The sequence below is a fragment of the Pseudorca crassidens genome, chromosome 16 (assembly GCF_039906515.1).
Source record: "Pseudorca crassidens isolate mPseCra1 chromosome 16, mPseCra1.hap1, whole genome shotgun sequence".
Classification (NCBI taxonomy): Eukaryota; Metazoa; Chordata; class Mammalia; order Artiodactyla; family Delphinidae; genus Pseudorca; species Pseudorca crassidens.
The window spans coordinates 74486687-74608582 of NC_090311.1; the positions used below are offsets into that span (position 1 = coordinate 74486687).

General features: G+C 41.6%; 2 protein-coding genes and 1 pseudogene across 13 annotated transcripts; all 3 read right to left on the bottom strand.

Annotated features, from left to right (window-relative positions):
* Window positions 1–46840: 46840 nt before the first annotated feature.
* Window positions 46841–93229, bottom strand: BMS1 (BMS1 ribosome biogenesis factor). Of its 3 annotated transcripts, none has more exons than XM_067710968.1 (23): window positions 93113–93229; window positions 91015–91224; window positions 90096–90286; window positions 89014–89093; window positions 85350–85538; window positions 84571–84713; window positions 83489–83610; window positions 82984–83177; window positions 81795–81934; window positions 79015–79775; window positions 78698–78799; window positions 77634–77791; window positions 72472–72553; window positions 57415–57488; window positions 56638–56814; window positions 53287–53475; window positions 53018–53198; window positions 52759–52817; window positions 51632–51754; window positions 50719–50866; window positions 50214–50389; window positions 47919–48080; window positions 46841–47386 (listed from the first exon to the last, which is right to left on the bottom strand). In XM_067710968.1, exons 2-23 carry the CDS (start codon window positions 91188–91190, stop codon window positions 47156–47158), a joined length of 3858 nt encoding a protein of 1285 aa, XP_067567069.1. In that variant the 5' UTR covers window positions 91191–91224; window positions 93113–93229; the 3' UTR covers window positions 46841–47155. The 3 variants fall into 3 exon arrangements, with proteins under 3 accessions (XP_067567069.1, XP_067567072.1, XP_067567070.1); XM_067710971.1 differs by having other exon boundaries at window positions 93180–93201; XM_067710969.1 differs by lacking the exon at window positions 93113–93229 and adding an exon at window positions 92887–93079.
* A 14740-nt stretch (window positions 93230–107969) lies between these two features.
* On the bottom strand, window positions 107970–110148 carry LOC137209361 (zinc finger protein 33B-like; annotated as a pseudogene).
* Window positions 108316–119924, bottom strand: LOC137209362 (zinc finger protein 510-like). Of its 10 annotated transcripts, none has more exons than XR_010936003.1 (9): window positions 119553–119914; window positions 118519–118986; window positions 118171–118272; window positions 117612–117670; window positions 117143–117188; window positions 116930–116985; window positions 112170–112296; window positions 111825–112029; window positions 110628–110684 (listed from the first exon to the last, which is right to left on the bottom strand). XR_010936003.1 is itself a non-coding variant. In XM_067710987.1 (6 exons), exons 2-6 carry the CDS (start codon window positions 118601–118603, stop codon window positions 110284–110286), a joined length of 765 nt encoding a protein of 254 aa, XP_067567088.1. In that variant the 5' UTR covers window positions 118604–118986; window positions 119553–119731; the 3' UTR covers window positions 108316–110283. The 10 variants fall into 10 exon arrangements, 4 of the variants coding, with proteins under 4 accessions (XP_067567088.1, XP_067567089.1, XP_067567090.1 ...); XR_010936002.1 differs by having other exon boundaries at window positions 117116–117188; XR_010936000.1 differs by having other exon boundaries at window positions 116930–117188; window positions 119553–119909.
* Between the last annotated feature and the right edge of the window lie 1972 nt (window positions 119925–121896).

Genomic DNA, 121896 nt, shown 5'->3' on the forward strand with positions numbered 1-121896 from the left:
AACTCACAGAGGTCAATAAAAAAGAAGCACGAGTTTAACCTGTCAATCTTCCTGCTTCCTACCTCATCTCCTTTCTTCCTACCACACACACAGACACACAGACACCACGCACAAGGTATGCATAAGCCTTTCCTCTAGTTGTGCCTTTTTATTCAACTTGTGACTTTCATATTCCATCATTACAGCAGTCTTCATAATCCAGCTGTCATCCCCTCTGTCTGGCTTTCAAAGGTGGATCCTTGTGTTCACGTAGCTACTGGGCTCTAGTATTGCTTTGCTTGATCTTCTGTGAGTTGGTGAAGCCCTTCTCCTTTCAGAGCACCACGAACATCGCCTTTGGAAGCTGAAATGCTCCGTGTCTTTATTCCTGACAGCACAGCTCAGGGTGACCCAGGCCACTGTGGTCCACAACAGGGAGCCAAGTGGGGTCCTGCCCTGTGTCCCTGTGAAAGGTGTCACCAAAGGAGGCAGAGCAGAGCCTGCCTCTGGAGCCAGTGCTCCAGAGCGACCCTCTTCTCAGTGCTCAGCAGAAGTGGCCCCTGCAGAAAGGCAGTGAGGGGAAGGGAGGGCCACAACAGGGGCTCAGATCCCCTGGCCCAAGCTCCTTTCTGCCCTGCCCAGGGCATCTCTAAAAGCCCCTAGCCAGCGCCCGAGGCCTGACTGTGATGCACACACCTTGGATTTGCCTTCTGTTGTGGTTGAGCCAGCACCCACCGCTGAAGGAAAAACGTTGCCACCTTCTGCTACCTTCTCTTCTCTGCCCAAGAACATCCTCCCTGCTCAGCCAAAGCCACTTTCCTAGTTCAAAGAGGCAAGCAGGGCTCCTTACTTTACGGGGATGGATGGGGTGCGGGGCGGCAGACCTGGCCTCAGGGTCTGCTTGTAACAACTTGAGCTTCTGCCAGGCCTAGTTCTGTTCCTTTTCCAAGAAATGAGGGGAAATTCATTTCCTTTTCCAAGGTCAGCATTTAAAGGTTTCTCCTCACTTTATTACAGAAAGAAGGAGAAAAGAGACAGAACATTCCAAGACACAGACTGATGCCTTCCTTGACCTAAAAAGCACCCCCAGCCCCCAGAACTATAAATGATCCTGATTCCCAAAGAGTTCTAGGAGTTATCTCCACCCCAGACGCAGAGTGAGCATTCGGCACCGCAGGTCCTGAGCCAGCGTTTCTGATGCCCACTTCGTGGAGAAGCCCCATTTCAAGGAGAGTCATCACCCTGATGAGAAAATGGATTTATGTGTTTATAGAAGGAGTTATGGGAGGGGGTTGCTTGGATGTTGGGAAGCAGATGATTGAAGGAACTTGCCCTCTAGCTGCTGTGACAGGCTGGGCTTCCAGCTCTCACTGGGTCTCTTGCTGGGTGATCTAGCAGTTCTGTCCTCTCACTTTATTCCTGGCAAACATAGGTGGCCAAGACCACATGAAACATGGAGCTTTTTCCCTTTTTAAAAATATTTATTTATTTGGCTGGGCCAGGTCTTAGTTGTGGCACACGGGATCTTCGTGGCCACGTGTGGGATCTTCACTGTGGCACACGGGATCTTCAGTTGGCATGCAAACTCTCAGTTGCGGCACGTGGGATCTAGTTCCCTGACCAGAGATTGAACCCAGGCCCCCTGCATTAGGAGCTTGGAGTCTTAGCCACTGGACCACGAGGAAAGTCCCCACGGGGTTTTTTTCCTGTGAGCTATCACTGCTTCTGAGCAGTCCTGAACCCTAACCCTAAACTTCCACCAAATGCTGGCTCATAAGAGAGACAAATGAAATACACATTACAAGGGGATTTTTTTCTTAAAGTTTTTTTTTTTTAATATGCTATCTGTGTTAACATGTAATGGGCTTACTATATTTCTTTTTATTTATTTATTTTTATTTTTGGCTGTGTTGGGTCTTCGTTGCTGTGCGAGGGCCTTCTCTAGTTGTGGCGAGCAGGGGCCACTCTTCATCACAGTGCGCGGGCCTCTCACTATCGCTTCCCCTCTTGTTGCGGAGCACAGGTTCCAGACGCGCAGGCTCAGTAGTTATGGCTCACGGGCCCAGTTGCTCCACGGCATGTGGGATCTTCCCAGACCAGGGCTCGAACCCATGTCCCCTGCTTTGGCAGGCAGACTCTCAACCACTGAGCCATCAGGGAAGCCCAGATTTTTTCTTTATTCTAGCTAAGAACATACTCATCAACTGTCTGCCATGCCCACATCTCTCCAAACTAAGATGAAATAGATCCACACCCTAGTCCCCTTCTTAGGGTCCATGAATTTCAAATTCAGTCCTGTTTCACTTAAATAGGTAGAGACTGTGATGGGGATAAAGGGAGAAATTATCTTAAATAAATGCCTTTATAAATTTTAAATATATCATTCATTCCCTCTCCTCTCCAACATACACATATTCCTCCTGGAACTGTACACTTTCCAAGGTCAAGGCAAAAGAAGTTAGCCCTTCTGTAACATGGAGGAACACACACCCTGTTAGCATAAACAGCTAGAAACAGGCGAGGAGGTGATTCATCTTCATAGTGTGAACAGCATAACAGATTCTCTACTTCACTTATAAGAAACTATACATGGAGTGGTTGTCACACAGAAATGAGTAGCTAAAATACCAGGTTTGCTCTCAACTTATAGTGAGCCCCTATAGGAATAGCCAAGTGAGCATCCCATGGGAGACAAATGTTTGTATTCCTTTATTGTGTTACTAAGGCAACATCCAATTGTAGCCTCCTTTTTACCTTATTTGAGACACTAATGGGCAGTTTTCCCCATGGTGTTTTACGGATCTATAAAAAGCAAGCATGACTTCAAACAACAAAGGATTCCTAATAGGGGCCTGGCAAATGGACAACCCATCTAGAATAGGTCATGAAGACCTTGGGGTACCTTGTTTAACAGGATCCAGAAACAGTAGTCACTGTTAATCCAATCAACTTGCCATGGAAAGGAAAAATTAGTACATGTGGTATAAGAAGGCCTCAGGCAAGGTCCCAGAGGACAGAGTCTCCTCCCTACTAAGACACAGTGTCCTCCCCACACCCATCCAGCAAGAAGCTCTGATGGAACAGATAACACCTGAGGAGCATAGGCAGGAGCCTGGGTGCCAGGGAAGGTGGGCTTAGGAGACAGAAGGGAAGCCAAGAGGGCCCTGAACACAGAGGAACTGTGAGGGGGGGTGGTAGAGAGCCTGTGAGGTAGATGCTCTCTGCCCTCTGAGGGGATGGTTGCAGGGGTTCTGAGACAGGGAGGGCATCCAGGACACACTGAAGGTAACAGGGAAGGCCTCTTGGCTGTCCCCCACCATGTAGACTCTTTTTGTTTCAAGGTCTGGAACTAATCCTCTGTGGCTCAAGGCTTAGCCCTTTGAGCTAGTGGCTCTGCCCACAGAGTCATCCTTTTTCCTTAAAGGGTAGCACATGAGTAGTGTTATGGGCTGCCATTTCTTGCCTGTAGAATTTTGGGGGTCCCACAGCCTTCTGTTTTGTATTCATTTCATTTTGTGTTCTCTCTATACTCTTCAGTCCACTCTGGCAGTGTTTCTGCTGGTGTAACACCACCAAGAACCATATGAGTTTCCACGTATGTCACAGGGATTCATACCATTAGACAAGAGGGCTCTCCCTAGACATTCCCTATGAAAAGCTCAGTACCACCTGCAAGGTGGTACAGATTGGGAGTCCACTATCAATAAATGGCCAGGAGAAGTGCTCACCTTCTCTGCAGGCCTGAGATTTGCCTCCCTAACCAGATATAGCAGGGTAGGGAGAGGGCACTGGCAGAGGGAATCCCACCACAACAAACACTTAACCTGGGAGGCACTCTCTGTCCCCCACAAGAAGGAGAGATCCTGCCACAACAGGGGCCCAGACAGGAAGACCTCTTTGCCCTTGTGGGCCTGAGACTCCCTTCCCCCACTGAGTGACAACAGGCTGACGAGCCTAGAGAAACCCCTCAGCCCTCCGGGTATCAAGAGCAGGGACCAATGGGAGCCTGGCAGCATGAGTAAAACCAAGAAAATAAAAATAACACCACAAATTGCCTGAAAATTAAATTGCCATTGGAACCACAGCCCACAAAAGTAAGCTAGGACCTTTTACTAACCTAAACAAGGTGATCGTCTGCTAAAATAGAAAATTTAAATAAGAATCAGAGTCTTCTTCACACAGATATCCAAAGAGCACATGAAAAGAGGATCAACATTGCTAATTATTAGAGAAATGCAAATCAAAACTACAATAAGGTACCACCTCACACCGGTCAGAATGGCCATAATTAAAAACTCTACAAATAACAAATGTTAGAGAGGGTGTGGAGAAAAGTTGGTCCTACACTGTTGGTGGGAAGGTAAATTAGTACAACCACTATGGAGAACAGTATGGAGGTTCCTTAAAAAACTAAAAATAGAACTACCACATGATCCAGCAATCCCACTTCTGGGCATATATCTGGACAAAACCATAATTCGAAAAGATTCACGCACCCCAGTGGTCACTGCAGCATTATTTACAATAGCCAAGACATGGAAGCAACTTAAATGTCCATCAACTGATGAAGGGTTAAAGAAGATGTGGTACACATACACAATGGAATATTATTGGGCCATAAAAAGAAATGAAATTGAGTTATTTGTAGTGAGGCAGATGGACCCAGAGTGTCATTACAGAGTGAAGGAAGTCAGAAGGAGAAAAACAAATACTGTATGCTAATGCATATTTATGGAATCTCAAAAAAAAAAATGCTACTGACAAACCTAGTGGCTGGACAGGAATAAAGACGTAGACATAGAGAATGGCCTTGAGCACATGCTACGGGGAGGGGGAAGGTGGGGCGAAGTGAGAGTAGCACTGACATATATACACTACCAAATGTAAAATAGATAGCTAGTGGGAAGCAGCAGCATAGCACAGGGAGATCAGCTCAGTGTTTGTGACGACCTAGAGGTATGGGATAGGGAGGGTGGGAGGGAGGCTCAAGAGGGAGGGGATATAGGGATATATGTATGTATATGGCTGATTCACTTTCTTGTACCACAGAAACTAACACAGTATTGTGAAGCAATTATATTCAAATAAAGATCTATTTAAAAAATTAAGGGGAAAGAAAGACATTCTCAGATAAAGGAAAACAAATAATTTGTCACCTCCAGATATATCCTTAAAAATTGGCTAAAGGATGATCTTCAAACAGGAAAGAAATTAAGAAAGAAGGAATCATGGAACATCAGAAAGGAAGAAAGAAAAACAGAATAATCAGAAATATACAAAAATAGACTATCCTTTTTCTCATGAGTTTTATAAAGCATATTTAAAGATTGAAATAAAAATTATAGCATTACCTGATGCTGAAGAGTACAGTATATAAAATTAAGGAAGGTAAATGGACCTGAATGGAAAAAAGGTTTCCAGTACTCAGTACTAGTACATTTACTAGTACTTAGTACATTGATACTGTACTAAGTCACACATGTATATTGTAATATGTAGAACAACCAAAATGAAAACTACATTATACAAAATTATACAAAGAAATAATTCAAAAGCACTATAAACAAATAAAAATGAAATACTAAAAATTATGGAAGTAACCAACAGGAAGACAATAAAAGAGAAACAGGAATGAGAACCAGAGGAAACAAACAGAAAACAAATAATAAAATGGCAAGCTTAAGCTCTAACATATCAATGATTACTTTAAATGTAAATGGTCTAAATATATAAACACAGAGACAGATAGAAGGAGTAGATTAAGCACGTAAAAACCCATAGTTCAACTACCTACTATTTACCAAAACAAAACAAAACAGAAACCTCACTTCAAATTCAATGACATAGGTAGGTTAAAAGTAAAATGATAGAAAAAAAATTTAGGGCTTCCCTGGTGGCACAGTGGTTAAGAATCCACCTGCCAATTCAGGGGACACGGGTTCAAGCCCTGGTCCAGGAAGATCCCACATGCCTTGGAGCAACTAAACCCGTGCATCACAACTACTGAGCCTGCGCTCTAAAGCCTGCAAGCCACAACTACTGAGCCCGCATGCCACAATTATGGAAGCCTGCGTGCCTAGAGCCCATGCTCTGCAACAAGAGAAGCCACCGCAATGAAAAGCCCATGTGCCACAACAAAGAGTAGCCCCCACTTGCCTCAACTAGAGAAAACTTGCACGCAGCAACGAAGACCCAATGCCGCCAAAAATAAATAAAATTAAATTAAAAAATTATTTATCCTATGAACATTAGTTTTTAAAAAGCAGGAATGGCTATAATTATCCACTTACGTAAACTTCAGAGCAAAGGTAATTACTAGAAACAAAAAGTAACATTACATAATGATAAAAGAATCAATCCACCAGGAAGTCATAAAAATTCTAAGTGTATATGCACCAAAAACAGTGCCTCGAAATACATGAAGCAAAAACTGATAATGTTAAAAAAAAACTGATAGAGTTGAAAGGAAGAATAGAAAATCAACAATTATAGTTGAGGATTTCAATACCTCCCTCTCAGCAACTGTTAGAACTACTAGACAGAAAATTGGCAAGGATATAGATCTGAAGAACACAGTCAACTAACAAGATCTGACAGATAGCAATAGAACACTCCACCCAACAACAGCAGAATATACCTTGTTTTCAAGTGTCCATTGAGTAGTCACCAAAACATACCATATCCAGGGCCACAAAACATACCACAACAAATCTACAATAATAGATATTGTACAGATGTTTTTCTCTGACCATAATATAATCAAACTAGAAATCAATAACATAAAGACAACAAGGAAATCTCTAAACACATGCAAGTAACCCAATTCTAAATAACATGTGGTCAAAGTTGAAGTCCCAAAGGAAAATTTTTAAAATACCAAGAAGTGAATGAAAGTAAAAATACAATATATCAAAAATGTGAGTTGCAGCTAAAGCAGTCTGAAAGGGAAACTAATAGCAAAATGGTCTCAAAATCAATAATCTAAGAAACTAGAAAAGGAAGAGCAAGATAAACCCAAAGCAAAGCAAAGAAATAATAAAGAGCAGAAATCAACAAAATTGAACAGAGAAAAGCAGTAGAGAAATTAATAAAATGAAAATCTGATACTTCAAAAAACATCAATATAATTGATAAACCTCTAGCAAGACTTACACAGATAAAAAGAGAGAATACACAAATCACCAATATCAGAAATGAAACAGGGAACTCATAAAAGATCCTGCAGCCATTAAAAGGAAATTACAAGGCCTTCCCTGGTGGCGCAGTGGTTGAGAGTCCACCTGCCGATGCAGGGGACTCGGGTTCGTGCCCAGGTCCAGGAAGATCCCACATGCCGTGGAGCGGCTAGGCCCGTGAGCCATGGCCGCTGAGCCTGCACGTCTGGAGCCTGTGCTCCGCAACGGGAGAGGCCACAACAGTGAGAGGCCCGTGTACCACAAAAAAAAAAAAAAAAAAAAGTATATTACAAGAATACTATGACCAACTTTATGCTCATATATTCAACAATTTAGAAGAAATAGGTCAAAGAAGTCTCAAAGTAAAATTACAAAAATACATAGAACTGTATGAATTGAAAATACCACATATCAAAATATGTGGGATGCACCTAAAGCAGTGCTAAATGGAAACTTATAGCAATAAATGCTTATATTAAAATGGAGGTGGAGTCTCATTTCTCAAATGAATGAAAAGTAAAATTACCAAAACTCAACAAAGATGAAATGCATAATTTTATAATCCTATAATCATTAACAAAATTGAACTTTAAATCTGTAATTTTAAATCTTCTGAAGAAGAAATCTCCAGGCCCTGATAATCTCACTGGAGAATTTTCCCAAATATTTAAAATAGGAATGACACCAATTTTATACATTATCTTCCCCCAAAATAGAAGAAGAAACACTTCTCATTTTATGAGGTTGGTATTATCACATAAAACCAGATAAAACGAGTATACAAAAAGAAAACTGCAGACCAATATCATTCATCAACTTAGACACAAATTTCCTCAACTAACTGTTAGAAAACCAATTCCAACAACATTAGCAAGTAGGATTTATTCCAAGTATGCAATGTCATCAATTATACCAACAGACTAAGGAAGAAAAATCATGTGATCATATCAGGTGATGCAGGAAAAGCATTGACAAAACCCAACACCCATTTTTGATAAAAACAAAACCCCAGAAACTCTCATCATGTTAGGAATAGAGGGGAATTATCAATACTTTAACTTGATAAAGAGCATCTTTATCACATACAACTAAGATCACACTTAATGATGAAAGACGGGATTATTTCCCTTAATATGTCCACTCTCACCACTCTTATTTAACATAACGCTGGAAGTTCTAGCTGTTGCAATGAGGAAAGAAAAAGAAATAAAGGCATACCAATTGGAAAGAAAGAAATAAACTGTCCCTATTTGCAGATGACATGATTGTTTACATAGAAAATCCTAAGGAACCTACACATAAAATAAAAAGAAATAAGAAAGGAGTTCAACAATGTCTCAGGAAATAAGATCAATGCATAAAAATTAACTGTATTTCTATATACTAACAATGAACAAGTGAAAACTGAAATTTAAAATGCAATACCAACTATAATCACTCTGAACAAAATTAAATACTTAAGTGTAGAACTTAACAAAACATGTACAGGGTCTGTGTGCTAAAAATTACAAAATACTGATGGAAAAAATCAAAGAACACTTAAATAAATGTAGAGACATACTGTGTTCATGGATTGAAATACTCACTGTTATAAAGATGTCAGTTCTCCTCAAATTGATTTATAGGTTTAATGCAATTCCTATCAAATTCTCAGGAAGGTTTTTTGTAGGCATAAGCAAGCTTATTCTAAAATTTACATGGAAAAACACAGGGCCTAGAATAACTAAAATAATCTTGACGAATAAAAATAAAGCACCTGATATTAACTAAAATAAAGTACTCTACCCAATATTAAGGCTTACTATATACGCAGTAATCAAAGCTGTGTGGTATTGGTGGATGGACAGAGACATAAATCAATAGAACAGATTCAAGAACTCAGAAATAGACTGACATAAATATTCTCAACTTATTTTTGACAAAGGTGCCAGAGTAATTCAAGAAGGAAGGATTAAAAAAATTTTAAAAAAAGAAGGATGGATAGCTTTTTCAACAGATGGTGCTGGAGCAATTGGATATCCTTAGTAAAAAATAAATCTCCACCGACACCTCATGCCTTATACAAAAATTAACTCAAAATGGATCATAGACTCAAATGTAAAAGGTAGACCTATAAAATTTTAGAACAAAAAATATAGGAGAAAAATCCCTGGGGTCTAGAGTCAGGCAAAGAGATCTTAGACTTGACACAAAATTGGTAAGTTGGACCTTATCAAAATTGGTAAGTTGGACCTTATCAAAATTTTAAAACTCTTGCTCTACAAAACAAGTGGGAACTAAAATATTAGAGAAGAGTAAGAGTAAAATGGGATACAAGACAGTGATCTGAGGTATTTCTTGAGAGGAGTTTATTGATATTCATTAACTTTGGCCTTTGTCAAGCAAACAAATTAAAATATGAAAACAAAGTAATAAAACTGCTTTCATTTGTAGATGTTATAATGGTATACACAGAAAACCCAAAAGAATCCACAGATAAAATTTTAAATGAATAAATAATTTTAGCAAACCTGCTAGATAAAAGATCAATATAGAAACAACAATTGCACTGTTGGAACACTACACAGCCATAAAAAAGTGTGCCATTTACAGCAACATAGATGGATTTAGAAATTATCATACTAAGTGAAGTAAGTCAGAAAGAGAAAGACAAATACCATATGATATCACTTATATGTGGAATCTAAAAGATGACACAAATGAACATTTCTATGAAACAGAAACAGACTCACAGACATAGAGAACAGATTTGCGGTTGCCAAGGGGGAGGGGGGTGGGGGACGGATAGACTGGAGGTTTGGGATTAGCAGATGCAAACTATTATATATAGAATGGGGGTCCTACAACAAGGTCCTACTGTATAGCACAGGGAACGATATTCAATATCCTGTGGTAAACCATAATGGAAAAGAATATTAAAAAGAATGTATATATATGTATAACTGAAATCACTTTGCTATACAGCAGAAATTAACACAATACTGTATATCAACTATACTTCAATAAGTAAATAAACAATTGCATTGCTATATATCTGCAACAAACATGAATTTTAATTTTTTAAGTGATATAATATAAAAAACCATCAAAAAAAGAAATCAAATACACAGGAATAAATCTAACAAAGTATGTGCTGGAGCTTTACAAAGAAACACAACGCCTTAATAACTAGAGGGATCTATCATGTTCTTAGATTGGAGGATTTAATAAAGTAAAGATGTTAATCATCCCCACAATGATAAATAGATTCAATGCAATCAATTAATCACAGCCAAAATCCCACCGGGATTTTTAGGGGGATTTGACAAACTAATTCTAAAAATGTTTAGAATAGAAATGAAATGGCCCCCAAACAGCTAAGACATGTTTTAAGAAGACAAACAAGGTGACGGGACTTGTTCTACCAAATATCAATAAAAATCATTTTAAGCTCTCTGACAGAGTGGTCTTGGTGCAAGAATAGACAAACAGATTAGTGGAACAGAACAGAAAGGCCAGAAACAGACTCATGCATCTACGGGCACTTGATTTTAGTTGTCATTGTAGGCCAGAGAACAAAGGATGGAGTTTTCAATAAATGGTGCTAGAACAACCACATATCCATTTGGGGAAAAACTAAAGCTTGACTCCTACTTCACATCATGCATAAATATCAATTTTAGGGGTACTAAAGATAATATAGGAGAGTGATCTGGGAGGTAGGGAAAAACCTCTTAAACAGGATACAAAAAGCACTAACTATAAAGAAAGATTGCTGAGTTGGACTACTAAATTAAAGTTAAGAATATCTGTTCATCAAAAGATACCACTAAGAAAGTGAAAAAGCAACCCATGTACTGGAAGTATATATTTACAATACATATAAAAGACCCAAATTATTTAATTCTCTCTATATAGCCTACTGATCAATAAGGAAAAGACAGGCAAATCAAAAGAAAAACAGCCTAGAAAACTGAACACGGAATTCATATGAAAGATATGCCAGTGGGTAATATACTTGCAAAACTGTTCAATCTCATTAGTAGTCAAGGATATGCAAATTCACACCTCTTTGAGACACAATTTCACATCCACCAGAATGTCTAAAATTTAAAAGACTGACAATATCAAGTGTTATCAAGCCTGTGGAGAATGGGGTGGGTACTCACACACTGCTGACAAGAGTTTATATTGTACCAATATTTTGGAAACAGATGGCATCATTGACTAACGTTTCATATCAGCATATCCTATGACCCAGAAATTTCACTCTTAGATATACACCCAATCTAAATGTCTGGACATGTATCTCAAGAGTCATGTACAAGAATGGTCACAGCAGTATCATTCATAATAGCCAAAGATCGGAAACAAGCCAAATATTCACCAACATTAGGATGGACAGATCATGACATAATCATTCAATGAAATATTATGTAACAGAGAAAATGAATAAATTACAGCAACAGGCAACCATGTGGATGAATCTCACAAACAAAATACTGAGTGCAAAAAGTGAGGCATATAACAATTCATACTGTATGAATGCTTATAACACATCATCGATGAAAATAATACATATCCAAACCTGAGGGATGCCACTGAAAGGTACTTTTAGGGGACTTTTTAATGTTATCTGTTAGGAAACAATACTTAGAGTCCAAATGAAGAAGTTAATAAAAATAAAATAATAAATCTTTAGATAAAAAGAAGGAGATAATCAAGATCAGAGCAAACATTAATGAAATAGACAATAAAGATAAAATAGAAAGGATCAACAAACTCAAAAAGGTAGTTCTTTGAAAATAAAAATAAACCGCTAGAACAAATGATGAAGAGAATGAAAAGAGAAAAAATATTAGCATATAATATAAGGACTCAAGAGGATATAATTTTCAAAAGAACAGAAAATTTAAAGGTAACTATAGATCATTATAATGCCAATGCATTTGAAAACATTTAGAAAGTGGACAATAACTTGAAGAAACAAAACTTTTTACAGAGTCTCACAAAGAAAGAGAAAACCTGAATATGCCTTGAACATTAAGAATTTAAAATCAGGGGGCCCCTTCAAGATGGTGGAGGAGTAAGATGTGGGGATCACCTTCCTCCCCACAAATACATCAAAACTACATCTACATGTGGAACAACTCCTACAGAACACCTACTGAACGCCAGCAGAAGATCTCACACTTCCCAAAAGTCAAGAAACTCCCCACGTACCTGAGTAGGGCAAAAGAAAAAAGAAAAAACAGAGACAAAAGAATAGGGACGGGACCTGCACCAGTGGGAGGGAGCTGTGAAGGAGGAAAAGTTTCCATACACTAGGAAGCCCCTTCGCTGGTGGAGATGGCGGCGGGGGGGGGGGGGGGGGGATCTTCGGAGCCATGGAGGAGAGCGCAGCAACAGGGGTGTGGAGGGCAAAGCGGAGAGATGCCCACACAGAGGATCCGTGCCAACCAGCACTCACCAGCCCAAGAGGCTTGTCTGTTCACCCACTGGGGCAGGTAGGGGCTGGGAGCAGAGGCTCGGGCTTTGGAGGTCAGATCCCAGGGAGAGGACTGGGGTTGGCTGCGTGATCACAGCCTGAAGGGGGCTGGTGTGCCACAGCTAGCCAGGAGGGAGTCCGGGAAAAAGTCTGGACCTGCCTAAGTGACAAGAGACCATTGTTTCAGGGTGCGCAAGGAGAGGAGATTCAGAGCACCGCCTAAACGGGTTCCAGAGACGGGCGCAAGCTGCGGCTATCAGTGTGGACACCAGACACAGGCATGAAATGCTAGGGCTGCTGCTGCAGCCACCAGGAAGCCTGTGTGCGAGCACAGGTCACTCTCCACACCTCCACTCCCGGGAGCACGTGCAGCTTGCCACTGCCAGGGTCCTGTGATCCAGGGACAACTTCTCCAGGAGAACACACGGCACGCCTCAGGCTGGTGCAAAGTCATGCCAGCCTCTGCCACCGCAGGCTCGCCCCGCATTCCGTACCCCTCCCTCCCCCCGGCCTGAGTGAGCCAGAGCCCCCTAATCAGCTGCTCCTTTAACCCCGTCCTGTCTGGTCAGGGAAAAGACACCCTCAGTCGACATACATGCAGAGGTGGGGCCAAATCCAGAGCTGAAACCCAGGAGCTGGGCGAACAAAGAAGAGAAAGGGAAATCTCTCCCAGCAGCCTCAGGAGCAGCGGATTAAATCTCCACAGTCAACTTGATGTACCCTGCATCTGTAGAATACCTGAATAGACAACGAATCATCCCATAATTGAGGCACTGGACTTTGGGAGCAACTGCAGACTTGGGGTTTGCTTTCTGCCTGTAATTTGTTTCTGGTTTTATGTTTATCTTAGTTTAGTATTCAGAGCTTATTATCATTGGTAGATTTGTTTATTGATTTAGTTGCTCTCTTCCTTACATATATATTTTTTTTCCTTTTTCTCTTTTTGTGAGTATAGATGTATACGCTTCTTTGTGTGATTTTTTCTGTATAGCTTTGCTTTTGCCATTTGTCCTAGGGTTCTGACTGTCTACTTTTTTGTTGTTGGTGGTAGTGGTGTTTTAGTATAGTTTTTAGCACTTGTTATCATTGGTGGATTTGTTTTTTGGTTTGGTTGCTCTCTTCTTTCTTTCTCTATTTCTTTTTTTTTTATTACCTTTTAATTTTTTTATTTTTAAAAATTTTTTCTATTTTAATAACTTTATTTTGTTTTATTTTTCTTTCTTTCTTTCTTTCTTTTCTCCCTTTTCTTCTGAGCCGTGTAGCTGACAGGAGCTTGGCGCTCTGGATGGGTATCAGGCCTGAGCCTCTGAGGTGAGAGAGCTGCATTCAGGACACTGGTCCACCAGAGATCTCCCAGCCCCATGTAATAACAAACAGTGAAAGTTCTCCCAGAGATCTCCATCTCAATGCTAAGACCCATTTCCACTCAACGACCAGCAAGCTACAGTGCTGGACACCCTATGCCAAACAACTAGCAAGGCAGGAACAAAACCACACCCATTAGCAGAGAGGCTGCCTAAAATCATAATAAGGTCACAGACACCCCAAAACACACCACCAGACGTGGTCCTGAGCACCAGAAAGAGAAGATCCAGCCTCATCCACCAGAACACAGGCACCAGGCCCCTCCACCAGGAAGCCTACACAACCCACTGAACCAAACTTAGCCACTGGGAGGAGACATCACAAACAATGGGAACTACGAATCTGAAGGCTGCGAAAAGGAGACCCCAAACACAGTAAGTTAAGCAAAATGAGAAGACAGAGAAATACACAGCAGATGAAGGAGAAAGGTAAAAACCCACCAGACCAAACAAATGAAGAGGAAATAGGCAGTCTACCTGAAAAAGAATTCAGAGTAGTGATACTAAAGATGATCCAAAATCTTGGAAATAGAATGGAGAAAACATTTAACAAGGACCTAGAAGAACTAAAGAGCAAACAAACAATGGTGAAATTACACAATAAATGAAATTAAAAGTTCTCTAGAAGGAATCAATAGCAGAATAACTGAGGCAGAAGAAAGGATAAGTGACCTGGAAGATAAAATAATGGAAATAACTACCGCAGAGCAGAATAAAGAATAAAGAATGAAAATAATTGAAGACAATCTCAGAGACTTCTGGGACAACATTAAACACACCAACATTCGAATTATAGGGGTCCCAGAAGAAGAAGAGAAAAAAAAAGGGACTGAGAAAATATTTGAAGAGATTATAGTTGAAAACTTCCCTAATATGGGTAAGAAAATAGTCAAATCCAGGAAGTGCAGAGAGTCCCATACAGGATAAATCCAAGGAGAAACGCACAAAGACACATATTAATCAAACTATCAAAAATTAAATACAAAGAAAAAATATTAAAGGCAGCAAGGGAAAAGCAACAATTAACATACAAGGGAATCCCCATAAGGTTAACAGCTGATCTTTCAGCAGAAACTGTGCAAGCAAGAAGGGAGAGGCAGGACATATTTAAAGTGATGAAAGGGAAAAACCTACAACCAAGATTACACTACACAGCAAGGATCTCATTCAGATTTGACAGAGAAATTAAAACCTTTACAGATAAGCAAAAGCTAAGAGAATTCAGCACCACCAAACCAGCTCTACAACAAAGGCTAAAGGAACTTCTCTAGGCAGAAAACACAAGAGAAGGGAAAGACTTACAATAACAAACCCAAAACAATTAAGAAAATGGTAATAGGAACATACATATTGATAACTACCTTAAATGTAAACGGATTAAATGCTCCAACCAAAAGACATAGACTGGCTGAATGGATACAAAATCAAGACCCGTATATATGCTGTCTACAAGAGACCCGCTTCAGACCTAGGGACACATACAGACTGAAAGTGAGGGGATGGAAAAAGATATCCCATGCAAATGGAAATCAAAAGAAAGCTGGAGTAGCAGTTCTCATATGAGACAAAATAGACTTTAAAATAAAGACTATTAGAAGAGACAAAGAAGGACACTACATAATGATCAAGGGATCAATCCAAGAAGAAGATATAACAATTGTAAATATTTATGCACCCAACATAGGAGCACCTCAATACATAAGGCAAATGCTAACAGCCATAAAAGGGGAAATTGACAGTAACACAATAATACTAGGGGACTTTAACACCCCACTTTCACCAATGGACAGATCATCCAAAATGAAAATAAATAAGGAAACACAAGCTTTAAATGATGCATTAAACAAGATGGACTTAATTGATATTTATAGGACATTCCATTCCAAAACAGCAGATTACTTTCTTCTCAAGTGCTCATGGAACATTCTCCAGGATAGATCATATCTTGGGTCACAAATCAACCCTTGGTAAATTTAAGAAAATTGACATTGTATCAAGTATCCTTTCTGACCACAACTCTATGAGATTATATATCAATTATATGAAAAACTCTGCAAAAAATACAAACACATGGAGGCTAAACAATACAGTACTAAATAACCAAGAGATCACTGAAGAAATCAAAGAGGAAATCAAAAAATACCTAGAAACAAATGACAATGAAAACACGACAACCCAAAACCTATGGGATGCAGCAAAAGCAGTTCGAAGATGGAAGTTTATAGCAATACAATCCAACCTCAAGAAACAAGAAAAATCTCAAACAAACAACCTAACCTTACACCTAAAGCAATTAGAGAAAGAAGAACAAAACAACTGCAAAGTTAGCAGAAGGAAAGAAATCATAAAGATCAGATCAGAAATAAATGAAAAAGTAATGAAGGAAATGATAGCAAAGATCAATAAAAGTAAAACCTGGTTCTTTAAGAAGATAAACAAAATTGATAAACCATTAGCCAGACTCATCAAGAAAAAAAGGGAGAAGACTCAAATCAATAGAATTAGAAATGAAAAAGGAGAAGTAACAACTGACTGCAAAAATACAAAAGATCATGAGAGATTACTACAAGCAACTCTATGCCAATAAAATGGACAACCTGGAAGAAATGGACAAATTCTTAGAAATGCACAACCTGCCAAGACTGAACCAGGAAGAAACAGAAAATATGAACAGACCAATCACAAGCACTGAAATTGAAACTGTGATTACAAATCTTCCAACGAACAAAAGCCCAGGACCAGGTGGCTTCATAGGCGAATTCTATCAAACATTTAGAGAAGAGCTAACACCTATCCTTCTCAAATCTTCCAAAATATAGCAGAGGGAGGAACACTCCCAAACTCATTCTACAAGGGCACCATCACCCTGATACCAAAACCAGACAAAGATGCCACAAAAAAAGAAAACTACAGGCCAATATCACTGATGAACATAGATGCAAAAATCCTCAACAAAATACTAGCAAACAGAATCCAGCAGCACATTAAAAGGATCATACACCATGATCAAGTGGGGTTTATCCCAGGGATGCAAGGATTCTTCAGTATATGCAAATCAATCAATGTGATACACCATATTAACAAATTGAACAATAAAAACCATCTGATCATCTCAACAGATGCAGAAAAAGCTTTTGACAAAATTCAACACCCATTTATGATAAAAGCCCTCCAGAAAGTAGGCACAGAGGGAACTTTCCTCAACATAATAAAGGCCATATATGACAAACCCACAGCCAACATCATTCTCAATGGTGAAATACTGAAACCATTTCCACTAAGATCAGGAACAAGACAATGTTGCCCACTCTCACCACTATTATTCAACATAGTCTGCACAGCAATCAGAGAAGAAAAAGAAATAATAGGAATCTAAATCAGAAAAGAAGTAAAACTGTCACTATTTGCAGATGACATGATACTATACATAGAGAATCCTAAAGACGCCACCAGAAAACTACTAGAGCTAATCAATGAATTTGGTAAAGTAGCAGGATACAAAATTAATGCACAGAAATCTCTTGAATTCCCATACACTAATGATGAAAAATCTGAAAGATAAATTAAGGAAACACTCCCATTTACCACTGCAACAAAAAGAATAAAATACCTAGGAATAAACCTACCTAAGAAGACAAAAGACCTGTATGCAGAAAACTATAATACTCTGATGAAATAAATTAAAGATGATACAAACAGATGGAGAGATATACCATGTTCTTGGATTTGAAGAATGAACATTGTGAAAATGACTATACTACCCAAAGCAATCTACATATTCAATGCAATCCCTATCACACTACCACTGGCATTTTTCACAGAACTAGAACAAAAAATTTTACAAGTTGTATGGAAACACAAAAGATCCAGAATAGCCAAAGCAATCTTGAGAAAGAAAAATGGAGCTGGAGGAATCAGGCTCCCTGACTTCAGACTACACTACAAAGCTACAGTCATCAAGAGAGTACGGTACTGGCACAAAAACAGAAATATAGATCAATGGAACAGGATAGAAAGCCCAGAGATAAACCCACGCACATATGGTCACCTTATCTTTGAAAATGAAGGCAAGCATATACAATGGAGAAAAGACAGCCTCTTCAATAAGTGGTTCTAGGAAAACTGGACAGCTACATGTAAAAAAATGAAATTAGAACACTCCCTAACACCATACACAAAAATAAACTCAAAATGGATTCAAGACCTAAATGTAAGACCAGACACTATAAAACTCTTAGAGGAAAACATAGGCAGAACACTCCATGACATCACTCACAGCAAGATCCTTTGGACCCACCTCCTAGAGAAATGGAAATCAAAACAAAAATAAACAAATGGGACCTAATGAAACTTCAAAGCTTTGGCACAGCAAAGGAAACCATAAACAAGAAAAAAAGACATTCCTCAGAATGGGAGAAAATATTTGCAAACGAAGCCACTGAGAAAGGAGTAATCTCCAAAATATACAAGCAGCTCATGCAGCTCAATACCAAAAAAACAAACAACCCAATCCAAAATGGGCAGAAGACCTAAACAAACATTTCTCCAAAGAAGATATACAGATTGCCAACAAACACATGAAAGGATGCTCAACGTCACTAATCATTAGAGAAATGCAAATCAAAACTACAATGAGGTATCACCTCACACCGGTCAGAATGGCCATTATCAAAAAATCTACAAACAATAAATGCTGGAGAGGGTGTGGAGAAAAGGGGACCCTGTTGCACTGTTGGTGGGAATGTAAATGGATACAGCCACTATGGAGAACAGTATGGAGGTTCCTTAAAAAACTAAAAATAGAACTACCATATGACCCAGCAATCCCACTACTGGGCATATACCCTGAGAAAACCATAATTCAAAAAGAGTCATGTACCATAAAGCTCATTGTAGCTCTATTTACAAGAGCCAGGACATGGAAGCAACCTAAGTGTCCATCAACAGATGAAGGGATAAAGAAGATGTGGCACATATATACAATGGAATATTACTCAGCCATAAAAAGAAACAAAATTGAGTTATTTGTAGTGAGGTGGATGGACCTAGAGACTGTCATACAGAGTGAAGTAAGTCAGAAAGAGAAAAACAGATACCGTATGCTACCACATATACATGGAATCTAAAAAAAAAAAAAGTGGTTCTGAAGAACCTAGGGGCAGGACAGGAATAAAGATGCAGACATAGAGAATGGACTTGAGGACATGGGGAGGGGGAAAGGTAAGCTGGGACAAAGTGAGAGAGTGGCATGGACATATATACACTACCAAATGTAAAATAGCTAGCTAGTTGGAAACAGCCGCATAGCACAGGGAGATCAGCTCAGTGCTTTGTGACCACCTAGAGGGGTGGGATAGGGAGGGTGGGAGGGAGACACAATAGGAAGTATATATAGGGATATATGTATATGTATAGCTGATTCACTTTTTATACAGCAGAAACTAACACACCCTTGTAAAGGAATTATACTCCAATAGCGATGTTTAAAAAAAAATGAAAAAAAAAAGAATTTAAAATCTACTCACAGAACCAACAACAACGAAGTCAGGTTCAGAGATCCCCACAGCTGTGTTCATGAAATGTTTTCAGACATAATCTGATCTCAGACAAGCTCTGCCAGTTTGTGGACAAGGGGACCTGCCACTTCACTCACACTAGGAGACTGAGGGAGCAGTGATGTCCGGGGTCTCCCCTGGGCGGGGTCTGCCTGGCCGGCCCTCCTCCTCCAGCACCCTTGGCTTTGTCTCTCATTCTTGCACACTCACGCCACCAAGGAAGGTAATGAGGCAGCTGTTCACCACTTGGGGAACCAGTGGCCACACCACTGTCTCCACTGGTTCATGCTGGTCTCCCCATGAAGCAGCGAACTGGCAAACCTGAAGGACCCCCTTCCGTCTGTTGTCCCCTCCCTGGCCCTGATGGCCACCTCTCCCCTCTGCTGTCCATGCCCCATGCCCCCCTCCATGGGGCCCCCTTGCTCTCCCCACCCCCACCTGCCCGGCAGCTGCCCTCAGTCTGCACACCCCCAGGGGCCTCTTGACCTTCAGTGACCAGCTCACTGGGAACACTGCAATCACGGTGACTCCAGCTTGGGTCCCCCGCACTTCTGTCTCACCCAGCCAAGGACACCTCCTGTTCCATGGGTCCAACACAGAGCCAGCCAGCTCCCCTGGAGGAATGGATCCCCTCGACCCAGCCCTGGACACCCGAGCCGCACTCTGGGCAGGCCCTTGCCTCACCTCAACGCCCGTTGGGTCCCCGAGTCCTTGATCTCGCCTCCTGCCTGCCTCCCCTTCCCCCACTGTGGCCGACTCAAGGGACTTTGACACCTGGCCTTGATCACCAGAAGCCTCCTGGCCGACCTCTGCCTCCCCCTGCCTGTCGTCCTTGAGTGCAGCCTCAAGACCTTCCAGAAGCACAGTCTGACCCCGTGGGCCCCCTGGATCAAACCTATTGGTGGCTCCACACCGCACAAGGGCCCAGTTGAAGCTCCTGGGCATGTGTGTCACCCTCTGAGCTGGGCCTGCTCTCCTGGCCTCTCCTCTTATACCCACACCCTGCCTCCCAGCCCGGGGACCAACCACCCCATTTGGGCTTGGTTTTCTGGCCCGTGGGATTTTTATTGCTAAAACTAGGGAAGTCCTGGTCAGAGGGACGAGCTTTTCACTCTGCCCACCGTGTCCCTCACCTCCAGTCTTGTGCTGGCTGTCGCCTCAGCCTGGATCACCCTCTCCCCTTCGAGGTCAGCTTCTCCCTCTCTAGGGCTTACTTGGGGAGCCTGTCGCCCCCTGACCCCGATCCTGTGTGCTCCTGAAGTCCCCCAAGAACTTATTGCCTTAACCCCATAGGCTTTGGCTCCTGGAGAGAAGGGGCCACAGTTTTTAACTCTGCGTTCCCCATCCAGTTAGTGCCTGCAGGCATGGGGACGTATTCACTTACAGCTTGTTTAATAAGCATGAAAGATAGATTTGGTGTGTCTCTGACCTCAGCCCTCGGTCTCTCTTGGGGGAAGCAGAACCATGGAGAACATGGTAAGGCTCAGTGCCTGATTCTCATGACTCACATCCACCTAACAGGGAGAGGGGGACGTGGCGGGAGGGACAACAGGGATGCCCACAGAGGCACCTCTTAGGCTGCGCTGTGAATGCGACAGCGATCCCTTAGAGCCCAGAAAGGGGCGAGGCTCCAGGGAGGGGCCCCAAATGCCTTAAGGGTCAGCCCTGGGTCCCTGGGTGTGGGGCAGACACACGGAGAGCCCTTGGTGACTAAGAGCTCCAGGAGGGAGGTGTAGGTGGCACAGGAGGGCCGGGCCGACTCCAGATCTCACTGTCCTCTGACATGAGCACACCTCTGGCCTTGCGTCTCTGGCATAGCCCCATCCACCCCTGTTTCCAGCTGCCCAAGGGGCACTTCCAGCTGTCGCCACTTACGTAGTAACAGGGGTGGGGGCAGCGAGCAAAAGCTGCCCCACGAACCTGCCAGGAGTGACTGTGGGCGAGGCGTGGCCCAGTTCCCACGTGATGCCCACCAAGGTGGCGGAAGGGACTCATCTCCAGGTACCATGCTGGCACCAGGGACTCTCAGCTCCCCATTGGCTGAGGCCATCCATCGCTTACCAGGCCCTGTGCCATACTCCTGACTCCTGCTAGGGGCCAGGAAGACTGCAGGTAACGCTGTGGAAAGAGCAGGTGAAGGAGCGTGACGGGCCCTCTGAGCCTGGGCAGGAAGCATGACACTGTCACGAGGAGAGGAAAATAGAAGATGCCCCAGGGAGGGAGGCTGGAGCGGATCCTCCAGATCCTCAGAGCCCGGCAAGGGCTGCGGCTCACGCCTCCCCTGCCCCGGGCAGTCTCTGCCTCAGTGCCTCCTGTAGGAGGTAATGAAGACCGAAGATGCAGCCCGTCAGCCTGGCCAAGTGCCAGCTGCCCTGTCTGGGGCGGCTCCTGTGGGGGCTGGCAGCTCCCCAAGCCCCGTGCTGCTCCACGGACCTGCTGAGCTTCTCCCACCTTCGCACCCACACCCCCCATGAGGCGGGTGGTGCCCACAGTGCTCTGTCCTCTACAGAGGCTGGCCATCCTCATGCGTCCCCCCAGCATTGCCATGGCCCTGCCGCTGCCGGCACAGGATCCACCCTCTGCGCCTCTCTACTCATTCGCCAAGAACTCAAGCCCCATGAGGACAGACAGGCAGCTTGTCCATCCCTGGTTCCCTAGACCAGGGCCCAGCACAGGGAGGCACTCAGTGGGTTTTTTTTGGATGAAGAAAAGGGAGCAATTCGTGCTTGGAAAGTTTTCCTACTTAATTCCAACAGGGATATTTCATCTGTTTTGTTTTGTTTTTCATGGCTGGCTGGGCTGTTTTGATCACCTTCATATCTATGTTAGTCAGGGTTCTTCAGAAAAAAACAGAACTAATAGGAAATGATAGAGAGATAGATTAGATAGATAGATGATAGAGATAGATGATAGATGATGATAAAGAGAGAGAGAGATGATAGATGATAGATGATATATAGATAGATAGATAGATAGATGATATAGATAGATAGATAGATAGATAGATAGATAGATAGATAGATAGATGATAGAGAGAGAGATGACAGATGATAGATAGATAGGTAGAGAGAGAGATGGTAGATAGATAGATAGATAATAGATGATGATAGAGAGAGAGAGAGAGAGATGATAGATGATAGATAGGTAGAGAGAGAGATGATAGGTAGATAGAGAGAGAGAGAGAGAGAGAGAGAGAGAGAGAGATAAGTGACTGACTTATTATGAGGAATTGGCTCCTGTGGCTATGGAAGCTAAGAAGCCCCAGGATCTGCAGGCTGGAGACTCAAGAGAGCCAGTGCTGTAATTCCAGCCTGAGTCCAAAGGCCTGAGAACTGGGGAGCTGATGATGTTAGCCTGAGTCCAAGGACAGGAGAAGACTGGTGTCCCAGCTCAATCAGACAGGCAGGAAGGGAACAAATCCCCCCTCCACTTTTTGTTCTATTCAGGCCTTCAACTGATTATATGAGGCCCACCCACGTGGGAGGGCAATCTGCTTTACTCAGTCTAATCTCATCCATAAACAGCCTCACAGACACACCCAGGAATCATGTTTAATCTGGGTGCCCCATCATCCAGTCAAGTTGACACATAAAATTAGCCACAATACCTTAGTTATCCATACCTCATGCCTCATGGCTAGTGGAGTGTCCTGGTGCTCTCTTTGTCCTGTTGACAGAGGCTGCCAGAACTTCAGGGACATTGTCAAGCAAAAGGACCCCCATCCATCAACGTAAATGCCAGTCACAGCACCTCGTGTTCCAGGCTCACGTGGCCCAAGGAGGACAGTGTTGAGAGGGTAGGCCACACAACTCACTAGTGCAGAGCTGCAATTTGAACACCGGTCCAGCAAGCCTCAAAGCCAAAGCTCCCAACCATTGGTCCACTGACTATCAAGGGTCCTGCAACTCTGTGCTTCCAATGCAGGGGGCACGGGTTCAATCCCTGGTTGGGGAACTAAGATCCCCCCATGCCGCGATGCAGCCAAAAGAAAGAAAACAAATTGAACATCACAGCTAGACAATGGTTGTGTGTGCGTGTTTATGGAACTGTATCATACAAATACCGATTTGTTGGCTCATGCAGGCACACGTGTGTGTGTCATCCACAAGCCCACATGCACGCGGGTCTGCCTATTCTTCTAGAAATGGAGCAGGCACGGCCTTCCGACCATTAGCAGCGGACTCGCCTTGCATTTGGAAAATGCATTTGATGGGAAAGTCCAGGAAAAGAAAATGGCAGCGTGAGGCTGCAACGATTTCTTAAGGACATGTTGCTAAGTGATTTAATCCCTTCCTGAGACACTGCCCATGAATTGATGACCTCTGCTTTTCCTTTCTCCAGTCTGATGAGCGATGGCTTTTCTGACAGGCCAGTAAATTTCTCCCATTGCTTCTGTTAAGAAAAATTTTTTAAAAGATGATGAGGGGGAAGTGCTTTATTGCAAAGCACTCTGCACCCTGCCCCCATTTTTCACAGAAGCATAAAGCTACAGTAGAAGGAAGGACAAACCAGTGGCCGTGCTCCCAGAATGAGCCGAGTCCTGTTAAATTAAAACAAATGAGGGCAACTTGCAGATGGTGACTCATACACAAAGGAGGCCGGAGACAGGGGGAAGTCTGGCTGCCTTCCGGAACTGTGCCCAGGCTCTGCAGTGAGGCAGAAAAGGAGCACCTCCCAGCCTCCCACTCCACCCAGAGCACCCTGAACTCCACACTCCCATCTTAAGGGGCTGAGGGGATCCCACAGGGACCTGAAGGGAACCTCACTTGCCTGCCAGAACCTACCATCCAACAAACACATTAGTCTGACAACCACCTACTGTGCCTAGCTGTGGGCCGTGTACACTGCCAGCCTGTGCCTGCAGGGACACCTCTACCAGGAAGTCCTCCAGGATGCGGCGCCAAGGAAGCGCTGCACAGAGGCCTGGGGATCGACTGCAGCAGCCGGCAAGGGAAGGGTCGTGGGGAGAGGACAGTACGTGATCAGCGAGACTGTCTGCCAAGGAACCCCAAGGGGAGGGCGAGGTGGGCAGAAGGCTGAGGAGATGCTGGGTCTGCAGAACGAGAAGAGCTAGGAGGGGTCTTGCTCAGTGCCTGTGACTCAGCCCCTCCCTGTTTCTGACTCTGCCGCACAAAACCCTCCACTAGGGGTGCTCCCCACCCCACCCCTACAGTGTCCTCCAGGGCTCGTCCAGCACAGACCAGCATGGAGGGCCATGTGGCCCCTGAGGGTCATGGGACCTCCCTTCTCAGGTGGGGGTGGAGAGCCACACAGCGCAGGTAAGAATTCCTTTTCAGGGGCTTTCCTGGTGGTGCAGTGGTTAAGCATCCGCCTGCCAATGCAGGGGACGCAGGTTCGAGCCCTTGTCTGGGAAGATCCCACATGCCGCAGAGCAACTAAGCCCGTGCGCCACAACTACTGAGCCTGAGCTCTAGAGCCTGCAAGCCACAACTACTGAGCCCGCATGTCACAACTACTAAAGCCTGTGCGCCTAGAGCCCGTGCTCCGCAACAAGAGAAGCCACTGCATTGAGAAGCCCGCGCACCGCAACGAAGAGTAGCCCCCGCTCGCTGCAACTAGAGAAAGCCCGCGCACAGTAACGAAGACTCAACGCAGCCAAAAATTAATTAATTAATTAATTAATTGAAAAAAAAAAAATGAACTCCTGGGCTTCCCTGGTGGCGCAGTGGTTGGGAGTCCGCCTGCTGATGCAGGGGACGCGGGTTCGTGCCCCGGTCCGGGAGGATCCCGCATACCGCGGAGCGGCTCGACCTGTGAGCCATGGCCGCTGAGTCTGCGCGTCCGAAGCCTGTGCTTCGCAATGGGAGAGGCCACAACAGTGAGAGGCCCGTGTATCACACACACACACAAAAAAGAATTCCTTTGCAACCGCCCTCCCGGGGCTGAGTGGGGAGCTCACCCACCCTGGTCCTTCAGGAGGCACCGTGTGCCCCCAACCCCTGTCCAGGTGTCCACCTTGCCCCAGGTCCCAGGCCTCTGGGGCCCGAGTGGGAATAAAGCACGATACGTCCAGGCCTCAGTTCCACAGGATGTGCCCCCCAAAACCCCTCCCAGCCAGGCTCAGTTGGCCCCCAGACTCGGGGTGGGGAACTGCATCGGGACAGGGACGGTCCCCCCTCACCAGCAAAATCAGGGCCTTGACTTGAGTAGAAAACAATCTGAATTTCTAAGAAAAAAACTAAAATTAGAAGGAAACCAGCCTAGAAACTGTCTCTATCAAATATGACTGACCTATAGCTAGTTTTACAAAATATTCACTCAAATTTTAATGAATTCATCAAGTCCTTGATTGATAAAGGTGTGATGGGTCTGAACAGATAGTTTGTGAGAATGAAACACAAATGGAAAAAAAAAAAATCGCACAAGAACAAAAACTAGAGCAAATTGTCCAACCACATAGCAGCCAAAGAAATTCAGATTCAGTGCTACACCAAATTAGTGTCTTAATGCCAAACCCAGCAGTGACAAGTTTGGGGTACAAGAGCAAGCATCTGGGGGGGCGTGGCCTGGGAACTGGCCCCGTCCTTCAGGCTGGTCCCACACATTGCCTGCATTCAAATGCTCCTCCTCGGGCACACTAATTCCACATTTGGGCGATTACCCCCAGAAATGACTGAAGAGAAGGGAAATGCTCTAGGCTCCAGCAGGAGCACTGTAGCACTATCTTCATCAGGGGAAAAAAATAGGGAAAATCTGGGTCTCAGCAAGACGTAAGAAGGCCACTGTCAGACACGAGCTGGTGTAAAGCCTGAGGCTTCTCTTTCTGCCACAAGGTTAGTGAGCAAAGCACAACACAGACACATGCAATGTCGCCACAAGTACGAGCCAAGACAGTCAAGAAACAGGAAAGTAGTGACCACTGTGATCCGGTTTTCCCTCCTGTGCACAGTGAGGTTCAGTCATGCTCATTTGGAACACTTCTGTGTAACTCTAGTGTCCATGTCACATGACATGCCACGACACCCCTGTAGGAGTGTGCTCCTTGACACCTGTTCCCAGGTTACCACCCCTGAGGCCTTCGGTCCCACTCCTTCCCAGCCCATAAGCCATAAACCCATCTTGGGCAGAGAGCCCTTCAAGGACAAAGTCACCTGCTCTCATTTCTTACTCACTCTTTATGCCTGACCTCCTTCCAGAAAAGATGTTCCACAATCTGCAATAATGGGGGAAAATGTACGAAAATTGAGCAACAGCCTCATTCGATAGAGAGAGACCAGGGGCCGTACCAGAGAACCGGGCCAAGGAAAGTCGGTCTGGAGCTGAGCATAAAACTTGGCGCTGAGCTTCCTAGAAGCCAAGGTAAAAAGGAAAACAGGATATATTATAATTCTCATTACCCAGGACAAGCAGCCATAGTCATTTGTTCGGAAAGATCAGTATTTTCCCAACCCACTGCAGGAGACCTGTTACTGCATGTTTGCTCATACAAAGGCCTGAAGACATCGGCGGGTCCCCAGTGGTTGCCTGACTAATACGGGGACGTTCTTCGTGGGACCAGATCTCACTCCAACCTCCTCAGAATGCCATGTTTTAAGTTCTGGTTCTGGACACATTTCTGTGGGAACTCAGTAATGTAATCAATGTAGGTCACTTTCCGAATTAATCCAAAAGTGAGTACTGTCAGAAACCGGTGGCAGGCAGAAAGCCAAACCGTGGGGCTTTCCAGAGGAAAAAAAAAAAGAGAGAAATGGGTGGCAGTCTTGGCCACCGCCCTGGTTCCCTGACACAGCCTTGCTTTTTGTTCTGTGACAGGCACGAACATAAAGGAGGAAGAAGTGGCAGAGCAGCAAGTAGTGCTCGGGCTCCTGGGCCAGGAGATGGGAGGACGCCGCCTCTCAGGGGTCCTGGTCCCCTCGGGGGCACAGAAAAGCTCGCCGCCATGTGGCCCGAAGGCACCCAGAGGACTCAGGCAGAAAGTAGGAAGGAGGGAGTGCCCGCCCTCCAAGCTCCCCCAGGGAGCCCAGCATGCGGTGGCTGGCAGGTCTTCCAAGGGAGCCAAGCCCACTGTCCACTGACACCCTTTCCTCTCACAGCGCTGCCTGTGGAGGGAGGGCCAGGGACCTGGACAAACCTGTCTCCAATCCCAGCCTCACTTCCGCGTCGGCACTGTCATCTGGGCCAGGTTACCTGGACCCTCAGGGGAGGGTCACTGAGCCTCCAGGAGCCCCATTTCCTCCTGTGTCACCAGGAGGGTGATGGAGCATAACCTGCAAGATTGTTTTAGGGAATCTTAAAGCTCCTGGCATGTAGTAGGGTCTCAACACATGGTAACGGTACTTTTTTCTAATTTCCTGGGTTCCACCCTGACCCACAGAAAGAGCAACCAACCCAGCTCTCACTTCAGGCCTGGAGCCCTCAGAACTGTTAAGCAGGAAAGGGAGAGAAGTCACAGGTGGGACTGGATCAGGCTGGTGTGGAAATCAACGACGTGGCCGTGTCATCATCACCATCCTGTCCATGATTGCCCCCAGGTCCAAGGCCCCGTCTGTTCTCTGTCCAACCGACAGCTACTCTGCCTGGTCAGAAAGCGGGGCCATGGAGTGGGCTCGTGGGGACCTCTGCTGAAGCCAGCGGCATCTGTCGGGGGACCCTCAGCCCATGTGCAGATCCGGGCTAAGAAACCCCCAGGGGACAGCTAACATCGCACCTCCTTCCTGACAGCTCCACTCTCAGAAGCTAGAGCGCGCTGCAGAGGGTGCAAGGAGTGAGGAGGCCAGGCCAGAGGGAATTCCACTCGGGTCACATGGAGAGGGCACATGGGACAGGCAGCATGTGCCCCTGGAGCCGGGCCCCAGCCGCCCGATGCACCTGGAGAAGTGGCTCTTCCGGCCACCTCTTGGGAAACCTCCGCTGATCCTGCATCATCCTCACCTTGAACCTCTAGTTCCTGCCGGGCTGGGAAAACCCAGACCCTCAACTCAGCCCCAGACCCTGACCACCACCTACTCTGCACTGCCCCCAAGGCCCCCCGCTTGCCCAGCTGCAGCGCATACTCATCCCTGGAGGCCCTGTCCCCACGTTTTCAGATGGCACGACACCGAGTTGCCTCTGAGGTCAGTCCTGGGTGCAGACTGGAGTGAGGAGGTAGAGGCACAGGGAAACCAAGAGCAAGGTGTGCCCCAGCCCTCCCCGTATCTGCTTCCCGGAATGTTTCACCCCATCAGTGCCCTCTCACCCCGACTCCCCGTGTCTGCTGACGCCACACTCTGGGCAATCCCAGGGAGAGAACCCACAGGAATTAATACAGCTCTTTGGTTCTGATTACAGATTATACTGGAGAGAATTTCTGGACTCTCCCCAATTTTCCTCTCTTCTTAAAATCTTCAATTAAGAGCCTAACCTGATGGAAAATGGCCATTGTCTGGAAGGTCTAAGGTACTGATTCCTCATTGCTGAGTGCTTTCTCTAAACAGATAAAGACTCTCCATGATTCTGAATAAAACCAGAGCCAAGGACCTCAAAGGGTGGGAGGAGAGAGGAAAGCAACAACAAGACACTCTGGCAAGGCCGTGCCCCAGAGCCGGCCCCTCTCTGTGGGCACTGGCGTGGATGGTGGAGGGTCTCTGGGGCCTGTCCAGCCTGGAGAGAAGCCATGAGCCAAGGAGCAGCGTGGTCATCCAGGGAGCCAGGCCCGGCTGCCGGCAAAGCAGCTGAAGTCTTGAGGAAACTTCCTGATTGCATTTGCGAGGTGGCATCACCAGGACATAAGCAAATCTCCCTGGAGAACGTGGTTTCTAGAAGGGCTACTGCTCACGTGGGGCCGATTTAGGGCAACCAGTGCCAGAGAGAGCAGAAGGAGGGAAGGCCGGGGCTTGGGACCCAGGGCAGGAGGTTGGAGGGGCCGCCCCACCTGGGATCAGGGCCATCACAGGGCCAGCGGGTAGTGTTGGTTGCCAAGCCCCAGGCACCCTCCCCAGCGATCACGTGTGCAGACACCTGTCAGGCAAAGGCCCGGTTTCCTGCCCAGCGGGCCCACATCCTAGGCCCTCCTAGTTTTACAGGTAAGGAGGGCTGCCTAGAAAACCTGCGTGCAGCAGGTAGGCGTGGATCTGAGTCCACCCCCTCACATCAGGGCCCCCTGCTCAGGGGAACGAGCTCTGGACTCTTTCCAGCTCCACCATCCTCGCTCCAGCCTGCCTGCGCCTCAGTGGGGCAGGACCAATCACATCTGCTTGTCAAGACTGCTGTGAAGAGACTGGCACAGAGATAATACGATGCGGCTTTGTGGGTATAAGCCCCGGAGCTCTGGGGGTGAAGCCAACTGTAGTGCTGCCACCTACTGGCTAAGGGACCTTGGGGGAATCTACTTAACCTCACTGGGGCTCAATATCCTCATCTGTGAAATGGGGATAAGTATAGGGTTGTTTTGAGGTTCAAAATAACAGAATATATATAAAGCACTAAACACAGAGCCTGGCCCAGAGAGATTACTCAGTAGATGATAGCGGCTGTCTTTAGTTGATTGTTATCAGAAAGAGAAGACAGGACCATCCCCCCTGGAGTTAGTGGCTGGGGTGGGATGGGGTGGGGGTGAGGGGATGATCTAAAAGTCTGCTTCTTCATTTTTGCAGTTCAGTACCCTGGGGACACAACTCCTATTAACCCAACCACAGAAGACTAAGGGATACACCCAAGGCCAATGTCCTATAATGCCGCCTCCTGGTTTCTTCTCTAAGAATACTTTATGTTAGCTGCCCAGAGTAGCTAACTCTATAGTCCTATGTCCTGACCATGGTGAGAAAGTACATATGAGAGTTTCTCAACATCAATTTGTTGAACAAATGTATAAATGCAGGCATGAAGGAACACACCTAGAGACTAGGACACAGACCTGCTGATGCACACAGGGGCAGCCCACCGTGGGACTCCCAGAAGAGCCTGGGCTCGGCACACAGATTGCACTTGGTAGCTGCACCTGACACAGGAGGGCCCGGCATTCACTAAGCACCTAACGAACGTTTGGTGACAGAGGACAGCATCACTTCTTCTATGAGGAAGGGAAGAAAAGAGAACCAGAGATGGCTGAGATGGGGTTTTGAGGATGGTCCTGAAGGATAGGCAAGAATGGGCAGGGGAGGGTATAATTCAAGGTTCAGAGACAAGAGGGCATGGGGGTGCGTGTGTACATACGTGTGTGCATGTGTGTGTGCACACGTGCAGGGTGGGGGGCTCATAGAACAAGATCTCTCCAGGACCCCATGCCAGGCCCTGTGGAGACCCTGATGGCAAGACACGCACCTTCCCAGAGCTGGGAGAGACCAGTCAGCTCTGTACCTCAGGGAAGCCCAGGGACTGAGGGGCTGATGGAGCCCCCAGAGCCCCCTGGCTGGACCCAGCGAGGCTCCTGATGGTATCTCTGTTAAGGTGGGAAGGGACGTGGACACAGGGAGAAGGGCTGGGCTGGTGGCAAACCAGATGGAAAGTGATGCCCTTGGTCTTGTCACTTAACCTCTGCAAGCTCCAGCACATCATCAGTAAAGGGAGTGACGACCGTGCCTCTGCTTCTAGTACAAGGGCTGAGAGAAAACTCCTGTAAAGCACCTGAAACTGGGCTTGGTGCATGGAAAGCTGTCCACCAGTGCTGGCAGTGACGGTGAGGATGGGGACAGCAACGCAGTGTAGAGCGTGGTCCACCCCGGAAAGTCCACGCCAGCCGGCCTCAGGGAAGCCCCGAGGCGGGAGAGCAGAATGCTGACGACAACCAGAGTGCCCAGCCACAGGGAGGTCTCAGCAACAGCAACAGCCGGACTAAGCAGTATCATAAGAGAGAGATCCAAGTCCTAAAATTAAGTGGACTGGGACTTCTCTGGCGGTCCAGTGGTTGGGGCTCTGCGCTCTCACTGCAGGGGGCCTGGGTTCAATTCCTGGTTGGGGAACTAGAAGCCCACAAGCTGCGTGGCCAAAAAATAAAAACTAAAAATAATAAAATAAAGTGGATAAGTCAAGACTGCTTAGCAGCGTACCCTTCCATGATTGCAACCATGGAAAAATATGTGGACCTAAAAAAGGCGTGGAAGGGTCTAAGCAAGTTCAAATAGGTCCTCAAGCCGCAGTCTCCAGGTCGGGACTTTTCTCTCCTTCCCAAACCTACGGCAGCGGGTGCCCAGGACACTCTCCGCGGCCCCTGACTTCAGATGCTGCATCTCACCTAACGCTTCTCTTACCTGACTCAGGGAGACTGTGTGTGCGAGGCATCCAGACCTCAGAAGACCTTCTGGGGGGAGCAGTGGCAGGAGGAACCCCGATGAAGCTGTCAGCCTCAAAGTCCCACAGTCAGCATCTGACCCACCTCCTCCCGTCTCCACTCGCTCACTCCTGCTTCCTGGGATAATCCCCCAATTAACCACCTTCTCACAAGTCTCTTCAGTTTTCCTCTTTTTTTTATATTTAAAGTTTTAATCTATCTGGAATTTATGTTAACCATAGTGTAAGGAGTGACTTTATGTTTTTTCAGTGGATTAACTAGTTGTCCCAACCACACTTGTGGAATAACCCATCTCTCTCCTGCTTGTGGCACCGTCACTGTCTTATGCCCACTCGGCCGTACTTCATGGGCCTCCTTCTAGGGCTTCTGCTCCAACCGGCGAGCACAGTCCCTACGGCAGCCTTCTTCCCAAGGGACAGCGTCAGCCCAGGTGCCGAGATGCCCTCCCGGCAGCCTGTGCATTTCTCGACGCCCCCTATTTCCACTCCCTTCTCTGACCACTCTCTCCATCTTCTCAGGCATGCTCTCCACCTCCCCGAAGCACAGGACTGCCATGGTCCAGCCCCCAGCGCCCCTCTTTCCTTACTGTAAGCAGGTTCTGAGCCTCTCTCCCCAGAACACCCCCCGCAGGATGCATGGGGATCGCTGCTTCTCTCCTGGGCACCTGGTGTCAGCTGCCTTCCTGGCATGTCCTCTAGACTCCTCAAACTCCAACTCCAGGGTCTTCAATGTACACGTGCACACACACACACACATCCATGAAAACACATGTGTGCATGCACACACGCACACACTTGCACACACCTGTGTGTATGTACACACACACAGGCTAAAAAAATCTATTTTATGTAGAAGAATCTCAGGCTCAAAGACGTGTCCAGAGTCACACAACTACTGAGCGGCAGAACTAGCTCAACTCTGGGAGCTTTTTAATAACAGACTTACAAAAATACAGGGTTCCAAATATTGGCGAAATAATGCACGTTATGCAGTCAGCCCGGTGCCTGGGAGCATAAGCGCTAAATAAGCAGTAACTGTCGTGTTTAATAATTATTATTATTCCCATTGTCAGCGGTAGGCAAGGATCCGAGTCGTGCGCTACCCCGTCCCTGGCAATCAGGCGGAGGCCCACCTGCCGTCACCCTGCATTTGCTTGTCTGGGGCGCCTCCTCCCGGCCTCTGCGTGTAGCTCCCCGCGGAGCCCAAGCAGAGCGAGCGGCGAGCTTAGAGCGAGCGGCGAGCTTACTCACCGAAGAGTTCGGAAACGGCCCTCCTCCTCTACGCTCCAGGGTCTGGAGAGGAAGAAAGCCTCCCGCTCTGCTGGGAGCTGGGGCCTTCCTCCGTCTGAACACACAAATATGCATATTTGCCCGCACGTACACGCGGCGCAGTCGCACCCACGCACACGCACGCACACGTGTGCACGTACAATCTCTCTCACCTGGGTGGCCCCGCTAAGCTTACACGGGCTTGACACCGCTCCCCGTCAGAAAGGCACACGGTATCAGAGCTATGAAGACCTCGTTGGTTTACATCACCGACGGGGAAAGTGAGGCCCCCAGAAGGGGACCAGTCCAGCCCACAGCATTTGCTGACAGGCAGCAGGGCCGGGTGTTAGGGCAGCAAAGAACGCGATATCTTGGTCAGTTCCCGGGAGGGGGCCGCACTGCCGAGCCCGGTAGGCAGGCAGGCTGCGGTAGCGGAGGACCCAAGAGGACCCCGCGGCCTCGGTCAATCACAGCCGAGCACCTTGTCCAGGACGTTGACGGCCAGTGGGGGAAGCAGGTGTCTCAACAAACAGATGCAATAAAGTGTTGGGAGAAATCAGATGGACGCTTGCGCCGAGCCCACGGGGAACCGAGACGCCAATGGTCAGGGGCTGGTGCCTGCCACTCTAGAGCTGAGCATGAACGGGATGTTATTAGAGGTCAATGAACAAGTAGGGCACGATGGGCAGGGGTGCTGAGGCTTGGGTGGGAGGAGAAGCATGGCCAAGCCCTCCTGGAAGAGGGCTGGGGATAAACAAGATGGTAAAAAGAGCTCCTTTCTCGCAATCCCAGCCCCATGGAGGCAGCCCAGGGAAGGTGGCTGCAGTTGTCCCTAACACTGGGCCAGGCCGCTTTAACAACTCTGCCGGTGTTACCCACCAGAGCCACGCTTTAAACACTAGGATTCCCATGTTACAGATGAGGAATGAGGAACAAGGAGGTTTAGCAACTTGCTTAATGCCCAGCGACTTAATGGCCAAGGCAGGATTTGATACAGGCAGACGGGCTCCAAAATCCATGCGTTTTTTTTTATTTTAATTGTGATAAAATATGTATAAAACTTACATTTTAACGATTTTTAAGTATCCAGTTCAGTGGTATTAAGTACATTCACAATGTTGTGCAAACGTCCCCACCATCCATCTCCAGAAAATTTTCACCTTCCCAACCTGAAACTCCAAACCCATGAAACAATTCCCCGTTCTCCCTCCCCCCAGCCCCTGGCAACCACTGTTCTATTTTCTATCCCTTCGAATTTGTCTTTTCTGGGTACCAATATAAGTGGCATCACATCGTATTTGCCCTTTTGTGTCTGGCTTATTTTACTAAGCATATCTTCAAGGTTCATTCACCTCGTAGCATATGTTGGAATTTCCTTCCCTTTTTAAGGCTGAATAATAGTCCATTGTGCGGATACACCACATTTTGTTTATCCATTCATCCACTGACGGACAATTAGTTGCTTCTAAGTTTTGGCTATTGGGAATAATGCTGCTGGGAACATGGGTGTGCAAATATCTGTTTGAGTCCCTGATTTCAGAAACTCCAACTCTTAGCACCCTGCTAGAGCACCATGCTAGAGCTGTTTCTCATAAACCTCAGGGAAGACGTGAGTCAGTTTGGGAGAGCAGAGGATAAGGAGGTGACGGAGTGGGGTAAGACGGAGTGCAAGGCAGACAGCTGCAGGCTGAGGGGGGCACCCTGAGAATCACCACAGGAGGAGGACGGCCCGCTGGGGAAGACGTGTGGGGCTTCCCAGACACGCTGGCGTCAGAGCAGCAGTGGCCCTGGGAGGCCCTGGTACTCTCCCAGGAGCCTGCATTCCTCTCCATCACTGCGGGGACCATCTCCACACAGTGGGCCGGCCAGGAGCCCAGGCCAGGTGGGAGCCACCTGACCAATAATATCTGTCACGAGGCAGGGAAGTGGGCAGTGTCTCCCCTACAACAGCAGAGATGGCACACACACCCCCAACCCAGGAGAAATGCACCCCACCCTGCAACTCCTGCCTACTGTGCTCACTACACTCTGAGACACGGGAGTACTTACCTGGCAATACGCAAGGAGAGCAAATGAGAAGGTGCCAGTCCTGGACAACAGGTATCTGGCCTCTCTCCACTCTACCCTTCAGCCTAAGCAGAGAAACATCCTGGATATGTTAAAAGATTCACCAGCGCCAGAGATTTCAGCAAACAAAACAAGTGAGGCTATTCCAAAACAGTAAAATAGATCAGAATATCTGGAACTCGCTTTTTACAGAAAGATTTGAACCCAACAGAGAACATATGTTCTTGTCAGGCTCCCGTAGAGCATTTGGAAACATTGATGCTGTGCTGGGTGAGCAAGGAGCCCTCAGCATCTTTCACAGATCACATTCGGTCCCCAGGTTGCAATACAATTAGGGACAATAAGAATGTTAAAAATGCATTTTGGAAACAAAATTAATTTCCACAATGGGAATTATAAAATGTTTGAATCTCAATAGCAGTAAGGTATTCATATAAAAATATGGAATTCAACAAAACTGGCATTTAGAGGGAAATCTATATCCTCAAATGAATTTGTAATAAACAGAATAAAAGGGGGAAAAAGAGAAAGGCAACTTATGTTAAAGAGAAAATAAAAACTGAAATGAAAAACTCTTTAGAAACAGACTATACAGATGGTCCCTGACTTAAAATGTTTTGACTTAACGATTTTTCAACTTCACAATAGTGTGAAAGCAATGTGTATTCAGTAGAACTGTACTTCAGATTTTGAATTTTGGTCTTTTCCTGGGCTAGCGAAATGCAATATGGTACCCTCTCGCAATGCTGGGCCACAGCTCCCAGTCAGCCACATGATCAAAAGGATAAACAACTGATAACTTTCAACCATTCTGTACCCAGACGACTGTTCTGTTTTTTACTTTCAGTACAGTACTCAATAAATTACATGAGCTATTCAACACTTTATTATAAAATAGGCTTTGTGTTAACGTGATTTTGCCCAACTATAGGCTAATGTGAGTGTTCTACGCACGTTTAAGGTAGGCCAGGCTAAGCTATGACGTTTGGTAGATTAGGTATACTAAATACATTTTCAACTTATGATATTTTTTACTTACAATGGGTTTATCAGGTTGTAACCCCATTGTAAGTTGAGGAAGAGATGTACAATAAGAGCATGACCTATCAAAACCTGTGGCATATGTCCAAAGGGACATTTTATAGCCTTGATATACACATGTATACTTAAATATAAGAAAGATATAACTAAGCTTTTTTAAAAAGGATGAAATAAGAAATAAGTTAATTTAATTTGAAAATAGCAGTAATAAAAGTAGATTTGATAAATAAAACCAAAAGCCAGTTCTTTGAAAAGATCATTAAGATAAGCAAGCCTCTGGAAAGTCAAGCAAAAGAAAAAAGGGGAAAGGTACGAAACTGAAGATGTGAGGTTAAACAAAGGGACACGACTGCAGATATGAAGGAGGTGATTTCAACCACAAAAAGATGGTAGGCACAGCTTCACCCTGGTCGGTTTTGTTGTATCTGGATGAAATGGAAGATTTTCCTGCAATATCTAAATCACCAAAATAGGCTTAACAAGAGGCAGAAAACCTGAAAAGAACAATAAACATAGAATGAAAAAGGTAAAAAGGGATTAGAGGGGCTCCATCAGCCTCCAGGGACAGGGGATGCTGTTACGGATGTCACCAAAACACAGGGGAAAACGCGAAGCTCCCAGTTCTCTACAGGATTAGCAAACCAAACAAGGATCACACACACACACACACACACACACACACACACACACTGCAATGATATATAGAAAGATCCTCTGAGCCACATACAGTACTTAAAAATAGAAAGCTTCCAAAAGGAATAAAATTGGGTCATTTGTAGACACGTGGATGGACCTAGAGACTGTCATACAGAGTGAAGTTCAGTCAGAAAGAGAAAAACAAATATTGTGTATTAATGCATATATGTGGAATCTAGAAAAATGGTACAGATGAACCAGTTTGCAAGGCAGAGATAGAGACACAGATGTAGAGAACAAATGTATGGACACCAAGGGGGGAAGGGAGGATGGGATGAACTGGGAGATTGGGATTGACATATATACACTAATATGTATAAAACAGGTAACTAATGAGAATCTGCTGTATAGCACAGGGAACTCCACTTCGCTGTACAGTAGAAACTAACACAACATTGTAAAACAACTCTACCCCAATTAAAAAAAAAAGTAGAAAGCTTCCAAACAAGACAATCCTATTTGTGTTTTTTTTTAAAGATAACACATGGAGGAAAATAAATATACATGAATATAAGTGTCCAGAAAAGATCTGGAATATACACATCAATCAGATCACTGTGGCTAGCTGTGAAGCAGAGAGTTTGGAAGGAAGTTAAAGAGAAAAGCATTCTTTTTACGCTATTCCTGTAACGTTGGAATGTTTACAAACTAAATATGTGCATATATTACTTCAAAATTAAATGAAAAACAAATCAATAAAAGTAAATTAAACCAATAATTAATAGCTTGATAATATTAATTTGAAGAGAAAAGCAATACTTTAATAATTGCGAGTTAAATATTTTAAGCTAAAAATTAAAAATTTAGAAAACAAATGGAAAGATTTTTTTTACAATAGGAGGATATTTAAAATAGAGGGTCATTTTTGTAATTAAATAGGTAGGAATGACTCACCCTGACAAGACACAAAACCTCAAAGCCATAAAGGAAAATACCAGATTTGATTGTTATGGACATTTAAAACCTCTATACAAAGAAAGGCATCATGGACTTGTCAAAAGACAAGTGTCAGGGCTTCCCTGGTGGCATAGTGGTTAAGAATCCGCCTGCCAATGCAGGGGACACGGGTTCAAGCCCTGGCCCGGGAAGATCCCACATGCTGTGGAGCAACTAAGCACGTGCGCCACAACTACTGAGCCTGCGCTCTAGAGTCCAGGAGCCACAACTACTGAGCCCATGAGCCACAGCTACTGAGCCCATGCGCCTAGAGCCTGTGCTCTGCAACAGGAGAAGCCACCGCGATGAGAAGCCCGCACATCACAATGAAGACCGAACGCAACCAAAAATAAATAAATAATATATATGTGTATAAAAATCTTAAAAAAAAACCCCAAAAGACAAGTGTCATATTAGGGAAAAAATATTTATAAGGTTTGTAAACAGCCACAGGGTTTACATCCAGAATATATAAGGAGCTTTCGCAAAGTCACTAATGGCCAAGAACCCAACAGAAAAATGAGCAAAGGAGATGCACAAATTACAGAAGATATGAGAATGGCCGATAAACACTTGAAGAGATGCTAAAGCCCTCTAGCTATCTGATAAAAATGCAAATTTAAACAATAATGAAATATTTCTTGTACCCAGCAGACGGGCAAAAATTAAAAGCATTGAGCACATGCATCACTGGCAGGAATCAGAAATGGGAAAATTCTCAGTTACTTTACAAAGATTTCCTCTTATCTGTTGATCTTTTCCTCCCCCTCTGGCACTCATAGGAGATGAATGTGAACAAGCTTTCCCTTCCCACCTCCGCCCCTCCTTAGCTCTCCATCTCGAGCCCTCAACCCCTTCATGTTCATTCGTTTGTTCTTCTGCCCTTTAACCTTCCCGTTGAGTTAACCATTTCAGCACTTCCATTGTTCACAGCCATTTAACCCCAGCTGGTTCTCCTTCATAACTGCATCATCTAGCCTCGTATTTCCAATATCCTCCTGAGGATATGTATCATGCACATGTAAATGCTTTTCCTGTCTTGTTTACCTGTTCCCTCTGGTGTTCAGTTTGCTTGTGGTCTTTGTCTCTCGGAGTTTACTCTTCTCACAGTCTCGTTTTTCCCTACAGCTGCTCACTTGCCCTGAGGAAGGTGAGCCACCTTAGCTGGTCACTTGGGAGGAGGAGCCTGCAGCCTTAGCCCCAGGCAGCACCTTCCAGGGACGGCTAGGGAAGGTGGGCAGGATGCTCCTCAGGGCAGAGAGTAGGGTGAGATTACCTGGCTCAGCCTCCCCTATTTTACTCATTCCCAAGGGGCTAGTCTGGGCCTCAGGGAACTTCCCTGTCTCCAGCCTGGGTGCTGTCTTTGTCCAGCGGCTGTCAACCTGCATCATAGTTGACTATCCGCTCAGGTGGGGACGTGCCGTGGGGCAGCCCGCTAACCTGCCGAGGTGGTGTGGCACTCACTCCAGGTAGGTTCCGGGCTACTCTGGCATTGCCTAGATGCCTGTGTCTGGCACAGGATCTCCTCCTCACAAGAGCAGTGCTGGGCAGGCAGGGACCCCAGGGAGCGGGTAGGAAAGAAGCTGTCCCAGCCTGGCCCTGGTTAGCTAAGCAGCAGCTTCCAAACTGGAATGTGCCTCCCCTCCCCTCCCTCACCCCACTGGGCTCTGCCTCCACGGGATTTCTCCTGGGTTTTCATCTTCGTTCTGGGCTCTATCAATTAATTATCCCTCTTGTGGCATCTCCAAGGTTTGGATTCATAGACTAGAGCCAGCAGCCCATATTAATTAATCATCTTATTAGGAACAAGAAGCAAAATTTAAAAACAAAATCACAGCATCAGATGCTTTTTCATGGAAGAAGAAAATGGATGCATGCAGACATTGCCAGTGGGAGTATGAATTGTTACACCTTTCCCAAGGGACAGACATTGTGACGATACGTTCCAAACACTTGAAAGATTGACTGGTCATTCCATGACAAGATGGTGTACACCACTCACCACTCACTCCTTCCCTCGAAATGTGACTAAATGCGCTGGAAATAATCTAAGAGACGATCGTAAAAGGAATCTGTAAGGTGGAAAGAGAAACTAACACAACCTTGTAAAGCAACTATACCCCAATAAAAATTAATAGATAATAAATAAATAAATAAAATATAAGGTGGAAAGAGGAAAACAGACTGGCTGGGAAGCAGAGGACTTGAGGGATGACACTGCACTGAACTCCTGGGTTTTCTTTTTATCTCCCATTGTCTTAGTCCATTTGGGCTCCTAGACCAAAAACACCATTCAGCTGGGTGGCTCAAACAACCAAAGTTTCTCTCTTACAGTTCTGGAGGCTGAGAAGTCCAGGATCAAGGCACTGGCAGAAGGGGAGGGGAAAGGAGAGACTAGGCAAAGAGTTCTTAGACTTGACACCAAAAGTATAATCCATAAAAGAAAAAGTTGATAAATCTGGACCACACTCCATCAAAAATAAATTGTTTTTGCTCTGCAAAAGATCCTAAGATGATGAAAAGAGAAATTACAGATGGGATAAAATACTTGCAAATCACATACCTAACGAAGAACTTATGTCTAGAATTTATAAAGAACTCTCAGGAGTCAACATTAAATAAACAAAATTGAAAATGTACAAAAGATTTGAACAGATATTTGACCAAAGAGGCTATATAGATGGCAAATAAGCACATGAAAGGATGGCCAACATAATTAGTCATTAAGAAAGTTCAAACTAGAACCACAATGAATTATGACTACACACCTATTAGAATGGCTTTTAAAAAGCAATAACACTAAATGTTTGCAAGGATGCAGAGAGCTGGAGCATTCATACGTTGCTGGTGAGAATGTAAAATGGTACAGCCACTCTGGAAAACTGTTTGGAAGTTCCTTTCTTTTTCTTTTTTATTTTTTTTGCGGTACGCGGGCCTCTCACTGTTGTGGCCTCTCCCGCTGCAGAGCACAGGCTCTGGACGCGCAGGCCCAGCAGCCACGGCTCACGGGCCCAGCCGCTCCGTGGCATGTGGGATCTTCCCGGACCGGGGCACGAACCTGCATCCCCTGCATCGGCAGGCGGACTCTCAACCACTGCGCCACCTGGGAAGCCCTCCACTATTTTCTTTTTAATTTTTGGCCACACTGCGCCACATGAGGGATCTTAGTTCCCCGACCAGGGATCAAACCTGTGGCCCTGGCAATGGAGGCACAGAGTCTTAACCACTGGACCGCCAGGGAAGTCCCTGGAAGTACCTTTTAAAATTAAAAATGGACTTTCCAGTTGACCCAGAAAATACAATCTTGGGCGTTTTTACAGGAGAAATGGAAACTTACTTTTACACAGAATCTTATACGTGTATATTCATTCATAGCAGCTTTGTTTGTAATAGCCAAAAACTGGAAACTACTCAAATGTCCTTCAATGGTGAATGCTGAACTGCAGAACATAATAGACATTATGGAATACTATCCAGCATTAAACAGGAAGAGACTATTAATACTAGCAACAACTTGGATGAACTCAAGGAAATTATGCTTAGTGAAATAAGCCAGTTTTAAAAGGACACAAACTATATGATTCCATAAAGTTGTGAAGTAACATAAATATAGAGATACAATACAGACTAATAGTTGTTAGAGGTTAGGGATGCGGTGAGGGTGTGTGGCTCTAAAGTGGTAGCCTGAGGAAGCCTTGTAGTGATGGCACAGTTTTGTATCATGATTGTATCATGATTGTGATCATCAAAGCTACACACATACAAAGCTACACACATGATAATACCACAGAGTAACACACACACACAAATTAGTACATGAACAACTCATGAGATCTGAATAAGCTCTGTGGATTGTACCAAGGTCAATTTCCTGATTTTGATATTGTATTACAGTTATGCTAGATGATAGCATTGGAGGAATGGCACAAGGAACCTCCCTGTAATTTTTTGGCAACTTCCTGTGAATCTTTAATTATTTCAAAATAAAAAGCATTTTTTTAAAAAATGGCCTCAGAATCTTACTTGTAGGAATTTAAGGAGAAAAACAAAGAGGATTTCAGATCAGGGAAAAACAGAGTAAGTAAGTAAGTACGTTTTGCTCTGTTTCCCACTGAAACGCAAGTGTAAAAGCTGAATAGAATGCACGGAGAAGCTATTTGAGGACTTTTAAAATCAAATAACAGCAGGAGAATTGGGACACGAGACCATAATTCAAAGTAACACTGAGCTGGTGGTGAGTTGTATCATTTTCCCTTCCCTAGTATCTCACAGTTATCCTCACTCTAGGCAGCCTGAACTCGGAGGTGGACATAGGTGCAAACAGAGCGCTCAGGAAAGCCCTCTGGTTCTGGCTGAGGAGCAGAAAAGTGTCTCCTAACACCCAGAGAGAGTGCAAGAAATACCCTCTCTTCTCTACTCCATTTTCTCCTGCCCCAGCCCCCTGCAGCCCACAGGCACACCCTTCTTTTTTGATCCAAGTAGGGTGGGCTTGTTTTTTTCTTTTAACCATTGTTTTCTTACTCTCTGTCCTTTGACTGCTTGACCCTGGATGTGGGCACAGTCATGGTAAGGAAGCTGCAGTGTCTTGGATGGAGGGCTAAAAAGGAGAGCCCAGGTGACTGTAAAGTACCAGGAAATCATGGAACGGGAGGAGTTCAGGACAGTGACCCCCCAAATTTGTTAATGATCTCCTGGGCTCCCTCCTGAGCTGTGCATGCATAGATCTGACTCTAAAGAGCGTATCATTGACTCTGAGAATGGGCCTAAGAGATAGATCAATGTCCCGGTCCTACCCAGGCTACGGGTAATCCACACGTGGGACTGACCCAAATAACACTGCAAGGACTTTGTAAATGGAACTGACACTGTGACCACAGCCCACAGAAGTCTGGTTGGGACGTGCAGCCACACAGTGCTTACAGGGACATGTATGGCATTGAATGCTTATATTAAAAAAGAAGAAAGGTCTCAAATCATTAATCTAAGCTTCAACCTTAAGACATTAGGAAAAAAGAACAGAAAAAAATCAAGGCAAGTGCAAGAAAAGAAATAAAGAGCAGACACCAATGAAATTGAAAACAGCAAAAGAACAGAGAAAATCAATGAAACCCAAAGCTCATTCTTTGAAAATAAATCAATAAAATTAATAAACTTCTAGGAAGACTAAACAAAAGAACAAAAGTAGAGAAGACGCAAATTACCGATATCAGGAACGAAAGAGGTGATATCACTACAGACCCAAAAGATAGTAAAAGGGTAGTAAGGGAATCCTTCCTACAAATAACTTTATACTTATAAATTTGACAACTTAGGTGAAATAAATCAATTCCATTTCATAACCTACCATAATTCACTCAAGATAATCTGAATAGCCCTGTAACTATTAAAGATATTAAATTCATTGTTAAAAAAATTTTTTTAAATGTCCAAGCCTAGACGGTTTCATTGACAAATTCTGTTTTGTTTTGTTTTTTTTGGCTGTACCACACAGCTTGCGGGATCTTATTTCCCTGACTAGGGATCAAACCCATGCCCCCTGCAGTGGAAGCACAGAGTCCTAACCACTGGACCGCCAGGGAATTCCCTCATTGACAAATTCTATCAAACATTTAATGAAGAAATAACAACAATTCTACCCAATCAATTCCAGAATATAAAAGAGGAGGGAACATTTCCCAAATCATCTTATAAGGCCAGCATTACCCTGATACCATCATCAGATAAAAGACAAAAGAACTCTACAGAACCATATCCCTTATAAATATAGATGCAAAACTCCTCAACAAAACATTAGTGCATGAAATCTAGCAAAATATTAAAATAATAATACACCATCCAGGGATACAATATTGGGATAAACGTCACTCAATTGTAAATATTATTTTTTAATATTTTGTTTGCTACACTTGATGCAATATCTATGTAGGTTCATCCATGTAGGTTCAAATATGGTTTGAAAAATAAATCAATGTAATCATCATATTAACAGTCGAAAGGTGAAAAAACTACATGATTATATAAATTGATGAAGAAAAAGCATTTGGCAAAATTCAACATTCATTCATGATAAAGATTCCCAGCTAACCAGGCACAGAAAGGAATTTCCTCAAACTGAGAAGGAGCATCTACAAAAAAATTGGGACCAAAGCAAGGATGCCCACATTGAACAGTCCAACTTCCCATTATACTGGAAGTCCTATCCAGTGTAACACATAAGAAAAAAAGGCATACAGTTGGAAAGGAAGGAATAAAAACTGTCTCTGCTTGCAGACAACATGATAGTCTAAGTATAAAATCCCAAGGAATGTGTTCCCCTCCCCCACAAGAAAGATCTAGAACTAATAAATGGGCCTAGTAACATCACAGAATGTAAGCTCAACGTACAAAAATTAATCGTTTTTCTAAAAACTAGCAGTAAACAGTTTGAAGCCAAAAACAGTCCTAAATAAATGGGGAGATATGCCATGGACTGGAGGACCCAAGAGTGAAAATGTCAATGCTCTCCAAGTTGATCTACAGACTTAATGCAATCAAAATCACAGCAGGATTTTTTGGTAAATGTAGGCAAGCTTATTAAAATTTATACCAAAAGGGAAAGGCCCTAGAACAGCTGAAACAATTTTGAATAAGAGAAATAAATTTATTTAGAGGAATCACACTTCCCAATTTTAAGACTTACTGTAAAGCTACAATAATCAAGATCTTGCAGCAACGGTATAGACGCATCAATCAACGAATGGAACAGACAGAGAGCCCAGGATATACCCTCACAAATGTGCCCAAATTATTTTTGACAAGGATGCAAATGTATCTCAATGGAGAAAGGATAGCCTTTCAACAAATGGTATTAGAACAATTTGTTGTCTGTAAGTTTAAAAAAAATACCCCAATCTAAATCTCACACCTTATACAAAAGTTAACTCAAAATGAAAATCGTAAAGCTACAAAGCTTTTAGAAGAAAACATAGAAAATCTTCATGATCTGTGGTTAGGAAAAGAGTTCTGAGCCATGACACCAAATGCACGATTCATAAAAGAAAAAAAGTAATAAATTAGTCTTGACAAATATTTTAAATTTTGCAAAAGACACCGTTAAGAGAACGAAAAGACAGCAATAGACTAGGAGAAAGTATTTGTAAATCGCATATGTGACAAAGGACTGCTTCCAAAATATATTAAAAACTCTCAAAATCAACAATAAGAAAACGATCCAGGGCTTCCCTGGTGGCACAGTGGTTGAGAGTCCGCCTGCCGATGCAGGGGACACGGGTTCGTGCCCCGGTCTGGGAAGATCCCGCATGCCGCAGAGCAGCTGGGCCCGTGAGCCATGGCCGCTGAGCCTGCGCATCCGGGGCCTGTGCTCCACAACAGGAGAGGCCACAACGGTGAGAGGCCCATGTACCGCAAAAAAAAAAAAAAAAAAAAAGATCCAAATAAAAAGTAGCAAAAGACTTGGACATAAACTTCACCAAAGAGGACATAGTATATGAAAGGCAAGTAAGCATATGCAAAGATGCTCAATATTATTGGTCATTAGGGAAATGCAAATTAAAACCAGTGAGATGGAATGCAAAATGGTACAGCCCCTCCAGAAGACAGTCTGACAGTTCTTTTAAACCATATGACCCAGAAGTGCTACTCCTGGGTATTTTTACCCTGGAGTAATGAAAACTTATGTTCACACGAAAACCTCTACACAGATATTTACAGCAGCCACATTCATAACTGCCCAAAGCTAGAAACAACCACAATGCTCTTCCACTGGAGAATGGATAACCAACTGTGGCCTGTCTGTACAGCTGGTAACCATTTAGTAATCAAAAGGAACGCACCATTGATACACAGGACAATTGGGACGAATCTCAAAGATATGATCCCAATTTCAAAAGATTACATACCGTATTGTTCCACTTACATGATATTCTTGAAATGACAAAGTTGTAGTGATGAAAAACACATCAGTTTTTTTGGTAGTGGGGAGTGGGGAAGTGGGGAAGGCTTGGGTTGCACAGCATGAGGAAGTGCTTTGGAAAGATGGGACTGTTTGGTATCTTCATAGTGGTGTTGATTACATGAATATATAGGTATGTTTTAAAACCTATATAAGTGTTCAAATTCACAGACCTATACAACTCTTTAAAATGGGACCAGAAGGAGAAACAAAAAATTTAAAAATCTGTTCTGTACCAGTCACTTTGCATTTTGTCTCATTAAATCCTCACAGACTGCCAGATTAGTTTATCATCCCCATATTACTTGGGGATGATAAACTAATCCCCATAAGAAGCTTGAAACTCCAAGATACTCAGGAACTTACCCAGTCACACCATGAAGAGTGGCAGAGCCTGGAGCCCTACCCAGACCCTCCTTGCACCTAGCACTGGGATGGTCAAGTCTGCAGGAAGTAGTTTAAGACACTGGGAAAGACAGGCTGCCCTCTTTGTTCATGTCAGTTACGTGTCTGGCTTCTGTGCACAGCCTTGCTAAGCTGGACCTGCTCAGCTTTTAGTCAAATGGACATCTTGGCAGGATCATCTGGGCTTCTTGGGCGCTGGCCTGCATATGCGGATTGGACTTGGTGATGTTCTTTGAGGTAGTGAAGATACTGAGGAAAGAATGCTGGACTAAGACCTGACTGTTTCATCTTGATCCCTTCCTATTCCTAGAAGATTCTACCCACTCCCAGCAAGGTGTTGATGGCTCTCAGGCATGCATTTTAGACCCAGAGGGTATATCAACATGAACTTCAGAGAGAATGCTAACTACCTCCACAGATGTCATCCCTAGTCTAAAAGCATTAAAACAGTATTTAGTGTTAACTAGCTATTATACTAACTTGAAAAACATGTGAAATAAGATGTAAAATGTCCATTAGGGTCAATAGTCAAAGAATATAACATATGACAGACAAAAAAATAAAAAGAACTATATATCCTTCTCTAAAATTTTACCTTAATGCTGAGGATTCAAGTTAATATTTTTTCCCTTCTGGAAGACTCATCATGAAGGTGGTACAGTAAGCAATTATCAAGCATTCATTCCCTAATGAAAACTACTAAGCCAAAATTAACAAGAAAATATTTTAATGATACTTTTGTAGCACAAAATTAAACTGAGACAGGTAAGAGGAATGTGAGGGAATCTAGAAAACCATCAATTATATGGCTTTATTGTGACATAAACCAGATGTTGAGAATGAACAGGTGTCCTATCAGCAGTCTCCATTTCTCCTCTCAAAGGCACAGTCTAGGCAATATATCCAACAAAGAGGTTGTGCTTAGGCTCCAGTCCCCTGACTTGTTATTTAAAAGTACTACAATATATGAAACCATTTATCACTGCAGATTCAAATGACTGTCTGTCTGTCTGTCTGTCTGGAGATCACTTCAATTGCTCCTCAGGCCCCTTCAGGCTGGACTTCTGATTTCTTCTTTCTTTCTGACCCTGAATTCGGTAGAGCTTCTTCCTGAGGTCCTTCTGTCGCTTCAGTTTCTCTTCTTCCTCCTTCTGCTTCACTTTGAAGTGTTCTTTGTTGTGCAGATGCCGTTGCTCCTTGGCTTTCTTCATCTTCTCACTGTGCACTGTACTCAGAGCATCCAGCAGCGCAAGGATCTGACAATGGCAAAACCCAGTGAGCATCAGAATATTCTTACAGCTACAGCATGCTTTCCTTCTAAGTTTCAGGAGGCCTAAACACCACAGCTGATGGCATCAAAGTTACAATCAATTCATGATCCAAATGAATATTAACCTAGTGAAAATTTACCCTGAACTAGGAAATTATAATTTGCATGGAAATATAAGTAGGAGCATATTTACTTAGTAAAATACTTAAATAATGGCCTTGACCACAAAACCACCTTTGTTAAATCACTCTGTGGATACTCTGTACAACTAAGAGCGACTTGCCAGCTGTGTGCCTATTATTCCCCATTAAAATGCATAAGGCAGAGCATGACTAAACAAAAGAAGCGAAATGGACTCCGGCCTTTCTTCTAACTTCCAGATCAAGTGCCTTGAATAAGTCTGGCCCTTATCCTTTCCTAATGAAAAGTGAGAATGCAGTAAAAATGCCACGTGTGTTACTGAAAGCATTATTTTCACATCTAAATGCAACATGCTGGAAGCCGTCCATCAACAGTACCTTCCTTTCATGAGGCTCCCGTACAACAGCTGGTCTCAGTCTGTCCTTCGGAATCTTGCCTGCCTTTGCTTGGGTCTTGGGCTTGCTCTTAAATGGCAGGGCCTTCTGCAAGGCTTTTGGAATGTGCAGTGAATTAAAATGTTTCTTTTGCCTCACAATTGGCTGAAAAAGAAAAATAAAACAAAGACTGTGACATATATTATGATCTATGTACATTTAAAACTTGCATAAAATCTTCTCAATGGGTTGATTTTTCCACAAGATCAGTAACACCACAGTTTGCTGACCATCAGAAATGAGGACTCAATTATCCATCAAATATATATTGCCTCAATGGCCATGCACAGCTGCAAACAAAACAAAGGAATATATAGAATATACATATTTACAATTCTTCCAAGAAATCAACTGTGCCCATATCTACAGTATGGACGATAGGATCTCAACAGAGCAGATGAAAAGATCCAAAGTTTCTGTTAATGAAAAACTCTGGCCTTATCTTTGGGGCACTGAGACGGCTTTTTCTAGCCTAACAAGAATAACTAGCTTTTCATCTTGACTATAAACCTCTCTGGATTTAAGGACATAGTTATTTCTCCAATGAGCAGCTGAAATGCCCCCATCCCTGATTCTCATTAAGAAGTTTAACTTTATTCTGTTTCTAATAGAAGGCTGGTTGAGAAAAGTGACATTTAAATGACCAATGAAGGCAAAACTCCTTCTACATTCAGTTTTCAAGCTAACCAAATTCTATGCTTAAATTGAGATGACCAAAATTCTTAACTGTCTCAGAAGTAGTTAATAAGTTGAAAGTTTTGCCCTAGACCTTTACCAAGGTCGACAATTATATAGAGAATATGTCTGCTGTATCTTTATAAATTTACTGTTAAAGACATCACCCACAATAATATTCAATATTCTCTGTTTAAGACACCAAAATATTTTAGAATGAAAGAAATCAGAGAAATCTCCTTCTCAAAAACAAGTAAGCACCACAGACTGGACAATAGGTACTATGTTCTGAAGTATATTTTAAGAGAAATTCATGGCAATGTGATTCAAATTTTATTAACTATTTTACAGAAAAACTAATGTCTGGAAAACTTCTGTTTCTAGCAGAATGGCAGACCGATACCCTGAATTACCCTCTTATTACAAAACAATTAAATATCCTGCATTATCACAAACAAATCTTTTCAAATGCATTGTTAACCTGTGAACAAAATAATGGACTTTCTCAGAGACCAGAACTTGAATGAAAATGGGAATCCAGACAGGCACTGAGAACTTAACATTTTAAAATACTGATGAGGCCAACTACTGGAAAGGATGTGGAATAACTAGAACTCTGATAAGCTGTTCAAGTCTAACCTGGTATTTCAGTATACTACAGGGATCACACACTGATGTTGAACACATGTACCCTGGAACCTGGCAATCCCACCCATGGGGATCTATGGAATGGAACTGTGTGCACATGCACACCAAACAAGTTGCATATAAGTGTTCAGGGCAGCATTTATAATAGCCAAAAATTGGAAACACTGTCCATCAATGGATAAAACCGACATTCTCATACAATGAAATTCTACTCAACAATAAAAACAAATAAATGTCTGCTATATACAAGAACATGGATGAATCTCATAATACTGAAGGAAAGAAACCAGGCAAAACAGTACATGGTATATTTTATAAAACTCAAAAAATATACATGGTATATTTTATAAAACTCAAAAAAAGGCAGAACTCAAAAAAATGTCAGGGGTTGGGATAGCGGCTACCTCTGAGGTGGAGGTGGGGTAGTGACTGGGAGAGGTCACAAGGGGGACTTCTACTGTGCTGGTAATTCTATTGCTTGATCCAGGCGATGGCAAACTTAGGTATGCTAAAATTCGATGAGCTGTATACACTTATTATTTGTGTACTTTTCTGTGTGTATGTTAACACTTCAACAAAAAGTTTATTAAAACTCAAAAAAAACCCTCCCCCTTGCTTCAATAAGAATCAGTACATTAATGTTTTTCAAATTAATACATGTATATAGTACAAAAAAAAGTTCAAAAGAGGTATATAGTTCAAAAGCGGTGAAAAGTTTAAGTCTCCTTTCCAATCCACAGAAAACCACTATTACCACTTGTCCTGTGTTCCTTCCAAAACAGTCTATGAATATACAACATGTTCATTCAAATTTAATGTTAGACTTTCTACTTGAAAATTCAAACCACAAAAAACATTACATATGAAGCTTCTGGGTGACACCCATCTACAGAGCACATGGGTGATTGACTGTACCTTATACAGAGAATCCTTGCTAGCCTTTAGTTTGATGCCATGGGAGAGCCGGAGTTGACCAGTTGTCCGCATTCCTGACCAGGTGTCTTTCTCACCAGCTGGTTTCAACAAAGATGTTACTGGGTTATAGAAGGCTGGAACAGAGACAGGATACCAAGTTCTCATGAAGACAATGTCTGGAAAGAGAGGAAATTTACATTAACATTTTCAAAAGAAGATTCATATCCATCTCGGTAAACAAAAGAACAAAATATTCACTCCAAACTTCTCTAGCTGGTTGCACAGTATTTGAAGAGAGACTTCACCAAGTGAACTACTTTTGAATAACACATAGCTTTTACTGGGTGTGGCTGGGCGTGCTACACGAGATGCTCCAACTGGGGAGAGCTACAGCTGACGCCTGTTTCTAAAGACCTAAACTACCAGCTATAGTTCACACTGGCTAGAAATCAATAGTGAATGGTAGGTAACATGCTGTTAAGAACACACCACAAAGGATATTTACCACTCATCAGCAGTTTATCCTCAAAGGTGGCCCGGAAAGCTCCTTCTGGAGCCCGGAGCGCCTTCTTGATCTGTCCCCTTATTCCACTGACAGTTCGAATCACAGCACCTTCAAATTTGGCCACTTCCAAAGCAGAATTAAACATTCCCTACAGGTATATATATACATATATATATTAAAAAATACATACACACAAAGTCAGATATTTTACTTCTTAGTTCATAAATATATCCTTGGTTAAAAAACAAAAAATAATTCATTGAAAGGTGATAAAAAAATCAACTCTATTTTTCCCCCAAAGGTGGAATTACTAGGTCAAAAGGAATACAACTCTATCTTCACTGAAATAACACTAATTAAGACTCTATTGTGGGCTCATTAACATGTTCATCACTGCTATCTTTGTAGAAGAGAAGATCAAAAAGATATTTATTGGTCTGAACTGGCCTAGATGGCCTTTGCTGTCATCTCACAGGGCTTGATTACAGTTCATATCCTATTACTTAGGTGCACACACTCAGAAAATAAAGAGACAGCAAGATAAATGCTGATGGTAGTATTACGTTATAAGAACATTTTATGATCATCTTAACTCTGTGTTTTTAATGGAAACACCCTCTACTGATGAAATTTTCAATAAATGTTGCTCAAACTACCCTCCCATGTTATATTGCTCTGTGTTACTTAAATATGCTCAGAAATCTAAAGAAGTAAACTAAATATAAAGAATATAAAATATAAAGAAGTAAACTAAAAATATCAAAGACCAAGTTTATAAAAGATTTCAAATACTTCTCTGAAAACATTAGAACTATATCTTAGACCTACATTAGAATATTTCATTCCTCCTTTAAAAATTACACATTTATAAGCATATGAATATACAGATATATATATGTATATATATATATACCTTAATGAATGAAGTGTTCTTGAAAATTTTATATGGAAAGCCAGTTAGCTTTAATTTCTTCACAATTTTTATAGATTTATCCAGATCAAGGACAACTCCTGTGGCAGCTATCCGGAAATCAGCCTAAAAAGGAACCCCCAAAATGTGAATACAGGAATAATGTCAGCAAGAGAAGAACTACATTTCTCTGTAATGCAACAAATTACCAAAGTGCAATTCACTTACAATCACCTAAGAAAAAGTAAGAAAGAATACATGAACATGCAAAACAGTATTTTAACAAAAGCTATCTGAAACTATAATACACGTACGCCAAAATTAATGATGATATCTTGAGCATTTTCCTGAGGGTGATTTTACAGTAACACAGTTTCACAAAGACGAATGAAAGGGAATATGAAGATTTGGCTACAATGTTTGAGAAATTAAATTTTGGACATTAAGGATGGATTCCATTTGCCCATTTTTCTGTTTTCTTTTCTGTTAAATGAGGCCAATAAAACCTGCTCTGATTGGTCAAATGAAGACTGTGTGAACATACCTTGCTAAACCAGATTACTAGGGGGTAGTCTTATGTCTAGCTGGTATCCAATGTATGCCAGAACCTAGTCGAGTGGTTAGCTCATGGTGAGCACTGCATAAATATTTTTAGAATAATATTAAAAAGCATAAAATATAAAAGCATAAAATGTCATCAGTATCATTACAATTCTTCTATTTCCCTTTTCTCTACTCTCACACCTTACTTAAAAGGATGCAGGAAAGGGCTTCCCTGGTGGCACAGTGGTTGGGAGTCTGCCTGCCGGTGCAGGGGGCAGGGGTTCGTGCCCCGGTCCGGGAGGATCCCACGTACCGCAGAGCGGCTGGGCCCGTGGGCCATGGCCGCTGGGCCTGCACGTCCGGAGCCTGTGCTCCGAGGTGGTAGAGGCTGCGGTGGTGGGAGGCCCGCGTACCGCAAAAAAAAAAAAAAAAAAAAAAAAAGATGCAGGAAATTTAAAAGCAAAGAGAAGTTTACTATAAATACTTAAAATGAATAATTTTCAACTTAAAGTTTCAGGTACATATTCCATAATCCAGACATTATTTCTCAAACACAATCTATAAAATAAACGATCAAAGATAGTTACCATTATGCCACTGACAGACTGTATTGCCAAGAACCCAGTACCCTGCGGAGTGATAGGACCTTAAAGGAAACAGGAAAAAAAAAAAAAAATACAGTGAACCACACATTCTAGATCCTGCTTTACATATATACTCCAATCCAAAAAAAAAAGAGAAAAATCTTAATTGGGATTTCATGAAAGGAAAAAAGCAAAACTACAATGATAAAGCTTAAAAGATTTAAATTAGCCTACAAGCAAGTTTATTCTAATCCCTTTTTACCCCAAAAGGTTGCTCCACAATGCATGTGCTGTGGGGTGTATTTCAGAAGCCTCTGTCTTCCATTGTGGTCTTCAATATAATAAAGTGGGATGGTCTGAAACCTCCTCCACCCTACAGAAAAAATGACTGGATCTCGGGACTTGAGGATTTTCTTATACCAACGATGTTTCTTCAGACGCATCTGAAAGGAGAAGAGATTTCAGTAAGATTACTGGTACAAGTATGACCAAAGAACCTCAATCGTTAAGCATACAGTGAAGGGTACCTACCTGTACATATCCAACATTGCCCTCACTATTGCCCAAACCACCCAAAATAATTGGGTAATGTGGGTCAAAGTTAAGCACGAATTCACAGGGGACGTTTTCTATCTCAATTCGGACATACATCCCAGGTCGAAAACCCTCATACTGAACTCTGGCTTCATCATCTTGATCTTCGAATTCTGCCCGGTTAAGCTATACATGAGAGGGGGAAAATAAAACAAAAACAATTAAAAACCCATAATTCTGTTACTTTTAATAAATGTAAGATTAACATTTAAAAAAAGAGCAATTTCTAAAGAAAGGAACCATGTACAGAATTATTTAGGCTTTATCCTAATTAAAAATAATGTTTTATCTATACAGTTTGTTCAGGATATGCCCCAACTGTTTACTTCTCTGTTGCTCCAAGCTATACTATAGTAAATACAAACAACTCTGAAAGCAGACCTTAATGTTGGTCGACACTCTGAACTTCCCCATCCACACTTTTCTTACTCTCCCAATTATTTCACACTTTTTCTCTTTTCATCAAACACCCAGTTATCTCCTCCCTCATCCTCACTCTCAGCTGTTGACTGTTTCCTAATTCACCCAAAATTTAAGCAACCTAAAAGAACTTCCACAGTTAGCCCCTCTACCAGGGTTTACACCCATATTCAGCTTTTTATTACAGCTCTGCACTGTTCAATATAGTAGCCACACATGGCTATTTAAGTTGAAATTAAATAAAATTTTAAAATTCAGTCATTTAATCACTTTAACTGTATTTCAAGTGGTCAGTATCAATATGTGGCTACAATATAAGACAGTAAGATATACATTTCCTTAATCACAGCAAGCTCTACTAGGCACTGTTAGAGATTATCCATGCCTCTATTTAATGCCAACCTTTACTTGCACCCTAGATCATCCACTCCTGTTGGACTTTATTCCAACAAATCTTTCCTGTTATTTCTCTCATCTTAAAACCTTTTGACTGTACTTCCTCTCACTATTGCCCCGTTTCTCCGCTTATCTTTGAAGCAAAATGCCACAGAAGTTTTCTAAAGTCTGGTTCCAGTTACGCTGCACATATTCTCATAAATCCCCTAAAATTGTACTTGAACCAATATTCCATTGAAATGCTTGCAAAAGTCACTAAAGGTCTCCATATTCTTAATCCAGTGGTCAATTCTGTCTTCACTGTAGTTAACACAACAGCAGGATTTGAAACAATTTATCACTTCCTTCTACAGTGGTTTCCAGCATACTGCACGTCCTCTTACGTTTCTTCTATCTCCTGGGAGCCGCGCAGCCTCTACTGCTGCTTCCTTGTCTCTGCCCAGTCTCCTGAAGTACCCAGTCCTGGTCCTCTCCTCTCCTGACTCCATGCTTACTCCCCAGGTCATTCCACCTATCTCATAGTTTTAAAAAGCACCCAGCTCCTGAGTACATCACATTTAAGTCCCTGGCCTCAACAGCTCTCCAGAACTGACCACCTGACACTCCTCTTATCTGAAAGGTATCTCAAACCTAACAGATCCAAACTTCATCTTCCCAGGTAGACTGACATCAATGAAAGGCTTTCCTCTTACTGATGACAACCCAATGCCTCCAGTAAGTCATCCTTATCTTCCCTCTCACACATCTCACATTCAATCCACCAGGAAATCCTACTGATCTACCTTTCAAAAAAAGTATAGCCAGAATTTGACTCTTTCTTTCCTCTCATCACTGCAACCCCCCACCCCCTCCCCAGTGTAAGTCATGTTAATCTTACTGAACTTGTGCCAGGGTAATCCTTTCAAGGGGTAAGCAGATCATGCACGTCTCTCCTCTACTCAAAACCCCCGATGCGGGCTTCCCTGGTGGCGCAGTTGTTGAGAGTCCACCTGCCGATGCAGGGGACAACGGTTCGTGCCCCGGTCCGGGAAGATCCCACATGCCGCAGAGCGGCTGGGCCCGTGAGCCATGGCCGCTGAGCCTGCGCGTCTGGAGCCTGTGCTCCGCAACGGGAGAGGCCACAACAGTGAGAGGCCCGCATACCGCAAACAAACAAACAAACAAACAAAAAACCCGATGGACCCCCATTTCATTCACAGTAAAAAAATTCGAAGTTCTTTACAATGACCCACAAGGTTTTAGGTGATTTTATTTTATTATTATTATTGTTTGGTTGCATTGGGTTTTCATTGCTGTGCACACACGGGCTTTCTCTAGTTGGGGCGAGCGGGGGCTACTCTTCATTACGGTGCGCGGGCTTCTCATTGCAGTGGCTTCTCTTGTTGCAGAGCACGGGCTCTAGGCGTGCAGGCATTAGTAGTTGTGGCTCGTGGGCTATAGAGCACAGGCTCAGTAGTTGTGGCACACGGGCTTAGTTGCTCTGCAGCATGTGGGATCTTCCCGGATCAGGGATCAAACCCGTGTCCCCTGCACTGGCAGGTGGATTCTTAACCACTGCGCCACCAGGGAAGCCTCTAGGTGATTTTAAATTATAAATGGCCTAAAGCAAAGACTTCAGAACCAGCCTTACATTTCCTAGTCACTTCTATCAAAGGTCAGAAGACACTTTGAATCACTATGTTAATGACTAACCAGGAGATACTTCTTTAACTAGATGAAGACCTAGGTTGAGCAAACCCTGTCAGCTGCATTTTCACAAATCATATACTTAATCTGCAGAAGACATATTAGGGTATGCTCCCGTTTACAGGGATTCTTGGTGGCCCCACTTGTCAAAGCGCATCTCAAACACTTGCCATCAACTGTACACATCTTTGCCTCCTTCAGAGTCAGTTCATCAACTCAAACAGCCTGCTCAGCATCCCCCGACAGCAGGGCCACACTATCTCCCTTTCAGCATTCCACAGGCTCCCTTTATCTTTGCATCTGACCTTACATTCGAAGTATCCTCTGAACTCTGACCAAGGTGGGTTTTCAGAAAACCATCCCCAGAGAGCACTGGTATATGCATAAGCCACACAGGCCAAGAATCACGTACACATTCAAATTATTCAGTTATGGTTCCAGGGAGTGGCAATCAGAATACTAAGGCAATGCTTGCATGTAAATAAACACACTGTCTCAAATCACTACTCTGTAAGATCCTCAAAAATGGTGGCCGTGTCTCAGCCATTTCTGCTTCCACAACATTTAATGCTTGGTACAAAACAGACACTGATATTTTTCTGGTGAATGTCTGACTGAAGAAACCATTAGATAACTGCATGAATAAACACACCTATTTGCATCTTGACCTAGGAGCCCAAACAGGAGGCCCAGAAGTAGGCAGGGAGCAAAGACCTAAACAAAGTTACGTATTCACAGCACTATTACAGCCCTGAAATGAGGCTGATAGGAACTGAGTTTTCTCACCTGTGCTTGTTTCTGCATTTCTCCTTTAAGATCATCAAAGTATGTGTTTTCTCCTTCATCATATTCTGCATCAAACATCTCTTTCAATTTTCTCTTTTTATCCAAATGCTTTTTCTTGGCACTTTCCTCTGCATTGGGGTCAATTTCTTCTTTAACTTCTTCCTCCACATCTTCAACCTTAAATTTCCAGAAGAGAAAATTTTGTAAAAATTTGTAGAGAACTTCTTCTTTAAACATTAAGGCAGATTTTAAAAGTTCTATTTGAGCTGCGAAAATCTTAGTTATGATCATCATGAAAACAAAATAAAACAGTCTTTGTCTCTAAATAACATGTACTGCAACAAGAGACATTTAGACATCTGCATTACAATTAGCCACCATTCCTTAATATGGCTGGGAATGCCAAACATGAATAAAAATAATAGCAACTGTTCCCAACCCAGATGCTCCCAGATACTGTTCTAAAGAAATTTTAGGGAGAACAGGGAATTATTATTTTTTTAAAGCGGCACTTAAAATTAAGTGGAGGAGAATGATGGCAAGACAGTGACCCAGGAGCTAAAACTTTCAATGACTGAAGAATCATAATAAGAAGAAGAGGTAATAGGTATCACTCAAGAAAATTAACAATAACAAATAAACCAACAACTTTTGGTCCGTTCCCACCCTCTTCACTTTTAGGAAGGAATCCATCCATCTCATATGGGGCCTCTTGCAGAACATACTGACCACAGATCAAGGACCAGTGGCTGATGGCTGGCCATGGCCAGGTCATACCTGAGTATCCGGGCCTGATTTTCCCTTGTGCACGTCCCCTGTTTCCAGGTCTTCAAAGTCACCATAGAGCTCCTCTGGGAAAAGAACATCCAAATGACTCCCCTGTAAGTAGGGCCTGCATGTGACACTCCAGCACCACCCAGCACCAAGTGGACTATGTGCTCGGCATCTCAAACTTCATTTTTACTGTGCTTATTGCTACACACCCCTAAAGAATCCCGCACTTACACAGCCTTCTTTTTCTTGTTAAATTTTGTCAGTATTTCATCACCTGTTTAGGTTAAGGAAATGGGCCCAATCCACTTTTCCATATTCTATTTCAAAATGCCACTTAGCCACAAGCTATTTTTCCAGGATAGGTGATGAACATTCTGTAGCACTGATGCATACAGAGGTGGCATGCATGGCCCTGCATGTCAGTCCCCAAACCAACAGTTCAAAGAGTGACTTGAAAAGTCATGGCATGATAACAGCACATATGAAAAAGAGTCTCAACAATGAGATCAACACAGCACAACCATGTGACATACCTAGGAAAGATCTGAGATTACATAAAATACATCATTTAGAGTAACAGTAGTATCCAAAACAATGTCAAGCCCATAAGAAGAGCTCATTAATTTGTTTCTGGAGCTCTAAGTTTAGTTATGGATCCTACCCTTAAAAGAAACAGGCGAGTTAAAACCCTGGGAGGCAACATTTAGAAAGGTATCAAAACATTTTCATACAAGAAAGAACCAAAGGATGTATAAAAGATGGGAAGATTTCATTTGTAATAAAAAACAAAAAAGGATAAAGTACTTAGGAATAATCCTAACAAGAAATGTACTAGAACTTTAGTTTCAAAATTTTTTAAGTTTTAATATGCTTTTTTTTTTTTTTTTTTGCGGTACACGGCCCTCTCACTGTTGTGGCCTCTCCCGTTGCGGAGCACAGGCTCCGGACGTGCAGGCTCAGCGGCCATGGCTCACGGGCCCAGCCGCTCCGCGGCATGTGGGATCTTCCCGGACCGGGGAACGAACCCGTGTCCCCTGCATCGGCAGGTGGACTCTCAACCACTGCGCCACCAGGGAAGCCCTAATATGCTTTTTAAAGGACATATGGAGACACAACTAGGGTGCCAGTGGGACACTGGTGGGGGCCCTCGATGCCCAGGATGACAGGAGGAACCCCAGAGCGACTGGGTAGGACATGGGGGAGTGAGGGGGGAGGAGAAGTGGAGGTCGGACAGGAATGGCACCCCTGAGGGGTGGCTGGGATGGGGGATGGGTTCCCACGCCTAGAGGGACCCTCAGGGGCTCGGAGGATCAGGCATTTCCCCTGTCCAATTGGGCCCCAGGAGGCCTGCGGGGCTCCCGGGCCAGGTCCTCCTCCCTCCAAGGCCCCCTCCAGTCCACGTTGATCCCAGGGGCATAGGAGGGAGGTACAGGGAGGAGAGGTGGGATATTGGGGCCCTCCAAGACCAGAGGATCAGGGGAGGTGCCGTGGGCGTTTCCCCCACCCACTTGGCCCTGGGAAGTCTGTTGGGCTCTCAGCCTAGTCATCCGTGCTCGTTCTCCAGGGTCCCCTCTGGCCTCATGGGTCCTAGGGGTGTGGGAGGGAGGGAGGAGGGGTTAAGAGGAAAAGAGGTGGACAGTGGTGGGGAACCCTCTAAGACCAGGTCAGAGGAGGTGCCACTCGTGTTTCCCCAGCCCACTTGGGCCAGGAGGCCTGCTGGGCTCCCAGGCCAGGTCCCCAGCCCTCTGAGGCCCCCTCCGTGCTGCATTGGTCCTAGGGGCGTAGGAGGAAGGGAGGAGGGGGGAAGAGGGAAAGAGGAGGAGAGGTGGACAGGGGAGACCCTCTGGGGCCAGGGGATCAGGGGAAGCACCGCGGGCACTTCCCCTGCCCACTCAGCTCCAGGAAGCCTGCTGGGGTCTGGTCCCCTGCCTTCCGGAGCCCTCTCCTGCCGCGTGGGTCCTAGGGGCATGGGGAGGGGTGGGGGTGGGGGGAACAAGAGAGGCCAATGGGGAGGGGTCCTCTGGGATCGGAGGACTAGGGGGAAGGCGCCTAGCATTTCCCCGCCCACTCAGGCCCAGTGAGTCTGCTGGGGTCCTGGACCTGGTACTCTGCCCTCCAGGGACAGAGGCACTCCTGGTACCTCCTGCTGTGTTGAGCCTAAGCCCCAACCCCCACCACCCTGCAGGGCCTGTTCCAGCCCTGTGGGTTCTAAGCATAGGCCCCACCCACCACCTAAACACCTAAACCCTGTCCCTGCATAAGCCCCACCCCCATAGCCAAGGCCTTGTTTGGCTTTTTTTTTTTTTTTTTAACTCCTCTTTTTTACTACTGCAGTTTTCTTTTACCTTCCGGTTGTTGTTTGATCTATATTTTTCTTTTTTTATTCTTTCTAACATATCTGTTAGTTTTCTAATCTTATTTTATTTTCTCTTTGTTATTGTTCTGCTCCTTTTTTCCTTTTCCTTTTTTTTTTTTTTTTGCCACCCCACATGGCTTGCAGGATCTTGGTTCACAAGCCAGGGGTTGGGCCAGAGCTCCTGTGGTGGGAACTCTGAGTCCGAACCACTGGAATAACAGAAAACCTCATACCCCAGGGAATAGTCATCAGAGTAAGGTCTCCCAGAGGTCCTCATCTCAGCACAAAGACCGAGCTCTACCCAACAGCCTACAAACTCCAGTGCTGGAAGCCTTAGGCCAAACAACCAGTAAAATAGGAATACAATCCCACCCATTAAAAAAAAAAAAAAAAAAGAGAGACGATTAAAAAATATGTCAAGTGTCAAGATGAAGGAACAAGGTAAAAACCTACAAAACCAAGCAAATGAAGAGGAAATAGGGAACCTACCTGAAAAAGAATTCATAGTAATGATAGTAAAGATGATTCAGAACCTTGGAAATAGAATGGAGGCGCAGATTGAGAAAATTCAAGAAATGTTTAACAAAGAGCTAGAAGAACTAAAGAACAAACAGAGATGAACAACACAATACTGAAATGAAACATACACTAGAAGGAATCAAAAACAGAATAACTGAGGCAGAAGAACGAATAAGTGACCTGGAAGACAAATGGTGGAAATAACTGCCGAGGAGCAGAATAAAGAGAAAAGAATGAAAAGAATTGAGGACAGTCTCAGAGACCTCTGGGACAACGCTAAATGCACCAACACTTGAATTATAGGGGCCCCAGAAAAAGAAGAGAAAAAGAAAGAGTCTAAGAAAATATTTGAAGACATTATAATGGAAAACTTCCTTAACATGGGAAAGGAAACATGGGAAACCACCCAAGTCCAGGAAGCACAGAGAGTCCCATAAAGGATAAACCCTAGGAGAAACACACCAAGACACATATTAATCAAACTAACAAAAATTAAATTCAAAGAAAAAATATTAAAAGCAGCAAGGGAAAAACAAAAAACAACATACAAAGGATACCCATAAGGTTATCAGCTGATTTTTCAGCAGAAACTCTGCAGGCCAGAAGGGAGTGGCAGGATATACTTAAAGTGATGAAAGAGAAAAACCTACAACCAAGATTACTCTACCCAGCAAGGATCTCATTCAGATTCGACAGAGAAATCAAAAGCTTTTCAGACAAAGAAAAGCTAAGAATTCAGCACCACCAAACCAACAAATGCTAAAAGAACTTCTCTAGGCGGGAAACACAAGAGAAGAAAAAGACCCACAAAAACAAACCCAAAACAATTAAGAAAATGGTAATAGGAACATACATACTGATAATAACTTTGAATGTAAATGGATTAAATACTCCAAACAAAAGACACAGGCTGGCTGAATGGATACAAAAACAAGACCCATATATATGCTGTCTACAAGAGACCCAATTCAGACCTAGGGACACATACAGACTGAAAGTGAAGGGATGGAAAAAGATATTCCATGCAAATGGAAATCAAAAGAAAGCTAGAGTAGCAATACTTGTATGAGATAAAATAGACTTTAAAATAAAGACTGTTACAAGAGATAAGGAAGGACACTACATAATGATCAAGGGATCAATCCAAGAAGAAGATATAACAATTATAAATATTTATGCACCCAACACAGAAGCACCTCAATACATAAGGCAAATGCTATCAACCATAAAAGGGGACATCGACAGTAACACAACAATAGTAGGGGACTTAACACCTCATTTACACCAATGGACAGTTCATCAAAAAAGAAAATAAGTAAGGAAACACAAGCTTTAAATGACAAAATACACTAGATAGATTTAATTGACATCTATAGGACAATACACCCGAAATTGGCAGAACAGAGGTTTTTCTCAAGTGCACGTGGAACATTTTCCAGGATAGATCACACCTTGGGTCACAAATCAAGCCTCAGAAAATTTAAGAAAATTGAAATCGTACCAAGCATCTTTTCTGACCACAGTGCTATGAGACTGGAAATCAATTAAAGGAAAAAACCTGTAAAAAACAAATACATGGTAGCTAAACAGTGCACTACTGTATGACCAAGAGATCGCTGAAGAAATCAAAGAAATAGAAAAAATACACAGAAACAAATGACAACAAAAACACGACGACCCAAAACCTATGGGATGCAGCAAAAGCAGTTCTAAGACGGAAGTTTATAGCAATACAATCCAACGTCAAGAAACAAGAAAAATCTCAAATAAACTATCTAACCTTACATCTAAAGCAACTAGAGAAAGAAGAACAAAGAAAACCCAAAGTCAGTAGAAGGAAAGAAATCATAAAGATCATAGCAGGGTGGGATAGGGAGGGTGGGAGGGAGGGAGATGCAAGAGGGAAAAGATATGGGAACATATGTATATATATAACTGATTCATTTGGAAAGCAATTATACTCCAATAAAGATGTGAAAAAAAAAGATCATAGCAGAAATAAATGAAATAGAAATGGATAAAACAATAGCAAAGATCAATAAAACTAAAAGTTGGTTCTTTGAGAAGATAAACAAAACGGATAAACCTTTAGCCAGACTCATCAAGAAAAAAAGGGAGAGGACACAAATCAACAAAATTAGAAATGAAAAAGAAGAAATCACAACTGACAATGCAGAAATACAAAGGATTTTAAGAGACTACTACAAACAACTATAACCCAATAAAATGAACAACCACAAAGAAATGTACAAATTCTTGGAAAGGTACAATTTACCAAGACTGAACCAGGAAGAATTAGAAAACATAAACAGACCTATCACAAGTAATGAAATTGAAACTGTAATTAAAAATCTTCTAACAAACAAAAGTCCAGGACCAGCTGACTTCACAGGCGAATTCTATCGAACATTTAGAGAAGCACTAACACCCATCCTTCCCAACCTCTTCCAAAAAATTGCAGAGGGAGGAATACTCCCAAATTCGTTCTACAAAACCACCATCACTCTGATACCAAAACCAGACAAAGATATCACAAAAAAAGAAAATTACAGACCAATATCACTGATGAATACAGATGCAAAAATCCTGAACAAAATACTAGCAAACAGAATCCAACAATACATTAAAAGGATCATACAACATGATCAAGTGGGATTTATCCCAGGGATGCAAGGATTCTTCCACATATGCAAATCAATCAATGTGATACACCATATTAACAAATTAAGAAATAAAAACCATATGATAATCTCAACAGATGCAGAAAAAGCTTTTGACAAAATTCAACACTATTTATGATAAAAACTCTCCAGAAAATGGGCATAGAGGGAACCTACCTCAACATAATAAAGGCCATAAATGACAAACCCATAGCAAACATCACACTCAATGGTGAAAAACTGAAAGCATTTCCACTAAGATCAGGAACAAGGCAAGGATGTCCACTCTTGCCACTCTTATTCAACATAGTTTTGGAAGTCCTAGCCACAGCAATCAGAAGAAAAAGAAATAAAAGGAATACAAATTGGAAAAGAGGAAGTAAAACTGTCACTGTCTGCAGATGACATGATACTATACATAGAAAATCCTAAAGATGCCACCAGAAAACTACTAGAACTAATCAATGAATTTAGTAAGGTTGCAGGATACAAAATTAATGCACAGAAATCTCTGGCATTCCAATACACTAACAGTGAAAAATCAGAAAGAGAAATTAAGGAAACACTCCCATTTACCAATGCAACAAAAAGAATAAAATATCTAGGAATAAACCTACCTAAAGAGGTGAAAGACTTGTATTCAGAAAACTATAAAACACTGAGGAAAGAAATCAAAGATGACATAAACAGATGGAGAAATATACATGTTCTTGGATTGGAAGAATCAACATTGTGAAAATGACTATACTGCCCAAAGCAATCTACAGATTCAATGCAATACCTACCAAACTACCGATGGCATTCTTCACAGAATTAGAACAAAAAAATTTTACAATTCGTATGGAAACATAAAAGACTCCAAATAGCCACAGCAATGTTGAGAAAGAAAAACAGAGCTGGAGGAATCAGGCTCCCTGACTTCAAACTATACTACAAAGCTAGTCATCAAGACAGTATGGTACTGGCACAAAAACAGAAATATAGATCAATAGTACAGGATAGAAAGCACAGAGATAAACCCACACAGACTAGTCACCTAATTTACGACCAAGTAGGCAAGAACATACAATGGAGAAAAGACAGCCTCTTTAATAAGTGAAGCTGGGAAAAGTGGACAGCTACATGTAAAAGAATGAACTTAGAACACTACCTAACACCATACACAAAAATAAACCCCAAATGGATTAAAGACCTAAATGTAAGACCAGACACTATAAAACTCCTACAGGAAAACATAGGAAAACACTCTTTGACATAAACCACAGCAAGTTCTTTTTTGACCCACCTCCTAAAGTAATGAAAATAAAAACAAAAATAAACAAATGGGACCTAATGAAAGTTAAAAGCTTTTGCACAGCAAAGGAAACCGTAAGCAAGACGAAAAGACAACCCTCAGAATGGGAGAAAATATTTGCAAGTGAAGCAACAAAGGATTAATCTCCAAAATATACAAACAGCTCATGGAGCTCAATATCAAAAAAACCCCAAACAACCCAATTAAAAATGGGCGGAAGACCTAAATAGACATTTCACCAAAGAAGACATACAGATGGCCAAGAGGCACATGAAAAGCTGCTCAGCATCACTAATTATTAGAGAAATGAAAATCAAAACTAAAATGAGGTATATCACCTCACACCAGTCAGAATGGCCATCATCAAAAAGTCTACAAACAATAAATGCTGGAGAGGGTGTGGAGAAAAGGGGACCCTGTTGCACTGTTTGTGGGAATGTAAATTGATACAGCCACTATGGAGAACAGTATGGGGAGGTTCCTTAAAAAACTAAAAATAGAACTACCATATGACCCAGCAATCCCAGTACTGGGCATATAGCCTGAGAAAACCATAATTCAGAAGGACATATGTATCCTAATGTTCACTGCAGCACTACTTCCAATAGCCAGGACATGAAACAACCTAAATGTCCAATGATAGATGAATAGATAAAGAAGATGTGGTACATATATACAATGGAATATTACTCAGCCATAAAAAGGAATGAAATTGGGTCATTTGTAAAGATGTGGATGGACCTAGAGTCTGTCATACAGAGTGAAGTAAGCCAGAAAGAGAAAAACAAATATCGTATATTAACACATATATGTGGAATCTAGAAAAAGGGTACAGATGAACCTATATGTAGGACAGGAATAGAGACGTAGACATAGAAAACAGACATGTGGACACATTGGGAGAAGGGGAGGGTGGGACGAATTGGGAGATTAGGTTTGACATAATTACACTACCATGTGTAAAACAGCTAGCTACTGGGAACCTGCTGTATAACACAGGGAGCTCAGCTTGGTGTTCTGTGACAACCTAGATGGAGGGTGGGAGGCCAAGAGGGAGAGCATATAGGTATACATATAGCTGATTCACTTCACTGTACAGCAGAAGCTAACACAACACTGTAAAGCAATTTTACTCCAATAAAAAAATAAAATAAAATAAAGGACACATGGAATAACCTTAGCTCATGCTTTTAAGTGCTTCACATACCAGGCAGGCACTGCTCTAAGTGTTTTACATGCCTTAACTATATTCTTCAACATGACTCAATGAAGGAGGTATTATTAATGTTATCTACTGAACAAGTAAAACCACCATGTGTTTGGAAAGGAAGCCTCAATATTATGAAGACTAATTCTCTCTTTTACATAGTAACTGATTCACTTTGTTATAAAGCAGAAACTAACACACCATTGTAAAGCAATTATACCCCAATAAAGATGTTAAAAAAAATAAAAAGAAAGAAAAGAAAATAACCACCAAGGATTTCCAGTCTGGAAAAGATGGTGTAGACATATCTCCTCTGTTCCTCCTGACTGTGTATAACCATCAACTCCAGAAACGATGCAAGAGCACAAGAGACAACCAAAGGAAAACTCTGAAAGGTGGAAAGACAAAGATGGGCTGGTGAGCGTCCCCATGACCAGAGGAATGACATAGTGGCCTATGTCTCACTATACCACAACCCACAGAAAGGCAACTTAGGGCCACCATTTCCCAATCCGCAAGTGGCAACAGAAGGCAGCCGCAGAATGAGATAGGCCCATTCTTCCTTCAGATTGAACCAGATCTCACCAGCAATCCAGGTAAACTGGGTATCCCACTGACAGCAAGTGATGAAGGAAAGTGCTAGCCTTCCCAACGAGCTTGAATCTCCTTTCCTCCACCAAGATGTACCAGGTGCCCAAGGGTTATCAGCAAGGAGGGATTCCACCAGGCATGAGGCTCTCCTCTTCCACCTTAAAAACAATATGCGTCCAGGCAGGACCAAGCAAAGGAGATGCCCCCAGAACAAGCAAACTGGCCCCAGAGGCCAAAACAACTTTCCCCAACCTAGCCACACTAGGTGGCCCAGCCTAGGGAAGCTCCTCTGTTCCCCCCAGGTAGCACCAGCAGGAACCAGTAGCACCAGCAGGAACCAGTAGCACCAGATAAACCAAGTACAGCAAAACAGTACCACAAAGGCTCTGAAATTAAATTGTCATTGGAACCACAGCCCATGAAGTAGACCAGGGCCTGTACATTAAACCTAAACAGGATGATCGCCTGCTAAAATTTAAAAATTACATAGGACCCAGGGTCTCCAAACAAAATGTGTGGCTACAATAGAAAATCACCTGTCATACCCAGAACCAAGAAAATCATCATTTGAATGTGAAAAGACAACTGAAAACAACACTGAAATGAATCAGATGTTGGAACTATCTGACTTGTACCTTGAAGCAGCAATTATAAATAAAATTATAAAAGCCAAAAAAAAAAAACCCTTCAACAAGCAACTATAAATCTTACAGCAACAACCAAAAAACTGAAAACCTCAACAAGAAATTGAAGAACAAAATGGAAATTATAGAACTGAAAAATACAGTAACAGAAATTAAAAAACTGGCTACATGAGCTCAATAGTAAGAGTAGAGATGAAAGAGGATGGACTTAGAGAACTTGAGGCCACATAATAGAATTCATTCAGTCTGAACAACATAGAGAAAGCCTAAAAACAAATGAAGAGCACCTCAAAGACCTGTGGGACAGAAACAAAAAAATCCCAACATCTGTATCATCAAAGTCTCATAAGTCGTCTGGAGCTGAAAGAAATAATGACTGCAGATTCCTAAATCTGTTGAAAGACACAAACTTACAGATTCAAGAAGATGAGTTAATCTCAAACAGAGTAAACCCAACAAAATTCACACCAATCAAACTTCTGAAAACTAAAAACAAATAAAAAATATCTTAAAGCAGCCAGAAAGAAATGACAGATTACCTGTAGGCGCACACCAAGTAAAATGACAGCCTATGTATCTATTCTTTAGAAATGAAGAAGGAAACAGACATTCTCAGATGAAGGAAAGCTACAGGAATTTGTAGCTACCATACTTACCCTTAAAAAATGGCTAAAGGAAGTTCTTAGGCAGAAAGGAAATTATAAAAGGAGAAATCTGAGACCATCAGAAAAAAAAGAAAAAACAAAAGAGAAAAAGAACAGAAATATGGATACACAGAACAGACTATCCAGCTTATGAATTTGTAAAATCATATTTCATAGTCAAAAAAATTATACCACTATCTAATATTCAAGCCAATATTTAAAAGTGGGGAAACTACAACAAACTACTAAATATAACAAAAAAAAAGCAAACTCACAGATACAGAGAACAAACTAGTGGTTACCAGTGGGAAGAGGGAAGTGGGGCGGGCCAATAGAGGGGTAGGGAATTAAGAAGTACAAACTATTAGGTATAAAATAAGCTACAAGGTTATATTCCCCATACAACACAGGGAATATAGCCAATATTTTATAATAACTATAATGGAGTATAACCTGTTAAAAGTGTGGATCACTATATTGTACATCTGTAACTTACATAATAATAATAAAAAAAATCTTTTTAAGTGGGGAAGATAAAAGGGCCTAAATGGAAGAAAAGTTTCCACATGTTACTCAAAGTGGTAAAATGTTGGTTAACAGTAGGTGTAATATTACAATATGTATATAGTCTATTTTGACCACTTCTAATCAACATTGTACTGGAAGTTTAAGCCAGTGTACTAAGGCAAGAAAAATAAGTCATCCAGATGGCACAGAAAGAAGTATAACTGTCTTCATTCACAGATCATATATGATGGTCTTTGTTACACAATGGGCAAAAATTGCAAATTCCATGTGATAAAGGATTGTATCAAAAGTAATTTAGAATTAAACTTCGATAATAACACACAACCAAAGTAAAATAATGGGCGAAAGATTTGATAGACACTTCACTGAAGAAACACAGATGGCAAATACGCATGTGAAAAAAGGCTCATTATCATTAATCATTAGGAAAATAAAATGAGATACCACTCTAAACCTTTAGAAGTGTCTAAAATTAAAAAGACCAACATATCAAGCACTGGCAAGGATGTGGAGCAACTGGAAGTCTCATAAAGTGCTAGTGGCAATGCAAAATGGTACAACCACTAAGGAAAACAATTTGGCTATTTCTTAAAAAAAATTAGAACTACATCTACCATATGATTCATTTAGTCCACTCTGAGATATGTACCCAAGAGAAATGAATGCAGTTGTTCATACAAAGACTTGTAGAAGAATGTTCACAGTAGCTTTATTTGCAATAGCCCCAAACTGGAAATAACATAAATGTCGATCAAAAGGTGAACAGATAAACAAACTGTATTGCATTATACAATGGAATACTACTCACCAATAAAAGGAAATTAACTACACAGCAATAAAAAGGAATGAAGATGCAACAGCATGGATGAATCTCAAAATGATTTTGCTGAGTACAATAAGTTAGAAAAGACTGCATACCGTATGATTCCATTTATATCAAATTACAGAGGATACAAACTCTTGTATAGTGACAGAAAGCAGAAGAGTGGTTACCTGGTAATAGGGAAAGGACAGAAGGGAGGGATAACAAGTGGCATGAGGAAACTTTTGGGGTGAAAAGTATGTTCATTATCTTGATTGTGGTGATTGTATACTCATGTCAAAGCTTATCAAACTGTACACTTTAAATATGTGCAGTTTACTGTATATCCATTAAACCTCAATACAGCTACTATAAAAGACACAAATCCACCACACTTTCTTTTGGAAACGGAAAAGATGATTCTTAAGTTTCTGTGGAAAAATAAGTAAGAGAATAGTCGGAAGAATTCTAAAAAACCTAGCAGGGACAGGGAGAGATAGGAACCAGTCATACCAGTTTTAATAGTTGGTGTCTTAATAGCATACTATAAAGCTATATAAGGGTTTTAAACATAGCAATGATGAATGAACCAACAGAAATCAATGACATAAACTAGAAAAGTCCAAAAACTTTTTTCTATATCTATCAATTAAGAATACGACAAAAAGAGCATTTTAATCATTTGGGAAAAGAACAAATAGTATTGGAAAGAACCTGGTGGCCACCTGGGAAAAACTCTATCTATGCCTCTCAACTCACACTAAAATAAATAGCAGATGAGTCGGTGATTTAAATGCTAAAAAAAAAAAAAAAAAGGAAATCAGGAAGCACTAGAAAAAACAATGGAAGATTTTTCTTCTCCTTTTTTAGATTTTTTTTTTTTTTTTTTTTTACAAAAGACCTTTTTAAGTATAAGACAAATCCCAAAAGTCATTTAAGGCAAAACTGATAAATCTAACTTCATTAAAAAAAAAAAATTCCACATGAAAGAATCATAAAGTTAAAATACAAATGTTAAAATAAGGGGGTTAAATGTGGTACCTCATATCACAAAAGACTTATTTCTCTAATATATAAAAAATTCTTATAAGTATGAAAAAATATCAACAATAACCCAATAGAAAATGGGCAAAGCATATTCAAAGACAGTCATGGAAGGAAATACAAATGGCCCCCTAACACACAGAAAGGTGCTCAAACTGGCAGAGACCCAAGATTTTGTTAGTGCTCTGTTCATTAATTGTGACAAATGTACCATCCATATGTAAGATGATAATAATCGGGCAAACTGGGTGTGAGGTATGTGGGAACTCTGTACTATATTCACAATTTTTCTCTAAATGTAAACTATTATAAACTTTAAAAAAATAAGCAAAAGACTTAAATGGATACCTCACAAAGGAAGATATTAAATTGGCCAATATGCACATGAAAAGATACGCAACGTCCTTAGTCATCAGGGAATTACAAATTAAAACCACGAGATACTATTTCACACCCACTAGGATGTGAACTGAAATTGTCATCCACTGCTGGAGTTCTCTTTGAAGAACTGTGGGGCAGTTTACTTTGTAATCAACCCACAGAGACAGGATGAACCTCCCACCCAAAATATGGTTTGCATATTGAGACAGATGACACACACATGAATCAAGAGGATATGGAAAGATTTATAATTCACATAATGAGACTTTTTGGGGAGAGTTGGGCAGTCCTCCCAAGCTAGTTCAAATACAGCTTGGGAGAGCGGGCAGAAAAGGAGAACAGCTTGAGCTATTGGTAGTTAGGAGGTGGTGGGGCTTTGGTGACAGCTGGAGTGTATACGGTTTGAACTCCCTCCTGATGCCAAAAGAGGAGCAACTTGGCTTTTTTATCAGCTTGCCCAGATGCAGGACAGAAAGGGGGACAGAACAGGTGGGGCTTAAGAGCTGTCATCAGTCTAACATTAAAAATGGAGTCAAACTCTGTTAGTTGCTTATCAAGTTGGTTGTCCATCTACCCACCCATAGCTCTGCCATTCTACTCCTAGGTATTACCAAGAAGAAATGAAAACCAATTTCCACAAAAAAAGACCTATACGTGAATGTTCAGAGCAGCCTTAATTGTAACAGTCAACTACTGGAAACAACCTAAATGGCCATCAAGAGAAAAATGGATAAACGATTGGCATACCCATGCAACAGAATACTTATTCAGCAATAAGAAGAAACAAATTATAATATGAATGAACCTCAAAAACAGTATGCTAAGTAAAAGAATCTACAGACAAAAGAGAGTACTTTTATTATGTAATTCTAGAAAAGGCAAAACTAATTTACAGTGAGAGAAAGCAAAACTAATTTACAGTGAGAGAAAGCAGTCCTTGGGACTGCTGTGATGGTGGGAGTAGGGACTGACTGCAAAGGGGCATGAGGGTTCTTTCTGTGGTGATGGAAATACTTTATTTCTTGATTGTAATGGTAGTACATGAACATATACAATTGTCTAAACTAGCCAAATAAGAATATTCTTAAAACAGGTATACTTAACTGTATGTAAAACATATCTCAACAAGGTTGATTTATCAAAAAGTAAAACATTGTGTTGAGGGAAAAAACCCAAACACTAAAAAATACATACTGTCTGACTATATCTGTATGAAGTCCAAGATCAAGCAAAACAAATCTATGGTGATAGAAATCCAAAAGTGGCTGCCTGGGGTAGGGGGTGGGTGCTGACTGCAAAGGACACAGACAAACATTTAGGGTGTGACAGAAATGTTCTTATTCTCGTTTTGGGTGATGGATATAAATGTATGTAATTGTCAAAATATATTAGGTTGAACATTAAGCTATACCTTAATTTTTAAAAGTGCTTTCCTTGAAAACAAAACCAAAAAATTCCTTTTCTAATCCCACAACTAACAAATACAAGAAAAAGAAAAAAAAAAACCTTGTTAATTTTTTAATCATGAGAAAAATAGTAAAAAGAAAAATAAATCCAAAAGTTATGGATCTAACAAAATAGAGAATGTGCAAATCTCACTAAAACACATATAAAAAAGGAACAATGTTAGAAATGAGAAAGTGCAAATAACAGATGAGCACTTTATTCTGTTATAAATTCAAAATTTCACTGAAAGTCTTGTCAGAAAATATTATGAAGAATATCTCATGGGCTTCCCTGGTGGCGCAGTGGTTGAGAGTCCGCCTGCCGATGCAGGGGACACGGGTTCGTGCCCTGGTCCGGGAAGATCCCACATGCCACAGAGCGACTGGGCCCGTGAGCCATGGCCGCTGAGCCTGCGCGTCCGGAGCCTGTGCTCCGCAACGGGAGAGGCCACAGCAGTGAGAGGCCCGTGTACCGCAAAAAAAAAAAAAATCTCATGAAAATGTCAAAATATAAACACAAAAACCACAACCACCACTACAAGAAAACCAAATTTGACCAATGATCATAGAAGAAACTGAAAATGTTTCTTAGGAAGCCTCTACATACCTATGCATGCCTGCCAAAAATGCTTAACCTGAATCTTAACGTGAATCTAACCACAGCACATAAACAAGAATGACTATTTTTAACAATGCATGATAAAATTTATGGAGAGCTTCCCACTCTTCTTCAATGTCCATATCTAATAAGTCAACTAACCAGAGGGAGAAAATAAGACCATCATGAAAGGAGGAACTAGAATGTTACTCCTGTCAGAACTCTTGTCAGAGTTCCCCAGGCCATTTCACAAGTGACTAATATTTTCAAGTTGACTATTAAAGATATGGAAGAAAATAATATAGAGAGAAGGCAGTCTTCTCTGAAGAATACAGCCATTTACTTACCATCTTCTGCTAAGATCTTGGCTGCATCTTTATCCTCTTCCCACTTCCCAGTCACGAAGCAATCTCTGATACTGTTCATAACCTTATACAGAAAAGTCAGCTTAGTTGACAGGCTCCAATCATTCAATAAATAACTGCTTTGAGAAACAGTAGGTGACAATTTGCCTTTAAATACTTTTCAAGACAGTTCTATGGATATTTTCATTCCAAGTGGACCTATGAAATAACTTTGATGTATATAGTATAACAACAGATATAAAAACATAAATATTATAGCATTAACCAGTGGATAGGGAAAATAACGTCAGCCCACTGACTTCATAAGTAAAGAAACAGATATTTACTAATTCGTTAATCCAGACTTATCATGGCTGTTTAAAAACGTAATTCCTCTGCCAAAGACAAAATGTCTTGTATGAGCCCAACAGTACAAAGAGTATTGATGAGGCTCCCAGTCCCAGATCTGCCAGATCATCCAGTACACACATGTAGTGGATGCTGGATGCACCTCTCAAATACAGGCTAAAACTTGTACACAACTCCTATTTCAGACTGCTTCCTGGGGAACCTGACTTAGGACAGCACATGTCAGTCACTGCCAAGGGCTCAAAAGCACATATAAAGAAATCTTCACATGGGTCCCGGCTTTCAATCACATTTTGATCATGATTCACATTTTTCAGATACAACCTCACTCTCAAAAAGTAGCCTTGAAGCTAGCACGATTACAATGGATGCAAAAGCAAATCTGCTCATTTATTCATTCCTTCATGCCTATAATCACTCAGTATTTACTGAACATCTACTCTGAGCCAAGAAGCTTTGCAGGCACTGAATGGCAAACTGTTCCAAAAGATCCTTGCTTTCATGAAGCTTAACAATTGACTTAGGGGAACCAGGGACCAAATAAATTTTAAAAAATAGACCCTCCAAGATAAAAACCCTCAACAAACTTAGAAGGGAACTTCTTAAATTTGATGAGAGGCATCCATAAAAAACCCCACAGTTAACATCACACTTAATGGTGAAAGACTGAGAGCTTTCCCCTTAAGATCAGGAGTAAGACAAGGATGTCTCCTCTCATCACTTGTATTCAACATTGTACTAGGCGTTCTAGTCAGGGCCATTAGGCAAGAAATTAAAATAAAAGGCATCCAGTTTAGAAAGAAAAACTATCTCTATTCACAGGTGGTATGATCTTGTATATAGAAAACCCTAAGGAATCTACTGAAAAACTATCAGAATAAATGACTTCAGCAAGATTGCAAGATACTAGATCAATATACAACAGTAGGGCTTCCCTGGTGGCGCAGTGGTTGAGAGTCCGCCTGCCGATGCAGGGGACACGGGTTTGTGCCCTGGTCCAGGAGGATCCCGCGTGCCGCGGAGCGGCTGGGCCCGGGAGCCATGGCTGCTGAGCCTGCGCGTCCGGAGGCTGTGCTCCGCAACGGGAGAGGCCACAACAGTGAGAGGCCCGTGTACCGCAAAAAAAAAAAAAAAAAAAAAAATATATATATATATACACACATACATATATATATATATACAACAGTAAACTTTATTTCTATACACTAGGAATGAATATCCAAAAATGAAATTCAAAAAACAGTTCCTTTTACAATCACATCAAAAAGAATACTAGGAATAAATCCAACAAAAGACGTGCAAAGCTTATACTCTGATAACTACAAAACATTCTTGAAAGATCTAAATAAATGGAAAGGCATCCCATGTTAACAGATTAGAAGACTTGGTATTGTTAAGGTCTCAATACTACCCAAGTCAGTGCAATCCCTATCAGAATCCCAGTTGGTTTCTTTGCAGAAGATTCTGCAAAGAATTCTTTGATTCTAAAATATAGAAAACCCAAGGGATCCAGAAAAGACAAAACAATCTTGAAAAAGAACAAAGTTGGAGGATTCACACTTCGTGATTTCAAAACTTATTACAAAACAATAGTAATCAAAATAGTATGGTACTAGCATAAGGACAGATGTATAGATCAATGGAATATAATTAAGAGTCCATAAATAAACCCATGTATCTACGGTCAAGTGATTTTCACCCCGGGTGCCAAGACAAGGCAATAGGGGAAAGAACAGACTTTTCAACAGGTGCTAGGACAACTAGATAACCACATGCAAAAGAATGAAGTTGGACTCATCTCACACCAAATACAAAAATTAACTCAAAGTGTATCCAAGACCTAAACGTAAGAGCTAAATTATAAAACCCTTACACAAACCATAGAAGTAAATCTTCATGATTTTGGATTTGGCAATGGTTTCTTAGATATGATACCAACAACAACAAAAATACAGAGAAATTGGACTTCATCAAAATTTAAAACTTCGTGCTTCAAAGGGCACAGAAAAGATAACCTACAGAATAGGAGAAAATATTTGCAAATCATATACCTGATAAGGGACTTGGATCCTGAATACATACTCAATGATAAAAAGACAAATAACCCAATTTTTTAAATGGGGAAATAGTATGAATAGATATTTCTTCAAATAATATATACAAATGGAAAACAAGCACATGAAAAGATGTCTAACATCATTAGCCACCAGGAAAAGGCAAATCAAAACTGCAATGAGATATTACATCACACCTCCTAGAATGGTTATAACAATAAAAAACAAGAAAAACAACAACAGGTAATAACAAGTGTTGGTGATGTTATTCCAATGTGGAGGACTCAAAAGCTATATATACTGCTGGTGGGAATGCAAAATGGTGTAGCCACTTTTGAAAAAACAAAAGGGAGAACATATAAGAAAAAAACTTCAGGGGACTTCCCTGGTGGTCCAGCAGTTATGATGCTGTGCTCCCAATGCAGGGGGCCCGGGTTTGATCCCTGGTCAGGGAACTAAATCCCGCATGCTGCAACTAAAAGATACCGCACACGGCAACGAAGATCCCGCGTGCCAAAACTAACACCCCACACAGCCAAAAAAATAAATATATATTTTTTTTAAATAAAGGAAAAAACTTTAACTGTTTTTAGTAATCGTATTAATAGAAACATGTGTAATGTTATTCTCACACTTCTATGTATAAATGGGATAAAGCAAATAATTACACAATTTTCTAATTTAATCATCTTCAAGTTCAAACAGGAACTAATTCTACAGTGGAAAAACAAGAGATATAAACAGGAGATAAAAGAGATTAAGTAAGAAGCCTGTAGTCCTGAATCTGAATTGAAAATGTATGTATGAATTTTCCTAGCTCTGGTCACTGAAAAGGCCTAGAAACAATGACCAACCCATAGCAATGAGTATACATAGACCTAGACTGTGATGTTGAAATACCATTTTGTACTAAGAAAAATCAGGACTTCTTATGGCTGTTTCCAAGTCTGGCATTAGAAATGTACAAGATGATACTGGAACACCTTATCATATCAGACAGCAATGAAGCAATCTAAGGACTACTAGGATCATGTCAAAAGGACTCAGGAGCCAATTTGAAGAGACTCTCACTGGTCACAGATGCGATAAATATGATCATCAGCAAGGATAACAAGTGCAGTGAAAGGAAACACGTCAACTACATTTAAATTCATGAGTTAAAAAAAAAACTTAAAAAAAAAAAAGAGTCACCTTTGGAGAATCGTTCTGAAAACTGATAAAAATAATCAAGCATTTATACTGCTTATGTGGAACTGGGTAACCAAATAGTAGATGAGAAGTTTCTCTTTATAGAAGTATTCCAGCTAACAAGAGGAATTTGAACAAAATATCACCATTTTACATCCTTAACAAATGAATGGATCTAGGCATTGAGCATCAATAGCTAACATCACAAGATGACTTTATGTGCCTCCTAATGAAAAATCACCACCACCTAGGAAGCAGTCTTGCCAAAAAATCTGAAAACAAAAAACGAAAACCTCAAACCTAAATCTAATCAAACTTCTAGATGCATTGTCCAGAGGGTAGCTACAACATGTGGTTATTTAAATTCTAATTAAAATTAAACAAAACTTAAATAAAATTAAAATTTTAGTTCTTCTGTCTCACTAGCCACATTTAAGGTGCTCAACAGCCACAAGTAGCCACATAAGACAATTCTTTACCCATCACCATAGACAATTCTATTGGTATTGCTCTGTACCAATTTATAGGACATACAGAGAAGAGTGAAGTCTGACAGACCGCACATAGGGATACAATGCGCCCAGGAAATCCAGAATATGAGAAACTCTACACATCAAATACTTGGTTTCTTAAACAAGTGAAAAGGTAAGGAAAAAAGAGATGGGTGGAGGGGAATATTGTAGATTGAGAGATTTAAAAGGCATAGAGAAAAATAAACAAAAATAACCTGGTAAAACTAAACTTTGGTGTTCACTGATACATACTTGAAGGATGAAATTATAAAGAAAAGAAGGAAATGATTACCGTAAAAGTCGTGATTCCTTCTGCAGGGAGGATAGGCCTATGACTAGGATGGACACATGGTGGTTACAGAGGTACTCACCTAGTAATCCATTAAGTTAAACAATTACTTTTATGTGGTTTTCTATAATCTGTATTAAATTTTACCCAAAAAATGCTTACATAAAAATCTCGTAAAGTGCACAAGTGCTACCCAGTGAATTAAAATACATAATATGATAGTCATTGGGCCTCCCTGAGGAGTGACATTTCAGCTAAACCGAATGATCAAAAGAAGTAAGCCTTGGGAAGATCAGAAGAACATTTCAGAAAAGAAAACAGAAGACAAGAGGTCTATGATGGGATTAAACCTGGCAAGTTTAAGAACTGAATGAATTCTCTAGTGTGACTAGAGGGTGATGAGTGGGGGAAGAAAATTTACCAGTGTCATGGATTCCTGTTTGCTTACAAATAGTAGAAATTATAAATGTTAACTCAGGGATACTACGTATCTCCTAGTCATAAAACACAAAGTATCTCAAATGTATGAAAACCTACGTGCAATGCTTCAAAATAAAGATTAACAATACTATTCACACTAAGAGTTGAAAACTAACACACCATTGTAAAGCAATTATACTCCAATGAAGATGTTAAAAAAACACAAAAAATAAGAAGCAAATAACAGGTAGGCAATACTGAAATCACATAATCTTTTAAAAATATTCCCTAATTTTCTCATAAGTCAAACACACTATTTATATTCAGCCTCACCTCCTCTAAATCCCAATCATGGGGCACCTCCACATGAAATCTGGAGCAGTCCAAAGAGTCAGCCTTGTGCTTACACTCGCTGGCAGACTGGCTGACACGAAACAACCCTCCAAGCTCTTCCTTGGTATCACCATCTTCTTCTTCGTTATCCTCTGTCACTAAAGAGACCACCATGATAGAAAAGTGAGAATAAATCCACCCACTAGAGGACTAGGGACTGAAGGTCTCTGTTTGCAGTAGCTATGGTGTGTGCCCCTGAGCGCATCAGCCACAGACACAGAAAGGCCGTGGAACTACTGCTGAGCAGCTCTGGAGGACATCTGCCCTCCTGCAAGGCAGCAGGAAAGTGTCCATTGAGGAGGGAGAATACTGGGGGATGGGGCAGGGAGGCGACATTTAAAGACAGAGCTTTCAATTATCATAAAGAGTTTCTCTTGAAGAGTGCTGAGTCTCTAATCACTAAGAGTACTTAGACAAAACCTGAATGGAAGTCAGTAAATACCAACCCCCGATTCTATGCTCCTACCTCACATATACTCCTTGGCCTTGTTCTAACCATACAGTAAATAGGGACCACAATATCAGATTCACCACTTTATTTTCTGCATTACTGAGTCAAGCTCTTTCCAAAAAGAACATATAGACAAATTTAATAAAATATAAAATCAGAGGAGAAAGGCAAAAGGAAAAAACAGAATGAGTAATACAGAGCACTCATTCTCAGAGAGGAAAAAACACCTTTTCAGGCAGAATTATTTTTCTGGTACTAAATTCTACAAAAAAATTCATGAAGGATTTTCTACAGGGGGTACAAAATGACATAATGAAGACTATTCTTATCAAAAGTTTTATGGCAAACCCATAAATCTACTTCGTACGACTGATTTACGGTCCTCATGAGCTGATGATTAAAAACATCTGCCAAATATAAACTATGACGCCCAGGAATATCTTATGGATATCAAAAGTACCACCCAAATCCTCTAACCAATTTCTTCATCTCCTTTTCAGAAAATAGTCTAAGAAACTAAAATGTTTCTAGATCTGAACCAGAGCTCCTTTACCTGTCCCATAAATGAGCTTTCGAAGGTTTGGAGTTGTTTGTTGCTGCCTCAGAAAGGCCTCAGCTGCCTTCCTGGAAAGGTCTTCCTTCCACTTGAGGGCACCTGAAAGGACCAACACAGACATCAGTTAATTCTGTTTGTCTGTCCTCTCTGCTTCAAGCTCATCACTCATTCATCCTGAAATCCTTTAATGAGGTGTAATACTTGAACAGTTAACAAAGTCTCCAAAACAGCAGACCCCAAATGGTAGACATTCTATTTGTAGAACATTTTCAGTGCCAAGTTTGTAATGGCAGTTAAATTAAATTTAAGCATACCTGAAGTTTCTGTGGAATAGTCATTTTCTTCCTTATAATCTTCTTCCTCTCTGAGTAAGTCTTCTATATCACAGGTCTCATCAGTTAAGTTCTCTGACCCCAGTTTCTGACTACTGACCACTTGAGAAGGCTTTGGAAACTTTTTCCTAATAACCTCTTCATTTTCTGAGTCCTCCTCCTCTGTACTGAGAGAGTTTTCTTCAGATTCATCTTCAGATGCAAATGCCTCTTCAGCTGTGCAATGACCTGAATCTGAAGTGGTGAGGGTTGCTTTTTTCATAGTCAAAGACTTCTCCAGATTCAAACTATCACTCAGATCATTAGTTTGTAACAGTCCTGGCTTACCACCTTCTCTAACAGCTTTTGATTCTAAAATATCCCTCTCTTCCTCTGCAGTGGAATCCTCTTCTTCAATGCTTTCATCAGCTTCCTCTGTTGCTTCTTCTACTGAGCTTCTCTCAAGGTCATCATCACTGTCAGCAAACGCTGGCAAATCCACCTCAACGTCTTCTTCCATCTCAAGTTTTTGCCGTTTGATACCTTTACCAGACATATACTGTTTACCAGTCATTTCAGCATCTTCCCCCTCTTCTGTTTCATCATCACTAGAGCTATTTTCCAACCTGTCACCTTCAGACATTTCTTTATCGTCTTCATCATCACTATCTCCAGAATCATCTTCTTCATCTCCAAAAATGGCTTTCCGACGCACTCGACCAGTTTTTAAATCCACCTGCTTTTCCTCTTTTGGCATCCACAGCCTATATTAAAGAGAAAATGCAAAATAATTCCGGTTGTATAACAACCAGCTAATCTGCAAGTCAATAAATATGCAAAGAAATAGAAAATAATGTCAAGGAATGGTTTTAAATGACATAGCATATAAAGGAATGATGTGATGAATACTGGAATAGTTAATAAGCAAACTCATGCATATTTCCATAATACCACTCTACAAAAGAACTTATAGAGAAAATAAAGAGATAACCTTTATTAAAAAACGCCTAATTTTAGAAAGAAACTGCTCAAAAGGGAAGTGAGCGCTTAATAGATCTTTTAGAAGACCCATTAGTTCCAAGCTTGAAACAGATGATCCTTAGAGAAATGGCTGACTGCAGGTCCAAGGCAGGGAAAGTACAAAATAAGCCTGGAACATCCTGCTGTCAGAAAGCAAAAAGTGCTCAAGCACTAACAGGGACACACCAAAAGGACACAGAAGACAGACTGAAGGGACAATATAAGCATCACAAAGACTAGTGATAGCAATGGGATAATAACAAATATTTTTTTAAAACTCCATTCGTCAACAGTGATACTAAAATAAAGGGGTGAAAGCTCTTTGTTAAAGAATGCCAGGGCTTCCCTGGTGGCGCAGTGGTTGAGAGTCCGCCTGCCGAGGCAGGGGACACGGGTTCGTGTCCCGGTCCGGAAGGATCCCACATGCCGCAGAGCGGCTGGGCCCGTGAGCCATGGCCGCTGAGCCTGCGCGTCCGGAGCCTGTGCTCTGCAACGGGAGAGGCCACAACAGTGAGAGGCCCGCGTACTGCAAAAAAAAAAAAAAAAAAGAATGCCAGCTAACGAATGGAGAAGGAATAACTGACTAAGAATATTCCCATTTTGAAATCACCAATGCAATGCTTGATAAAGAAAAATCATCAAGATGACAAAAATATGGGATGAAATAAAAAACTATCAAGCTATTTAATGTAACAGTATTATATAAAACTGTAAAAAAAACAATTAGAAAAATACTAAAAATTGTACTAAAAGAGAATGGATAAGTTTGAACACATCAATAATAACAAAATGATGACTATATATAAGAAACTATATAGAAAAAGGAAATGTTCACAATATAGATATAAAAATTTTACCTGTATTATAACTGTAACTATGTTAGAGTATCCATGTACACAGGGATAATTACAGGAATGCTCAAAAATGAAAAGAGCTAATAATAATGATCGTAATAACAGGGATCATTTAGTGATACTTCTTATCTGTCAGGCACCATGATAAGTAGCTTATGTGCACTATTGTGTTTAATCATCACAACTCCTGTGAGATATTAGGAAATTAATTGATTTCCTCAAACTAGTAGGCCCACTGCACTTAATTACCATGCTATACCATCTGCTAGTTAGAGGGCAGTACATGATTTTTTCCAAAAAATTTTTCCTGCTTTTGTATATACTTATAATAAATGATACATTAGATGATCTCAATCATTTTCAGACTAATTTTTATTGGCAGTCATAAACCACTACAATAAAACCAAAATATCCACTATGTATAAATATACAAATTCCCAACCCAGACTGATAATAATTCATATAAGCCCTATATTAGTGGAAATTAAGCCACAGGAGATACTACAACACAATCTAAGTAAAAATTTTAGAGACAAGGTATGTGGCTTCTGGACAGCAACCTGAAAAAGCTCCCTGACTCTGCTTGTTATTTTGGCCGTTAAAATAAAGCCAAGTGGCCTCAAGACTCCTAAGAAACAAAAGCAACCTATGGAAAAGGTTTTGTGAAATTTAAGGAATATTCTGAGTTTGTTAAAAAACTGAATCCTTCATATGATTTCAAGAAAATACTTCCATGTAATGTCACATAAGTAAAGAGCCCTCAGAAATACAAGCATGTACAAAGCAAAAAGCAAAACCAAACAACCTGGAATGAATCCCACCAAAACGTTTTATGATGGCAGAATGATGTATGATATAACCTTATGTAATATAATTTTTTTTTTAAGAACACAAAAACAGCACACTTACCCTTGATTATCTATATCCTCTGACACCAGTGGTTTGGAATCAGAAAACAGTGTCACTCTACTTGAAGCCATCTTGGCATCAATAGTGGAATGGGTGGAAATGAGACTCTGGACCAGTTCATGGGTGGGCCTCACCTCCTCCTGTCAAGGTCACCAAGAAAGGGAAAGTGAGGAATGCACAAGGATTCTGAAGAAAAATACACTGGTTTCAATCAGTTTCTCAAAATTACCTTAAACACAGTTCCTGAGAACCTTTCTTACTGCCTCAAAAAAAAGAAGATGAAGAAAAAGAAGAATTCTTACAAGGCCTAAAATTGATCTCTGTGCTCATTAAACTTTTCCAAAGTGCATGGAGTATACAGTCTGATAACCTAAATACTGTGTTGCCGATACTACAGAAAGCATTTACAGAAAAATCCCATTTCAGAACAGTCAAAGAAATAAAAATCTGGAGTCTATATTTTTTAAAAATCTGTTACCTTTGATACAAAAATTGCACTTCAAGGAATTTACTGCATAAAAAGACCCCTCCCAGTGGGCAAAGCTGCATATGCGAAGGCACTCACTATAGTACTTGCTCAAACCAGGGGAAACTGGGACTGAGCCCCATAGCCCTCCAAGGATTGGTTCAGTAAACAAAGTTTATCTATACAATGAAATACTACACAGCTATGAAAAACCTGAAGCAGTTCTATGAATACTAACAGGGGAAAAACAGATTCACATATTCTTAGGTGCCCTCAAAAAGTTGCAAAAGCATTTACAGTTGGATCCCATATAACAAATACTATTTCTAACACACACACAAATACCATATATATGGTATCTGCAAATAATATATAATAATTTAGATATATAATCTAAATAAATATGTATATGTTTAGAGAAAAACAGAAAAAAAAAAGAGAATGACCAAAGAGAGCTAGAAAACATATTGATTTTATATGATGAGAAATGGGAAGTACAGGCACCAAACTGCTTCCAAAGCTCACATTGGGGACATGGGATCCCCTGTGTGTCTCGGCAGCAGGAAAGTATGGAGGATGTGACTTTTACTTTCTGCTTGGTGCAATTTAAGTATATTGAACATTTACAATATGCACTGTGGCCTTTATCATAAATGTGACTAAAGATAAAAAGCTTCAGTAAATAAAAGGTGACTACATAACTTCCCGTGACTTCCCTCTCACCGATTCCTGGAAGCCATGGCTGCCCCCAAGGTCGACATAGACCGCATCTTTGTCATACAGCACACCACCAACTCCAGAGAAAGGTGCATACACCAACTTCTCCTTCTCATTTAAACAGCGCTTCTTTTGCTGTTCAGGAAGGGCACAGGGGTCTGGGAGGAAACTGACGTCACTCACAGCAAAATCTCCTACACCTGGAAGACAGACACAGGAAGATAGCTTCAGCTGACAAGTCACTGGTGGCAGAAATGGCCCACAGTCAGAAGGCTTCAACCACAACAAGGGCACGGTTTGACACTAGCACTGTATCTCTTTAGCTAAACAACATCAGAGCAGAGGAAATTTGGTCAACTCAACACCTTGGGTGGCCAATGCAGAGCTGAGTTAACTCTTAAAGCCTCCAGGAAGATGGTTCTATCTTGTTTGGCCATTTTTCAGTTTTCCTGAGAAATGAAGTCATCCCAAGAGTTTTACAAATATAGTATATTTTACAACAAAAGGATACCTGGTATGTGAATTTGGCTTTTATTTTTCAAGTGTCCTCCTCTTAGATAACCATAAAGAGACACCTTTCGGTCACACTTGATATTTGTTCGAATATCTTCTGGGTTTGTCAAATCTTCCATCCTAGAAAAATAAAACCCAATTATATGGCAGAAATAAATGTCATAGTTCTTGTACCTCTCTTCACATTTCAGTGATTCATCACATTCAGTAATCCACTACACATATTGTTTAGAAAAGTACAGAAAATACAGAAATAAGGGAGCAGAGTTCACCATCTACCAGGGGCAAAGGGAAAAACACATGACTGCATCTCTCTCAGGCTCTACAGGATACACATTCCACAAGCAAGACACCAAAAATGGGAAACAACATGGCCCTGGTGTTGAGGAAAGGTAGAGAACATATCCAGAAAAACCATTTATGGAAGAAGATTAAGCTCTGACCTGGATTTTTTAGTGTGGCTTGGATTTTGGCAGGTGGAGAAAGGGTTTTCCAGGCTGACAAAATATATGAAAAAAGCATAAAGGAAGGAAAGCACAGGGCACATCTGAGTGACTGGAGCACCACGGTCCAAAGGCAGCATCACTGAAAATTAAGGATAAAAAAGCAGGATGGGGGCTTCCCTGGTGGTGCAGTGGTTGGGAGTCCGCCTGCCGATGCAGGGGACGCGGGTTCGTGCCCCAGTCTGGGAGGGTCCCACATGCCGCGGAGAGGCTGGGCCCGTGAGCCGGGGCCGCTGGGCCTGCGCGTCCGGAGCCTGTGCTCCGCAACGGGGGAGGCCACAGAGGTGAGAGGCCCGCGTATCACAAAAAAAAAAAAAAAAAAAGCAGGATGGGGCCCACATCCTGTAGCCTTAAATGCTTCAGAATCCTCACATTTTTCTAAACATTTCATACTTTACTCCTGAAGCCACAGCATCTTTAAGTAATGATACAAAAAAAGTAGATATTTTCCATCAAGTACAGTTCTCTCACCACTATTCAATAATAAGACAAAATAAGCTCTATTATTGTTCTTTTCCAAACTTTTTAGCTTTGAAACATATGGGTCAGGAAGAAAAAGTTTGCATTCACTTTTTACCTGTCTGCCAGGATATAAGGGTGAGAAGTCTGCCATGTAAGAGGCCTAAACTTCATAACTGTAATAAAACGGCCCAGATTGTGAATTTCTTGGTTTTGATATTCTCCGTGTACCATTCCAGAAAGGTAAAATAGCTTGGCACCCTAAATATTAAGAAAAACAAAAAATTAAATTTCAATGAAATTCTTGTCAACACTGCACCAAAATAAAGGCCTTTAAATAAGAAGCAATCCTAAGAAAGGGAGACTTCTAGTGACCCACTATGCCAATGCTCCCAGAACTTCTCTGGCTTCTTTCAGGACTCATGTTTTTAGGGCTTTGTATGAACAGAACTGCAAATATATTTAGTTTCAAGTCAAGCAGTGGCATCTATCTGGAGTATGGATACATAAGGAACAGTGAGGCTCCTGGGCACAGAAAATATTTTATGACCGATGGGACACAACACAGTAGTATGGGGGAGAGGAAGGAGTGGCAGTATGTGTGCGCTATAGTTCCTGGTCCTGTAACAAGGAAAAACTTTGGACAAATTCTATTAAATCACAAATCCAAAATACTTAGAGCCAGACACTGCCTGGTCCTGGGGGATGCAGAGACAAATGAGACACATCAAGAGGTCCGGAATAAAGACTATCTCAAGGAAATATTCTAGGTACTATGAACAGATATAATAAGGAAACTAAGGAGGTGATCCTGTAAAGATGTTTGTTAATCTCTCCCACTCATTCTATTTTTAAAGGATTAGAGTGTTAGTATTCAATAACTAATTCGCTTCCTACCGGGTAGACTTCTGTCCAGAACCTGTGTTTTAGTCGCTTCTTTGTCTTCTTCAGTTGCTTATTATACTTAAAGGAATCTAGGTGAGTGAGAACGCCCATAATTTTAGGAAAGCCATGTACTTGACAGATGTTTAGGAACTCGAACGTTTCCATTTCAAACCCAAAGCTGGCATCTATAAGCATCAGAACCTAAAAACAGAAGACACAATTTCTCAAGGAGGCTACCCAAAATAGACCATCACCAAACTACGGCTCATGAGCCAAATCTGGCCCATCACTTGTTTTATAACTAAAGTTCTATTGGAACGCAGCCAGGTTGACTTATTTACATATTGTCTACACCTACATCTGTGCTACAACCGCAGTTCGGTGATTGTAATAGAAACTGGGACCTACAAAGCCTAAAATATCTACTATCTGGCCCTTTATAGAAAAAGTTCACCAACTCCTGCTCTAGACTAAATTAAATGATTATTTAGGGAATCACCATGATAGAGAAAACACTATCCTTTGACTTGCTCTAAAAGGCAACCTTGACACAGTCTCAACCATGTTTCAAGAATGTGCATATATGAGAAATAACTTAGAAAGGGCCAGATCTAATTTGGCCCTTACCTGAAAAGTCCTCACTTCAAGAAATAAAATTTGTTTGTTTGTTTTTTGTGGTACATGGGCCTCTCACTGTTGTGGCCTCTCCCGTTGCAGAGCACAGGCTCCGGACGTGCAGGCTCAGCGGCCATGGCTCATGGGCCCAGCCACTCCGTGGCATGTGGGATCTTCCCGGACCGGGGCACGAACCCACGTCCCCCGCATCGGCAGGCGGACTCCCAACCACTACACCACCAGGGAAGCCCAAGAAATAAAGTTTTCTGTAAGGTGTTCTTAAGCCAAATAACAGATCTCTAACAAGGAAACCAAATAACAGATCTCTGATATCCAAAAGAATGGGAGGAAGTGGTAATCAATGAAAAACATCAAAAACACAAAGAAAGCCAAACATCTTTGTTTCAATCTCCTCAGGGGAAAAAAAGTTTTCCACTGGGAAGTATGTAGTAAGAAAGCTCTACCTTAGAAGTTAATTGGTAACATGCAATTGCTCAGAAACTAAAAAAGTCTACCAGTTCAGAACTGAGTCAAAGGATAGTCATGGATGGTAATCTGTAAGAAAATATAAGTACATAAGACCAATTTTTAAAATTTATACTCTTCTAACATGCAAAACAATTTCATAGTTGATTCCTAGCGACTTAAGACATCTCTGTCCTCTTCTTTCTGTAGCTAACTAAAAATAACTGGAAAAAAAGAACAGAAAAACTTAATCTTTGATTAAACTAGAGAACATTCATAATCCTAAACCACAAAATACATGAAGGTGGACCACTGAGCACTGTGAGGAAGCATAGCTGTGTGGGCTGGCTGTGGAGTATTCCTACACCCCATTTGATACCATGGCGTGACAAGTTGCAAGCAATCGGTTGTAGAGTCAGAACAGGTGGGTGGCAAACAGTCCCTGAGCTGACAATCTTTGTCGACTAAAGATAAGTAAAGCCTCTATTACTCCTCCAATGTTCATACATGTGTACGCGCACACACACACAAGCACGAATCCATGTACTGTGTGCCTTCGCTGTGACTTCGGAAGCTTTATAACCCAGAACAGAGCAATCAACATTAAGCTAGGCTGGGCTTCCCTGGTGGTGCAGTGGTTAAGAATCTGCCTGCCAACGCAGGGGACATGGGTTCGAGCCCTGGTCCGGGAAAACCCCACATGCCGTGGAGCAACTGGGCCCGTGCGCCACAACTACTGGGCATGCGCTCTAGAGCCCAAGCGCCTAGAGCCCACGCACCTGGAGCTCATGCTCCGCAACAGGAGAAGCCACTGCAATGAGAGGCCCGCACACCGCAACCAAGAGTAGCCCCCGCTCGCCGCAACTAGGGAAAGCCCGCACACAGCAACAAAGACCCATTGCAGCCAAATATAAATAAAACGAAAATAAAAACAAAAACAAAAAAAAATTAAGCTAGGCTAAGTAAATAATGGTACATACAACAGAATACTTAAAAATAATGAGGTTGAACTTAGTGCTTATTTTATACCTCCAAGACATACTAAGTGAAAGAAAGCAAAGCACAGAACACTGTGTATGATAAACAGTGTGTGCTTTAAAAGGGTTATATGTGTATTTATATACGTATCTGGAAAATACTGCTGAGGGGGACTGAGAGACTAGGGGTCAGAGCAAGGAAAGCAAAATCATGCATCGTGCATACCCTGTAGCACAGTTTGAGTATCTTACCAAATGCATGTGTTCCTTTTTAAATCTTAAAAAGATGCATATGAAAGGCATCTTTCTTAATATGTGTATGCTTTTAAGATTAGTATACAATATACGTTACATAAAAGAGGAACTAATGACATGCTGAACTATTTCAATCATTTCAAGTACACAAGATTTAATAAGTTTATACTATTTTGTGTTGGCAATAACACACTTATTTTTATTAATGGCAGCATTACATATTCAAAATTTGAATGGTACTTATTTTCTGATATTAAGATGGTACAACTGTAACATCTATATTAAATTTTTATTTTAGTTTTAGGAGATTTCCTGAGTCAAAGGGTAAAATCTGTAGCTCATTGTCCCAAACAGCTCTTCAGAGGTGTTAAATAAAAAAAAAAAAAACCAACGAGGTATCCGTTACCCCGCACTTCCTAATCAATATGGTTTAATTTCTTTTTCCTTTTTGGCTTATTTTTGCTAGTTTTTTTTTTTTTTTTTTTTTGCGGTACGCGGGCCTCTCACTGCTGTGGCCTCTCCCGTTGTGGAGCACAAGCTCCGGACGCGCAGGCTCAGCGGCCATGGCCCACGGGCCCAGCCACTCCGTGGCATGTGGGATCTTCCCGGACCGGGGCACGAACCCGTGTCCCCCGCATCGGCAGGCGGACTCTCAACCACTGCGCCACCAGGGAAGCCCTATTTTTGCTAGTTTTAAAGGTAATTAACAGACATTAACATTTCTGTAAATGCAATCAAGGCTGTACAATTTCCAGATGCTGAGTGCAGTACAGATTTTCTATTATAAACTCTGACAACTTCTCAAGGGTAATCCATGAGATTTTTTACCCAATATGGTAAAAAGATCCATATTTTATCATAATCATTAAGAACAGAGTTTCTGGCACCATCAAGAGCAGAATTCTCATCCTCAGAAAAATTGCTTAAATTCTGGGAGCCTCGACTTCATCATACGTAAACTAGAGATAACACCTACTTACCTCTAAGGCATACTGGGGGATTAGATGAGCTAAATTTGTAGAAAGCTGTTAGCACAGTGCCTAGTAAGGGTCCAAGAAATGGTACTATTATAAACTTGTATGTATGTATGCATATCTTAATGAGCTTTTATTAGCTACATTCATTAAAGGTTTTCTCTGACCTACGGTCTACTTTTAGATTTCAGAATACATTTCATTATGCACATTCTATTTTTACTATAACAATTATTGTCATCATCAATTCAAACACATCTTTTGTATCCCTGATGATACTCATCATTTTTTTAATAATCTTAAATCTTTCTTCCCTTCAACATGGGATAAATAACTTATCACATTGCTGTAAATCCCCATCAGAAACCCATGCTGCCCCCAATGACTTACCAAATCCGCTACTTTAGCCAGATCAATCATCATGTTAATGTCACATCCACATTCAATAATGGTGAGTCTGCGCTTTTTACCTATAAGTGAAAAGATGAAAATTTTACTTTTAAAAAGCTTTGGAAAAAAATCTGTTAACTCTAATTATTATTTTTAATTGCATCTAGTAAAGCACCTTGTACATTCACAAGAGTATGCCAGAAGTTCATTTTTATAGGAGAAAACTGATCAAATAAAGTAAATATCAAATAAAGTAAATTAGTTTTCTTGTTAGGTTCTCTAATTTTAAAATAATATCAAAAGCCTACCCATAGGAATCAAGTGCTCAAATAGGTAAAATTCCAACTGGAATGGGCAGACAAGTAGGCTTCATGATGGCTGTAATCCTACTGTTCAGCAGTGGGCCAAAGCTTCTATCTCTATCAAAGCTTCCCCTGTTCTCACTACAGCAAAAAAACCCTCAAACCTAATGCAACAGAATGTTCATGGAGCAATCATTATTTCAAATTAAGCTAAAAACAAATCAGTCAAAATGATGGGAATGCCTTAAAGAAAAAGAAAAGTCTCAATCCAACTATATTATTACTATGAGAAGAGATTTCAGATTCTACCACTGCCATCTGGGAATTTGTTTCATCCTCCCTCAGACTTTAGAAACATCACCATTTCCCAGAGCAGACAAGTTCTCACAGGAAAAAGAAAGGAAAAACTCCCTCACTTCCACAAGAACGTGGCTTCAGGAGGGCAAACAGGTGCACCTGGTACATAGCAGGTACTCATTATCTGTTAAATGAAGGTGCTCACCATAACCAAGCCAGCCTGCCCAGGCCTGCCAAGCCTTTCAGAGGAGCACAGCTGGCAAATGCATACAACAGTTACAATAGGTATACATCTACACCATTATTATCTCTGGGAATCTAACCTTTTCTGAAGCTACAGCCACCTTAATAAAAGTACAAGAGCAGTAACATGGAGTGACAATATTACTTTACCATTTACCAGTGAAGAAAATGTTAAACAAAGACATGCATGTCCCACAGATGACAACACCTGCCATGTCAGTCTGTGACAGCACCTCCTACCTGACACGATTGTCACAGGGCCTCTGATCTCTGTCAGCTTCTGCCTGGTAAAGTTCCGAATGAGGCACTGGATCAAAGTGCTCTTTCCAACTTTTGGAGGCCCCATCACCACTACCACTATTGGTGGGGGCTCTAGTGGAGTTCGATCAACCACTGGAATGTGATGCTTTTTTGTCTTCAAATCCTGAGTCCTATTTGTTTAAAAAAAAAAAAAGTAAATTCACTTTCAAAATATAAAAGGCATCATCCCTAGAAGCACAAACTTTAAAGAGAGCAGAACAGACAATATGTGAATACAATTAGCTTGTTAACTTCTGGCGCCAATCCAAATAACCACTTCAGTAAATATATACAACACAATAGCAGAGCTGAAAACTATATACACCTTAAATCTGATTGCCTTATTAGTTGACTTTAATAGTTTAAAAAGAAAACAAGAGGCAAACATGGAGGCAGTGTACCATAATAAATAAAAGGAGAGGCTATTGGGTTAAATTTGGCTCTCCTACTAGGAGAAGTTAATTCAATAATGTTTAAAGTACACTGCCTTTAAAGTACATATAATAAGGACCCATTAAATAAAGCTATTTAATACTACATACTCCAATTACATGAAACATATCCAGAAAATAACACAAGCACACCTGTTACCATAGAGATTGTTTAAAGTTTACAAACAAAACAAATTCTATAAAGAAAAACTCTTTTTCTCTTGGACAAAAGAACCCCATCAGTGTGCAGATGCTGGAGGCAAAGTGACATCCACAGCAAAGACTTCTCACATTTCAGTAAAAGAAATATGACTTGCACCTTCATGTCCTTCAGAGTTGGAACAGACTCATGAATCCGAACCTCTGGAGAGGCTCCTACTATTTAAAAAGAATAATTGGAAGAACCACTAGACTCCAGCTAAACATACCTGTGAAAGGATCTCGCCATCCGCACAGCAGACTGGACTGCAAATGCTTTGGGGTTTCGCTTCCGGGCATCTTCCTCATCTCCAATTTGGAGATCCTGCAGACGACGTTTCTTCTTCTTTTCAGCTTTGGGCCCACTGTTTTTCTTTCTATGTTTCTTCTGGTCCTTAGTCTCCATAGTAGCTTTTTACCAATCCACAACTAACTCTAACCTACAGTGAGTTGGGTGGGGGCAGGGGAAGCATTTTACAATCCAGAAAACACCCAGAGAAAAACAGTAAATTTCATTTACTTCTTTACGAAGAGATATGTATTTGTTCACCCAACAGGTGTGGAAACTGCTTAATATTATCCCGACTTTTGGCACTTCCCTGGTGGCACAGTGGTTAAGAATCCACCTGCCAATGCAGGGGACACGGGTTCGAGCCCTGATCTGGGAAGATCCCACGCACCGCAGAGCAGCTAAGCCCGTGCGCCACAACTACTGAACCTGACCTCTAGAGCTCGCGAGCCACAACTACTGAGCCCTCGTGCCGCAACTACTGAAGCCGGCATGCCTAGAGCCCGTGGTCCGCAACAAGAGAAGCCACCGCAACGAGAAGCCCGTGCACCGCAACGAAGAGCTGCCCTCGCTCACTGCAACTAAAGAAAGCCCGGGCGCAGCGACGAAGACCCAACGCAGCCAAAGACAAATAAAATAAAATAATTATCACCAATTTCACTTATCTCTATTATGCTATAAATTAGTTACCTCTGCTTAAGTTACTTTTTATTTGTCCTAAATGTCTACATTAGCACTGTCCATTTCTGCAATGATGAAAATATTCTATATTTTTCAGCACAGTAGCCACCAGCCACATGTAGCTACTGAGAACTTAAAATGTACCTAGCGAAACTGAGAAATTGAATTTTAAATTTTATTTAATTTTAATTAATTCAACTCTAAATTTAAATAGCCATATGTGACTAGTGGTTACCATACTAACTCAGCCCTAAATATCAACTGGACTAATGAAGTGGCCTCCAAACTTACACTATTTTTAAGATATTTTATTCTGAAAAACTAAATCATTTTAACAACCCTCCAACATAACAGCAGTATTACTTTTACAACTGTTGAATATGTAAAATTTTCAAGTTCTAATACTCATCTATATGCCTTTAAAAAACAGCAGTATCTCCGTGCGTGAGATCTGACTGACTCTGGATGATGCCTGGACACCACATGGATTTGTAGAAACCCTTACAATGATTTCTGAGAGGCCCAGGAATTTATGGCCCATAAGTGGGAAACCACTGGATTAGAGAGTTCTTTAGAAAATTGGGTCGCATACAATCTGCTGCGCTTGCTTGAAAAAAAGGAGAGGTGGGGTGGGGGGGGGTCACTTCATTCAATTAAGGTACTGAATTCATTTCAGTTAGATATATATTTGCATCGTCCTATAATGCACTAGGCATTGCGCATGGAGACGGCTACAGCTGCGATCTGAACTAGTGGAAGAAATATAAACCCATGTCTTCTGTATCATGCTATAAGGGCCGCATCAGAAGTCTGCACAACCGCTGGAGGTCAGCCAGAGGTTTCCCACGGACACACACCAGAGGAAACAGAAAGTCCACATATACCAGCATAATGTCAAAAAATCCTAGCCGGGAGTCAGGAAAGCTGGGTTCTAGGAACGCTTTCACTAAACAGCTGGAGAATTCCAGAGACATTATTTCTCTTCTCCACTATATTTGGGTTCCGACTTGTACTGATGCCTTCCTCCTTTTTTCGGGGTATAGGGGTGGGAAAAGCACAGTTTGGAGTCCACAGATCTGGCCCCGGTTTAAGTCACCTGCTAGGATTACCCCGGTAGGAAACGACCTCTCACCTCTCACTGTCACCTCCCCTCCCGGTCCCGGCTCTCTGCGTGAATTCATTCAGCACTTCTCCGGCAGGTACCAAATATGTCTGCCCGGGCCACGAGGCGCTGCCCGGGGGCAGACTGTCCGGGAGAACCGAGCGAGGACCTTACCACGCGCGCGACTCGCGACCCTCCCGGAGTCCCAGCCCCGAAGACCCCACCGCCGCCGCCTAACCCAGCACGCGACCGTTACCGGGAACGCAACCGCTGCTCCTCCTCAGGCCCGCACAGACAGCGCCGGAAACGGAAGTGCAACGTACCCGAGGACTCTACACGCCGGCGGGAAACAGGGAGGCCAAAGAAAGAGAACTGCGGAGGGACGACTTTCAGGGGAAGACCGAAGGACGGCTCGTGATTGGCTGAGGGCGGACGCAGGCAAACTCTGCGCTTTGCTCTCCACCTGGAGCCCCGCCCCGCCCCCGCTGCCGCGCCGCGGGGTGCCGCTTCGCAGCCCAGCGTCCGCACTGCACTGGTGATACGCTGAGTCTCCGAGCCCCGGGTGCAGCGCACGACCGAGTTCACCCGGAGGCCGTGGTGACGGTGCGGCATGGTGCCAGCTCCCTGGTTCGGGACAAAAGCCAGAAATAACACATTTATCCTGGTCATCCCGGAGTCACTGCGCCGGCCCACTCCTGAAGCCCCAGGCACTGCGTCCTCCGACTGGCCCAATGGAATAGCACTCGGCTGGGAGTCTCAATGGTTGGTCCGCTTGCTCATCCTTAAAGATGACAGGGCTGGAGATTTCTCGGACGTCTTTAGTGCTAGGACCCTCTTTTGCTGGGACCAACAGACTCTTAGGGCAGGGACAGACTCTGACCCAGCACGAAATGCTTTGGCCTTTCTCTGTTGCAGGAAAAAGAGCTTTCCCTGGGGGATGCCCGTCTTGCTGTTTTCTTGAAGCACAGCTTTGCCTTCCCAGAGCTCTGCCCATTCCCACCTCTCGGGTGAGCTGGAATGCCCTAGTGCCTACAAAGCTAGGTACATTTTCAGAGTTTGAATCTCCCTCTTGTCTTGGAGGCTTTCTTTTCAATATGATCCCACCAAAGCACCCGAGGCTCAGTTCTTCTACCTCACAAAACTAGGCTCATCTATGCTTCATGCCTTTCCACAGCGGACCTGTTCTCTCCCTCAGCATCCCACAGGTATTCACTCTGCCTACACTACACATTCTGTGCTGTGCTTGGGAGGCTGCTGTATAGGGCACACACTTCTACCCCTGTGTCCACCTAAAGGAATTCTGTACTTGAGTGCTGGATCCTATCATCCCTTACTACTACAGAGCGTCACTCCAGCCCGTCTATTCTCTCCCCAGCATCATCAGTCTTTATTGGACTATTCCCATCACACAGTACGTAGTTATTTCTCTCATCTTCAAAACAAACGAACTCCACTTGACCCCATTTCCTCTGTCTGTTACTGCACCTTTCCCCTGCTCCCCTTTGAGGCAAAATTTCACAAAAGAACTGTCAATATGTTTTCTGGGGCTTCCCTGGTGGCGCAGTGGTTGGGAGTCCGCCTGCCAATGCAGGGGACACAGGTTTGTGCCCCGGTCCAGGAAGATCCCACATGCCGCGGAGCAGCTGGGCCCGTGAGCCATGGCCGCTGAGCCTGTGCGTCCGGAGCCTGTGCTCCGCAACAGGAGAGGCCACAGCAGTGAGAGGCCCGCGTACCGCAAAAAAAAAAGAAAATATGTTTTCTGGTTCCTCTCCTCCTATTCTTTGATTCACTTTGCTCCCAGAATACCACCTACCACCCTGGCTGCTCCTCCACGGTGGCCTTTGCTGGTTCTCCCACTCCTGCCTGACCTATTAAAGTGACAGCCCACAGGGCTCAGCCTTTGGTCTTCTTCTGTATCTATACTTATTCCCTTGGTGATTTCACTCTGTCTTTTAGTTTTATATGCCATCTGTATCAGTCACTGATTGACTGTAACTGTGCTACAGATTCATCCTTCATTACCCACTCTGCAAAAATGGAGTTAGGCCCTTTATATTTACTTTGACACTGGTATGATGTTAGGTTTTGTCAATAGAGGGTGATGGAGAGACTTTGCAGGAGGAAGCAGTCTTTCTTCCTGGTTCTGCTGTGCTTCCTGGCTGGGCTTCTGAAGGTGGGTACTTCTCCAGGGCCAGCTCCTCCGGTATGTGGTGGCCAGCAGCCACCCATTCCCCCATCCCAACTTCCCAGCAGTTCTGTCGTGGCGTGACTCTCCCAAGACACCGCCCCTTTCCCCAGCACCGAAAGAGGGATTTCCAACAAGTTCCAGTGGTGCAGCACCACAGGGACTCCCCTGACACTGGTAGGCCATGGCCACACCCCTCCAATGAGGTCTGGATCTCAGCGGTTGGGGGGCAAGTATGGGGCTGGGGGAGGGACCTCTTCCTGGGCCCTCCACCTCCACCCTAGGGTAGCGGCTGCTCCTCACATCTGCTGTTCTTATAGGCTTTAGAGTTCTCTTTACTTCTTACTAAGTCCATTTCTCATTGCTCTAATTCCCTGTTGTAGTTAATAATTCTTGGGGTTTTTTGCACAGTTAATTGAGTAATTTTATATTCTCCTTTTATCATTTGTTATAAGTTTCTTAAATAAGAGAATTTTATAGGCTATGTCACCAATGACATGTACAAAATAAGTTATAGGAAGAGATTATGTTTACACACACTTCAGCAATAGTGATATGGATGATTTATTCTGGAACACACTACAAGCCTTAAAATTCAGTAATTGGGAAATTAAAGGCTAAAAATTTGTAGCAAAACACATTGCAGAATAAATCAAATATCTCTCAGCAATGGAAAATAATAACAACCACTATTTAATTGTTAAACAGTAAAAATAGCTAACATTTATTTAGCATGTGAAAGACACCTTAGTAAGCATTTTACATTTCATCATACATTTCATTTATTCCTCACAAAACCACTGTCAGTAAGGTATATTTTTACTGTCAATTTATTACTAAGGAAAATGAGGCAAAGAGAGCTTTAGTAGCTGGTGATTTCTTAACAGTGTCAGGATCAAGACTTAAACCAGGTAGTTTGACACCAAGGCTAATACAGGAGAAATGAGAAACTAATATTTCTCAAGAAAATACTGCAAACACACTGAAAACTAAGCATCTGTATTATAACTCTTCCTGTAGTATTAGAAAATAGAATCCAAACTGGATTGGGCAAATGGAGGATGTATTGGTTAATAGAGCTGACAGGCCCAAGAGTATAAATTACTTCAAGAAAAGCCTGATTCAAGGGCACACATAATGGCACATCTCTCCATTTGCGGTTATGTTTTCCTTTATCATGGATTCTGTATTTAGGCTTCATTTGGTATCAAGATGGCTCTCAGCAGCAATAAGTCCACATCCACCAGGTTAAATTTCAAAGAGGAAAGGAAAGGAGAGGGTTGAGGAAGAAGGGAAATGAGAAAGAGATACTTCCACAGAAGTCCTAGCCTGTAACTGTTGAATTGTAAAATACCATCCTGTAATAATTCTTAACATAAACTTTGCCTGTTCAAATTACAGTGTGGTTTCTTTTTCCCGATTGGACCCTGATCAATATAATATCATTTGCCAACGACTCCCAAATTTGTATCAATGACTCAGACCTCTCTCCTGAACTCCAGCCACCTCCCTGACAATCCAGCTGGATGTCAAATAGACATCTCAAACGTAACAGGCCCTAATGGAACTAATGATCTTCTCTCTAACCGGCTGCCCAGCTTTTATCTCAGGTGATGACAGTTCTGTCCATAAACATGATTAGGCCAAACGCCGTGGACATATCCTGGCCTCCTCTCTTTTTCTATCCTCCATATCTAACCTGTCAGGAAATTGCTGTTGATCCTACCTTTAAAATATAACCAGTATCCAACCACGTATCACCATCTCCAGTACTCCTGCTCTGGGCTGAGCCCCATCTTACCACACATGGGTTACTGCACGACCTCTTAGTCCTCCTCCAACCACCCTTACCCTTGCACAGTCACTTCACAATGCAGCAGCCAGAGTGATCCTGTAAAAACGTAAGGCATCAGTCGCAATTTAAACTGGTATAAACACCTTGGAAGATGGTTTGACATATCTATTATTACTGAGCATACACCTACTCCACAAGCCAGCGACAGAAATATATACTGAAAGACATGTACAAGAATGTTCATAGCATTGTCCAAACTTGGAAAACCCCAAAAGTCCATCAATAGAAGCAGGAACAAACTACAGTATGTTCATACAATGGAATAATACGTAACGATGAAAATAAGCTGCCTTGAGCAACAACACAGATGATACTTAGCAAAAGAAGACACAAGAGAATATGTTGTATGACTCCATTTATATAAAATTTGAAACTAGGCAATAGAAGTCAAGATAATTTACTTTTGTAGAGGAGGGGATGTATGACTAGGTTGGGTCCTGGGGACAGCTTCTCGAATGCCAGTGACGTTCTCTTTCCTCATCTGGTGCTAACTGATGGGTATGTTTACTTTGTAAATATTTATTGGGCTGTACACTTGTGCTTTGTGTGCTTTCTGAGTGTATATTTAATTTTCAAGTTTATAAAACAAGTAAGATCATGTCATTCATCTGCTCAAAGCCCTTCAACGGCATCCATTTCACTTCAGGAAAAAGTCAAAATCCTTACAATAACCTCTCAGCTCTGCAGACTTCGGTCCCATCTTCTCAGACCTCATTTCCTATTACACTCTCCTTTGCTCACTGGACTTCAGTGCCACTGGCCTCCTTGCTCTTCCTTGAAGATGCAGGCATCTTCAAGCCTCTGCCTCTGCATTGGTTTCTCTTCCTTCAGATATTTTGAGCCTCTGCATTGGTTTCTCTTCCTTCAGATATTCATGTAGCCAGTTCCTTCATCTCCTTTAAGCTTTTGCTCAACTGTCCCCTCTCTCTGAAGCCTTTTCTGACTTCCTACCCTCACCCCCAGTGCTCTTATCCTGACCTAATTTTTATAGCATTTATCACCTTGAAACATACAAACATGTAATTAACTATCTCTCTCTGCTAAAGGCAGGGAATTTTGTATGTTTTATTCACTGGTACAAGTGGCTAGAACAGTGCCTGGCATATATAATACCTGTTTGTTGAATAATAAATGGATTTAAATGAAAATGTGGTGGCATCTTCTGACATGATCCCAATGACCCCCACCCGCTAGTATTCACACCTTTGAATTCACCCTGGAGTTCGAAGCTGGACCTACTGACTCGCTTCTAATGAATGGAATCTAACAAAAGTGATTGGATGTCACTTCCGTGGTTAAGTTATAAATGACTGTGACTTCCTTCCTGTGGGTATACTCTCTCCTGCCATCTCAGATTGCACACTTTCATGAAGCAGGCTGAGGACAGCCTCCAAGTGTTCCTCTCAAGTGAGGGACTGAGGCCCTCAGGCTAAGAGCCTGCACAGACCTGAATCCTGCCAACAACCATGGTGAGTGAGCCTTGAAGCTTATCTTTCCCCAGTTGACCTTTGAGATGATAACAGCCAAGACTGTGGTCTGTCAGAGACCCTAGGCCAGAGGGACCCATCTAAGCTGTGCCCAGATCCTGACCCACAGAAACTGTGAGATAAAAGTGTTGCTGTAAGCCACTAAGTTTTGGGGTAATTTGTTACACAGCAATAAATAACTAATACAGGAAAACAAAACATGAACCTGTTAAACAATAAAGATAGAAAGCAGAAGTCGGAGAAAAAACATGAATGCTTATAAGTACCTACAATTTGACAGGCACTTCCAGATGCTTTTAATGTTATCTCAAAAATGGATATACAGTAAGTGACATGTTAGAGTTCTCCAGAGAAACAGAATAGGGGTGTGTGTGTATGTAGAGAGAGAGAGAGAGAGATCTATTTTAAGGGACTGGCACACATGATTGTGGGAATGGCAAGTCTGAAATGTGCAGGGTAAGCCACCAGTCTGAGACCTAGGGAAGAATTAATGTTGCAGCCTGAGCCTCTAGAGACAGAATTCCCTCTCTTAAGGCCTTCAACTGATTGGATGAGGCCCACCCACATTATGGAACGTAATCTGGTTAACAAAGTCTACTTATTTAAATGTTCATCTCATCTCAAAAAAAAAAAAAAAAACCCTGCAGAGCAACATCAGAACTGGTGTTTGATGAATTATATGGGTACTGTGACCTACTCAAGTTGACACATAAAATTGACTATCACAAATGGCAAAGCTATTGGATTTCAGGTAAGGGAAAGAACAGCATGGGCTAGAGCTGTCAGGGCATTTTTCAGAAGATTCATCAAAAATGGGTTAACAGGGACTTCCCTGGAGGCGCAGTAGTTAAGAATCCGCCTGCCAATGCAGGGGACACGGGTTCGAGCCCTGGTCCAGGAAGATCCCACATGCCACAAAGCAACTAAGCCTGCGCACCACAACTGCTGAGCCTGCGCTCTAGAGCCCACGAGCCACAACTACTGAGCCTGCATGCCACAACTACTGAAGCCTGCATACCTAGAGCCCCTGCTCTGCAACGAGAAGCCACCACAACGAGAAGCCCAAGCACTGCAACGAAGAGTAGCCCCCACTCGCCGCAACTAGGGAAAGCCCCCGCGCAGCAACAAAGACCCAACACAGCCAAAAATAAAAATTAATTAATTAATTAATTTTAAAAAATGGGTTAACATAGGGACTTCCCTGGCAGTCCAGTGGTTAAGACTCTGCACTCCCAATGCAGGGTGCATGGGTTCGATCCCTGGTCAGGGAACCAAGATCCCACATGCCGCAGCCCAAAAAAAAAAAAAAAAAACGGGGTTAACATGGTTGAAGAAGATAAGGAAGAGGTTTACATATGAGAAAAAGACACATGAGCAAAGACTGCAAGCATTTAGGGTAAATAGAATTAATATTTTTGCCTATCAAGTACTTATTTCTTTGCATTATGAAATAGTGCAATGCCCCTGGCCACCAGTATAAAAAAAATGCAATGTAAAAAATACATATTTGATACAAAGAATGAAACACAGGCATACACATTACCCAACTTAAGGAAAATAATATAACCAATAATCTTAAAGCTCCCTATGTGCCCTCCTCAATGAGATCCTGGAAAAAGCAACCCTTATTAATAATTTTATCATTATGAATACCATATTCATTATAGTTTTATTGCTATGTACACTTCCATAAATTATGTATTAAGTTAAATATTTTTAGACTGCTACATAGTATTCTATTATATGAATATAATATTATAAATTTATTCATTCTTCTGTCTACTATATGTTTGGGTTGCTACTAGCTTTGGGTTTTGCTCTTATAAACAATGTCTCTTGGTACATATGTGAAATTGCCAGATCAGAGGAGCTCACGTGATACTGCCAAACGATTTTCAAAGTAAGTCTACCACAACGATGAGATAATACTACACGCATATTAGAATGACTAAATTTTTTTAAAAATCTACAAGACCAAATGGTGGTGAGGCCGTGGAGCAACAGGAATGCTCATTCATTGCTGGTGGAAATGCAAAATGGTGCAGCCCCTTTGGAAGACAGTTTGGCTATTTCTTACAAAGCTAAATACACTCTTACCACACAATATGGCAATCATGCTCCTAGGTATTTGGCCAACTTACTAGAAATTTATCTCCATGCAAAAACGTATTCATAATAACCCAAAAGTGAAGCAACCAAGATGTCCTTCAACAGGTGAATGTATAAGTATGATACATCCAGACATTGCAATATTATTCAGTATTGAAAGGGAATCACACAACAATATGAATGAATTTTAAATGCCTTTTGCTAAATGAAAGCAGTCAGCCCCCAAAATATGACATTGCAGAAAAGGCAAAACTCTAAGGATGGAGAACAGATCAGTAGTTGCCTTATTATTGTCAGTAACCCTTATTTCAACAAAAGGACAGTGGGGTCAAAAGAACACAGGAGTCATTTTGAAAGGACTCCCAGTGACCAAAGATGGGACCATTTAAGCATAGAAGAATAGACTGCAATTGATTGAAAACCTTTAAATATGTAAAAGTCCAAGAATTCAAATAATACACAGGAGATAGATGGAGAGGGAGCAGAAGAAAAACAGAACCTCATTGGTCAGCATTGGAGAAAGCTAGAAAATCAACCCTTTACTCTGAGATTAATGATGGACAATTTTCCTTTAAATAACTCCAACCATAAATACGGAAATGATCTAATTAGAAAAATACATTTTTGACCCTCATGAAACAATTGTTTCATGCAATAATTATTAATGATGATATAAGGATTAGAAGAAACTTGATGGGGAACCTTACAAAACCACCAAGCTGTCATCACCTAAAACCAGTGATCAATCTTAGGGTCACTATAAGTGTGAGTGTCAAAGATTATACGAGTGTCTACTCATATGATGATAACAACGTATACGGCACCACCTATCAAGTATTCGGGCCCTCAAAAGCTGAACCTGAATCTAGTCAAGCCTTCAGTTCTAACTTCCTGCTTATAAGAAATACAAGGGATTTGAGAACAATTTCAAATGCCACCACCAGGAAGCAATCAGCCAAATCAACAATCAAGCAATATATTACAGGGCAATGGACCTGTTTTCTTCAAGTCAATGGCATAAAAAAGAGGGGTGGGAGACAGCATTCAATTTAAAAAAGACTTGAGAGACCTAACCACCAAATGCATAGTGTGGACTGCGTTTGAATCCCGATTTGAACACACCAACTATAAAAAGATATTTTTGAGACCATCAGGAATTCTGAGTGTAGACTGGACATTAAATAACATTAAAGAATTACTAAAGTTATTGGGTTTGATAACAGCACTGTGGTGTTATACAAGAAAATGTCTAGTTTTTAGGATCCATACTGGAGTATGTAGGAGTAACATGACATGGTATCAGAGATTTGCTTTAAAAGTTGACAAGAAAACATAAAAGAAAAAAAGATAAAAGAAGTGTATCAAAATGTTGACATTTGTTGATCCAAGTGAAGGGCATCATCCAATCCCCCCTACTTTTGTGTATATTTTTTTAAACTTCTATAATAAAAAGCTTTTTAAATGGCCTCTCTCCTTTGGCCTCACATTATCCAGCAGCCACATACTTTTTCTTTCTTCCCTCATAAAGAGATGCTTCTTAAACGTGTTGTCAATTTTCAGTCTCCATTTTCTCACTTTACCTTACTTTTCAATGCACTACAATTTTGATTTCACACCCACGGCTCTAAATTACCTTCAGTAAATTCCCCAGTGATTTCTGTGTCATCACATTGCAAAGTTTCAATTTTTATTTCATTAGATGTCCAAGGACCATTGAAGAGTTACACATTTTGCTCAAAAGTGACTTCCTTGGGCTTCATGTATATATATATATCTCCTACTGATTCTGATTCTCTGGAGAACCTTATCCTCTTTTTTACTATATTGAATACCTTCTGTGCTTACTGGCTGCTTCCACCACAAGAATGCAAGCTCTGTTCAGATTAGAACTTTGTCTCGTTTGCTCACTTTGTGCCTAAACCATAGAACAGGATCTGGCACATAGTTGACGCTCAGTAAATAATTACAAAAGCGACAGAACATTTTATTAATATTTTAAAATACTTTTGACCGGTCAGTTTTTAAATTCTAAATCTTGAATCCATGTGAAACTTTTTGTTACATGCTAAAGATCTAACCTTACCGAGATAGTTAGCAGTACTTTTTAAAGCCACTAGTATTTGGTATCCCAGGAGCTAGGAAACTCATCCCAAGAAACTCCACCAAATTTCATCACATTTATGGTACCTAGACATTTGGGTGAATTGCTCTTTCTCAAAATCCTCTAAATCTGTGAATGTTCCTGGCGTTCCAGAAAATCATCTTTCTGACTGCAAGGTAAGGCTGGAATTCAGTAAGACACTATCAGGCTAGTTTTCCTTCAAGGGCTTTGTAGGCACTGGCTTCATAAATAGACCTTGTTCCTTAAAAATGACATCATATCCAGGACTTCCCTGGCAGTCCAGGGAACTGGACTGTTTTAATGTTTCAGTTTCAGTTTACAAAAGCAGAGTCTACTAAATTGTTTTGGATTATAAATAGAAAAGTTTCCTCATAAATCCAGTGAATTATTTTGCTAGGCTGCTGTAACAAAATACCAAAGGCTGAGTGGCTTAAACAACAGAAATGTATTTTCTCACCGTTCTGAAGGCTAGAAGTCCAAGATCAAGGTGTCAGTAGGTTTGGTTTCTCAAGAGGCCTCTCTCCCTTGGCTTGCAGATGGCAACCTTCTTGCTGTGTCCTCATGTGGACTTTCCCATGTGTGTGTGTTTGTGTGTGCTCCTAATGTCTCTTTGTGTGTCCACATTTCCTCTTCTTATAAAGACATCAGTCAGATTCATTAAGGCCACCCTAAAGACCTCATTTTAACTTAATCGTATCTTTAAAGATCTTATGTCCAAATACTGTCATGTTTGGGGTACTGGGTGTTGGGACTTCAATATATGAATTTTGGGGGAACACAATTCATCCCATAACATACAGGAAATAGAAAATTAAAACAACATAAAATATTCCTATGAACAGCAATAATAAAATTTTTCTCATCAATTCATTTGATCCAATGTAATATATTCTTGTTCCTCTGGGTCTTGGGTTACTAGCCTGCTCTCCTGAAGCCATCTACTTTTGGGCTGAAGAGTCTTAGAAATCCCGAGTCCACTGGTAAAGTCTGAAAGTTGTCCAAGTGATGTTATCTCAGAAGCTGTAACCAGGAGTCTATTCTTTGAAGTATCCATCATTGAAGTACTTTGGACAGTACTATACCATGAGGCTCCATGACTGTCCTTTGCTGAAGACAGAAACTCTGACCTGTTGAGCTTATAGCAGAGTGCTCAGGCAAGCCTCAGAATGAAAAACTACCTGCAGATGACAGACACTTGGTGGCTGTGGTTAATTTATATCTGTAGCAAATAATAACAGAATGAGAATACACTTCTCTGTTGAAGAATTGTACATAACTACTTCATAAGAATTTTATTCCTAAGGTTATAAACATATTATCAACAGAGAGGGCACTGACAAATCTCCAGAGATATCCATAAAGTATAAAATTTCTGAAATATTTATATTAATAACACTTTACCTTTACAAATTTAACCTAGGGCAGATTGAGGAGTATCTCTTCTGATTTGTTAACTCTTCGCATGCAACTTTTACAATAGTAACTCATCAAACCAGCCTAGTTGTTACTAGCATCTCTCCTAAGTTGAAGGAACAAATCTTTGCGATTTTTATTTGAATAAAACCTCAGACAGTTCTAGGTGTTAAAGCTATCCTGCCCACACAAAGATCATTGTCCTTACCTATCCTCAAGCAGAAAGAGACCTGATATCTTGTCCTTTATCCCTCACTTCAGAGGAAAAGGGCTCTGATTGAGCCAACAAGGGAAAGCTCCTTGTTCTGTGCTAAGAAAGATCACAAGACAAGGAAGGATCAGATGGATTCCCTTGAACCTCTCTTGGAGCCATCTACATGATTTTTCATGGCCACTTAAGTTGTCATAGGAGCAACTGCTGAGTCCACACATTTGATCACAAAATTCCAAATGAAGCTCTGACACTCAGCTCCAACTCTTTAACCTTGCTCTCCAGGCAGACTGAACCAGTGAAATGGTGATTGGGGGGCATAGTCTAGGACATCTGAGAGCTTCCTGGGGGTCTCATCTGAACTGCATTCTTGAGTTACCAACTTTTCAGAGAATATGATGGAAGCTACTGACACTCCCAAGGAACATGTAGTTCGTGTATGAACAAGATTATAAAAACCTGGGGTTGCTGGTTAGGAAATATGCTGAATTAACAATGTCAGTTTCCTCATACCTGCTTATGAAACCCTGAATATATTCCAAAGGGGAGATGGTGGGAGCTCCAGAACCCATTGACCTCCAAACCCAACATCATTGCATGGAACTGAAATTCCAGAGGAGTGTAAAGTGACCAGATGAGGCAAACCATTTTTTATGCACGATTCTGGTGCTCAAGATGAAAAAAGAATTCTTATTTACACAACTGATGACAATATTCACTATATCAGTGCCAGTACAACAAGATTCACTGATGGCATCTTCAAGATGACACCAACACATGTCACTCAATTATTTACTGTGCACAGTCTAGTACTGGGTTATACTATGCCACTGATTTATGCACTGACAATGAAAGGATGAGAAGACACAGATATACATGTATGAGAAAGTACTTGAATTTGCATGGGAAAGAAACCTCAACATTAACCCTTCATCATGCATGATGAATTTCAAGATTGCAAATATCAGTAAGATTCAATTCCCCTTACCAAGTGCATAAGTAAAAGAATGCTTGTTACACAATCACTGTGGTAAAACATGTCTTCTTTGGATCTAACGCCAGGGTATATGACAATGTACAGTAACACCTGTACATCCCTGTTGTTTGAACTTCCATTTGCCTATGGAAGTTATAAATGAAACTTTTGAGTACACTGTGGAGACTGCAAAAGAAAATTTAGATACCTAATGGATTATGTAGAGAGAGTATATGTTCATGGAAGGCATGGCAGAAGCAGAAAACCAGAAACTGCAAGATTTCCACCAGAAACTTGGAATGTGTATACATCAGTACTAACTGGTGATCAGAGGACAAACAACACAGTGAAAGGCTGGCATAACAAATTTCCAAAGCTGATGGTAGTGCATCATCCTTCAATTTGGAGATTTACTGAAGTGTTAAAGGATGAATAGCAAAGCAATGAATAAGTTATCACCCAGTTCTTGGTGGTCACATTCAAAGAGGGCCATCAATTTCACAACGATACTAACAAAATCAAATTCATATAACCAAAATTGTTAGCAGATATAACGAACATGAAACCAATAATCAGGTCAATATATACTCAGGAGCAGTTGGTCATCGACTGAAGAGCAACCCTGCCAAACTTCACGACGAGGAAGAATAAATGTGAAATCCAAAATCCATCATGAATTACAACAAAAATTACATAAATTTTTAATGAAGTTAAATGTTTGCATTATTTAATGGATCAGGGACCAAATGTCGCAATGGATGTTTTGGACAGGACCAAATGTCCTGAAAGGGTTCCAGGACTCACATCAGATACCAAAATTCATGGATGCTGAAATCCCTTATATAAAATGGTGTATTACTTGCATATAATTTATGCATGCCTTCTCATGTACTTTAAACCAACTCTAGATTAAATAATACCCAATACAATGCAAATAATATGTAAATAGTTGTAAACACAACTCTAGATTAAATAATACCCAATACAATGCAAATAATATGTAAATAGTTGTAAACACAATGTAAATGGTATGTAAACAGTGCTGGCATGCAGTAAATTCAAGTTTTGCTTTTAGGAACTTTCCAGAATTTATTTTTCAAATATTTTCAATTCGTGGTTGGTTGAATGCATAGATGTAGAACCCTCGGGTATGGAGGGCCAACTGTATCTTACAATTTTATTTATCAGTCATAGCCAAAAAGCTGAAAATAAATTAGGTTAGATCATTATCTCCTGTATCATACAGAGGAAAGGTGGACAGTGAAACAAAAATAACATTCTGCTGGCATGGAACAAGTGAGAGACAGCTGGTGAATAACTGATCACAAGTCTGTAAAAGCTCCTACAAATCTGTTGCAAGGAAATTATGCTACTCATAGAAAAGCTAACACTACACTCTATCCAATGGTCTAAGTACTTTACATTTACTAATTTACCTAATCTCCACTAGAACCCTATGGGGTAGGTAATATCATTATCATCATTTTGCAAATAAGGCACTGCAGAACAGATAAGGGATTTGGCCCAGGTCACACAGCTAATATGCAGTAGAACTGGGATTTGAGTCTAGTAACTCTGGTTCCAGAGTCCATGCTCTTAACTGCTACATCAGAGGTCAGCAAACTTTGGCCCACAGGCCAAACCTGTTTTCCAATGGGCCATGAGCTAAGAATGGTTTTTACAGGTTGTGAAAAAAAAGTGACAGAAAGCACATGTGGCCTACAAGGTTAAAATATTTACTATATGGCCTTTTACAGAAAACGTCTGCCAACTTCTGCACCATACCATGGTTGCTAATACTAGGAAGTAAAGACAACGATATATAGCATGTTACTATACAAATAATTCCTAATTCCATCTAAACTGGGCTGGTACACTCAAACCTACTTAGGGTCCCCATTTAAACATTTCAGGACATTGAAAGAGGGGGTTGTTTTCTCAAGCATTACTGTTCACAGCTGCTTTCTTAAACTCAGGCTTATGCTAGAGGTAAAAATTGTGAACTTAGCCTCTATTTTGTATGTAAATAATTGTTATTAGAGAAACATGTGGCTGGCAAAAATACTGTTGGCTTCTTTACTGAACAGACCATTCAGTAACAATGGCCATACCCATTAATATACACCAGGACATAGTAGAGAAGATGTGTGTACAGTTGACCTTTGAACAACACAGGTTTGAGCTGTGTGGGTCTACTTATATGTGGATTTTTTTCAATAGTAAATACTACAGGACTGTATGATATATGGTTGGTTGAATCTGTGAATGTGGAACCATGATACAGAGGCCAACTATAATTTATACTCTTATTTTCAACTGCACAGAGGTTCAGTGTCCCTAACCCCTGCGTTATTCAAGGGTCATGTAGCATGATACTTTAAATGTGTCACATATAATCTCACATAAAATATATATTGTGTTTGGACTTCCCTGGTGACACAGTGGTTAAGAATCCATCTTCCAAAGCAGAGGACACGGGTTCAAGCCCTGGTCTGGGAAGATCCCACATGCCATGAAGCAACTGAGCCCATGCGCCACAACTACTGAGCCTGCACTCTATAGCCTGCGAGCCACAACTACAGAGCCCATGTGCCACAACTACTGAAGCCCACGTGCCTAGAGCCCGTGCTCCACAACAAGAGAAGCCACCACAATGAGAAGCCCACGCACGCACCGCAACAAAGAGTAGCCCCTGCTCTCCACACCTAGAGAAAAGCCCACACGCAGCAATGAAGACCCAACGCAGCCAAAAATAAATTAATTAAAAATATATATATATATAGTGTTAAAATATAAAAGACTGCAGTGACATTTACAATGATAATTATGTCATAATGGTCATTAAATTAAGGATCTTGATGTTTTAGTTTGATTCTATTGGGTTCCAGTGAAAATTTTAAACACGGAAAATATTATACAATACACTCATATAAAAGTCTCCCACAGCTCAAGGAATTTTCACACATACATAACACTGTATACATGATTCATTCGAAATATTTGTGATATTTTACAAAAACACATGTACTACAGCGGCTACATACATATAAATATTTTATTATATTTAGCAAAAGTTTTGTTACCAAAACATTTTTCTAAAAAAATATTTCTGTTTTCTAAATTGTTTCCCTCAGTAAAAATTCTCTGAAATATAATAAAGTATGTTTTACTGAAAACTTTCAGAAAGCCAAACGTTTATAAAGTTTTACTGTACTCTGATTTACCTGAGGTTCAGTGAAATATCACCTTTTAGTAAAGCCTTTCTACATTTGTTGTAACCAATAGATTTCTTGACTCTGATTTTTCCCATTACAGTGAGTTTGATTCATGGATGAGGCTTCTAAGCATTCAGGATTTTGACAGGAGTCTCCACTCTTGTGTGAGTTCACCAACATACAGTGCATACAGACCTCTCAATGGAAGGCAACTACATTCCTACCCCACAGAGAACAGAGAACACAAAGGACTGTCAAGGAGCCCATTATGTCTCAGACATAGAAGTGAATGACATCATTATGCTCACATTCCATTGGCCAGTTCTCATTCACATTGTCCCATGTGGTTGCAAGAGAACCTCAGAAATACAGACTAGCAACGTGCTGAGTAGCAAAATGAAATGTATATTGATAAAAACACTGCCAGGGTTTCTTCCGTGTGAGTTCTCTGATATAAACTGAAGGCTAACTTCTGGCAGAAGGACTTCTCACATTCATTACATGCATAGAGTTTCTTCCCCAGATATAGTTTCTGTCATACCAAAGGCTCTGAATTGTGGGAGGAGTGTTTTGTATAAATGTCTTTATGCTGTTTCTCTTCTGTGTGTATTCCCTGAGGTGTGGCAAGAGTGGGTCTGTGGCTGAAGGTCTTCCCACACTCATTACAATTATAGAGTTTTTCCCCTGAGTGAATTCTCTTATGTTTAACGAGGGATAAACTATTATAGAAAGATTTTCCACATTCGTTACAATCATAGGGTTTCTCTCCTGTGTGTGTTCTCTGATGTACATTGAGGGAGGCCTTCTGGCAAAACATTCTCCCACGTTCGTTACATTCGTAGGGTCTCTCCCCTGTATGAATTCTCTGATGTTGAATGCGTTGTGACTTTTGGCAGAAAGTTTTCCTGCATTTGTTACATTCAAAGGGTTTCTCCCCGGTATGAATCCTCTGATGTTTACTGAGGCTTGACTTCTCAGAAAAGGTTTTCCTACATTCAACACATTCGTAAGGTTTCTCCCCTGTATGAGTTCTCTGGTGTTTAAGGAGAACTGACTTCCCACAGAAGGTCTTCCTACATTCACTGCATTCATATATTTTCTTCCCGTGTGAAGTCTTTGATGTTTATTGAGGGTTGACTTCATATAATACATCTTCCCACATTCACTACATTCGTAGAGCTTCTCCCCTGAGCCTATTCTCTGATGTATAGTAAGTTTTGACTTTATACTGAAGAATTTCTCAAACTCATAACATTTATAAGGTTCTTCTCCTGTGTGAGACCTCTGATGCACAGTCAAGTCTGACTTTTGGGAGAAAGATTTTCCACACTAACTACATTTATATGGCCTCTCCCCTGTGTGTGTTCTTTGATGTTGACGATGGAGAGCTGACTTCTGATAGAAGGTTTTCTCACACTTAGTACATTCATAGGGTCTCTCTCCTGTATGAATTCTTTGATATACAGTGAGGGCTGGCTTATGGTAAAAACATTTCCCACATTCATTACATTGATAGGGTTTTTCTCCTGTGTGTGTTTTCTGGTGTACTGTGAGGTTTGACTTCTGGAAGAAGGCTTTTCCACATACGTTACGCTCGTGGTATTTCTCACCCATGTGAAGTCTATGACGTTTCTTCCAGAGGACTGACTTATCACAGGTTTCCCCACATTCATTAAGTTTATAGTGATTCTTCCTTGAGTAAATTACCTCATGTAACATGAGGTTTGACTCATCCTTGACCGTTTTCTCATATTCACCATAATCACAGAGTTTCTCTCTTGTGTGAGTTCATTCTTGAGTAATGAAGAGGGCATTACCGTGGAACGCTTTAATGTGTTCATTATATTCAAATAGTTACTCCACACTGTGACTCTCCTGTTGCTGAATAAAATCCTCATTATGATAGCAAGTGCTCTCATTTTTATTAAAATCATTAAGTTTCTCTCCAATATGAGTTTTCTCATGATTAATTTCAGGAATCAATTTCTCACACCCATTGGTATCATCAGATTTCTTTCCTGAATAGTTTCTATTATTATTGGTTAACTCTGATGTATTTTCTAAACTGATTCCATCTAGGTTATATTTACTGGGCCTTCTTCTGGAAGGAATACAGTCTATGCAAAAATTAAATGGTTTTCTTAATACATTCTCTTTCACAGTAACTACTTTTTTGTTATTGATAAATGCAGCCTGCCATAAATGTCTGTCTTGGTTTTCTTTGCTCTTTATCATGCCATCAACTTTCAATTCACCTAAAAATAAGAAAAATTAAACATACATTATGAATTAAACTACTTATAAAATTGGGCTAATACACAAATACTATTTATCTGACTCTTTGGTTTCAGAATCATTCTTTTGAGATAAAAGTTCCAAATAAATTTTTCCATTTCCTCCACTTTTCTGAGGAGCTGAGGGGACGGGGTGACAGTGAACCAACTAATCAAAGCTACCGGGGTAGAAAAGGGGAGAGTAAAGTTGGCAATGAATGTACATATATTTATGTGGCCCTTCACGAATATACCTTCCAAAATGGATAGAAGGGGTGAAAGAAACATCAGGAATAGAGAATTAAAGGTTCAGTAAGAATGGATGAATTACAAAGAGTGGAATTCACAGTAAAATATGCCCAATCAAGAGAATTATGCAGTAAATGTGACAGGGAGCACAAGTAGACAAGGATGTTGTTCTAAGAAATTACCAGAGGAATGAAGTATTTAGAGGAGGTAGATTAGAGTCCATGTGCCAATTTTGTTAACCGCACTGTCAACATACATCCAGAACTCCATCACTTTATACACTCTGTCCCCCTAAACCTAGTCAATGGCATTATCTCTTTTCCTGACTGGTCTCCTTGCTTCTACTCTTGCCACACCTGTACATCATTTTCTCACAGGGCAGTCAGGTTCCTGTGTCTGTTTCCTGCTAATAAGTAAATTCCCTGAGAGCAAGGGACTTATTTCACCCACTCCTGTGTATCTCTTTCATTTAGAGTATGATTGGCATGGACCAAGTGCTCAAGCAGTATTGGTTAAGTTAATTAATTAATTAACTCCTGAAAACAAAAGGAGTCCTTGATAGAAGGGAATGTGGGCAACTGAGAATGCTTAGAGGAAAGGAGACTAACTAAGATAAAATATTTATTACGAGATAGGAATGAAATTCAAGGTACAGGTAATAGGGATTAAACTACTAAAAAGCCAAGCGAAAAAGAAAACATTTATGTGTGAGACTATATCTGGTGGTGAATTTAGGTATCTGAGGCATGTAGGCTAAATATCCTTAGTCAATTCCAAACAGATGGAGCCTCTAAATAGATTTGTTCAAAATGCTCCAAAGATGCTTGTATCTAAAACAACCACCTGGGATCTAATTTCCCCTGGATTACTTACCTGGGTAACAATGGCTTGCAAATTCTTCCTCTAATATCCATGGTGCTTCTTGCTCTAACTTGAAGATCTCCTCTGGTTTGGCAATGCAATGCCCTGATAGTGGAAAGTGATACGGGATATAGAGAACACTGCCTGGCTTCAGGAACTCAGAAGAAAAACCAAGGACCAGCTTCAGGAACTGCACAATGAAGGAGCCCACTGGACTCTTTCAATGGGGAGGTGAAAACACAAACAATATTCCTAGTGTCCAAACCTAAATATCATTAAACTCTACAAACGATCCATATGCTTTGGTAACAAAGAAAGGATAGGTCTGATGTTGTTACTTAGAGAAGCTCTGCTTACCCAATGAGATGAGGATTCTGTAGTTCTCCAGCGTCACATCCCTGCACAAAGTCCTCTGATCAGGGTCCAGCTGACCCCACTCCTCCTGGGTGAAGTTCACAGTCACATCCTCAAATGAAATTGATCCCTGTAAGAGCATATATCTGATCAATCTGAAATATTCACAACTGTATGACAGAGAAAAGATATTTAGGAACTAATTCCTCACCATGTTCACTGTTGAGCTTATTAGAAAAAGTTTTTATGTTTACTATATTCCCTGTTTTGTGTATATGTGGTGGGACAAAGAGAAACATAGTGAAAATACCCAATTAATCTATTAATTCATGCGTAATGTTGTCAGAGAGGAAGAAATTTTCCTCCACCCTTCTGGGTTCTTCTGGCTGCTCTAAGAATTAAATTGACATGAGAGTTTTACCTCTTCATTTCCAATTTGGATACCACAGAGATATAAAAAAAAATCGTAAGAGAGGCTTTGACACAGTTATATGCCAACGAATGGACAACCTAGAAGAAATGGACAAATTTCTAGAAACACAGAGCCTGCCAAGACTGAGTCAAGAGGAAACAGACAATTTGAACAAAACAACCACTAGAAGTGAAATAGAATCTGTAATTTAAAAACTCCCTTCAGGAATTCCCTGGCAGACCAGTGGTTAGGACTCCGTGCTTCCACTGTAGGGGGCACGGGTTTGATCCCTGGTCAGGGGATCACAGGGGAATTCTACCAGATACATATCTCAAACTATTCCAAAAAACTGAAGACGGAACACTCCCAAATTTATTCTATGAGGCCACCATTACCTTGATACCAAAACCAGACAAAGACACTACAAAAAAAGAAAATTACAGGCCAATATCTTTGATGAATACAGATGCAAAAATCCTCAACAAAATATTAGCAAACCAAATCCAATGATATGTAAAGAGGATCCTACAACATGACCAAGTTGGATTTATTCCAGGGTCACAAGAATAGTTCCACATTTGCAAATCAATCAATGTGCTACACCACATGGATAAAAGGAAGGATGATATTCTCTAGGTCAAGTTTGTTTTCTGTATCTGTGAGTCTGTTTCAGTTTTGCATATGCATTCATTTGTATTATTTTTTAGATTCTGCATATAAGCGACGTCCTACAGTACTTGTCTTTCTCTGCCTGACTTATTTCACTAACCAAATATTCTCTAGGTCCATCCACATTGCTGCAAATGGCAGAATTTCATTCTTTTTTATGGCTGAGTAACACACAGCTTCTTAATCCAATCATCTGTTGGTGGGCTCGTGGGTTGCCTCCATGTCTTGGCTATTATATATAAAGTTGCTATAAACATTGGGGTGCATGTACCTTTTTTTTTTTTAAAGATTTTTTGATGTGGACCATTTTTAAAGTCCTTTTTGAATTTGTTACAACATTGCTTCTGTTTCTTATGCTTTGGTTTTTTCGCCACGAGGCATGCGGGACAGCCCCCCGACCAGGGATCGAACCCATTGGAAGGCAAAACCTTAACCACTGGACAACCAGGGAAGCCCTGCATGTACCTTTCTGAATTAGTGTTTTCATTTTTTTCTGGGTATACACCCAGGTGTGGAATTCCTTGGATAGTATGGCAATTCTATTTTTAGGTTTTTGAAGAACTTCTATACTGTTTTCCATAGTGGCTGCACCAATTTACATTTCTACCAAGGGGAGAGGGAAAGGAGGAGGGGTATGGGATTAACATATACAAATTACTATGTATGTATAAAATAGATAAGTAACAAGGATATACTGTATAGCACAGGAAATTATAGCCATTATCTTGTAATAATCTATAATGGAGTATAATCTGCAAAAATACTGAATCACTATGCTATATAACTGAAACTAATATAATATTGTAAATTAACTATACTTCCATAAAAAAAATAAACTGACATGAGAGAGATTAACAAAAGAAAATCAAACAAAAGTTTAATAAAATGTATACAGCGGAGAGACCCAGGAAAGCTAAGTAACTTGCCAAAATGGCTGAAACCCTCACTTTAAATACCATCTTGAGCAAAAGATAAAAAAGGATGTTAGTGGTAGTGATTTGGGACTTCAAAGGGGAGGAAGGCAATTTACATGGAAATGGAAAAGCAAAAGTTTGGTGAACAAAGGTTTACTGGGCCTGCAGAGACAATGGGACACAGAATAGACACTGATCTCTAGGCGCTGTAGAGCACAGGTCCCCAAACCCTGGGCCTTGGACCGGCACAGCAGGAGGTGAGTGGTGGGCAAGAAAGTGCTGCTCCCCATTGCTCCCCATCACTCACATTACCGCCTGAACCATCCCCGAACACCGCCCCCATCCCATGGAAAAACTGTCTTCCACAAAACTGGTCCCTGGTGCCAAAAAGGCTGGGGACCGCTGCTGTAGAGTTTCCCCAACCACATATAGCCTTCATTCTTTGCAGCTTCTCTGGTGACGGCTCTACTCCAGGAATAGGCCCTATATCTAAATTCTTCAGGTAAAAAGAAAGACTTCCTGAGTCTTCTGTTTCTTAAAAATAATCAGTCTAACGTATATACAGTGGTATATTACTCAGCCATAAAATGGAAAAAAATTGAGTTGTTGTTCATGAGGTGGATGGACCTAGAGTCTGTCATACAGAGTGAAGTAAGTCAGAAAGAGAAAAATAAATACCGTATGCTAACACATATATATGAAATCTAAAAAAAAAAAACGGTACTGATGAACCCAGTGGCAGGGCAAGAATAAAGATGCAGACGTAGAGAATGGACTTGAGGAATGGACTTGAGGGGAGTGGGAAGGTTAAGCTAGGAAGAAGTGAGAGAGTGGCATGGACATATATACACTACCAAATGTAAAATAGATAGCTAGTGGGAAGCAGCCGCATAGCACGGGGAGATCAGCTCGGTGCTTTGCGACCACCTAGAGGGATGGCATAGCGAGGGTGGGAGGGAGACGCGAGAGGGAGGAGATATGAGGATATATGTATACAAAGTCGATTCACTTTGTTATACAGAAGAAACTAACACAACATTGTAGAGCAATTATACTCCAATAAAGATGTAAAAAACTAATAATAATAATCAGCCTAAATTAATCCTCATGCCAAAGAGACACATTTTGGTGTGGCAAATTTTGCTCCCTTACAGTGTATATACATACATAGATGTCCACAAGCATAAAATACATTATATGTATGAAAGTGTCCTAGTTTCTGTGGATATATAAAGTACATAAAACACTGTTTCTACCCTCAGAAAGCTTAGAAACTGGTATGGATGCAAACTGGATTAACAAACAGCATAAAATCAGGAGAGAACTGAGTTTGGGGCTTCAGTAATATAAAATGCCCTGGTCTAGGGACTTCCCTGGCAGTCCAGTGGTTAAGACTCCACGCTTCCACTTCAGCGGGCACGGGTTCGATCCCTGGTTGGGGAATTAAGATCCTGCATGCCGCATGGCATGGCCAAAAAATAAATAAATTTTTAAAAATGCCCTGGTCTGTTCAGGGAATAGATGATGTGTAATCTTGGGATTATTCCTTTACACAAGAGTGCTCCTAAGTCTCTGATAACCTACACTGCCAGGCACAACTTTTAAGCATCTACAAATTTGTGTTAATAGATAGGTATGTATGAATGTTTATGTCTATACAGATAGTCCAACTTCGCATGGTTCTAATAGGCATGAATTTCAGTCACCACAATTTAGTTAAATAACACCAGCCCAACAACACAGGTCAGATTTTTAGTTACTAGGATAACTGTAATTGCACAAAGTAGAAACTTCACTGCTTGTTTTTCAGTCCACAAATCACTACGAGATAACAGACACACATCATGAACAATGATCAATCATGTCGGTTTTTCCAAAGTCTGCCTGTGACTGGTTGCTGTGCATTCACCACACACAGCAAAGCATGTAGTTGTGTTGCCTCTTGTCTCTCAGCAATAAGACATTTGCAAAAACAGTTAACTGCAACAGGGAACTGGCCAACAAAGATGAAGGAGCAATAAAGAAATGAAAGGGGTTTTTTAGAAATGAAATTCAAATTGAATATAAATGGTGTTTTAGAAGAAATAGCTGTGGGACTGCTGACATTGCTGCCACTGGAGACATTCTAGACCTGCAGCTAGAGGAACTCAGGGAAGGGGAACTTGGTACTAAATATTAGCTGTATTATTTTTCAACTTCCATATATATTTATAACTGACAATTTCCAGCCTACCAATTTGCCCTACAAATTTTAGACTTGCCAGTCTCCACAATCACGTGAGCCAATTCCTTAAAATGGATGAATATATACATGTATGAATATATATGAGTATGTGTACATGTGTTATATGCATATATGTGTACACACACACACACACACACACACACACACACACACTATTGGTTCTGTTTCTCTGGAAAACCCTGACTGATACAGGGTTTAAGGAATATTTTTCTTCATCTTGGTTTTCTTTCCATTCCATCTCCTCCCTCTCTCCCAACAGCCACCAGAAGCCAAAAGAGATGGGGAACAGAGTCTTCTCTAGAAACTTAGGCAGGAGTGCAGCCCTGACAACAGCTTGATTTCAGACTTCTGGCCTCCAGAACTGCGAGGCAATAAATTTCTGTTGTTCTAGGCCGCCAAATTTGGAGTAACTTGTTACAGCAGCCATAGGAAACTAATATACTAACTCTTTGCAAAAACCCTATAGGAAAAAATCAACAGTTTGCTTTGAAAATATGTCTGACCAGTGATAGGTCTTACTTACCTAACGAGGCACAAAATTCAGCTTCTGAATTTCAGATTTGGAGTGGTTGTCTCATCCTCGGATATAGTTAAAAATCCACATGGTATGAAATTAGTCAAGAACAATAGTAAGGTAAGAATTATAATGGACCGAGGAGGAATGCGTGGGGATAAGCTTTGCTAAAAGGCAACAGGAAGAAGACCATACCAAGAAGCAGACAGAAGAAATCGTCACCTTACATCAACTGAGTCACGCTTTGGCTCTCTGCCTCCTGTGCCCACTAAAGAACAGTCAGAGAAGAGAAACAGAGGTAGCATCCACTTCACGCTTGTTAAGTGAGGTTGTCAACTACCACACTTTCATTAAGACAAAGAAATTGTTTTCACACTTCAGGACAGAAAGTCTTTATATTCCATGACGAGTTACTTTTGTTTATTCTTAGAGTCAAAGCAAAGCATTTTCCTTTTGTACAAAGTATCAGAGATAAATCTGCACATAATTATTATTGTAAAAATGAGTTATAAAATATGTGTAATATACATACTAACAAAGCAACTAGGATTATCTCCATATAATTAAATGTTGACTTTTCCTTGTTTTAGATCTGTTAACTCTATATATTCCTTAATAATTTTTATCATTTTAATCTTGAATCATTTTTGCAATGGAAGACAATGTGAGAAATGAATAAACAACAACTCACCGGGGACTTGTTCTTTTTCTGTTCCTTTTGGGAAAGTACAGAGAAGGCTGTATGTACAGCTATGGGAAAAGAAAACAGGAGTGGGTCATGTGAGATCTGGCTGCTAGGAATCTTTGAGCTTCCTAAGAACTTCTGCCTACCGGCTGGTTAAATGCCCCTCTGTGGGAAAAAGTTTCTCTGGTCTCTGAGGAGTCAGCAAGAACTATGTGGAGGGAGAATTCACATATGCAACTCTGACAGCCAAGTTATAGAGCCTGGCTGAGCAATTTAACCCCGGATTTACTTCCTAATGATTTATTAATTTCATTTTTCTTTTAGAACCAATTCAGGACTAATTGAACAAATAATATTACATCAGAAGACAAACCATTATTTTCATCATCAACGCTGTAGGAAAAGTACTCAAGATATGTTTGCTTATATCCTACTGAGTTGCCTACCCTTCGAGTCAGAGAAATCACCCTGCAGAAAGGGATGGGGGAGTTCCTTCAGGAAAAGGTCTATTTAAAAACTTGTTTGTTTCTAACTGAGTTGTAATGAAACCTGGTGGGTGACTTACCCGTTATAACATGGACAGCCTTTTTCTACTCCTGGCTCCACCACTAACAAACTGGGCGTCTATGGGCAGGTTACTTGTACACTCACAGTCAAGGTTTCTCAGCTTTGGAATGAAGCAGACACAGATGATGTCAGGGTAGATGCAGCAGCCAGCATCCCTCTAGGGGGCACACATCATGACGGATGTCACAGGAGAGCAGCTCAGAATTTGGAGAAAGTGAGTGGAGGCTGAAGGCGTGGTACGCTTATTAAAAGCTGGGCCTAGTGATCTCTCTCTGCAGACCATGCCCACGTGAACCCTCCAAAGAATGAACACTTCCTTGCCCACCACTCTCAGGGCCCCACTCACCTATCTTTCCTGAAACTTGGTCCAGACCTTTCACCATCGTGGTGAGGTCTTCTGGATGCAGTGATATTAGCGAAGCATTGCTCATTCTGAGCAGGATAAAGATTGTTACTTGCAAAGGAACAGGACCTAGGCTTAAAGGACAAAATCATCTTATTTAGAAGTTTCATTCCGGGCTCCAAATGTCACAGAACTTACTTGTCTAAACTCCAAGGCCACTGAGGATGCTGAAGATTGGACAGTGTTGCAGTCCAAGCAACACATTATGTAGTCTGCCCCAAGGGTTCCGAGATGGCAAGAAATCCCAGAATACCCGACCACAAGGTGAGATTCACTCCACACACTTTGGGATTGTTTCCCTGTGCCCCGCGGGAAGTGCTGTGAGGAATACACTGCTGGTTTTAGGCTGGATATCTACCGTGGCTGTGTGACCTGGTGTATTTCACTTGAACCCTCTGAGCCTCAGTTTTCCTTTTTTGTCAAAATAGAAAACAGTTACATACAGGCTGTTGTGAAGATTAAACAAAACAGCTAATGAAAACAGCAAAGTCTCTTCCAAACACCTTATCAGCTAATATCAACTATACGTTATGTGCTATATGTAAAAACTTTACGTCCGTATTTTCAAAACGTATGTAAAAACTTAATCCTCAGAACAACCCCGTGTGGTACATATCAATACTCTCGTTTTACAGATGAGAAAACCTCGTCTCAGGTAGATCAATCATCTTGCCAGCAGTAATTAATTTACACCTGGCTCCGCCTGGATACAAAACTCACGCCCCCCCTCCCGCAGTCGCGTGGATTCGGCAGCCTCTCGGGGCTCCGTACGTCCGCATCCCCACGACCGAGGTCGCCCCTTCCCCTGACAGAGGCGCCCCGACCCCGCCATCCCTCCTCGCAGCCGAGGCCGCCCCCATCCTTCCGCGCAGGCTCTCTCACCGGGGGTCACACCGCGGGGTTCCTTCCCACTGCTACCTCCCACCAGTCCTCAAGCCGCACCGGAACCCCTCGGCCCTCACCCAACTCGGGCTCACCCGCAGCTCTGACTCAGGCAGCACCCGCTCTCTGAGCGCGCGCAGACCTAGACGGTCCAGGATTTTCTCCGCAAGACACGGAAAAGCGAGACACCGGGGCTAGTGAACTGCACGTGCGCAGGACGAGCCGCGGCAGAGGGGCTTACTGAACCACGCGCAGTGTGAGCCAGGGAACGTAAGACTACATTTCCCATAAGCCCTGGTGCTACACCCTCCCGGAGAGTTTAAAGGGTTATGCATGAAAGAGGAGGCTTCTCTACCCCGCGTGGCTTGGCTCTGTAGCTCACTGAGGCTAGTTCTTTCAGGACTGCAAGAGACTGCAAAACACCGCAGTGGGATGCGGAGCCGTTGAGTGAATCTGTTTAAAAGAATAACTTTCAGGGCTTCCCTGGTGGTGCAGTGGTTGAGCGTCCACCTGCCGATGCCGGGGACACGGGTTCGTGCCCCAGTCCGCGAAGATCCCACACGCAGCGGAGCGGCTGGGCCCGTGAGCCATGGCCGCTGAGCCTGCGTGTCCGGAGCCTGTGTTCCGCAACGGGAGAGGCCACAACAGTGAGAGGCTCGCGTACTGCAAAAATAAATAAATAAATAAAAATTTAAAAAAATATAATAATTATTATTATGGCAAAAAATGTTCAAGAGGAGCTACAGAGGACTTGAGATGGTACAGGGCCCAATTGTAAGCTTTCTTAAAAGTGATAGGCAGGCGGATTCTTAACCACTGTGCCACCAGGGAAGTCCTCAGCACCAGAATTTTTTCCTTTTTTACCTCTTTACTGGTATTTCAATTTTGTTTATACATTGTTTTCTTGACTTTGTCCATATCATCTTTTAGCTCTTAGAGCATGTTTCAGTTTTAAAGTCTTTATTTACTACGCCCACCATCTGGTGTTTCTCAGAGACATTTTCTTTAAATTCTTTTTTACCTCTTTCTTTGTATGCCTCGTGGTTTTTGTTTTTTTTTTTCTTGAAACCTGGACATTTGAATCGCACAACGTCGTGTCTCTGAAGATCAGATTTTCTCCCTTCCCTGGCTTTTAAGTGTGTTATTTGTTTGTTTAATTGTTATAGGATGTCTTTGGGCTGGGATCAGTGTGAGGTGAAAACTTAAGGTCTTCTCAAGTCTTTTCTGAGCCTGCACCTCTCCTTGGGCATGTGTGGTACTTTCTAAATGTTCCTGTATTTGTGGTTGCTTTTGAATATCCTCGTCTTTAAATGTATGACTCCCAAAGGGTGAAAAAGAGAAAAATGAAGGAGAAAAGAGTGCCAGCCCTTTAAATCCTAAGAAGTCAGTTTATTCAGAGGGGGAGTGGCTTACAGCAGTGGTATGGGGGGTGCAACAGTGGCTGCCTGTCTCCGTGTCTGCCTCTCCACAATCAGAAGCAGCAGTGAGCAAACAGAGCACAAATCCCTCATATTTAGAGGACAGGGCTCTTAATGTCCACCCTGTCTCCTGCAAGCTGCATGCAAGGCTCCTGCAACCTGCATGCTCCAGGAACATGTGAATAGCTGACTGCCACAGGACTAGGAAGTGGGGAATGGATAACCACTACTACGCTAATAACTAAAATTGACTTAAATTAACTGCAATTTACTACCCAAGCCTTTCTGTGAAAAGTTTTTGGGTATTTGGGGCTCATTTTGATCTCAGGTAGACTCTTATTCGTCTTTTCCTTGCTTCTCTCTAGTAAACTACCTGTTCTGTGGTTTAGCCTAGATCTCTCATGAAACTACCAGCCTCTTTTTAATTGCTTTTCACCATACCTTCACTGATTTTTGAGTGCCTTTAGGCTTAACCATCCTGTACACTCTTTTAAATAAAGTCAGTTCCTTGGAGAGAGCTTTGGACCTCTTGATTCTACGACCTGCCTTTCCCCCTTGGCAAAAATCTCTGAGCCATGCCCCAGATGTAGGAGTGGATACAGCGGCATTCTTCTCTCTGTGACACAGGTATTTTAGGCGCATAGTGCCGTATGGGCATAGTAGCCTGTGGTCTTCTCATTTTCCTTTGTGGCCTGGAAGCTCTACCCTATTTAGTCAAAATGAGGGTGACTGGGGCCTCAGTATTCTCAGTATGGTACACCTGAAACAGGAGTGGGGTCTGGAGGAACAGGAGCTCTTGACTTCTCTTTAAATGGCACTCGCCTACAAGGCAGCCTCTAAAAGAGATTGCTGGAGGAATACAGGAAACACTGGGAGCCTGCCCCTCCCAGATAGATGCCATTGCATGCGACTGGGAGCTGGGAGGCAAGACAGCTGTTCTTTTGGCTGCACGTGACTGGAGTTACTCTCACACTGAGCTGGGGGGCAGGGGAGCTAGTTGAGGTTCAAATATGACAAACTC

What these genes read in the sequence shown, in the direction of transcription:
- BMS1 (XM_067710968.1), bottom strand. Translation starts at nt 91,190, where the DNA reads ATGGAGACTAAGGACCAGAAGAAACATAGAAAGAAAAACAGTGGGCCC. An exon ending in ATGGCGAGATCCTTTCACAG is followed by an intron (nt 90,287 to 91,014) that starts GTATGTTTAGCT and finishes TTAAACAAATAG; the next exon opens with GACTCAGGATTTGAAGACAA. An exon ending in ATGATTGGGATTTAGAGGAG is followed by an intron (nt 72,554 to 77,633) that starts GTGAGGCTGAAT and finishes TTTCTGTATAAG; the next exon opens with GTTATGAACAGTATCAGAGA.
- LOC137209362 (XM_067710987.1), bottom strand. Translation starts at nt 118,603, where the DNA reads ATGAGCAATGCTTCGCTAATATCACTGCATCCAGAAGACCTCACCACG. An exon ending in AGAAAAAGAACAAGTCCCCG is followed by an intron (nt 112,297 to 117,611) that starts GTGAGTTGTTGT and finishes ATGCTCTTACAG; the next exon opens with GGATCAATTTCATTTGAGGA. An exon ending in CAGAATCCTCATCTCATTGG is followed by an intron (nt 111,918 to 112,169) that starts GTAAGCAGAGCT and finishes TTCCACTATCAG; the next exon opens with GGCATTGCATTGCCAAACCA.